This window comes from Cervus canadensis, chromosome 28 (assembly GCF_019320065.1).
Source record: "Cervus canadensis isolate Bull #8, Minnesota chromosome 28, ASM1932006v1, whole genome shotgun sequence".
Lineage (NCBI taxonomy): Eukaryota > Metazoa > Chordata > Mammalia > Artiodactyla > Cervidae > Cervus > Cervus canadensis.
The window spans coordinates 4,297,418-4,425,077 of record NC_057413.1 but is presented as its reverse complement, the minus strand read 5'-3'; the positions used below and the strand labels follow the sequence as shown (position 1 = coordinate 4,425,077).

The window sequence follows — 127,660 nt, the reverse complement described above, 5'->3', positions numbered from 1 at the left end:
CCTGCCTCCGGCGGGGCTGGGCCGGTCCGCAGCCTGCGAGCTCTTCTTGGGACTTTCTCCGTCCCTTTGTTCTGCGAACGGCCGGCAGTGTGTTCCGGCCGGTTAATTTTCTCTCTTTTGGTCTCCCACAGTTCAAGTTGGCACCTCACAGAAGCTCCCTCCGATTGTCCTCAGGGCACTCAGGCCTGGACCCTACCCCAAGCAATGCCGCCCAAGACTCCCTTCCCGGGACGAATCTCCGTCCTTAGCTCTTGACTGTCTTCACCCTTTATCTTTTTATATTTATGTCTACCTCCTTTCGCAAGACAATTGAGCTGCTTTTCTGGGCGCCTGATGACCTCAGCTAGCGATCCAAAGTTGTTTTGCGAAGTTTGCTCTGCGTTCAGTTATTCTTTTGATGAATTTGTAGGAGAGAAAGTGGTCTCCCCGTCCTACTCCTCCGCCATCTTGGCTCCTCCCCCAATACTTGTTTTCTTTATGACAGATAATGAGCGTGCAAAATTTTTTCTTCGTCTTTTGTAACTGATGTTATGACATGGGATTTTTCATTCTTACTGTGGCAATGTGGTGAAAGTGATTCTTTCTCCCCAAACATAAATGAGGACACTTGTGGCCCTTGCAGAAGAAGGCAGCCTTCTTGTAATCTTGACAGAAGTCAACCCAGAAAGGAAGCTGACACCCAGAAAGGGTTGAGTCAAAGAGATCACAGAGACGCTGGGTCAGCAGGCCGACCAGACCGCACCTGAAGCAAGCTGATCTTTCTGTGTTGTTGTTGTTGAGTCACTAAGTTGTGGCCTCTGGACTGTTCAATTATGCAAGTTGACAAATCCCTAATATTATTTAAAACTTTTTGAATTGATTCTTCTGTTACTTCAGTTTTACCCCCTGTGCCTCACTTTCCTCATATACAATATGGGTATAACTCACTGATCTGTGGGGAGCAAAGGCAATAATTTATGCAGTTTTTTGATCAGTGCCTGGCGCAAAGAAATGAGCTTAATAAAGTAATATGTATGTAAACACAAAGCTAGAACTGAAGTGATAGATATAGTTCCTATGCAACTATAAATTAAAAGCAAGCTCATAAATTAAATTTGAATCAAGCAGAGACACTGAAATTTTGTGGCAGTATTTAATTACAATGTGGTCATTCAGATGACCTGAAATATGCTAATATTGTCTTAAAATGTCATAGAAATTAAAACAGAAAAAGCAAAATCTTCATCAAGAACTCATGAGTCTCCTAGAACACACACATGACCCTAACAGAAACCAAAATGTCAATTCAATACACATCAAGGGCATTCCTACTGAATGAAAGAGCATAACAAATGTGATTTGAAATTGTTTCTAGGGAAATTAAACCAGCTAGATTTTTAAATTTCTATCCAGAAATTGCCCATATCAAAATTCAGTACAGAAAAAATCTCAAAAAAGTGAACTTCAAAAAACAATTGAGAGAATATTCAATTTCAGGGTACATCTCCTACCAACAGAAAAAGAGTTGTGAAAATCCTTAAATAGAATTCATTATACTAATCAATTTAATAGCCATTTTCCTTCATAAGATAGGAAATAATATTGGCATTTAGATTTTTTTTCACATAGTTTCATAATAAGCCATTACATTCAGAGGACTACCTGGCAACACAATTCAGCTAGAGGCAGCTTAAATTCAATGCTGGTTGAATTGAATTCAGTGATAGTCCATGGTTCTAGAGCCAGGAGTTACTCATGCTGAGTAAATAATGTTGTTTTATTTATTTTATTGCCTGTGTGTTATATATACTGAGGCTCCAGCAGCTGGTACATTTTGTAACTCAGGATATTTTTTATCCTTGTCTACAAAGTTGCATTCCACTGTGTTTTCTTTCCCCAGCTATAGTTGTACTTGTTATGAGAAGTCTCCTGGTGAAAACTCCCGGTTTAAAACAATTGTGATATAGATTAGGTTGACATTTGATGGGAGACCAACCTCACCCATCACTCATTTATCAACACTGTAATGGAGAAGGAGAGATGTGATCATTTAGGAGCACTGAAATGTGACCTGGGGTACAAGTAAGATGATGGTATACAGATGCCATTGTTGTTTAGTTGCTGAGTCATGTCTGACTCGTTTGTGACCCCATGGACTGTAGCCCACCAGGCTCTTCTGTCCATGGGATTTCCCAGGCAAGAACACGGGAGTGGGTTGCCATTTCCTTCTCCAGGGGATCTTCCCCACCTAGAGATCAAACTCATGGCTCCTGCATTGGCAAGCAGGTTCTTTACTGCTGAACCATCAGGAAACGCCGTATACAGGAGGCACAGTGGTCAAGAATTTGCTTGTCAATGCCAGAGATGCAAGAGACTTGGGTTCAGTCCCTGGGTCGAGAAGATCCCCTGGAGGTGGAAATGGCAACCCAAACCAATCCAGTATTCTTGCCTGGAAAATTCCATGGACAGAGAAGCCTGGTGGGCTAAGTCCATGGAGCTGCAGAGAGTCAGACGTGACTGAGAGACTGAGAAAGCGCGCAAAGTAAAAGGCGCTGCTCTGGCCGCAGGGCCTGCCTTGAGCCACGGCCGCACGACCAGGAAGATTCAAACCCCCGCCGGTGATGGCCTGGTAGAGCCTCCCCCTTGGAGATCTGTTTGCAGCGGGTGCTGAGACTTAGCAAAAAGCACTGACACTTAGGAAGAGAGGTAACCCCGCACTGGTCAAGTCTGGGCCTCTCGGGGTGTCTGTGACCCCCCTCCGGAGAAAGAAGAAATGTTTAGAGGATCCTTCTTCCTGGGTTTTTCTTCCAGTGCAACCCCCAGGAATGGATTCCATCAAGATGCAGCAGGACTGTGTCTGAATTCTCTGCCTGTTTCCTGCGGCTCAGGGAGTGAAGAATCCACCTGTGGTGCAGGAGACCCAGGTTCAGTCCCTGGGTCGGGAAGACCCCCTGGAGAAGGGCATGGCAACCCACCCCAGTGTTGTTGCCTGGAGAATCCCATGGACAGAGGAGCCTGGCGGGCTACGGTCCCTGGGGTTGCAAAGAGTTGAGCACAGCTGGGTGACTAACACACACAAACCTGCTGCCCCCAGTTATTTGTTGCCGTATCAATGAACTATCTAAAAGGTGGTGGCTTGAGTTAATGATTGAATTAATTAATTATTACTCACAATTTTGGGAGTTAGGAATGTGGGCAGGACTCAGCTGGGCAATTCTTTTACATTCTTGTGCTGTCTTGGGTGCCTTGGGTCCCTAGATGCTGTTCACCTGGGGGCTGGTCTGGGTCTGGAAGGCCTGAGAAGGCTTCACTCACATGCCTGGTATCTTGCTAGAGATATCTGAAAGCCTGGGCTCAGCCAGATCCCTCTCCCCTTCCAGGAGCCCCAGCGCCTTTCCTTGAGGTCCTTCCTGTAGAGCAGTGAGACTTCTCACCTGGCAGCTCTGCCCCCTTGGAGACCAGAGTGGACGCTGCCTCCACTCAAAGCCCAGACCCGGGGGCTGTCGTGGCGTCGCCCCTACCATCCTCAGCTGTGGGAGCAGCCACAGGCCAGCCCAGATTTGAGGGGGGGGGGGGGAAGTGGGTGCTGCCTCTCAGTAGAGGTCCCGAAGAAATGGCAGCTGTCACAACATGCTCCTGCTGCTTTAAAAAAAAAAAAAAAATTTATTTATTTATTTGACTGCAGGAGGTCTTAGTTACAGCACATGGGATCTTGTTCCCTGACCAGGGTTTGAACCTGGGCCCCCTGCATCCGAAGCACAGTCTTAGCCACTGAACCACCAGGGAAGTCTCTGCTCCCGCTGCTAAACAAGCAAATCCAAGCTCAAGGTTACCAGGGATGGGATGAAAATTGAACCAGATCTTTTCCCTGGGAAGCCAGGGTGGTTGACCTCAGCCAGATCTATGGCTCTCAGTTGGACACTCTGAATGATCAGGGCGACAGTGAGGCACCATCTCCCCCAGTCAGAATGGCCGTCATTTTAACAAGTCTGCAAAGAGCAAATGCTGAGCAGAGTGGGGGAAAAGGGAACCCTTCCGTACTATGGGTAGGAATGCAAACTGGTGCAGCCACTGCGGAGAACAGTATGGCCATCCCTTAGAAAAACTAAAACTAGAATTATCATATGACCCAGCAATCCTATTCCTGGGCATATATCAGGAGAAAACTCTTTGTTCAAAAAGTCACTTGCACCCTAGTGTTCACTGCAGCACGATTTACAAAGGCCAGGAGGTGGAAGCAACCTAACTCTCCATCAACAGAAGACTGGATAAAGGTGTGGTGTGCACGTGCACACAAGCACACATGTGTACAAAGGAGTGTTACTCGGTCTTTAAAAAGAATGAATATGTCTTTGCAGCAACAAGGATGACCTAGAGATGATCATTCAAAGTGAAGTGAGTCGGAAAGAGAAAGACAGATATCATATCATGTCCTTTATATGTGGAATTCAAAAAAGATACAAATAAACTTGTTTGCAAAACAGACATAGACTCACATAGAAAACAAACTTACGGCTACCAAAGAGGAGAGGTTGGGCAGGGGATAAATTAGGAATTTGGGACTAACAGATATACACTACTATATAAAACAGGTAAACAACAAAGACCTTCCCTGTGTAGCACAGGGAACTATGCTTAATATCTCATAATAACCTATAATGGAAAAGAGTCTGAAAAAGAATCTATTATCTATCTATCTCTGAATCACCTTGATGGACACATGAATCACTGTAACCCAAGTCCACATCAATTAAAAATTTAAAAGTAAATGATCAGGCAGATTCTTATCCTTCTGCTGCGTCTGTCTTTTCTCACTGCTCATTCAAATTTTCTCTGAGTTAAATCGTGACTCACTCCTGGAATCTTTCATCCCTTAGAGGCTTAACCAGTGGAGCAGGTCTCTAGAGTCTTCTAAAAATCTTGCCCAATATTCAAAAAAGAGTTTAATGAGGTCTCATCAGAAAGGCAGATTTTTCGACCACAAGAAAAAAAAAGTAGAAGGAACTTCATGTTTGACAAATATATAAATACTGGGTCAGCTTCTGCAGAGCACTTCAACGAAACATTGTCACGTCTAAATCACAGTCTGCACATGAAAGTTCAGAAGACAACATGATGGTGCTCACTTGGCAATCCCATCTTCCTGATGGAAACTCGGACAGGCAAAGCCAGAGTCTTTTTTTTCAAAATGGGTTGTAAGCAGCGGGCCCTACCGCCATGCTAATTTGAAGATTATTTTATTAGTGTGTACTTTTCTAAAAAGGCTAAATGGGAAACATCTGTCTTCCTGAGAATTAACTGGAAAACAGTTACCACTGAGGATGAGAAGGCAAAGTCCATTTGAACTGCCTCGTGCTGAAGCTGGGAGCATCTCCTGGATGCAGGAAGCACCTCCTTTCTTGCACCCCATCATTTCATAGACTGTAATTAAGAGCATATTGAGGGACTTCCATGGTGGTCCAGTGGCTAAGACGCCACGCTCCCAGTGCAGGGGGCCCAGGTTCAATCCCTGGTCAGGGAACTAAATCCCACACACTGCAACCAAGACCCAGCACAGCCAGAAATAAAACAAATATTTTCTAAAAAGAACATATTGAATACTACAAGTACATAATGCCCTCAGGATCCTATTTATGAAACATAAGCTAATTCATTAAGCTTTTTCCTTTGTTTAAATTGCCTGTGCTGGGTCTTTGTTGCCGCACGGGCTCTTCTCCAGTTATGGCGAGAGGGGGCTCCTCTCTAGGTGCTGTTCCCGAACTGCTCACTGTGGGGACTGCTCTTGTTGTGGAGAGCGGGCTCCAGGGCGCACAAGCTTCGCTGGCTGCAGCCCTGGGACTCGAGAGCACAGGCCCAATAGCTGTGGCAGCCGGGCTTACCTGCCCTGTGACATGAGGCATCTCCCCGGATCAGGAACGAACCCACGTCTCCTGCTCTAGCGGTGGATTCTTTACCACTGAGCCACCGGGGAAAGCCCTTGTGAAATTTTTTTTTTTAAATTTTCCCAAAAGCATCCGAAGCCAGATAACCTCAGACATTACTGAGTTGCCAGCTCAAGGTAATCATGTTCTAGTCTCTCCATCTCTAGACGCTCTGATTCCGATCTGCTTTCTCAGGGCCTGGCATCGCAGGAAGATGTCTTCCCCAAGAGGATCCCCTCCTCCAATAGCTGGTTGCCATGTGCAAGGCATTCCTGATTTATTTTGGTTTTTTGATGAAGTGTTTTAAGGTTAATTTTAGGGATGCCGGAAAAGAAGCCCATGGAAATGAAAGCTGCTTCTGCCTGTTGTCTTGGCAAACAAGACATAAAGATAAGAATCCGGGTGCTGGGAATGAGCATTTGGTATAACCCAGCCCTCCACGGTCTCATCCAGAATACACAGCTACACAAGGATGATGTGAAGGCAAGACCTACTGGAAACGTCCCTGAGTGTTAACATGGGCCACAGACGTTATGGAATAGGAGCGTTCATCTCTACTGACCTAAGACCCAAGAGTCTACCAGAGTGGGACCGAGCCGTACAAAAGGGCAATGTTTGCATCCTAAGCTCCTTTTTCCTCTGCTCTGCATTATACATATTGTCACATCAGTCAGGTAACTTAAAAAGTAGAAAACAGGACTTCCCTGCTGACACAGTGAATAAGAATCCGCCTGCCAATCCAGGGGACATGGGTTTCATCCCTGGTCCAGGAAGATCCCACTCGCCGAGGTACAGCTAAGCCCACGGACCATGACTACTAAGGCCACTCTCCAGAGCTCGCCAGCGGCAGCTACTAAAGCCCGTGTGCCTAGAGCCAGCGCTACACAACCAAGGCAACCACTGCAGTGAGAAGCCCGAGCACCGCAGAGAGAGAAAGCCCGCGCAAAGCAAAGAAGACTCAGTGCAGCCAAAGTCAAATAAACAAGTAAATTTAATTAAAAACACACACGAAAAGTTTTTATTTAATTAATTTATTTTAATTGGAGGCTAATTACTTTACAATATTGTAATGGGTTTTGCCATACATTGACATCAATCAGCCATGGGTGTACATGTGTCCCCCATCCTGAACCCCCCTCCCACCTCCCTCCCCATCCCATTCCTCAGGGTCATCCCAGTGCACCAGCCCTGAGCACCCTGTCTCATGGATCAAACCTGGACTGGCGATCTGTTTCACATATAATATACATGTTTCAACGCTACCCTCTCAAATCATCCCACCCTTGCCTTCTCCCCCAGAGTCCAAAAGTCTGTTCTTTACATCTGTGTCTCTTTTGCTCTCTCGCATATAAGGTCATTGTTACCATCTTTCTAAATTCCATATATATATGTTAATATATTGTATTGGTGTTTATCTTTCTGGCTTACTTCACTCTGTATAATAGGCTCCAGTTTCATCCACCTCATTAGAACTGATTCAAATGCATTCCTTTTAATGCTTGAGTAATATTCCATTGTGTATATGTACCACAGCTTTCTCATCCATTCGTCTGCCAATGGACATCTATGTTGCTTCCATGTCCTGGCTATTGTAAACAGTGCTGCAATAAACATTGGGGTGCACGTGTCTCTTTCAATTCTGGTCTCCTCGATGTGTATGCCCAGCAGTGGGATTGCTGGGTCGCATGGCAGTTCCATTTTCAGTTTTTTAAGGAATCTCCACACTGTTCTCCATAGTGGCTGTACTAGTTTGCATTCCCACCAACAGTGTAAGAGGGTTCCCTTTCCTCCACACCCTCTCCAGCATTTATTGTTTGTAGACTTTTGGATAGCAGCCATTCTGACCAGCGACCCACATGAAAATTAAAAGGCACCCCACTGACAGAACCTCTCCTCCCAAAATATGAAAGTAGGTAAGGTCACCTTCCACATTCACCATCTTAGTCAGGGGTCCCCAACCTCCGGGATCTAATGCCTGATGAGCTGAGGGGGAGCTGCTGTAACAATAACAATAGAAATAAAATGCACAATACATGTAACGCTCTTAAATCATCCCCAAACCACGCCCCTAACCCCAGTTCATGGAAAAATTGTCTTCCAAGAAACAGTCCCTGGTGCCAAAGACTGGAGACCACTGATCTTAGCAACACAGGTTCAAATCAGAAAGGGTGATCCCAAGTGTTCCGTCTCATGTCTGTAGCCTCATGTGCCCAGACTGCCCTTCACACACACACACACACACACACACACACACACACACACGAGTCTCTCCTCCCTCACTGCATCCCTCCGCTTTCACCACCACCCCACATGGGTCAGTCATGGTAAATTTGTTCTCACTTTCTCAAATGTATCACGCTCTCTTCAGCATCCGTACATCTTCCACCACCTTTGTCACCAGGAAACCTCCTTTATGTCCCACGTCAAGCCCCATCATTGAGTCTGCCTCTACACTGTCACTGACTAATTTTGTGTGTGTCCTCTTAACTCTGAGCTGCATGAAAGCAAGGAATCCATCTTCCAAGCATGCACCTAACAAATAACTTTCTCTGGGCCACACCCAGCTCTGAGTAAGACATCACCCAGCTCCCTGCCTGCAAAACTATAGGTACTTTCCAAAACTGGTTGACAAGATGGATGATGGATGGATGGATGATACACAAAGAAATAGATATGGTCATTAGGAATATATCAGTTAGGGATATTTCATTTGCAGCCAAAATAAATCCTAAATGGGGTCGGGGGAGGATGAATTGGGAGACTGGGGTTGACATATATACACTGCTATGTATAAAATGCTTCCCTGGGGGCTCAGACAGTAAAGAATCCGCCTGCAATGCAGGAGACCTGGGTTCGATCCCTGGGTCAGGAAGACCCCCTGGAGGAGGACATGGCAACCCACTCCAGTATTCTTGTCTGGAAAATCCCATGGAAGGGGAGCCTGGCGGGCTACAGTCCACGGGGTCACAAAAGAGCTGGAGATGACGGAGCATCTGGGCACACACACAACGTATAAAATAGATAACTAACGAGAACCTCCTGCGTAGCACAGGGAACGGTACTCAATGCCCTGTGGTGACCTCAATGGGAAGGAAATCCCGAAACGTGGGGATATAAGTATACATCCCACTCTGGTGTGCTTGCCTGGGACATCCCATGGACGGGGAAGCTGGCGGGCTACAGTCCACGGGGTCACAGAGAGTCGACGCGTGTACACGGTCAGCCGATTCACCTTGCTGTTCGGCCGAAACTAACATGACAGTGTAAAGCAGCTGTAGTCCAACGGACATTTCAAAAAATAAAAATAAACCAAAATAAATCCTCAACAGTTGCTTAAATACATAGGGAACTTACTTGATGCACATGACAACATTTCCATTATAATTTCAACTTCAGCTAATTCTCAAAACGAACAAGAAATCAGTGAAGAGCAAGCCCAGTGGCACTGTCGGCTGTGAGAATATCACGGGTAGGAACGGCCTCTGATGAGCAGTGGTGTGGACGTGACAAGCGAGAGATGCCGCTCTGCCCCTTCTCACCCCAGGCCCCGGGCTGGGGGCCCCCGGGGGGCAGACAGCCACCGGCCCACCGCCCCCCAGCCCTCCTCCCCAGCCTCAGACGTGTCCCTCCCTGCCCGCTGCCCCAGCCTGCGGGCGAGCTGGCCAACGGTCCCCATGTCTCAGCGACTAATGGGCCGGGTCAGACGTCCCTGCAGCCCCCCAGTGACTGCTTTCTACATCTCAAAGCTATCCGAGTCATAAATGTATTCTCCTACAAAGTCAACAACTCAAAGACCTGTGGAGTAGGAATGAAGAGCCTCCCGACACCAGCACCCCGCATCGCCGGCCCCCAGTCACGCGTCCCTTCACAGGTGCCACCTCTGAGACGGGGCTGGGGGCTCCTTCCAGCCTGTCCTCATCCATGCATTTACACACACACACCACACACACGCACACCACACATACACACACACTTCATACATACCACACATACTATACACAACACAACACACATGCTATGCACACCACACATACACCATGCACCCACAGTTTGTGTATTTCATAAATGGAGTACACGGCCGCCCATTTACTTCATCTTACAACATGTCTCCGTGCTCCTTGTCATGATGTCCTGTAACTTGGTTAATCAATCCTCCGTGGAGTGCAGGTTGAATAGCAAGTGACGGTGAGCCCAGACTCATGTCAGACCACCTGGAGTCACATCTCACCGCCATTCTGCATCCTGGTAGCTGCAGGGCTTCCTCACTGTGAGTGTCTCAGGTCCTTCATCCGTGTAATGGGGATAAGAAGAGCACTTAGGGGGCTGCCACGGAGGTTTACGTAAAGTGCTCAGAAAACCACCAGCCCACAGTGAGCCTTGTCTAAGTATTAGCCGTTATTCCCAGTAACTGCAATATTTCCAATTTTGCAATGATAATATTTTAGCAAATGACTTGTATTTTAATCAATGTATTTATTTATATTGTTAACTATGCTGTATGGCATGTGGGATCTCAGTTCCCTGACCAGGAATCAAACCCGTGCCCTCTGCAATGGAAGCACAGAGTCTTAACTGCCAGTTAAGTCCTGCAGACAACTTGTAGACCATTCTGTGTATTTCTAGGGGACAGATTTCTCTTCTAGAAAAGTAATTGCTATATTGAAAGGCAGACACACAATAATTTTGTTTGACTCTACTAAATTGTGTCTCCAAAAAGGAGAAAATATATGCAAGAGTGGGTATTTATTTGCACCTGCAAAGGGCTTCCCAGGCAGTGCTAGTGGTAAAGAACCTGCCTGCCAATGCAGGAGACGTAAGAGATTGGGGTTCAATCCCTGGGTTGGGAAGACCCCCTGGAGGAGGACATGGCAACCCACTCCAGTACTCTTGCCTGGAGAATCCCATGGACAGAGGAGCCTGGAGGGCTACAGTCCACGGGGTCACAAAGAGTCAGACATGACTGAAGCTACTTGGCACACACGTACCAATATTGCGTGTTATTTCTGAGACTTTGGCAACCCATGGGTTGAAGTGGAGTTTTGATGTTTCATTTGCATTTTGCTAGTTCCCATTAAAGGCAAGAATTCTTTCACAGATTTGTTCCACCCCAGCCCCTCTTTCTTCCATGAATCCACCAGCCATGGTTTTTGCCTATTTTGCCACTGAATTTTTTTTTTCTTCTTGAATTGTATTTGCTTTCTATTGGGTTGACCAAAAAGTTCATTCGAGTCTTTCCATACCATCTTATAAACCCCGAATGAGCTTTTTGTCCAACACAAAATATATCATGGCTATTAACCATCTGTAGATTACATATGCTACAAAGATTTTTCTATTTTTAGTTGGTTTATTCTTAGTCTGCCATGTAAACTATCGCATTTTTAGCAGTCAGTTCTGACAGTCTTTTTCTTCGGCATTTTGTGTCATGCTTAGAAAGGTTTTTCCCACCCCAGGGTCATGGAAAACAGTCCCTGTTGCCTGAGGATTGTCGGTACCAAGGAAACAATGGGGAAAAAAAGGTTTGGGTTGAAATTTTATCTGGAAAATGAAATTAAGTAAGTGTTTTTAATATTACACCTAGCAACATTTCCATTTTAATTTCAACTCCAGCTAATTTTCAAAATGAGCAAGAAATAAATCAAGTTTTTACAGAGGGGGATAATTTTCAGGTAAAAGTCTCTGATTGTGTAACATAGTCTCCATTTTTTTACAGCAAAGTCACTTTTATAAAAATATTTGCAGATGTCATCAATACTCCCAAAGGTTTATCTTAATCCTTTGTTATCTAAATCACTACGCTTTGGAGAATCGATCCTGATTTTCTTGTAAATTTTCTTGTCTTCCCTCCTAGCTGGTTCCATGCCCCCAGAGCCTCTTTTGCTGACAGATTTGCATGGCATCTGAGCAGTGCGGCCTCAGCATTTCCATCAGCTTCACAAAAAATTCTGTTTGGCCAGATTTGCATTGTCATTGTGTAGACTGTTTATTTTGGCATGAAAGCTTTGAATCCTGGGATAGGGTCTTTGCTAGTGGTCCAGTGGCTAAGGCTCCAAGCTTCCACTGCAGGAGGCATGGGTTCGATCCCTGGTTGGGGAACTAAGATTCTACATGCCATGCAGCGTGCCCACCCCCCAGAAAAAGGAGAGCCCTGGGGTTACAAGGACTTCTCAAGCCTGCCATCCCAGTTGATTTAATTCATCCAACAGTGAGGGTGTGTGCTGAGCACTATTTCTTTTTTAAAATATCTATTTATGTGGCTGTGCTGGGTCTCAGTTGCGGCATGCTAGCTCTTTAGTTGAGGCACGTGGTATCTAGTTCCCTGACCAGGGATTGAACCCGCACCCCCTGCAGTGGAAGTATGGAGTCTTAACCCCTGGACTGCCAGGGAAGTCCTTCTGAGGACCATTCTAGACACAGTGAATAAGGTACTGTGTTAGTCAGTTGCCCAAAGGAACAGAACCAATAAAATAAATATATATACAGAGATATTTACATATATACAGAGATATTTATATATATACAGAGATATTTATATATATATACAGATATATTTATATATATACAGAGATATTTATATATATAGATGTATATATAGATATATTTATATATCTATATAGAGATATGTTTATATGTATACAGATATATATACAGATATATTTATATATATGCAGATATATTTATATATATATACAGATATATTTTTATATACATATACAGATATATATATACACACAGGTATATTTATATATATACAGATATATATATACAGAGATATTTATATATATATACAGTATATATACAGATATATTTATATATATATACAGAGATATTTATATATATACAGATATATTTATATATATATACAGATATATTTATATATATATATACAGATACATTTATATATATACAGAGATATTTATATATATATACAGATATATATATATATATATATAAAATAGCTGTGTGTTGAAAAGTGAAAGTGTTAGGCGCTCAGTTGGACCCTGTGAGCCCATGAACCATAGCCTCTGTCCTTGGAATTGTCCAGACAAGGGTACTAGAGTGGGTAGACAGTAATTTAAGTGTGTTTATGATGAGCAGTCGGCTCTCGTGATCCTGGAAGCTGAGAAGCCTGCCGACCTGCTCTGTGCAGATGGGGGCCCAGGAGAGCCGGCGGCGGAGGCGCAGTCCAGGCCTGCAGGGTGAGGCCCCGTCAGGGACAGGAGAGCCATGTCCGCCCCGCGCTCGGGCGGAGAGTGAACGCTCCCTGCGTCCACCGCGTCCTCAGGCCTCCCAGGCCGGGTGCTGCCACCCTCACTGGGAGCCCCGTCTGCTAACTCAGCCCGCTGAGTCCAGCTCTACCCTTTCTGGAAACATCCTCAGAGGCACTGCAGACACGCCTGCTCACCAACTATCGGGGCGTCCCGTGGCCCAGTCACACTGACACATACAGTGACCCATCGCAGCGCCCTTGGCAGTTACTCCCCTTTCCAGTGAAGGACCAGCACACTGAGCAACTGCCCGCGCCGCCTCCTTCCTCCTCACACACACACACCGCCCTCCTTCTCCTGATCACTCCCGTGAGCGCACACACACACACACACCGCCCTCCTTCTCCTGATCACTCCCGTGAGCACACACACACACACACACCGCCCTCCTTCTCCTGATCACTCCCGTGAGCACACACACACACACACACCACCCACCTTCTGATCACTCCCGTGAGAACACACACACACCCCTTCTGATCACTCCCGTGAGAACACACACACACACACACACACACCGCCCACCCTCTCCTGATCACTCCCGTGAGCACACACCCCCCACCTTCTGATCACTCCCGTGAGAACACACACACACACACACACACACACACCGCCCACCCTCTCCTGATCACTCCCGTGAGTGCACACACCCCCCCACCTTCTGATCACTCCCGTGAGAACACACACACACACACCACCCACCCTCTCCTGATCACTCTCGTGAGCACACACACACACACACACACACACACCCCACCTTCTGATCACTCCCGTGAGAACACACACACACACACACACCACCCACCTTTTGATCACTCCTGAGAGAACACACACACACACCACCCACCACACCTTCTCCCGATCTTTCCCGTGAGAAGCCTGAAGGCTTCTTTCCGGAAGCATCAGGGGCAGACCGAGCTGACCACCTGTGAGAAGGGGAAACCGCGGCCTGGGCGAGAGGAGGGTGCGGACGTGGGTGACCTCAGACCCCGCGGGCCTCATCCTCAGCTGAGCGATGGCGGACAGCGTCGAACGGGGGAGAAGCCCAGCCTCGCTCTCTCCCGGCCCTAGACCCTCGCAGCTCAGCATCAGGCCGCCCTGAGCCAGGACCGACCGGTGTTAGACCATGCTCCTCGATGTGCTAAGTGAGGCAGCTGCGTCTGAGCCCGACACCACCAGACGCCACGCTGAGGGAGAGACTGCTGTCCACACTCTCAACCACATCCCAGTACAGTGACGGGGCAAGGGGCGACATTACAGCCAAGGCCTGAGGGTCGTCCCTGAGCGCGCGAGGGTGAGGCGCTGGGTTCACACGGGGCCCCAGGGGGCCCCAGAGGCTCCATGGAGGTCTCCCGGGGCCTCCACGAGAGGAGTCATGCTCTGGGCAGCCTCCCACCCACCCAGACTTTGACTGGAGCAACCACTTTGATCAGCTTGACGTTTGGGGTGTGGTCAAAGCTGTTGTTTAAAAAAAAAAAAAGATTTTGGTTTTAAAGCTTAAAAATCTGTGATCTAGAGCAAAGGGCAGCCTAGAGCCCAGATCTGGCCCATCTCCTATTTTCAGAAATAAAATTAAATTGGAACTCGGTCCTGCTGGTGCATCCGTCACCCACCAACGCCCTGTGGTCCAAGAGCTGCATGGACTTGCTGAGATAGGAACCGTATGACCCACAAAGCCTCAAGATTTACCCTCTGGCCTCTTACAGAAAAAGGTTGCCAACCCCTGGTTTAGAGGAAAGACGTCTGGAGTTGGACGAGCTCGGATACCTGTGCGTCCACGCGTTGAGTCACAATGCGGAGGAAGGACCAGCCCCCTTCACCACCCAGCGTCACCATCAAGGTTTCATTCCCTCAGCCACCAACTGCGGTGCAAACCCCTTTGCATGCTGGGGTTTACAGTGGGCAAGTGTGTCCCATGCCCTTCTCCCCACGCCCCCCTCCTCAAGGTGATTCACTGTGTGGAATGGATGCATAGCTTCACGGTTTCTTCTGCAGCCTGGTACCCGAGCTTGCATTTCTTATTAAAGAAGATTCCAAAAATGGGTGAGGCTACCCACTCCAGTATTCTTGGGCGTCCCTTGTGGCTCAGCTGGTAAAGAATCAGCCTACAATGCGGGAGACCTGGGTTCAATCCCTGGGTTGGGAAGATCCCCTGGAGAAGGGAATGGCTACCCACTCCAGTATTCTGGTCTGGAGAATTCCATGGACTGTGTAGTCTATGGGGTCGCAAAGAGTCAGACATGACTGAGCGACTTTCACACTCTCTTTTTCATTTTTCTTTCCAAAAACATGGGATCTGCCCTTGATTCTCTAACACGTTCCAGGTAGCACCTGTTCCGTCTGGCACCGCCTCTGCCTCACAGGGCTTTAGACCTGCTGAGTTCAAGGACAGTGAGCTCTCCACAGCCCTCCCCAAAGAGCAGCCCCTCCCTGCCAACCAGGCTCCTTACTGGGGAAGGGGGATTGTTTGCTCCCCTGCTGATGATGAGGCTAGGCTAGGTGGGCGTGATGGTTAATCTTATGCGTCAACATGGCTGAGCCCTCCCTGCCTGAGTGCTTGGTCGCTTCAGTCGTGTCCGACTCTCTGCGAGCCCCTGGACTGCAGCCCGCCAGGCTCCTCTGTCCATGGGATTCTCCAGGCAAGAATCCTGGAGTGGGTTGCCATGCCTTTCTCCAGGTTATCTTCCCGACCCAGGGACCAAACACATCTCCTTCATCTCCTGCATTGCAGGTGGATTCTTTACCACCGAGCCGGCAAGGAAGCCCCTGGCTGGGCTCTGGTACCCAGACAGTTGGTCAGACATTATTCTGGATGTTTCTGTGACGGTGCTCTGTGGGTCAGATTGACATTCGAATTTGCAGAGTTTTGCTGCTGTTGATTTTGCTGCGCTGAGTCTTTGTTGGAGTGTGTGGGCTTAGTTATCCCACAGCACACGTGGGACCTTAGTTCCCTGACCAGGGATCAAACCCATGTCCCCTGTGCTGGAGGGCAGACTCCCAAGCACTGGACCACCAGGGACATACCTGAAGTTTGTAGAGTATGAGGAAAGCAGATTTTCCTCCCAGGTAAGGACAGCCTTCATCCAGTCAAAGGCGCCCGTAGAGTAAAATCCTGACCTCCCTCTGCTGAGCAAGAAGGAATTCAGCCGATAGACGCCCTTGAACTTGGGCTGCAGCCTGGGCTCCTCCCTGGGGGTCCCGACCTGCCAGCCCGCCTTGCAGATTCTGAGCTTGCCAGAATCCATGGCAGTGTTAGCCAAGGCCTCAGAGTATATCCTTCTACACAGATATACACGCAGCCTGTTGCTTGGAGAGCTCTGACCGATACCATGGGTAAACCAAGTTGGGCCTTCCGGTCCATCCACAACAGGTTCAACGCGGGGCAGAAGGCGGGAGGTCCAGAACATTCTCTGATCTGGGATGTCAGGGGCAGGCACTTTCAGGGTCAGTGGGCAGTTGCACTGTTGCCATTAATAAGTCAGTACTTAGACCCCAACTGGGCCCCTGAAGTCTGCTTTCTGTCCAGTAGAAAGGAGGGCACCAGCAGTTGGCACCCTGAACCCAAACTGTTCATCACAGTCCATTTAAAAGGCACCTGAAACTCATTCAGAGGTGTACGTGGCCTTCTGGAAAAACAAGATCTTCTTTTCCAGAGATGTGTTGTTCAGTCACTCAGTCGTGTCCGACTCTTCGAGACCCCATGAACTGCAGCACGTCGGGCTCCCCACACTTCCAGAAATATGTGAATTTCCAAAAGAACAACTTTTACTGGTTTTCCTACTGGTATTCTCTTCTTCCTTATAGTAATACTTCTGTGAATTTTCCATATATTCTTCAATTAGTAAGTATCGTTTTTGTGCGCAAAAAAGAAATATAAATTAACTAGGTTTCACTGCTTCCTGCCCTCCAAATCGCTGTCATTTTCCCCTTTTGTTTGATACTGAGATGACCCAAGTTATAAACTCAAGCTGCTGATCTTGGGCATTCATTTGTTCACGTGCTGATTCACTGGACACATTTTCACCCTGCGCCTCTGTGCCTGGATGTCCAGGCACTATAACAGGTGCTGGGCCCTCTGGAGTCAGCTGGACTGAGTTCACATCCCAGGTCTGCTCCTAATTTGCTGTGTGACCTCAGTCAAGTTATTTCATCATAAAACAGGAGCAACACTGGATGAAACGGACCAGCAAGTGAAGGGTTTGGGCAATCTGAGTGGCTGTAAGCTCTCAGTACCGGTCAGTTGTCACCATTACAGATTCTGAAAAGGAAACATCTTTGGTGGCAGGAGTTTCTGTTTCTTTCTTGTTTTAAAAAATAATGTTTTTTTTTTTTTTTCTCCTGGCTGTGCTGGGTCTTCGTTGCTGTTTGTGGGCTTTCTCTAGTTGCGGAGAGCAGGGGCTACTCTCCAGTTGCGGTCACTGGGGAGCATGGGCTCTAGGCAGGCAAGCTCAGTAGGTGGGGCGCACGGGCTTAGTTGCCCGGAGGCATGTGGGATCTTCCTGGACCAGAGATCGAACCCGTGTGCCCCGCATTGCAAGGAGGGCCCTTAACCACTGGACCAGCAGGGAAGCCCTGTCGGCTGGTTTCTGTCTTCAGAGTGAAGGAGGAGATGATCAGACTGTCCTTTTGAGGGAAGCAAAGAAGATGTGGAGAAAGAGGGACATGAACGGGGTGGGGGCAAGACTGGACTCGGTGCACCCCTCGTGGCAGCGGGCTGGGGGTCTCGTGATGCTCTCCAGGGCAGGAGCAGAGGGAAGACGCGGATTAGTCTCGGCCGGGCCTCGCTTGGGTGTGATGCAAGGTCGTGGAAACCAGGGATGAGGGCAAGGGAGAGGACTGTGTAACGGCAGAAACACACAGGAGTGCAGTGACCCCCCAGTTTCTACTTGGCAGTCCGCAACCTTTTTTGCACCAGGGACCAGTTATGTGGAAGACAATTGCTCCACAGATGGAGGGCGGTGGGATAGTCTGGGGATGAATCAGGCACACTACAGGCATTGTGCACTTTATTTCTATTGTTACATCAGCTCCACCTCAGATTGTCAGCTTTAGATCGCAGAGGCTGGGGACCCGTGCAGCAGAGAGGACGCCAGACTGTTACATAACCAGAAGCAGCCTCCCCCTGGCTCAGGGCACAAGGAATGCAGCACCCGTGTGTTTTTCAAACGGAACCCAGCTCAGGCTGCAGCACTCCAGATTAGCAGGAAGTTCAACATCTCCGGCTTGCGGCTTCCCGCCAGCCTCCCAGCATTGTCCAAAACCCCACATGCTTATTAGCATCTCCAAGGCCAGTCCAGTCCAGTCACGAAAAGTGAAAGCAGACAAATGCCCTCGGGGCTGAAGGAAGCCCCCTGAACTCGGCCGCTCCGGAATGAGTTGCCCTGGCCAGGCCTCGGGCTTCACGAGAGCTACTAGCAGGTCTCGTGTTTCGATTCAGGGCAGTCACTGATGAACTGATGCTGCTGTGGGCTTCAATCACGCGTGCTAAGTCACCTCAGTCATGCCTGACTCTGTGCGACCCCACGGACTGTAGCCGCCAGGCTCCTCTGTCCACGGGATCCTCCAAGCAAGAATACTGGAGTGGGTTACCGTGCCCTCCTCCAGGGGATCTTCCTGATCGAACCCATGTCTCTTGCATCTCCTGCATTAGCAAGCAGTTCTTTACCACCAGCACCACCTGGGAAGCCCACTGTGGGCTTCACGATGGAGCAATTCTTCACACAGAATCCCACTTTCCAAGGGTCTCTACCCCAAACCAGCCCAGACTCCCCAACCATGTCCCACTGTAGACATGACCCAAATCCAGCAGAGAGGTGTCCCCACCCAACAGGACTTCAGACCATCTTCTCCCCCATGACACCCTGGATCATCCCATTGAGTCCGGTCCCTATCCCCTCATGACCAGTGGCCCCAGGAAGGCCTTGGAGGGATCTGTCTCTTGACGTGCCTCATCAGGGACCTTCCCAATCAGTAAAATCCAAGTAACATGCAACCTCAGAAGGGAAAAGCTGGGGGCTTCCCTGGTGGCTCATGGGTGAAGAATCCGCCTGCTAATGCAGGGGACACGACTTTGACCCCTGATTCTGAAGTTGATCCACATGCCTGGAGCTACTGAGCCTGGGCTCCAGAGCCTGGGAGCCGCAGTGAGAGAGACCACCGCAGTGAGAAGCCCCCAAGCCACGAGGAGAGCAGCCCCCTGCTCTCTGGAACTGGAGAAAATGCCCTCACGGCAGCAAAGACCCAGAACTGCCAAAAATAAAGTAACTCAAATTTTAAGAAAAGGGAAAGACTGGAGTTTCTCTTTCCTTCCTCATGGGACGTTCCTTATCTTCCTACAACTTGGAGACCAGAGGGATGGGTGACTTCAATCAAGTCACCACGAAGGCCTGCCCTACCCCATCCGCCCAGGGCAGAAAAATAATTGGCAATGGTGACTTCTCTCTGTGGGCAAAAATAAAACTAAAAATTGATTAAGACTCAGCAATAACAAGCAATGCCACTGAAGAATGGACCAGAGGCCTGAACAGACACCTCACCAAAGAAGGCATACGGATGGCAAGTAAGCACACAAAAAGATGCTCATTACGCCAGTGAAATGCAAGTTAAAACAGTAAGACACCACTGCATGCCTTTTAGAACAGCCAGAATCCAGAACACTGACAACACCAAATGCGGGAGGATATGGAGCAACAGGGACGCTGGTTTGCTGCTGGTGGAAATGCAAAACGGTACACACACTTTAGAAGGCAGTTTGCTTGTTTCTTACAAACTAAGCATAATCTTACTATACAATCCAGCAATCATGTTCCTCGGTGTTTACCTCAAGAAGTTGAAAACTGGTCCACACAAAAACCTGCTTGCAATGTTTATAGCAGTTTTATTCATAATTGCCAAAATCTGGAAGCCACCAAGATGTTCTTCCATAAGTGAACGGATTAAAAAAAAAAAACTGTAATACATCCAGATAATGGAATATCATTCAGCACTAAAAATAATTGAGCTGTCAAGCTTTGAAAGGATATGGAAGAACCCTAAATGCCTATTCCTAAGTGAAAGAAGACAATCTGAAATGGCCACGTTATATAATCCCAACTATACAACATATGGAAAAGGCAAAACCATGGAGACAGTAAAAGGCTCGGGAGTTGCTCAGGGATAGAGGGAAAGGAAATGGCAAGCCACTCCGGTATTCTTGCTTGGAAAGTCCCGTGGACAGAGGAGCCTGGCGGGCTGCAGTCCATGGGGTCTCAAAGAGCCGGACACGACTGAGGGACTAAACCACCACCGGAGGGGTGGGAGGACTAGGTAAGCACCGCCTTGGTCTTGGAACTTAGGCTTTACACTCGAAGCCTTTACACAGACGAAGTGTAACAGTTTAGTCACTCAGCAAAGCCAGGGACCCTTAGCTCCTCCTTCAGGCTGTTGATAACATTCTGAGCCAGATCCTGTGAGCTGTCTGCAGACACTGGAGCCCTCCCGGGGGAGGAAGATGACCGCATGATGACAAAGTGGAAGCCGTGACCTAAGCCGCGCCACGTCACACAGTTCCAAGAACTGGTCTCAAAGAGGTGGGAACAAACCCTGGAACTGAAGATTAACTGTCCTTCAAACCACCAAGATGACGCTGATCAGACCAGCGCATGGCTGATTCCAAGCTGACGGTGCTGGCCTGCTCCCTCCCACCGCCCGAACAACCCTGAGACTCTCCTTTGAAAGCTCCCATCCCCTGAGCAGCAAGTCCGAGTAGGTTCTGGGATAGGAGTCCACCTTCTCCCCGGGGGTTGCCAGCCTCGGAAATGAAGCAATCTTTCATTTCCTACTTGAGTACCGGCTGGAAAGCGGCGAGCAGCCAGACCTGGGTTTGGTAACAAGAGGAGTTTTAGGGATGTAAAAATACTCTATAGGATAATGATGGATACGTGTCATCATACAGATGGTCCCTGACTTATGATGGGTCAATACAGTTTTTCAAGTTTACAGTGACAGGAAAGCAATACACGTTCAGTAGAAACATGCTTCACATTTTGAGCTTTGGTCTTTTTCTGGGTTAGGGATACACAGTGTGATCCTTTCAGGATGCTCAGTTCAGTTCAGTCGCTCAGTCGTGTCCGACTCGTTGCGACCCCATGGATGCTGGGCAGAGGCAACTCCTCGTCAGCCATGTGATCACAAGGGTAAACAACCCAAATGATACACTTGGACCATTTCAAACCCGGACAAGCACTCTGTTCTTCACTTTCAGTACAGTACCCAGTACGTTACATGAGATACTTGATGCTTTATTAGAGAATAGGTTTTGCGGTAATTTTACCCAACTGTAGACGTTTGTGGTAAAGAATCTGACTGCCAGTGCAGGAGATGCAGGAGATGTGGGTTTCATCCCTGGGTCAGGAAGATCCCCTGGAGAAGGAAATGGCAACCTACTCCAGTATTGTTGCCTGGAGAATCCCAGGGACGGGGGAGCCTGGTGGGCTACAGCCCATTGGGTCGCAAAGAGTTAGACATGACTGAGCAACCAACACTTTCACTTGAGATCCCTATTCGATGTGTAGGGGTGATACCAAGTCGGGAATTCAGGGGCAAAGGCTGGAGTGGCCAACGTGTGAAGGGTACTGAATGTGGAGGGACTGATGAGATGGTCTGGGGAGTGGATGGAGACAGGAAGAGGTGGGGAGAGTGAGCCAGGGGCATCCCAGCGCTCAGAGCCAGAGATAAGGAAGGAACCATACTGCACGCCGGGAAGGGGTGGCCTGTGACCCAGGAGGGAGACGCAGGGGAGGGGGGGTCTGGGAAGTGTGGAACATGTTTCCAGAAGGGGCCCAGCAATGATGGCATCTCTACTTGGTCAATATGAGGACTGAGACTGGGCCACTGGATTGGGGAATCAAAGTCACCTGTGGCCCTGATCCACCAGTTTAGGAGAAGGGTTAGCAGCAAACGCCTGATCTCAAAGGGATCCAAGATAGGATAAGAGGAAGAAAAGAGGGCAGCAAGTATAGAAAACTCTTCTGGGGACTTCCCTGGTGGCTCAGACGGTAAAGCATCTGCCTACAATGCTGGAGACCCGGGTTTGATCCCTGGGTCGGGAAGATCCCCTGGAGAAGGAAATGGCAACCCACTCCAATACTCTTGCCTGGAGAATCTCATGGATGGAGGAGTCTGGTGGGCTACAGTCCATGAGGTTGCAAAGAGTTGGACATGACTGAGCGACTTCACTTTCACTTTCTGGAGTAGTTAAGACTCCCTCCTTTCTATGCAGGGGCTGTTGGTTTGACCAGGGGAACGAAGATTCCCATTTGCCATACGTGAGGTCAAAAAAGAGGAAAGAAAGAAAACTCTTTTGTAGAGGTTTGCACCAAGGAGAACAGAGAAACTGGTGGTACCTAGAGAGAAGTCTAGGATTAACGTAAGGAATCTGGGTTTTTTTCTTGGTTTGGTTTTGTTTGATTTTAAGATGATGATCAATCAGCAAATTTGGGTGCTGAAGAAAATGAGTCAATAAAGAACTGACAATACCACATAGAAGTAATATTTTTAGGTTGAGCACGAGAGAAACTCCTCCACTGCAACAGTAGAGATGATCAGGCTTTTAGAAGTTATTTTAACCCTGGGAGTTTCTTTACAACTTTTTGCCATAAGGTGGCAGTAGACGGCTTTGCATCAACCCAACAATCCTTAAAGAACACCTTGGAGAAAATGGCAAATTTGAAGTCGATTTCAATTTTTGTTGTTGTTTTAAAGACTCGCCAGGGGTTCTAAAGGACCACACTGGAACCTCCTCAGGCCTCCAGCCTCTTCTTGAATAACATCTTCTTGGTCAGTCTTTACCTTTCCAATTGCACCTTCCGTAGGTCCCAAGGCTCTCTAGAGAAGGTGATACTCACTCAGACTCAAAGGATGCTTGTTGCTATCCAGGGAAGAGCATGGGGGACGGTAACTGCCAGGTGATTGGTTACCCAGGCAACCACAGCTGGGATGGATTTCAGAAAGAGGCTGAGGGCAGAAAGCACTAGGAGGGGACGGTGGCAGCAGTCTAGCTAGAGATGCTTGCCCTGGGACTAGAGCAGGACACTCAATATGGAAAGGACAAGTTGTTGTTCAGTTGCTCAGTCTTGTCCAACTCTTTGCAATCCCATGGACTGCAGCATGCCAGGCTTCCCTGTCCTTCACCATCTCCTGGAGTTTGCCCAAGTTCATGTCCATCCAACCATCTCATTCTCTGTCATCCCCTGCCCTCAATTTATCCCAGCATCAGAGTCTTTTCCAATGAGTCGAGGCTCTTCACATCAGGTGGCCAAAGTATTGGAGCTTCTGCTTCAGCATCAGTCCCTTCAATGAATATTCAGTATTGACTCGTTTGACCTCCTTGCAGTCCAAGGAGAGGACAAGAGGGCTTAGCATATACTTAGTAGGTGACAGGTATCAGAAAAGGGAGACCTGGAGACTGGTTCTCAGGTTATCACAAGTGAACAAGAGGATGTTGGTGTGAACTGAAGGCAGAGGACCAGAACGTGAGAAGCACAGCCAATTTCAAGGGAAGGTGATGACAGGTTTGGACTGCGGGATCTGAAATACGTGGAAAGTATTAGGGGAGGTGTGCAGGTTTACACACAACCACGGTGCCTGCAAGAGGGCTAGGCGGAAGTCACCAGCTACTGTGAACACAGTCAAAGTACAAGCAAACTGGTTACGGTCAACATGGTTAGAACCTGAGAGTGGGTGACATCTGCTGGACAGAGACTATGGGATGAGAAAGAACATCCACACTGAGAATCATCAACATCTAAGGTGAGCAGAGGACAAAATTCTCTCCAGAGGAAAGATGTGCAGTTGGAATCCTGGCAGTCGTAAGTTTCAAAAAGGAGGCTGTATTAGTCTGCTCTATATGTTTGTCGTTCCGTCATGTTCGACTCTTTGCAACCCCACGGGCTCTAGCCCTCCAGGTTCCTCTGCCCATGGAATTCTTCAAGTAGCCATTCCCTTCTCCAGGGCATCTTCCTGACCCAGGGATCGAACCTGGGTCTCCCTCATCGCAAGCATATTCTTTATCATCTGAGCCACCGGGGAAGACCTGCTATGGGGCTGCAATAGTGAAGTACCTCATGCTGGGTGGCTAAAACATGAAAAACTGATTTTTCTCATGTTTCTGGAGGTTGGAAGTCCAAAAGCAAGGTGGATGGCAGAGATGGTTGCACCTGAGGCTCTCTCCTTGGCTTGTAGACAGCAACTTCTCTCTCTGTGTTTTCATGGTTGTCCCTCTGGGTGTGTCTGCGCCCTCTTCTCCTTTTCTCATAAAGACAGCAGTCATCTCAGGTTGGCTCACCCGCGTGACCTCATTTTAACTGTCTCTTGAAAGCTTTTGTCTCCAAGTAAATAACCATCACAATCTGAAGCACTAAGGGTTAGCACTTCAGCATATGAATTTGGGAGGACACGGTTCAGACCACTGCAGTGGGTTTCATAGAGTCAAACACAGAACAAACACCCAGTAATTCAAAGCTGTAAAGTGTCCTTCGGGGGTTTAGTTGTTAAGTCGTATCTGACTCTTCTGACCCCAAGGGCTGTAGCCCACCAGGCTCCTCTGTCCATGGGATTTGCCAGGCAAGAATACAGGAGTGGGTTGCCATTTCCTTCTCCAGGGGATCTTCCCAACTCAGGAATCGAACCAGGGTCTTCTGCATTGCAGGCAGATTATTTACCAATTGAGTTACCAAAGTGTCCTTTGGGTTTGGTGAAGCAGAGGTCATGGTTGACCTCAGTGCTGCTTGCTGAAGCCAGAGGACCGTGGGTTATGAAGGTCTGAAGCGGAAATAAATAGTTTTGGGGAAACGTGGATGAATGCATATCCTTAGAGAGTTTGGAAGAGGGGATACTTTTTTCTTTTCAGCCACACCACGAGTCATGTGGGATCTTAGTTCCTCAACCAAGGATTGAACCTGTGACCCTTGCAGTGGACATGGAGTCCTAACCACTGGACCACCAGGGAAGTCCCTGGAGGAGGAACTACTAATATCTCTGCCTGCTTTTCTCATTTGGAAAGCAAAGTATAAGGATTTGACACCAAATAAATGAAGTATTATGACTATTATGATCTCTAGAGTAGAATAATTTCATTTATTGAGCACTTTTTCTGTGCTAGAAAAATTCACTTTAATCCTTCCATTCAATCCTTCCTAAATCTCTAGAGATCATAATAGTCATAATACTTCATTTAATACTGCAAACTTTTGCTTTCCCTTCACCTTCCTTGATTCAAGTCATTCATTGGCCGTGATTAAGGAGTTTCTTAACCAATAAAGGTAATTTTAAGATGAATAGAAACTTTCCTGGAAAATTAGCTAGTATTTGTGAAATTTAGAATAATGCCAGGCATAATTAGGTTATATGTGCTGGGTACTCACCTAGGTTCTTTGAAGGTACTGTATTAACTCACTTAATCCTTATGTTAACAATCCTACTGCTGCTCCTGGCTTATATTGGGGGAAATAGAGGCCCAGAGAGACAAGAAACTTTCCCAAGGTAACACAGCTAGCAAACAGAGCTAGAGCCCAAACCCAGACTTTTAATGCCTTTAAGTGGCCGGAAAGAGGTTATTGAAGATGTGGGTACCCATTTGTGATGGTTAGTTTTATGTGTCAACTTGGCTGGGCTATGATATCCAATTGATTGGTCAGACATCAGTTGAGGTGTTGTGTAAAAAGGTTTTCTTTTAAAGATGTGATTTACATTTAAATCAGTAGATTTTGAATAAAGCAGGCAGCAGACAAATTCCGCCTGCGTTTCCAGCCTGAGGACTCAAGACTGCTGCATTGCCAGCCTGCCCCGCGATTTTCAGATCTGCCAGTTCCAAAACCCTGTGGGAGTCAACTCCTGAAAATAAGTGCCTTCCTCTCTCCTTCTGTGTCTTTCCTAGTGGTCTGTTTCTCTGTTCTCTAGCCTGAGCACCTTCACTCAAACACACGCGATAAATCTTGCCCAAGGTCTGCAATATGGCCCTGGGAGTGAAGGGCCACCAGCTCAAAGGAAGAGCTTGACAGGGGGAGTTAGGGAAGGACTCCGTGGGGAAGGGCTCCCCTTGGCTCCCTTGGACCCAGACAGCCTGGCTCCTGCCCAGCGGAAGAAAAGGTGCTGGGGAGGATGGGAGGGCAGCTCTGACCGGAGCACTGGTGGGTGGGGGGGGGGGAGGGGGGGGTGAGGGGAGGGAAATGTGTGCAGTTCAAGGGCAGTAAAGAAAACCTCCTTTCCAACCACGGCCCCGCAGGATGGCTCCCGCAAAGAAGGGCGGCAAGAAGAAGAAGGGCTGGTCCGCCATCAACGAGGTGGTGACAAGGGAATACACCATCAACATTCACAAGCGCTTCCATGGAGTGGGTTTCAAGAAGCGTGCCCCTAGGGCACTCAAAGAAATCTGGAAGTTTGCCATGAAGGAGATGGGAACTCCGGACGTGTGCATTGACACCAGGCTCAACAAGGCCGTCTGGGCCAAAGGAATCAGGAATGTCCCATACCGGATCCGTGTGCAGTTGTCCAGAAAATGTAATGAAGACGAAGACTCACCAAACAAGCAATACTCTTTGGTTACCTATGTGCCCGTCACCACCTTCAAAAATCTACAGACAGTCATTGTGGACCAGAACTAATTGCTGATGGTCCAATAAAGTTATTGAACTGCCAAAAAAAGAAAAAAAAGAAAACCTGACCTCAGCAACCTGGGAAGTCCTCCTGGGGCTTGGGAACCAGTCTTTCAATACGTTCATTACTTTCATCTTTCTTTCTTTCTCCCGCGTCATTTTTGTCAGCTTTTTTGAGACATACTCTCTAAACAATAAAATCCCCCAGTTTTACGTATAAAGTGTGATGAGCTGTGACACGTGGTTGCCATCGCCACAGCCACGACACTGAGCGTTTCCAGCTCTCCCCAAAGCTCCCTCGGGTCCCCTGGCTGTTGGTCCTGGCCTTCCCTGCCCCCTGGCTAGCACTCTGGTTTCTGCCACTGTGGTTTCACTTTGTAGAGAATTTCAAATACTGGAATCATCCATTGCAAACGTTCTCTTACATCGAAGCTGCTTTCACTTTGCATTATGCATTTGAGCTTCATCCACGTGGTGACTTGCATCAGTAATTCATTCAGCTTGCTGAATGAATATCCAGACGATGAATATCCATTACTGTACGGATGGACTGTGAGCCTTTGACCAGTGGCACATTTGAATTGTTTCCAGTTCTTGTCTATTATGAGTAAAGTTGCTGTGAGCCGTCAAGTACAGGCCTTTGTGTGGACATGTGTTTTCACTTCTTTGGGTAAATACCCTAGCAGTGGGATTGCTGGATCGTGTGGTAAGCATACACTTTACTTTGTAAAAAAAACAAAAAAAAAAAAACAAAAAAACTGCCAAACTGTGTTCCTAGAGTGGCTGTATATGATTTTAGCTTACAATAAGGGGAGAAAGGAGAAGAAATATACCTTGCTGTTTAGCCAAAAAAAAAAAAAACATCAACCCCTCAAAAAAAGGCTTACAAGGGGGAAAAGCAGTTTGGAATTAACAGTGGGTTGCATGTCTGCATGCTACTCCTTTCCAGGGACCACAAAATCATGAGCGGCCGGTATCCTGACTTCTGCACATTAACATAATATGAGATGGGCATGACTATTCTCAGACCTCAAAATCAAGCACACTAGTGTGTGTGCACTCAGTCGTGTCTGACTCTTTGCAACCCCATGGACTGTAGCCTTCCAGGCTCCTCTGTCCATGGAATTCTTCAGGCAAGAAGGCTGCAGTGGGCTGCCATTCCCTCCTCCAGGGGATCTTCCCAACCCAGGGCTCGAATCCACGTCTCTTGGGTCTCCTGGATTGGCAGGCAGATTCTTTACCACTGTGCCACCTGGGAAGCCATCAAGTACACTAGGTAAAATGGATTTAAAAAAAAATTTTAGATCAAATAAATTTCAACTTGGTGGCCACATTCCCTGGGTTGGAGGGGATCTCGACCTCTGTCCTTCAGAAGGTGCTCTTTTCATCTTCAGGGAAGTAAAAAGGTGGCAAAGTCTTCCCTGGACCAAGGCAAAGGGCTGGGTCACCAGCACCCCTGGGACAGCAAGTGACCAGTCCCCAGGTCACTTGCCTGCACTGGTGAGTCTTGAGGATATTTTTTGCCAGTCTTAGAGGATTGACGAGAGGAAGCCCTTGTTGGTCTGAGTAATTTCCAAGTGTCGAGTGCCTTGATACTCCTATGAAATTCTTGGGGCACAGGGATGTTTGACCAGGCCAGGGATCCTGTGCCCTGCTCTTCTGAGACGTCAACTCCCCCAAGGCAGGACATCCCAAAGAACAAGCCTTGGAGGTCACGTCTCCTTTCCACCCAAGTCCCTGGAGAAGGGCATGGCAACCCACTGTAGTATTCTTGCATGGGGAACCCCAAGGACAGAGGAGCCTGACGGGCTACAGTGCATGAGGTGGCAGAGAGTCAGACACGACTGAGTGACTAACAGTTTCACTTTCACTTTTCCACCCAAGTTACCTGTAGCTCCTTGAAGAAGAGAAAGAAAGTCACAAAGAAGGGGAAAAAATACTTTAAAACATCCTGCAAAGAGAGTCACGTTTGTTAATGTGGTGAGTAGTAACTCATGTTTTCAAAGATGACAAAATGAACACACGAAACTACTAGACATATTGATACCAAATGAAAAAGGATTAATGAACCTTTTTTCCACATTCTGCCTTTGAGATGAAGATATGTCCTAGGAGACCCCCCCCCCCAACCCCCTGGGAGACTTTGAGTTTGCTCCCCAGAATCAATTAGCTGCTTCCCTGGGGGAAGCTGAGGGGGAAGGTGAAGACGGGTACCCGCTCCTGGGAGTGGGTGGGGGGTCCTGTTCTCAGCTGAGCTGGACTACGGGGCTTCTCTCCCCAGGAGATGTATCCTTTTTCAAATTTTTCTTTTCTGATGCGGACCATTTTTATTGATTTTGTTACAGTATTGTTTCTATTTTATGCTTTGGGTTTTTGGCTTCCAGGCATGTGGAATCTTAGCTTCCCGACCAGAGATAAAACCTACACCGCCTGCCTTGGAAGGCGAAGTCTTAACCACTGGACCACCAGGGACGTCCCCTGGATGTGTCCTTTTAATCTCAGATGCTCAAGTTTTTTCTTGCCACAGAAAGGAAAAGCCAGACTCAGGTGGAGAGGGTGAGGAAACCACAGGCGCCCACATGGCGAGCCTGCACTGTGCGTCCCCGGAGGCTAACCCAAATCCAAGCTCTCGGCGACTGGGAGTCCCGCCAGTGAGGCTGTCTCCACAGACACGCACTAGGTGCTCTGCCAGCCACCGCGGATCGCTGGCAGTGGGACAGCCCCTGCCCACCCCCTGGTCAAGTGATTTTCAAGGGGGCCTGGGTGTCATTAGCTGGAGCATCTGACTCCACTCCAACTGCTGGTGTCAAGGGAACCATCACTTCCATTTTGCCAGATCTAATGACAGGGTCCAGGGCTCACCCCCAGAAGCCCCCCCACCCCATGATTCCCCAGCTCATCCTGTAGATGAGCCTTCCTCCTAGTGAAGGAGGAAGCAGACAGAACAGGCTCCCTCTTGAAAGCAGGACTCCGTCTTGGGCTGGACTGTGGACTCTGAGCTCTATGCCCAGTATCTATGGAAACAACACACCAACTGGAAAACCAGGTCCCCAGATGGAAGAGCCCCAGGGCTCGTACCTAGACTCTCCGTCACCTGAAAGATTACCCTAATTATCTGTGTAACGGAATAGAGTCATACATTCTATTATGCTTATTGGGGTATGACCACAGGCCTATTGATACGTGTCCACTGTTAACTACCTAGGCTTAAGGCATATGAATCACGGGTTAACTTTGATTGTATCTTTCTTTTCCTTTGTCCAGACTAGTTTCAGGGAATTTGGGGAGGTGGGTTTAGGTACATACACTTAGGGTATATAAGGTTTTCACATAAACTCATCGGGGTCCTTAGCTAAGAGGAGACTCTGCCTTGGGCCTGCGGCTATAATAAACTGCACTCCATCATCTGCATTGTCCTTCTGAGTGAGTTTGTTTCCCGGAATGCATGGCTACAACACTAGCTCACCCTCTTCTCCTGGCTTCCTGACAGCACCTGGTTTTTCTGCCTTTGCCTCTGGCCACTCTTTCTCCCTGCTGGCTGCTAGCCCCCACCAGACCTCTCAGGGGCGGCATCGGTCAGCTCAGCCCTCCCCCTCCGTGTCCTGCGGACCCGCCTTTAGGTCACCTGCTGGAGCTCCGGCTCCGCCCTGAGCACCCTCTCTTCCACCGCCCTCCAGTTTGGAGACCACTGCTCTCATCTGCGGAGATTTCACCAACTCATCCCTCCCAGACCCCGTTTCTGGAAGGGTGGAGTCAGGCGTTGCTGGGCAACAGGACGGAGTGGCTCAACTGTTTTTTGGCTACTCTTTCCTTACCTCTATTAACCATCAGCTCTTCCCTTTGTTGACTGTAGCTGGCAATTTTTGCTGACTCATTATCCGTTGTTTGGGTCACACAACTAGGTTTTGGAGGAAGGAGGGTTTTGAGGTTGAAATTGACAGAGGGAAGTTCAGAGGTCAGAAAGTCAATGAACTTTAATTTTTTACTTGAAAAGCTCATTACAGATAATGATACAACAGAATACAACAGAAACATAATTTCCCTATCTGTAATTTTCCTTCCCAGGCCGTACCACAGTTTATATTTATTGCATATATTTGGGAACTTGTGTTTTAATGTGTCCTCCATTAGAGACTCCATCAAGGACCTGTTGTATAGCACAGTGAACTGTACTGAGAACTTCGTAATAGCCTGTAAGGCAAACCAGTCCTGGCTCTGTGGCTCAGATGGTAGAGAGTCTGCCTGCAATACAAGAGACCCGGGTTTGATCCCTGGGTCAGGAAGATTCCCCTGGAGAAGGAAATGGCAACCCACTCCAGTATTCTTGCCTGGAAAATCCCATGGATAGAGGAGCCTGGCAGGCTACAGTCCATGGGGTCACAAAGAGCTGGACACGACTGAGCGACTTTTCCCTGAGTAAGGGAAAATAATCTGAATATACTTATGCATAAAGGAATCACTGCGTTGTGTACCTGAAATCAGCATATTGCAAATCAACTATATTTTAATTAAGGAAGAAAACTCCATGAGGGGCAAGTGCTGGATCTGCCCTGTGGCCTCAGTCATTACCAAACCGCCTGACATATGATAGGAGAACACAAAGCATGTTGGGTGAATGAATTATTTAATTAACACATCAGACAAGCAATCAGTGTATGACAGAACCAAATTATCCTCTTACTCACAGCAAGTCCGTCCTGCCCCGCTCCTCACCAGGACATGTACTTTGGGGGGTGTGTGTATATGAGCACTGACAGGCCTGTTAAAACAGCATGTACTTAACGATACACTGGATCCCCGGAGAAGATTTAAAATATGAATCCTTCGTGTCTTTTTATCCCCATGCAGCTTACAAGCTAAGCAGTAGCAGATCTCAAATGCCAGACAAAAAGTATCACCCAGAATGTGGTACATACATATGGGGTATGATCTGACCTCGGAAAGAAAAGATATTCCGACCCAGGCCACCACATAGATGCACCTGGAGGCCATTATGCTAAATGAGCTCCACCTAAGGGATAAACCCACCAGCTTCCCTCGCAGCTCAGTCGGTAAAGAGTCTGCCTGCAACGCAGGAGACCCAGGTTCGATTCCTGAGTTGCAAAGATCCCCTGGAGCAGGAAATGGCAACCCACTCCAATATCCTTGCCTGGAGAATCCCATGGACAGAGGAGCCTGGGAAGCTACAGTCTATGGGGTCGCAAGAGTCAGGCATGACTGAACAACGTACACACACACACACACACACACACACACCCAAGGGACAAGCACTGTTGATTCCACTTAAGTTAGGGATGCAGAGCAAATTCACAGGGACGGAGTATAATGGTGGTTGTCAGGGGCTGAGGGGAGGATGGAATGGAGAATTATTTTTAATAGATATAGAGTTTCAATCTTGCAAGATGAAAAAAGCTCTGGACATGGTTGATGGTGATGGTTGCCCAGAAATGTGACTACACTTCTGCCATTGCACTGTGCACTTCAAACTGGTTAAAACAGTAAATTTATATTTCACCACAATGTAAAAAAATCTTTTAGAAGGACAGCCCAAATGCTGTGGGAACTCTGTGCCTCCCAAGAAGGTTCTTTTTGTTTTTTGCTTTTTTTTTTTTTAAATGTTATTTGGCTGTGCAAGATCCTGGTTACGGCATGCAAACTCTTAGTTGCGGCATGTGGGATCCAGTTCCTGGACCAGGAAAGGAACCTAGGCCCTCTGCACTATGGAGCACGGAGTCTCAGCCACTGGATCACCAGGGAAGACCCCTCCCAGGAGGCTACTGATGCTGGTGCTAAAGCTAGTAGACAATTAAATGAGACCACAGGGGACAGGGGTATCCTGAGTTTAACAAAAGATGGTGTGAAATGAGAGAAGGAAGATGTGGATCTTCAAGTGTTTTTCGTGTGAAAGGTGTTTGGAATCTCTTCCTGAGCAGGCTGGGGGCATGGGGTCTGAACGGTATCTTAGATCTGCTTGTGTCTGGACCACCGCTCCCATTTCAGCATGGATCCCAGTTCAGTTCAGTCGCTCAGGCATGTCTGACTCTTTGTGACCCCATGGACTGCAGCACGCCAGGCCTCCCTGTCCATCACCTACTCCCGGAGTTTACTCAAACTCATGTCCATCAAGTCAGTGATGCCATCCAACCATCTCATCCTCTGTCATCCCCTTCTCCTCCTGCCCTCAATCTTTCCCAGCATCAGGGTCTTTTCAAATGAGTCAGTTCTTCACATCAGGTGGCCAAAGTATTGGAGTCTCAGCTTTAACATCAGTCCTTTCAATGAACACCCAGGACTGATTTCCTTTAGGATGGACTGGTTGGATCTCCTTGCAGTCAAGGGACTCTCAAGAGTCTTCTCCATCACCACAGTTCAAAAGCATCAATTCTTCAGCGCTCCCAGGACTCCTTATTTGTCACAAGACTCACCAGGCAGAACAAAGCTGCTCCATTACATTAGTGAAGTCATTTAGTCGTGTCTGACCCTTTGCGACCCCATAGACTGTAGCCTACCAGGCTTCTCCATCCATGGGATTTTCCAGGCAAGAGTACTGGAGTGGGTTGCTATTTCCCTCTCCATCAATTACATTAGCTGCTTCCAAATCATGTTTTTTTGTTTTGTTTTGTTTTTTTTTAAAGCAAACTGCATATCGCTTCCAACCCCAGTCAGCACTTAGCCACACAATGACCTCAGTATCCCCTGTTGCACGGGGACAGAACCATTCAGCCTGCAGGTTAGGACGCGGCTCTGAGGCAGATGGAAAACTCCAAGGGAGCGATGTTCACAGAGCGGGGTGGAGGCCTGCCGGTTCCTTCACGAGGGCCAGGCCATGGTGGGGAGCTTTTCAGAGACTAATAAATGCTGTTCTTACCTGTCATCTCCTTTCAGCCTCCTCTTTCTCTTCCACCCGGCAGAGGTGTTGGATGGCCCTGAGTTTCCGTAGTCACAGGAGTCGGCGTGGCCTCGATAGAGGGGCTGCCCCGCCCGTGTGGACCGCCAGCACAGCAGGCCATGCGGAGAGGGTCTCACAGCAAGAGAGCAGAAAGCCGCTGGCGCTGACGCTTCCATCTGATTCTGTAGCACTCCAGCGATGGGGTTCCACTTTAGCTCCTTTTAGCATTCAACGCCCAAAAACTACAATAGAAATTTCCTTCTAAGGCACTCAGTCCTTTTGGGAGGCACTAGAGAAACCACAGATTTACAATCTGATCATTCCGTTTCTTTACACGTACAATCAAAGTTATCATCTTTACTGAACTGGAACTCTCCTTTTTCTTGGGTTTTAAGACATCTAGGATAAAACCTGAGCACTTACCACTTTTTGGAATGGATGAAGCAAAGGCTCGTTGCCCAACTTGCATAAAAGCCAACTCTATGGCACCAACTTGGAGAAAAGAGCCTTTTCATAAGCTTGACCCACAAGACTCTCAAATCTGTCTCCGAGATCCAGGATCCAGGGCTCCTGGATCCAGTGGTGAAATCTAAGGAGACAGTGGAATTTCAAACTTGGACGCTGACTGGTCAGGTTTCCCATAAGAGGTACTCCTGCTGTTGGAAGCCAGATTTTCCTTGTTGAGAGAACTCTCGCTTTGCAAATGGCCCCAGTGGCAGCGTTTCTTTCCTTCCAGTTCCACGGACTGAAGCTTCCTGGTTTCTGAGTTCTCGCCTTGCAGGGCTGTCTCCGTACAATAACTCAAGGTTTGATTAATAGACCTACTGAGGGAGGCAAAGCCAGTTTAAGCTGGTCTCGTGTCTTACGTGATGCTTCACTTTTACATGGGAAAAGCTTTTCTTAAAAGAATTTATTTTACCAGACTTCCCTAGTGGTCTAGTAGTTAAGAATCCGCCTGCCAATGCAGGGGACAAGGGTTCAATCCCTGCTCCGGGAAGATATCCCATAGGCCTTGGAGCAACCAAGCCCTCCCTCCCATGCACCACAACTTCTGGGCCCTTGAGATCTAGAGCACATGCTCTGCAACAAGAGGAGCTACCGCAAGAGAAGCCCCCATTCTCTGCAACCAGAGAAAGCCTGTGTGGAGCAGCGAAGACCCAGAGCAGCCAAAAATAAATAATAATTTTAAAATTATTTTAAAGATGTATTTTATTGATCTATAGCAGATTCACAACGTTGTGTTGATTTCCACTCTATAGCACAGTGACTCAGTTACACATCTTTTATCAGATGGAAAAAGCTGGAAGGTGTGGCCCCCTGCAGGTAGACGCAGCTGCCTTCCCTTTGCCGTTTGCCTCCTAAGACTCTGCTGGTGATTTGCCTGCTTTCAAACACTTAGGAGCGTGATGACTCTTCCCACAAATTAATCTCCATATTGCCCCAAATAGCCAACCATCACTTCCCTTGGTTAATGACTATGTCCTTGGCCAAATATGGTACAAAGCTCTAAGTGGGAGAGCAGCCCACCATGGTTGATTGAAAATGCTTTTAAAACGGGTGATCCCTGCTTCGTGTGATGCTGGGTCAGTGGAGGAGGAATAGAAGTACCACAGCCATTGGGTACCCCGGAAGTTCCCACACCCTGAGCTCCCCAAGACTGTGGTCTTCGCCTGGGAGGATGTCTGTGGATTGGAAGAAATGAGTGTACATCAATTTGTCCAAAGCCCTTTTTTTTTTTTTTTAAACAAATGCTTTTATCTGTGCATGTGGGAATTCTGCTGTTCCAATAACCCAGATGCTTCTGAATGGGTCAGGTGACGGAGAAAGTACACCTGCTCCTTGGAGATCTGTTCTTCAGGTACAAGGGCCTCCATCACCGGCCCCTGCTGCCCTGGTCTAGACCAGCAAGATCCTTGCTTATTCTTAGCAAGGCTGAGACAAGCAGGTAAGACGTTTTCAAAAGATGTGTCAACTACAGCCTGGCACTTGCCATCTACCTCGACAAGGCTTCAATCATGTGCTGCCACAGCTGCTGACCTGCACCACCCCCCGGAGTAAGCTCGGGGTGGAGATCAGAAATGAGACACTCTGCTGGGGTGGCGGGAGCCGCGGGGGGACTGGCAGGACAGGTCTTCAGATAGGTATTTTCAGCAGCTGCTTTTATGAGCCCAGTTCTTGTATCTCCTCATATCTAGAAAAGCACTAAAATCCTTCATCATGACGACTGTTCCTCGTGACTAGCAAAGTTTCAGAGACCGGCAGAAACCTTCTGGACAAATACGTGCTTAATTGCATGGATTCCCCTTCACCAAAATCACACATATACACTGACCTTCCCCACTGCCTCTCCAGAGCCATCTGAGGTGCTGTCTCCCGGGCTGCAGTCCTCATTTTGCCCCAAATGCAACTTAGCTTATAACTCTCACATTGTGCATTTTTTAAAGTCAACAAATAGTAATAGAAAATAGGGTCAAACAAACGGGAACATATAATTAACAGAAAAATAGTTAAGCTTTAGGAAGAGAAACAGAGTGTACAGTGATAGTTGCCAAGGGCTGGGAACTGGGGGAAGTGGTGAGATTTTATGGGTCAAAGGGTACACGTTTCTAGTTAAGATTACCTTCTGTCCCTCTTCTGAGCAGCATGGATGATTACAGCTAACAATACTGAAATTCACTTGAAAGCTGCTGAGAGAAGAGTTTTTATACTTTTTGGCTTGCTGTATCTTCCTTGCGGTGGATGGGTCTTAAAAGCTCTCATCACAGAAACGCAGTGGTAACTACATAAGGGGATACAGATGTCAGCTAACACCCCTGGCGGTAATCATCTTGCAATATATAAATGTATCAAATCAACACATTGTAGACCTTAAACTTACAAAGTTCCAACACTAACTGTGTGGGCTTTCTGGTGACCAGTCCCGCTATGGAAGATTTCTGGGGGCCCACCCAGAGCCGCTTCATTAGCATAACAAAACACTCTTGTCTCAGGAAATTCCAAGGGTTTTTGAAGTCCTGCCAGAGACTGAGGATAAAAACCAGGTATAGTCTTTATCACACCACACAAGCAGACACACAAAACTGTATTTTCAATTTTTCTCTTCATGCTCTGTTAGTTCTATAGTATCTCTAATGGCGATGACAATGACTTTTTTCCTAATAGAACCAGTGACATAAGATTTATATTATTGGGAAGAAGCTTAGAGAACCCCTTTTTAACAGATAAGGAAACTAAGACTCAGAGAAGTTACATTACTTGTCTAAAGTCCTAGCTGGTTGGTGAAAGAACAGCGATTACATCCCAAAACTTCTTTGTGAAATGTGTACTTTACAGTAAACCATAATTTCTTTTTCTTTGGCCGAGACTCGCAGCTTGTGGGATCTTAGTTTCCTGACCCAGGATTGAAGCTGGGCCCATGGCAGTGAAAGCACTGATCCTAACGACGGGACCCCCAGGGAATTCCCAACCGTAATATCTCTGAATGCCGCTTAGCGATTTTGGAAAGGACTCAGCTCCTCCAATACAAAGTTCTCCACACACCTGCCTCCAGAACCCAAAGCCAAGCTTCTCTTGGTCACACGTGGCACCAGCCCCCCACCCTCCAGTCCTAATGAAGGAGGAAGCAGACGGAACAGGCTCCCTCTTGAAAGCAGGACTCCATCCTGGGCCAGACTGTGGACTCGGAGCTCTATGCCCAGTATTTATGGAAAGAACACACAGACTGGAAAACCAGGTCCGCCGGATGGAAGAACCCCAGGGCTCATACCTAGACTCTCCATAGCCTAAAAGAATACCCTAATTGTCTGTGTAACCAGATAGAATCATAAATTCTATTATGCTCATTGGGGTATGACCACAGGCCTATTGATGACTGTTCACTGTCAACTACCTAGGCTTAAGGCATACGAATCATGGGTTTAAGGCATACAAATCATGGGTTAACTTTGTATCTTTCTTTTCCTTTGTTTAGACTAGTTTCAGGGAATTTGGGGAGGTGGGTTTGAGCAGGTACACTTAGGGTATGTAAGCTTTTCACAAAAGCTGGTTGGGGTCCTTGGCTAAGAGGAGACTCTGTCTTGGGCCCGCCGCTGTAACAAACTGCACTCCACCATCTACACTGTCCTTCTGAGTGAGTTTGTTTCCCGGAACGCGTGGCTACAACACTAACTGGCCTGCAAGCCCAGTAAGGGACTGTTGCCACCCTCAGGCACAGGGTGGGAACAAGATCTAGGCTCAGTCTCAGGGATGACAGAAGGCTGGACTCACAGTACTTCCCTAAAGCTGGAGAACCCTCCCTGCTGGCTCAGAGGGTAAAGAATCTGCCTGCCAAGCAGGAGACCCAGGTTCGACCCCTGGATAGGATGATCCCCTGGAGAAGGGAATGGCCACCCACTCCAGTATTCTTGCCTGGGAGATCCCATGGACAGAGGAGCCTGGGAGATCCCATGGACAGAGGAGCCTGGGGGGCTACAGTCTGTGGGGTCGCAAAGAGTCGGACACGACTGAGCGACTGAGTACATGAAGCTGAAGCATCGTGAGGGAGGGAGGGGACCTCGTGCTCAGCAGGGCAACTGCCAGGTCCCAGCTCCCTATTTCCTGAGGCCCCCGCCCTCAGCTTCCACCCTGGTCTCTTCATGGAGGCAGAGAGACGATGGAGGAGAGAAACCTCAGACCCTCCTCCAACCCCAGAATGACAACCACAGGCTCAGAGCCAGCCTAAACAAGGCTAGTGTGATTACTGTGATATCAGATAAAAAGCCCTCAAAAAACAAAATCCCTCCCCATCATCTGAGACTTTCAGTTCCTCTAAGGTAAACAAACCCTTTCCTTTTATCAGAGATAACGTTTCAGATTTTCAAAGTCCAGCAGAGGGAATCTATTTGTGCAAAGGCTCATTAGCGTGCGTGACGGCTCTCTGCTCGTGGGTCTTGCTTGCATGCCACCGTGAAGTCACAGCTCTAATAGCCACGGGGGCACTGAGTGCCCTCAGAGCTCCCCCAGATCCCACAGCGAGGGGCTCCCAGCGCCCCTGCATGGGCTCGCGTTTCATTTCCAGTCTCCTGCCCCTGCTGATGAAGGAGATGTTTAGGAGAGTGAAACAGGCTCTGGGAGGAGAGGCAGGCGGTGTATATCAACTGCAAGTTCACTCATAAGGTTTTGAATTACCTAACCATCAAGAATTATTGCCCAGCTGCCTAAGAAGCAAGAATAACCAAGAATCCTCATATGTCATTGCCTTCTTCCCTGAAGACCAATGAATAAAGAAAGATATGAACTTCTAATATAAATCTCAATATCAAAATAATTCAAAAATGAACCCATCTAAACATGTTTTTATTAAAAAAAAAAAACACATGTTTTTTAAAAGCACAAATATACCATTTCCTTCATGTAGGTCTTTCGTCAAGAGAAATCTCTACTCATTATATCCCCTTCCCCTCTAAGGAATAAATGAAATAAAATTTCTTCTAGACAATTCCATCCTCATCTTCCCAAAACAACTGCCTCAAATACCAGAATTTTAAGACCCTTGAAAGAGGATGAAATATAGTAAAAACCTGGTTGCCTTAAGCCAATGGATTGGACAGGAGTTTGTCAAAGCTGGTCTGTGAGCTAGGACCACTTTGGCTTCAGTCACCTGGTGGGGGCTCCATGACCACGAGCCTGGGGGACTTATTTATCTACATGTGTCAATGTGCTGTGGCCTATTTGGGGCACTCCATTTGATCTGTGATATATCAAATTAGTATTAAAAAACAATCACCCTTCAAAGTGTGCATAATTTATTTCAGCAAAAGTGACCTTTTAATTTAAAAATTTTTTTTCTATTTTATTTAATTTTTTAACTTTTTGGCCATGCCAAGAGACATACGTGATCTTACTTCCCCCACCAGGGACTGACCCTTCACCCTCTGTGCTTCAAGTGCAGAGTCTTAACCCCTGGACCATCAGGGAAGTCCCAAGAATTTTTTAAACCTCTATGCATTTTTTCCCTCAAAATAGTACATTCGTCCAACCCTTGGGCATCCTTAAATGGAAAGATCATAAAAAGAAACACTAAGAATCTGTACTATGGCTAAACTCTGCACCAAAAGGAAAATTCATAACTTTTAACCACGTTAACCTTTAATTCCAGGATGAATGCCTTGTTTCTTTGCCAAATAGATATTAAAGAATGTTGGTACATCAAGAGAGTGATGATCTTAGAATGCTAATACTGGGAGTGAAAATAAAAGAGCAAAGACGAGTGCCATTATCTCCTCTTTTATGTGCTAACAGCACTCTGTAATGCGGACAAATAAGTCTGTGCATTTATTCAATAAAAGCACCAGGCTATGAGTCAAAGGGCAGAGCGGCTGCACAATTCCCTGGGCCCCACACCAAATAAAAATGCAGGGCCCCTTGTTCAAGAAGCGGGAAAACAAAAAGACCTTTCATTTCTTCCGTGATCTCTCCTGACCTGTCCTGGTGTTTGGTTTTCAATGTCATGTTCGCATGGGCACGGTCACAGGTGGAGTGTCAGACACCCACAGGACACCCTCTCCTCCAGGGTGAGCGTGCCCTAGCTCCCCGCCTCCCCCCCCGCCCCCCGCCCTGGGAGAAGGAGAGAGGAGGGACCACTTAGAGAGCCAGGAGCGAAGCCCTATTACGGGTGCTGTTATCCCATCCAACTGCATCACAAGACGCAAACTCAAAGATAAAGTCACTAAGGATTTCAAGATGGGGGACTTCCCAGGTGGCCCTGTGGCTTAGAATCCACCTTGCAATGCAGGGGACTCAGGTTCCATCTCTGGTCAGGGAACTAAGATCCCACATACTCCGAAGCAACTCAGCCCCCACATGTGACAACATGCCAAAACTAGAGAGTCCATGGGCCGCAAGGAAAGATCTCACACGCCACAGTGAGGATCCTGGGTGCTGCTCCTGAGCCCCAACACAGCCGAATAAACATGCAAACATTTCTAAAAAGGAAGAAGAAGAATTTCAGGAACACAAAAGCAGAGCCCTGGATCCCAAGCACACAGGATGAGCAAAAATCCAGGGTACCGTGTAACCCACGCCAGGTTTCTGGAATGGGGGCAGGGTCATGAGGGAACGTGCCCAGTTTTGCGACCTGCATCCTGGCTGATAGGCTAGTGACACTGGGCAAGTCATTTGAGTCCCCCAAGTCCCATTTCTTCAGTTGTGAACTGGAACTGGCGATGACTGCTTCCTAGGTGGTGAGGTGGTCAAACGTACCAGGGCATCCACTACGGTGAGAAACCAGCCACCCTTCTCAGTGGTCTGTGTCCCAGGAAACCTGAGACATCCACGGAACGTACTTAGTAAAGAGATGCCCTTGTGTTTCTGAGAGGCACCAATCCTACGATGCGGGCTCTAGACTGAATGTTTGTGTCCCCCCGAAAACTCATAGGTTGAGACCCAATTCCCGGGGAGATGGTATTTGGAGGTGGGGACTTTGGAAGCTGACTAGGTCACAAGGATGGGGGCCCCATGACCGGAATTATAGACGGAGACCTCAGAGATCTCCGGCAACCCTCCCACCATGGAGGGCACATGAGGAGAAAGCGATCTGCTGTGAACCAGGAAGCCCTCACCAGACCCTGAGCCTGCGCGGGCCTTCATCCTGGACTTCCCTCGGGCCAGCCAAGAGAAATAAACGTTTGCTGTCTAAGCCACCCACTCTGTGGTAGTCTAGCAGCCTGAACGGGCTAAGACAATGCGCGTGATGAGATGAGGGGTTGGGCGCTTACGAAATCACTGAGTGGGCTGCAGGAGTGGGCGCTAAGCGGGGCCTTCAGAAATAACTCCCAGAACCAGTGCCCAGAACCGGCCGGCCCAGAGCACCGCCGCCTCTGCCACACCAGGAATGGGGAAATTAAGACCAGCTGACGCGGATCCGGGCTCACACAGCTTCGCAGAGGTAACGGCACTAAAAGAATAAGGAAGCCACTGCTGCTGTGGCTCCAGGAGGCCCGGGAAACCTCCCCGAAAAGCACACCCGCAGAGGACCTGCCCCACCTCCTGCGGGGTCTCGGGCTCCCGCTCCTGCCGCAGAAACGACTCCTGCACCTGCTCGCAGCTGCGCCAGCACACGCCCGCCGGGTCACGGCCGGCTCATCCTCTGTGTCATCAGCAACCCTTGCTGCGACAGAGCTGAAATGTGGCTTTGAGCCCGCAACCTCCCCGGTTCGGGAGCGCACACGAGGAGGAGGGTGGGACGAGTGCCAATCCACCTCGAGCCCCTGAGGCGCTTCTCTGAGACCAGCGCCACGCCTGTGACGCGCCTGGTGCACTTCCAGCTAAAGCAAACAGCATGAAAGATGGTTCACTTTCTCCTGCTCAGCTTAGGGGAAAAAAACCAAAGGGGAATGCTAGCCTGTTTCTTTTCTCCTGCCTGACTTTGGTCCCCAGACAGAAACACCTCCCATTCTTATCTACCCAGCAGTAATACGTGTTTTTTTTTTTTTTTTTAAGTAGTTGGTTTGCAGAGTAGCTGAGAAAGTGAAATTCCTCCATAAAGCAATAAAAGAATGTTCTCTCCACCTAAGACAGCTGCCTCTCCCCGCTCCCCAGTTTCACTGCAAAACTGTTTTGTCCTACAAATACATTGCTCCTTCCTAATGATTAAACAGGTAAAGCCCTAGATGTTTCAGAAACATTCTGAAATGTTTTACTTCTGGATGGCATGATACATTCGACAAGTCATGAAATTTGTTTCTTCAAAAGAGTGTTCTCACGCGAACACTTGTGTAAGGACTGTGTAACCAAGATCTCCGTGTTACAAGGGGTGCTGGCCTGTCTTTCTGCCACGTGTCGTTTGGGGCAAGATGGCAGGTGACGGGGTGCCCGGCTGAGAAGGGCAAGGTGAGTGCCCCCACCCAAAGCAATGCTTCCCTTCAGCAGAGAATCCAGCTCGCCAACTGCTCCCAATTCTGAAGGCCTGAGGCTCAGAGATTTACACTTGCTTCTCCATTTTGACTTTTAACGTGACTTCATCAAAAGAAGCCAGAAAAATATGACAAATTGTTTCATTTCTGTTTACGTATTACCCTGAAACCTCTGACCTCCTAGAATTTTTTGAAAATTTCAAGTCTTAATTCTTCTGCTGGCAAACAAAGGCACTTTCGTTAATACTTTTAAAAGACTTTATTTGGGGCGGGGTGGGGGACTTTTTAGATTCCCAGCCAAACTGAGAGGAAGGTACAGAAAGTTCCCAGACAGCCCTCTCCCCTTTCACGCGGCCTCTCTGTCCAGGGCCTGCTTAGTGACCTTTTTTAAATGACCACCCCTAAAAAATTGAAGTGTCCAAAGAGGCAGAATCTTTTTTCACAAACCCCATAGGATCATTGCCTCCAGTTAACAGTCCGATTCTAACCTGGCAACAAAGTTACAGGAAATGTATCTATTCTTGATTAAAAAAAAAAAAAAACCCTTTTCTCAACAAAGCTGTAATTTTGCCTTCTTGGCTCCAGATTTTTTTCTCCAAAGAATCAAATAAACTCTATCCCGACAATAATTATTTTTTGGGGGGAGGGGGTCATGGTGGTGGTTGTTTCTTCTTCAAACAGGACCCCCACCACCACCCCCCGACATCTCCTTCCCTTCCACCTCCCAGGACTCTGCCTCCATCTCCAGTGCGTCTTGTTCCTGCTGCCCTCAGGCTTGCTCTCTTTTTGCCTCTTTGGGATTAGAATCAGAACTCCTAGGTTGGGTGCTGCACCTCCAGTGGACTCAAAACCCGTGACCTGCAGGAAGATTCCCACAAACTCTTTAGGTGGTATACCCCACAGCAAGATCAAAGCAATCCCAAAGGAAATCAACCCTGAACATGTATTGGAAGGACTGAAGCTGAAGCTCCAATATTTTGGCCGCCTGACATGAAGAACCAACTCATTCCAAAAGACCCTGATGCTGGGAAAGACCGAGGGCAGAAGGAAGAAAGGAACAACAGAGGACGAGATGGTTTGAGGGCATCACCGACTCAATGGACATGAGTTTGAGCAAACTCTGGGCGCTGCTGAAGGGCAGGGAAGCCTGGTGTGCTGCAGTCCATGGGGTCGCAGAGTCGGAAGCAACTTAGTGACTGAACAAGTTCCTCAACAAGCTTTTAAAAAGCAAAAGCCTCTGGAAATGCGTTGAAATTGCATTGAAACTGTTGTTCAATCTAGAGAGAACTGGTAACTTAAAACAGTCTGTGAGTACGATGCTGTTACTAAAGCAGATTTGTTTGTCTGACACGCAACCAGCCAGACGCTGAGGTGTGCAGCGGAGAAGGGGGTTGTTTATTCAAGAGGAGCCAGAACAATTCAAATCCGCCTCCCTGAAGGCCAGGGGCTTGGGATACTTACGGGATAAAGCTGAGGCATGGGGAGCGTGGAATAGCTGATGGAGAGAAGGAAACGGCGAGGTAACAGTGGTTTAGTGCAGGTACCAATAGGCTACAGGCTCCTCCATCGGACTTAAACGCTCAGAAAACTAGTGTCTGCAAGCTCTGAAGGCAGGGTTTCCAGCTTCCCAGCATTAAAAGGGCACTCAACTCCAGCTGGAGGGTCTTGAGGGTTCCAACCAGTCCTAACCAGCTGGAACTGGATAGAGCTGATGCCACGTATCTGAAAGGCCAGTGCTGAGGCCTGGAGGACAGGCTGAGTTTTGTAAAAAAAAAAAAAAAAACCAACTAAAGCCAGCCTGATTGGTGAGGCAGTTTATTACTAAGCAAGCTGAGCTTCCCAGGCGGTTCAGGGGTAAAGAATCCCCCAGTCAATACAGATTTGGGTTCAACCCCTGGGTCAGGAAGATCCTTTCAAGTAGGAAATGGCAACCCACTCCAGTATTCTTGCCTGGAAAATTTCATAGACAGAAGGGCCTGGCAGGCTTATAGACCACAGGGTTGCAGAGTCAGACACGACTGAGCCCATGGCACCATTAAGCTAGCTAGTTTAATGGATCTGACGATGACCCTTGGCTTCAGTATCTCTTGAGTCTTAAATTTCACTCAGCAAGGTATGTAGTTTCCAGCATGCAGGTCTTACACGTTTTATTAAATTTCTTCATAATCTCCCTGGCTGTCCAGGGGTTAAGGCACTATGCTTTCAACTGCAGGCAGTGTGCATTTCAAAGAATTTACCCATTTAAGTTGTTGAATTTACTGGCATATTGTTCATAATATTCCCTTTTCACCATTTTAAAAGTCTGTAGAATCTATAGCAACATCTCCACTTCATTCTTGGTATTAGCCACTTGTCGTCCCCCTCCCGCCTCCCCCCCAGATCCTTCAGCCTGGAGGCTTATCAAGTTTATTCATCTTTCTGAAAAACCAGCTTTCCGTTTCTCTTTCTGTATTGCTTTTCTGTTTTCTATTTCACTAATTTATGCTCTTGTTATCTTCCTCCTGCTTAATTTGGCCTTAATGCAATTTTTTTTCTATTTAAGTTTATTCAAGAAGAAACAGATACTTGAAATAGATTCATTTTGTTAAATTCATAGATAAAACTTTGCCACAAAGAAAACTCTAGTTCCAAATGGCTTCACTTATAAATTCTACCGAACACCTAAGAAGGAATAATACAGATTTTTCACAATCCCAGATGAGAGAAAGCAAACGTTCCCAGCCATCATTATCTTGACACTAAAACCAAAAACAAGGAGACTACAGAACTGATACACCTCATGAGCAGTCACCTGAACAAAAACCTGGCCATTTCTTGCACACAAGTGCTTCGGGCAAGCCATTAACACACACACACTCTATTTCTCCCCAGTCCCACCTCCCCCGCTCCCTCCCCATCTCTCTCACACTAAAAGCCCAAGTACATCTTTCAGTTTTACTCTTCAGTAAACTGTCTTCCAGTTAGTAAAGTCACTGAAATCATAACAAAAAACAATATTATAAACTGTTATATTATGTGAAACTAGATCATTCAAATGGATCTGACCTACAAAAGTAGAAATTTCACATAGCTCAAAATTATGCCAACTCCAAAGTCTTTAAGACTTTTAAACATGAATTTTACACACTTAGAAATTACATACAATGGCACCAACAGGGCTTCATACTGGTAGGGTGATTCCCACCTTATAAATCAGAGCGCTTCTTCCACACCCGGAGCCCAGCAGCCAATCAGATTTAAATACAGTTGACCTTCCTGACGTTGTCAGTTACAGACTCAAATGATCAAGGTTTAATTTCTATCTGGAACTCACTGGGGAATCTTTAACCTGGGTTCCCTGGATTCAAGACACTGCTCTTCACGCACGAGAGGTTTAACATTTCAGGCCAAACTTTCCCCTGAATGATCCAGCATACAGCACAACATGAGTAGGATAGGCTACTGACATAATTCAGACCAACCTGTGGAGAGGCAGGGAGAAGGGTGCAGGAGCATTCCACTTCTATGAATCCCGGAAAAGATGCTTCTAATCAACAGTAACAAAAACCAGGGCCGTGTTTGTCCAGGGCTGCTGGTGGAGAAACTGACTGGGAAAGGGGTCTAAGGGAAACTGAGGCAGACAGAAACATTCTCTATTTTGATTGAGATGAAGGTTACATGGAAGGGGGTATAAGTCTATCAAAACTTAAAGAAACTTAAAATGAATGGATTTCATTTTATGTAAGCAGTTCCTCAACAAAGCTGATTTACAAAAAAAAAAAAAAAAAGGACAGTGTATTTTTAATTAACAAGTGAAACACAAATACATTATTAAAAAATTAACATGGATAATAATCAAAATTAATTATGGATAAAGCTAAACTTCCCTCTGCACCTTCCAATCCTGGTTCCCATCCTTTCTCCCATCTATACCTCCTCCCCCAAGTAACCACTGTTGAGTTGGGAAGTTCTTCTGAACCTTTAAAAATATATTTACATACATATATGGCGGCCAGATGGTAAAAATATCTGCCCACCAATGCAGGAGATTCAGGTTCAATCCCTGGGTCGAGAAGTTCCCCGGGAGAAGGGAACGGCAACCCACTCCAGTATTCTTGCCTGGAGAATCCCCATGGACAGAGGGGCCTGGCGGGCTTCAAACCATAGGGTCACAAGAGTCAGACATAACTGAGTGACTAACATACACATAAGAAGTCACAGAGAATGTGCACTGCTGTTCTGTACACAGAACTTAGATGTGTTTCTGAAACTTGCTTTTCTTCTTTTAGCATCATGTCTCTTAGATCTAGTCATGATGATCCAGTTGATTTCCTCAAGTCTGATACACTGCTCTCTCACATGAGTATGCCCTTCCTCTCCTGATGAATATTTGGGTTGTTTTCTCTGTTACAGTTCACCAGTGCTTACCCTTTGGGTGGCTACAGGTGATGCCAGCACAGATGGTGCTCCAAGGGTTGTTTAGCCTTATCTGCAAGCTTTAATTTATCTGTAAGCTTAATTACAATAAGAATGCATTTATCTATTAGTTACATAGCCTAAATATTCACTTTAAAGAATTTTTTGATACATAAATTATATTTTTAAAAAAGACAATGAAACACAATCAGCAACAGAAGGCAATCAGGTAGGAAAACAAAGCTCTAGAGCATCATCATGTACTCATGGTTTGAGAGGTATTTATTGAAAAATAATGCTGTGAGCACTGAACAGCCGACGTAAGCACATGCTCCCACTGCAAGCAACGACGACAGACACCAGCATACTGGTTACCGGGGCACAGGCCCGATTAACATGTGCATAGACACTGCGCTTTACATTTTTTGCTTTCTTCTTTTATGACTGTGATGTCTTTCCCCATCCCTGAAACCAAAGGGGTGAAAAAAAAGGACCAAAACTTTAAAATAGTAATTCACAGCAATGCACTTATATCAGATATAAACCAGAACAAGTTAAAATATGCATTTAAAATGGAACAGTTCTTTTAGTTTTTTTTAAAAAGTAAAGAAAAAAAAGCGTCACTAAAAATACAGGACAAAACTGAGATGAGGATACAGGTAAACGGATTTTTTTTTTTTTTAAGCTCTGCTTTGGAGTTACGCTCTGAATGTCTGTACAAGGTGGATGACCTGAGAGTTCAGGTCAGACAGGACTCTGGAGTCACAGGAGGAACTCAGAGCTCTGAGCTCCACATCGCGGCCCCCAGCTCAGCTCCCTGCAGGGCATCCCACCTCAGGGGGTCTCAAGGAGGAGCACTTCCTGCTGACGCTCAACTTATCCTCACTGAAGGAAAATCACCCATGTTTAGGTTCTGAGGCTATTTAACATACATCAATCAATAGGGACTGATTGGACATGTCAAAAATTACTTAAAGAGGAGGAAAAACTAACCAACCAGGGAAAGTGAGAGAGCACAGTTTCCGACGGCCAATCAAGAGTTAATGTGCACGTAATGACCAGAGGTTATCCTTCAGTAAATGGATCAATAGGGATGACTAAGAGACTACTTCATAATTTGAACTGAGAGCTAGCTTTAAACCTACGAACTGAACGATATCAAGGTGAGCAGAATTAGTAAACCAGTAAGCCTGACTCCTGGTCACCACTGATCCTGGAGAGACACCATCTAAGAGCTCACTTTTAGACAAACACCGTGCAAACGAGACTAAGCCTGCCTGCAGCGAGCTCAGTCTAGGACAGAGAGAAGTAAGGTAAACGGATCGCAGGTGCTGGGCAGAGTGGCAACAAATGGGGAAAAAGGCTTCGCGGAAATGGCTAAGCTGCATCTTAAAGGCTGAGGAGGAGTTTATAAAAAACAGTCAGCAGAACAGGAGGTGCGAAGGCATGGATGAGGCACAGCAGGGACGAGGAACAGTGAGGAACTTGGGCTGGCTAGGGCAGACATTATGAAATCACAGGGCAGGCGCAAAACGCAAGGTAGAGAGCCAAGTGCCCTGCTCCCGGGGGTCTCGAGAGCTGTTCTAAATCATGAGACTTCGGCCACTGAAGGGTTTTAAGAGGTGAAAGCTCACTCCAGCAGCTGGGTAGGGATCCCAGGTCCATACGGGACCAGCTTAGAGACAGAACCGCCAGGAAAACTACCAGAGGACAGCGTCCAGGGCAGGGGGCGGGGAGCATGAGGGGGACCGTCTGCACACAGGACTGACGGCAACCAGGACCCTTTGGGAAGGAGCAAGAGACGGCATTGAGCAGGGCCTCGCGTTCCGGCTCAGGAGGACAGACGCCGGTCACCGTGAACCAGGACAGGCGTGCGGGGGCAGACAAGTCTGGGGGCAGGCCTGGTGAAGTTAAGGTCCAGGCAGAGGTCCACTGAGCGGCTGGGATACACGAACAGACCTGTGTCAACCTGGATTATTTCAGTATTACTTTATATCTCCCCAGTGATCAAACGTCTATCAGGAATCCCAACAAGGGCAGAGCTGACTGCCGTAAAGCCTGGGCCTTAGTAAAGCCCTTTATCTGAGGGATTCGTGAGAGAGAGAAAGAATGACAGCAGGAAAACAGCGGGGGCGGGGACAGATACTGAAGGACGGGAGAGAGACCCAGGCAAACAGCTCTGTGACGCAGCGGGCTTTCTGCCCAGACGTTACTTTCCTGTGTCTCGGAGAGAAAAGTTAATAAAAAAGGAAGCCAGGTGCGAGCAGGCAGCCAGCCACGCCAGCAGAGCTGTGGCTATCCGCCCTGAGACAGGACGCATGCGAAGGGCCTTCACACAGTGTATCCCCCTGCCTCGCGTTGCTTACACTCCATTTTCTCAGCATGGCCTGTGATAGACGGACTGTCCCCATGTCAGAAGTAAACAACTCAGCAATGAACGATACATGCCACCGGGCTTACCTCTCCTTCCTTCTCCTGGAGTCCCAGCTTCTATCCTTGTCCTTATTTCTTTTCCGTTTGTGTGGGCTCCGACTTCGGTCCCGTCTACGCCATGAACACTCACCGTCCAGATGGCTCCCCCCAGACTGCCTTGAGTCCACTGAAGCCGACCGTCTTTCTTCGCTCCTGAGGCAGAAAGAAAGGTCATCAGCTAGTTTCAACCACTGGTCTCCATGACAGACCAGCCTCGAGCCCAGCATTCTATAGCAGAGACCAAATAAACATGCATCATCTTGCACTCCAGTAAGGGGGCAGGCAAAGAAACACAGCTCTGCAGAGTATGTTTTACAACTGTGGTGACAGGAAGAGGAGGAGCCTCCGGGTAAATCAGTGTGCTGTCAGTGGTCTGAGGAGCGCCAAAACCCAGCTGGACAGTGCCCGGCACCAGGCTCAGCGGAGGACCTCTCCCACGACGACACGAGGACACACCTGTCCGCCCCGTCCGCGTCCTTCTCCTGCTCCTCCTGCCAGTGGCCGCTCAGCTCCTCCATGTGCACGCTGATGACATCCCGGATCACCTGCGGGCGGGGAGGAACCAACTGCCAGGTGAGAAAGCTGCTCGAGAAACGCGCAAACATCACCGCTCGTGATCAGACATTTCCCGAGAGCTACGACGCGGTGGACGGTGGGACGTGTGCGGTTTAGGAAACACAGACGGGCGACAGACACACCAAGGACTCAGGGGCACACGATCATGACACGTGTTAACTCAGCCCTGAGAGTTTAGAAACCACGTGCAGAGAGACAGCAGACGCAGGAAAGGGGCACGTGGCCAGCCCTGGGTGATCTGGAGCACACACACGAGCGAGTTCTCTGTCCTGTCTGCAGTAGTGCTGGAGATCACCGAGACACAAGAAATCACTAAAAGGGCGGGGAGCACGGACGTGTTTACAGACGGAAGACGTCGGGGATCTGCTCCCAAACCACCAACTGTCGGGGCAGGATGAGAGGGAATGAGTGGGGGTAAAATAAACAGAGACCATATGCAGATGATGGTTTTCCTGGTGGCTCAGTGATAAAGAACCCGCCTGCCAGTGCAGGAGACAGGTTCACTCCTTGGGTTGGGAAGATGCCCTGGAGGAGGAAACAGCAATCCAGTATCCTCGTCTGAGAAATCCCATGGACAGAGGAGCCTGGCGGGCCATAGGTCATGGGATCGAAGAGTCAGGGACACAACTTAGCAATTAAATCAGGGATTAATGCACTTAACGGAGAAGGCACTGGCACCCCACTCCAGTACTCTTGCCTGGAAAATCCCATGGATGGAGGAGCCTGGTGGGCTGCAGTCCATGGGGTCGCAAAGAGTCAGACACGACTGAGCGACTTCACTTTCACTTTTCACTTTCATGCATTGGAGAAGGAAATGGCAACCCACTCCAGTGTTCTTGCCTGGAGAAGCCCAGGGACAGGGGAGCCTGGTGGGCTGCCGTTTACAGGGTTGCACAGAGTCGGACACGACTGAAGCAACTTAGCAGCAGCAGCAGCAATGCACTTAAATTGTATTATATACATAATACTGTAAGTTACACATAATTTATACCAAAACACTGCTTAAGCCCAAATGTTTAGTAGAGTACATAAAAGGACACTTAAGTTTCTGTCAAAAAAAGCTATTTATTGAAAATTCCTTTGTCCATAAGCATTATTTCAATTACCTCTCACAATAACCCTGCAAAGTCTGTACTAGTATAAAATGAAAAAAATCTGAATCTTAAAAAGCTCTTATCATTTGCCCAGGTCAAACAGACAGTGATAAACTACAGGATCAAAACTCAAGCCTGGGACTGTCTAAAGTCAAAATCTACGTCCTCAGCATGATGCAGTATCACTTTCTCAAAAGCAGTACTTTTGTAAGACTGCACAACCTCTTTACGTTAAGATCTTGGTACTCTGAAGAGCCTTTGTCTGGTGAAGGCTGGGTCTGAACGTGATGGACAAATACAAATCAGATGTGGCCACCAGAGCCACGTCCTCTCAGAAAACCTCTAGGCAACTGTGGAAGCCACGGGACAGGCGACGACTGTGTAAGGGAAACCTCTGTGTTCAACAAGGCTCTACACAAATCATCTATGACTTACCTCAGTGTATGACTTCTTGGTTATGTGAACATTCTTAGCTCTATAGGACTGGCGTCTTCTTTTGTAATCTCTCACTTCTGCCAGGATTTCAAGGTAAGATTTTGGACTTTTTCGACTATTATCTAATAAAAGAACAAAATAGAATTATTACATCACCAGAAACTGTAAATTCTTATGAATCAGAGGGAAGGAACACCATAATCATCTGATATTTTACCACATTTTAATGTAGCGCTCTAAAAATTCTATGTTGTATAAATGGACTGTTTTATATCATTCCTTTTCTCGTGCTCGCTTCGGCAACACATATACTATATCGTTCCTTTTCTCTGGCCAATAGCTGAATGTAAAGAGTGTTTTAAGTACAGAGATTAAAGTAACAGCCCAGTCCTATGTAACATTCTTATGGAACGAAGGTATGCTTAATGTAACAACCAGTGAACAAAATTTCAAGTACTACGTAAACACCTTAACATATATGTTAATATCAGATGATACAAAACCATCCTTTTCCAACACAAAATGGCCTGACAGATCATCTTATTAACACTTAAAGGATGAAACGACAATTAAGAAATAGAAAACTAAGATATTCATCTCAAACCTTGATTGACTTTGGCAGCCAAGTCTACAAAGAGATCACTGTCGTTTTCGATAATTTGAGAATCTGAGCGTTTTTTCTTTGTTTCCTCGACTACAAAATCATAGAGGGCAAGACGATCGGCTTGAGTCAGATCACAAACAAACCGTTTGTGATTCAGGGGAACTTCAACAGGCAATGAAGAATACACCCCTAGAGTAAAAATAAGATCACAAGGATAAATAATACATGAAGCTCTGTGGATTTACAATCTATGGTACTTATCTTTAAACATGCATGGTAATAATGTGATGCTTAATTAACACAAGCCATTTGTTTTCATAGCAATCCCTAAATATACAGAACAGCCACCTGTGTGATAATGGTCAACACTGACTCTATCCTGAATGCTGCATCCACAGGAAGGACGGACGTGGATGTTGGCTATTATCCCCAACAGTGCTGAGATAGATCCCATGAAGGCAGGTAGTAATAACCATGAGACAATTTGCCCATTAAAAAAAAAAAATTTTTTTAAAGGCTCCCCATACTGTAAAAGTAGATATTAATTTTCTCTCTATACGCTTTTCCCCATAAAACGTAAAGGAAAATGTTTTTAATAGGCAACACACATTACAGCCCCCTTGAAAATAAATTATAGAAATACGAAAAATGTGTTAAAAACATAATGTTTATGAGACACCAAGCGAGATGTTTCACAGTCAAAATACATCCCATTTGGGCAATGACTTAGAGCTATGGACCAAGGGGCAGAAATCCCAAACTTTCTCTTTCTCAGATCAGAGACAGACAGACTGAGACTAAAACTTCTCTTAATTTTCAGAAGCCGCGCATGTTGGCTTTACCAAACTAACTGAGAAAAGTTATCAACAGCAAGCCCCCCCCTCCAAAGTCACAGAACTTTCTATCATCTGCTCATTAATGAAAAAAAGTAAATACAATACCTTGATATGATGTATTAAACATTGAAGAAAATTTTTGAGATTCAAATTTTCTCAAAGAAATAAAAAATTACTGTAACTGTAAATAAAGCAATTTAAAAAGATTCTTTCTAGACTTCATCATTCATGAATGCAAACAAAGAACACCAGCTACTAAAGGAATCCTTTTAATGTTTGCTAGGTTACCCTGAAGTAATCACTCAGGTTCACAGGACAATATAAAATCAGTAGCTCTTCTCAGATACTTATAAAAGTGGCAAAACAAAAATTCAAATGAGAGCATACCATGAACTAAGGATAACAACACAAGAAAAGAGATGACTTTTACAGGTCTATAAATTACAAGGAGAGCTACACTGAATCCGAGTCTTGAAGTAACAGTGATGGATAACAATCTGTACTAGTAAAAGGTTCGGAATTGGTGGGCAGGAGGGGCTGCCCACTGTCAATCCCTCTCACTGTAATTCTGGCAAACACTAGGAAAAGCCCCTTTATGCAGCCAGATTTTGAACCCTTCAGTTTATGATATAAAAGTGAGTTAGCTTTGATAAACCTATTTATCTGATTATAGGCTACATATTTTGGAAGAAAAATACAAAGATGAAAAGAACACTGATGTAGTTTAAAACATGTTCCACACAAACCTTTGCCTGTTCTTTGTAAACAAAGAAGTGTAACTTCCTCCTTAAAATATTTTGGAGTTTTCTTTATTCATCTTAAATTTCTGTATGGTCAAGCCTGACACTTAAATTCTTTGAAATTCAACTAAAATTCCAAGTCAAGACTATAATGTTGTGACAGTGATTAAGATAAAGTTTAGAAATTTGAATGATACTTTTAAAAGGATATCATTTGCAAAAAGGATACTGCATATCTTTAAATAAGGAGTACATTCAGGTTCCTAATTCCTCTTTATACTCACCCCAATTACTGAAAAAGAAAAAGTACAGGAAAAGTTAAACAACAAATGGCATTCAAATCATTCAGAACACAGATATTTCTGACAAAAGAAAAAAAATGGATAAACACACTTAAAGAAGCTTACATTTCCACAAAACGTAAAAATTCAAATGCAAGTTTCTATATGATTTGGAGATCTATCTGAATGAACTGTCATCATACTAACTGTGACCCTCTATGTACTTTTTTTAATAATAGCTTTAAAAAACTGTCGTAAAATAGACACGACACAGAATCTGCCATTTGACCCATTTTCGGGTGGATAGCTCAGCGGCAGCGCACGACTGTGCTCCCTGCAGCTCTGCCCAGCTCCAGAGCTCTGCCGTCACCCAAACTGGAACGCCAAGCTACTTTCTCAGGAACCGGAACTCTCATTCTTCTCTGTTAGTCCTTTTGGCCATCACAGGGCATCTCAAACGTGTTAGATACAACAGTAAATATTAATAATATTAACATTAACTAATATATTTAACAACATTAAATGTTAACTTGTGTCAAAGATACGAATTCAGAATTTTGTGAAGAACTCATACCAAGTCAATTTCCTAACACGAGATGCAGAAATGAGGCCCTTACAGATAAAATGATTCACTGAAGTCTCACGAGTGGGAGGAAAAGATCAGGGTTAGAACCGTCATCTCCCATCTTTTAGGATGCTTTAGCCCAGTACACTCATGTTCAAATCACGGCCACCAGCCACACAGGTGCCATGAAATTCAAGTACGGCGACTTGAATTTTTAATATTGAAGGGAAAAGATCATGAAATATAAAATGATTGTTTATTCCAACATAACTACATCTGAAAGTAAATAAGTAGATCTAATGGCTGTTCAAGCTTTGACAAAGATTAACAGGCTGAGAATTCTATACTTTGAGTTTGGGTCTGATATGACCAATGAAATGAAAATACAAGAAACTTAAAATTTAGTACGTAACCAACAAAATATTAATTATATGGAAAATGTAAAGCTGTTCGTGTTAGTCATTCCTTCAAAGTAAACATCATAAGAAGATATTAAAGAGACTTTTGTCCTGGGGTAAAAAGTTTTAAATGTGTTAAGACCTAAGTGGGCCACAAAAAATCATCTCTATTGAGAAATTGCAGAGCTGTACATAAGATGAAAAAAAGTTTTAAAAAGAGGATTATAGATGATGTAACAAGTTGTCCTTAGCAATTAAATATTAAGACAGTACAAAAATCCAAAATCAAAGTTCCTTTTACCTACTGAAAGAACTATTCATTTAAAGTAATTGTTTGCTTTTGTAAAGAACCAAATTCAATGTTCAAATCCACAAAATTCAGAGCTAGGTTTTCAATCCAGCTTATATTAAAGCACTAAAGTGTTAGCTCACTTCTGTGTTCCTCTGTTTCTTCACCTAATATGGAAGAGAAAATACTTGTCTAACTTATCACAACTGTGATGTCAAAGAGAAATGAAATACACAAGAGAGTTTTGGAAAAAAACAAAAAGAATCTCTTCTAAAATAGAAAAGTATGGAGGAACTTTAGAACAAGCACCCCAGAATTTCATCACCTCTGCTGGACAGGGTTTATTTCCTTATCTGAAAAAAACAGATGCTGGAGTAGATAAAATAAATTCAGTAAATCTCACTAGCTAAGGTCAAATAAAGTTAAAACTAGTAACTTCTCCCAAAACACAAAAACAAAATCCTCTACTTTTTAACTGTGTCTTAACTGAAGAGGGGCCAAAGAAAGCTTGACTGACCACAGCTCAGTATCTCTTTGAGTAAGATGAGAGTCAAACATCCCTGTCAAAGAGTAACACCTGGATCCTTCAAAACAGCAAACACAAGAAACATGCTTCTGGCTGCTACAATATAATGCAGACTGAGACCAACAGACTTCCTCCTTCCAAAGTCACAACACGATCGAGGGAGAACAGCCCAGACACTGGCTCACAACAACAGGGTCATGACCCTAAACATCAGTGAGGGAGAAGAAGGTTAGGTGCTCAGAGAAACGTGCCTTCAGAAAGCTCAAAGACAACTGAGAACCTTTATCAGAGGAGCCAGTCGGGGTTTGGCTGGATGTCCTACCTAGAGTCAGAAATCTATTAATTCCATTTACCCACTTACTTCTATGATTTTGAAGGATGAAGTTTTCTTCCAATTTCCTAAAAGCTCAAACCTAAAATTCTAAGCTTGTCTCTGCTAAAGTGAAGTCCCAGGTAGCATCTCTTACCCCAGCTTCCAAAGCTGGGCACCAGGTTCCCACCACCCTCTGAAATGGTATGTAACACTGTCCTTGCTTCACTACAAGGAGCAGGGACGGTGCTGGGTCTTCTTCAGCCCGAGCCTCTCCTCTCACATTGCACCTCAACATGCTTACATGTAACATCGGGCTGATTCTCCAGAGGGGCTTCCCAGGTGGCTTGGTGGAAAAGAACCTGCCTGCAACGCAGGAAATGGGGGTTTGAGGCCTGGGTCGGGAAGATCCCCTGGAGAAGGAAATGGCAACCCACTCCAGTATTCTTGCCTGGGAAATCTCACGGACAGAGGAGCCTGGTGGGCCAGAATCCGTGCAGTCTCAAAGAGTCAGACACAACTGAGTGACTAAACAGCTAACAACAATAACAATGCTCACAAGGAAGGAAATCTCAGAGTGAGACAGTCTACTCAGGGGGATTTATTTGACACCAAGTACTTAGTCTAATGTCAGATGGAAAGCTTAACCTATTTCATATAACTGTGTTCACAAGATTTCTCTTGAAAATTAGTGATATGCGCTATGGAGGAAAGACAGTCTAACTAATTAGCTCAAACTATGATGCCACTTACTTTGATTATAATAATCACCATCATTTCCAACTGCAGCTCTAGCTTGTTTAATTATCTGGAATTGTGAGTCCTTATCTGTCAAAAAAAAATCCATAAACACAATATGAATCAGTGTCCACAATGGAATTATTAACTAGGTTCCAATAATCCAAGCTTTCTGGGCACTCTGAGAAACCTTCCAGAACCTTAACAACCCACCTTGCTGCTGAGGTAACCTGAATGCAGAATTCTTTCCAATCCACCAGAATCCAATAAGTAACCAGACTTCGAGCAGTTCAGAAAACACTATTAATATAATCAAGCATGCAGCAATTGCTGCTGCAAACGTTAGCAACCAATATCTAACATTTAGTGAATCCCAGCTAAGTGTCAGGCAGTATTCTAACCATATAACGTATGTGATATTTAATCCTCCTTACAGGTGTTATGAGCGTCATTCCTATTTTACAAAGAAATTTAGGCAAAAAAAATCGGTTAATTACCTTATTGAAAGCCACACACTATTAGTGACAAAATTAGTTAAATGAGGCATTCTGATTCCAGAGCCCAAGATTTTAACCTCTATGTAATCTGTGAACACGCAGAACACATTTCCACACTCAGCTCTATCTTCAGCTTATGTGTGTGGCCAGGTTTTTGTTATAACCAAGAAGCAAGGTATGTGCCCTATTGTAGGACGCTCTAGAGGATTTCTGGTGTGCATTATAAACCTGGTCTCTAAATTTCAAATTGAGTAAACTAGTGTCACTATAAGCAATACCCTTCTTAATCAATCATAAGGAACTTACAAAACCCATTCTTCTGATAATTCAAAAATGAAATATCAGTACCTATATACATACAGCTTCACTAAGATATTTAAAAATTATATTTCATACTTACTCAAAGTAATTGAAGGTATGTTCGCATTCTCATAGAAAAAGTCAGAATTATACATTTTATCCTAAACAGTAAAAAAAATAAATAAATAAATCTTAATGTCCTCCAGTATCAGATGACTATTTTAATATTTGACATAAACCAACAATAGGTTTAGTATCATCTAAGCATTTCTTGCAATCATTTGCAAAACGAGGCAAATACCACTGCACCTCACAAATGACTATTATTTTCCCAGAAAACCTCACACTACGCCTTCCAAATACTGTGAGGATTTATTAACGCATGAATCACACGACATATACACAATAAATATATGGTACCTCCTCCTCTTTGGTGTAGCCCAGTTTCCTCAATCTACAAGACACCATGTGCTTTGCTAAAGACGACTTAGGCATGTGGTGATTGGAATCGTACGGGCAAATCGCAACTTCATCCTATAAAGATCAAACAGAAGCAAAGGAAAGGGTACATCATTTTTCAAGAAATAACTATACCATTAAATGTTTTTATATCCTCTTCTGTAAGCCCTTCCACCCCACTTCCCGTGTGAGTGTACGTACACGTTAAAAAATAACCTCCCTGGTTCTCTTTACCCCTTATAGCCTATGTCCCCCTCCAACCCTTCAAAGCCCACCTCCTCAAAGATGTATGTATGCTCACTGCCTGGACCACCTCACCGACCATCTCCCTCTGAGGAACTCGGAGGTCCTTACACATAACCCCTGCGCCCTCTCCCAGCCCCCGCAGGACACCGTCTTCGTCTGAGGTAACACCAGCCCCTCCCAACCGCTCCCCCGCCTCCGTTCTCCACCCCGAGCGAGTGTGCATCCGAGGCCTGCCACTTAATGACTGTACCAACTCAGTCACGGTCAGGAGCCTTCCTTTCTCTCAGTTTCTTCACCTGTAAAATGGGTCTAATGGCAGGACCACTCACACAGAGCTACTGTAAAGATTAAATAAACTATACCTGAATTCATACACATAAAGCAATTCAGACAGGGCCTGGTAAACGGCACACAGTCAATAAACATAAGCAACTATAACTTAATTAAATTAAAATTTAGTTGCCTGAGCAACTAACACTTTGGCTTCAAGTATTTTCATGTCTCCCCCTACTGTTCTCATTAAGAGAAAAAATATATATATATAAATATATATATATACACACATTCTTTAACACAGTTGGTCCAAGGACCTTTAAGCTCTGGCCCCTACTGACCACCATCCCTCTCTCCCCCCCCCATCCCAAGCTCTTACCTAAGCTTAACTTTCAGAGGTTCCCTGATCTGTGCACAGCCTTATCTCTGGATTTCTACCCATGCTGTTGATGCTTTCTCTGTGCTGCACCTAGTTAATTTAGCTCCTTTCATTGGTCAGTTTAGAATTCACTTTACAAAGGAAGTCTTGGCCACCCACCCCCACAGCCGCACGCACTACAGCAATTCGGACTCACCCTTCACAGACTTTTTCACGTTGTAACACAACGTGGCTACTCTGTATTCCCCCTCACCACCACCAGTCATTGGAGGGCAGAAACTGACTGCGGTTCACTCAATTACAGGATGAAAGCATTCCAGCAGAGAAGTGAACCTTCACTGCCTTTCTGTACTGCACGTGGTCTAGGAATTATCAATGCCACCTTCCAGGATGTTTATGCCGGTCACTCTCCTGAATATCAATCAGGTGTTGGTTTTGCAAACATGTGATGCATACCCACAACTGATTATCAGAATTTCAGAATTTTATTTTTAACTTCTGGCCACACTCCACAGCATGTGAAACCTTAGTTCCTCACCCAGAGATTGAACTCATGTTCCCTGCACTGGAAGGCAGCCTTAGCCACTGAACCACTAGAGAACTCCCAAGAATTCTGCACTTTTAGAGCGGAGTTTTAGAGAGGCACTCTCAGGGGCAGAATGCCCGGGTTCACAGCCTGACTACCACTCAACAGCAATGAGTCCTGGGATGAATGCTCACCTCTCTCGGTTCGTTTTCTCATCTGTAAAAGGTGGCTGAGGGTACCTACCTCAAAAGGTCATTATGAGTATTAAAGAAGATAATATATAGTAAGTGGCATAAACAAAGAGCTACTTAACTGTTAATAAAAGAAATCTAAATTTACTACATTGCTGGGTGCACAGTGTCGTGGAAAGGCCTGGGAGGCTCTGCTCAATGGAATTCACAGCTTCAACTATACCTCCGAACAATGAAAGGGTTTTTTAAAAAAATTATAAACCCGTAAAGCATAGTAGGTCTCATAAAGTATGATGCCACCTGAGCACTTCCTTTCACCTCATTAAAAAAAAAAAATCTGGGGACTTGCCTGGTCATCCCCATGGCTAAGACTCTGTGCTCCCAATTCAGGCGGCCTGGGTTCGATCCCTGGCTTGGGAACTAGATCCCACATGCTGCAACTAAGAGCTTGCGTGCCGCCCACTAGGACCCGCTGCAGCCAAATGAGTATATAATTTAAAAAACAAAAAAAAAGATCAGATTGCTGACCCTAACACACTTGCCTACATCTCTTCCCAAAGCAATCCTAACATCCAGGAGAGCTGCAGGTACCGACTCCTTTAACAGTCCTGGAATGCTGCCAGTGCCGTCAGAAATGCACTATCTTGTGGCAGAGGAAGGCGACCTGCAACTCCCCAGTTCTCCCAACATGGAACCTGCTTGAGTTCAGTTCAGTCCCTCAGTTGTGTCCAACTCTTTGCCACCCCATGGACTGCAGCACACCAGGCCTTCCTGTCCATCACCGACTCCCAGAGTTGACGCAAAGTCATGTCCACCGACTCAGTAATGCCATCCAACCATCTCATCCTCTGTTTTCCGTCCCCTTCTCCTCCCGCCTTCAATCTTTCCCAGCATCAGGGTCTTTTCCAATGAGTCAGTTCTTCGCATCAGGTGGCCAAAGTATTGGAGCTTCAGCTTCAACATCAGTCCTTCCAATGAATATTCAGGACTGATTTCCTTTAGGATGGACTGACTGGATCTCCCTGCAGTCCAAGGAACTCTCAAGAGTCTTCAACACCACAGTTCAAAAGCATCAATTCTTCAGCACTCAGCTTTCTTTATGGTTCAACTCTCACATTCATACATGACTACTGAAAAAACCATAGCTTTGACTAGACGGACCTTTGTTGGCAAAGTCTTTGCTTTTTAACATGCTGTCTAGGCTGGCCATAGCTTTTCTTCCAAGGAGCAAGCGTCTTTTAATTTCATGGCAGCAGTCACCGTCTGCAGTGATTTTGGAGCACCCCAAAATAAAGTCTGTCACTGTTTCCACTGTTTCCCATCAACTCCCCAGTTCTCCCGACCCCGAACCTGGTGCCAAAGCGGTATCCACGCGCAGAGGACACGGCAAGACGCCAAGCAGCACCCCAGGCCCGCCCGTTTATCTCACTGTAGCCCCGCCGCGATTCCTCTGCTTCCCCGGGAGCGGTGCGAGCTCCCGGGAGGCTGCAGTCCCCGAGTCCCGCGCGCCCCCCTCGGCCCTGCAGACGCCGCGCCCTGCCCGCCGCCCATGGCCCCGTGGGCCTCTCACCTCAGCTGCCGCCGCCTCCTCCCCCGGCTCCAGACGGTCAAGGCTCCAGCCCAGCGACGCCGTCATCTCCTCCAGCGTCCGGCGGCAGCTCTCCACGAACTCGCTCAGCTCCTCCCGCAGCCGCCTGCGCTCCTCCATCGGGGGAGGATCGGCCTCCATGGCCTCAGCCGCCAGTGCGCGATCCCGGAAGAAGCTGCTGGACTGCGGGCGGCGCGCGCGCGGGCTTCTGGGGCGGGGGCAGGGCCACGCCGCCACGTGACTGGAACCGCCAATAGGGAAGCGGCCCGGGAAGGGTGGGTGCGTTTGAGAGGTCTCTTCCGGCTTTTTCCTGAAGTGGCTGTTTTTGCCGGGTTTCTGGATGCGTTGGGCTTCCTTGAGGGCTCAGACGGTAAAGAATCCGCCTGCAGTGCGGGAGACCCGGGTTCGACCCTGTCAGGAAGATCCCCTGGAGGAGGGCATGGCTGCCCACTCCATATTCTTACCTGGAGAATTCCATGGACAGAGGAGCCTGGCAGGCTCTACAGTCCTTGGGGTCCCAAAGAGTCTGACAGGACTGAGTGACTTTCACTCACTGTGTATGCATTTGCCCTTGGCCTTCCCCGAACGGTGTTATCCAATCAACAACCCCCCTCCCCATTAAAAAAAAAAAAAAGGCTTATATCAACAGGTAAGTTTTAAAGAATTGTACAATGAACATTCCCGTAGCCGTCCTCCACTTATTAATTGCTAATATTTGGCCTTTCTCCCACTCTCTCCGTACACACGGCCCCGCACACTGATTTTTGCTGCCCTATGCATCTCCTAAGAACAACTGAGGGAACTTTCCTGGCGGTTCAGTGATTAATAAGACTCTGGTGCTTCCACTGCAGGGGGCCGGGGTTCCGTCTTTGGTCGGGGAATTAAGACACCCTGTGTGCCAGGAGGTATGGCCAAAATTTTTTTAAAATTTAGAAAAAAAAAAAGTAAGGACATTCTCCTACATAAGCACAATATATGATCAAACCCAAGAGAATTAATAATATATAATAATATTCATATCTATCTATCCAGTTGTCCCCCAAATTCCTTTTATAACCATTTCATCATTTTTTTCAAACCATGAGCTATTCCAGAAAAGCCTCCCTCACTTTCCTTTTTAATTTTTATTTTTTAAGCTGCACTACAGTGGTTCAGACAGGAAAGAATCTGTTTGATCCCTGGGTGGGGGAGATCCGTGGAAGAAGGAAATGGCAACCCATTCCAGTATTCTTGCCCAGAAGATTCCATGGACAGAGGAGCCTGGTGGGCTAAAGTCCATGGAGTCGCAGAGTCGAACGCAGCTGAGTGACTAACACACACACACAATGGCCAGTAGGGATCTCATTTCCCCAACCAGGATGTCCAAATTAAGTCATTGAATTTTGTCAGGACTCAGTCATCTTGTAGAACATTCCTCTTTCTGGATTTTTCAGATTTTTTTCCTTTATGATTAGATTCAGTTTAAGCATTTTTTGTTAGATGTGTGTACCTCTTTATTACACTTTATAAAGGACACATAGATTTCCCTGCTGTTAGTAAAGCTAAATTTGATCACTTGGTAGGGGTGGGGCATCACTCCATTTCTACATTTTAGAAATGTAACTGTACATTTTCCTTTTGGTATTTGGTAAGTAACCTGAAGGATGATACTCTGAAGCCATGTGAACTTCCTATTCCCAACACTCACACAATCCTTCCCTGAATCTGATTACATCAGCAGTTATAACCGATGATTCTCTATCTTGGCTCCTACATTTATTAGCTGCCATTCTTACCACACCTTCATTTTTCTCTGTTGTTTCACTATGAAATCCAGGTTTTTAAAATTATTAAGGATTTTAAAATTATTACAAACTCCATTACCATAATTCTAGTTTTTAAGCAGAAATGTATTTGCGGAAATTATAACCAATACAAAATATTGATATTTTTGAGAAAACTAAGTTGGGTAAATCAATAATTAAAAATTCTCCCATGGTTCCATGGACTTCTTTTGAATAAGTAAATCATTGATAATTGACAGTCATAATGATGCTGTCAACATAAGTGAGCAATGCAGGAGGCATTTACTAAAGGATAAGGAGAACTTGTCATATTGATTCAGGCCATTAATAATCAATGTCCATTTATATCCTGTGAATAATCTGGCTTTTTTTTTTTTAACCATCATAATTTTTATTGAGGCTCAAATGGTCCCAAGTTTGGCCAGTGGAAACCACTATAACCACCTGTCTGACACATCCTGTTAGCCCTCAAGTACTCTCCTCTTTTGATTAACCCACGTTCACTTTATCAGCCCTTTTGGTTTCCCCAGATAGTTTTAATAACTCCTACAATCTAATCCTTCTTTATTTTTTTCTTTTCCCCAAGCCTGATGCCAAATCTTTGCTTTCCTTTGCACTTGTTTCCATGAGGCAAAGAAACAGTGGAGGATACTTTTGTGAACAACTATTTTCAAAGGTAAATAGCAGAGTTCTCTCTCTCTTGCACACACACACACACACAAATAAAGTTAATAATATGGAAATAGTCCGGTAGCTGCAAGTGGCTGTGCTGTAAGAAGCACTCTGTTCACACTCGGCCCACAGCATCCTTTTCATTTGCATTTACATAGTTTGCCAAGTCTCCTGGAAAATGGAGGCTATTTTTGGATGTGAAGTGATGACGGTCATTGAAAATTTCCCTTTCCTGTGGATGTACAGCGTATGTGAACCAGATCAAACCTCAGCCCAGGTCAAGTATGTCCACTCTCCAGGACCCGACCCTCTCAGCTCAGAACTTAATGCAGCTCTGGCAGCAGCTTGGAGCGGATGTGACATTTCAACCCAAAGAACTCCTTTACACTGCTTCTGGATGCTCTGTTCATTACCATTTCCTAAAGAGGTCTCCGGACCCCTGTTCTAGGTTAGGCCTTCAGGATGGACTCAACTGTGTCCCCTCCAAAATTCATAGGTTGAAGCCGAAACCTCCAACGTGACTGTATTTGGAGACAAGGTGTTTACAGAGTAAATTAAGTTTAAATGCGGTCATAACCGTAGGGCCCCTAATGTGATAGAACTAGTTTTCTTTGATCTGAAGAATAGGCTTCAACAGAGAACCAAGAACTCTTCTGGAATCCGTTTCACAGATTCAAAATCAATTCTTTCCTCTTAGGGGACAAAAATGCAACCATGTAGTTTAAGGCTACCCAAAATGGAATCTTAGCCACTTCATGTTTTTAAAGGGTATAACCATGAATTAGCCTATGTTATTCACTGCCCAGAATAAACCAGAAGTATGTGCAGACCTCTGACCTGGTCTCTTTACACAGGCTTCTTTCCAAGACACCACCTAGTACAGAAATGTTGAAAAAACTACCTTCAGAAGACCAACTTCTAACAAGAATTCAGAACTAAAGCAGCTTTTTAATGGTCTTTCATATTGAATCTGGGTCTCCTGCACTGCGGGCAGATTCTTTACCACTGAGCCACTGGGGGAGCCTAATAGGTACTTGGTAAACAATTTTAGACGTATTTTACAATAAACAGAAAGCTTCTGCTAAGTGCTCTTGTGTGTATGAACATATTATGAAATCAAAACGCAAAAATTTCAAACATTTAAAACTTTATTGCTGGAATAGCAAACTTCATAAAGACACCTTTTAAAAGTACATAGACAATGACAAGCAAAATAAACAGGAAACTTTGATAGAAGAAAAGCAAAGATTGTTACTATCATGCACATACAGTCAAACTAATACCAAACCAAACAGGAACATTGAAGAGTATATGGGATCATGGGTCATGCAATCCAAGGAGACTTATTCCTATCGTTTCGGTTTCAGAGGGGTTCTTTTTTTGGGGTGGGGTGGGGGTGGGGGGGGTAGAGTAATTTCTTCCTAATACATAAAATAGATATATTTAGATGAGAAGCAGACTGATGACTGTAAGATCAATTTTATTTTCATCTCCAAGCATAGAAATCTGGATTATTGGCCAAAAGATGTTCGAGAAGCAGTGATCAAAAATCTAAACACAGAAGAGAGGAAAGAAACTCTAGATTCAATCTGTGCTATCCTTATAACCAACTACTACTTCATAGATACTACATCCAGTGTATTACATTAGTTCAGACGAGCTAAGAAGATAAAAAGCCAGAACAGCCTCTACTACGTATTTCCGCCCCCCCTCCCCTTGGCTATGTTTCCTTAAGCCTAGAAAGTTCTATCACTATCCCGCAAGCACGAGTTTGCTTTTTCTATGATTGAATACAGTGAAAATTCATATAAATGAGCGCCAAGGTCTAGCCACCTTTCCCACTGATCATTAGTGCCCGATCGAGCTGCTGCTAAAGGAGTAGGAGTAAGAGTAGGAGGAGTTCCCTGTGGCATCGAAGCTTCCTCTCCGGGACCCCGAGCGGGAGCCGGAGCGGGACCCAGAGCGGGACCCGGAGCGGGACCCGGAGCGGGAGCCCGGGGCAGAGGACATGTTGTAGGGGCTAGGCAAGCCCTTGGAGGACACAGAGGCGGCCTCCAGCAGGCGCAGGCCGGTGACGTCTTCCACCATGGAGCGGTTGATGGCATCCTTGTAGGATATTTTCAGCTTGGTTTTGGGGCAGGTCAGGATCTTGCCGTAGGTGCTGGTGTCCTGCAGCCTCTGAGCTGCCCGGCCGTCGATGTACCCCTTTCTGATGGCCTCCTCCGTGCTTATCCTCCCTTGTACTTCGGGGTCCACCAGGCCCCCCGTGAGGTACTGGAACTCCAGGAAGCGCTGGCCAGCCTCGTAGGGAAGCCACTTTTCCTTCACGGCCTCTGCCGCCGACATCTTCTTCTTGCCCTTCACTCCTTCAAAGCCAATGAAGGCTTTCTGAGCGGGCTTCAGCCTGGTGGCCATATCCTGGTCAATCAGGCCCTGGGAGACCGCATCCTGGAGAGATAGCTTCTGGCCCGTGGTCGGGTGGATGATGCCGCCCGTGCAGGCCTGAGCCTCCAAGAGCCGCTGCCCACTGATGCTGTCAACGATGCCCCGCTCTATCCCTTCCGAAATGGAGATCTTTTCCAGGTTTTCCGTGTCGAAGATGGCTGCGATGGGGCTGGACTCTTCCAGGGGCTCGGACAGGGAGCTGCTCCTGATGGTTAAATTCCTGACGCTGGAGATGGTGGAGATCTTACTGACGGTCTCGTGTCGGGAGCCGCCAAAGACATCATCGCTGAGGCCGCCCCCGGTGCCGCTGCTACTGCCCACGCCGTTCTTCAAGGAGATCATATCGGCGAACTGAGTGAGGCTGAGGCTGCCGGACCGGTACTGGTCGAAGAACTTCCTGTCAATGAGGCCCTTGTCGATCGTGTCTTGGATGTCGTACTGACTGCCTGTCTTCCTGTCCACCAGGACCACCCGAGTGGAGCCGTCAGAGCCGGTGATGGTTATTTCCTCCCACTCGCACTCCTGCTCACACAGTTCTTTGAAGGTGTCATAATCTATGAGGCCCTTCTTGTAGGCCTCCTGCACAGACATCTCCTTGTTGGTTTCCGGGTCCACGATGACCACTCTGCGCTTCCTGAGGGTGTTCTTCTGGGAGGTCTGCACCTGTTTCTTCTTCTCTTTCAGGGGCAGGAGACAGAGGCCAGTTTCTTCGTCTTTGATGCATCTTTCTTTCAGCTGCAGATACGTAAGGTTTTCTTCAGTGTTCGGGTCAAAGAAGCCTTTGGTATCGTCACTTGGATCCGAGAGAATCTCGCTGAGCTCCTCATTGAAGTAGCCCCTCTTGTAGGCGATGTCGACGGGCAGACGATGACTCTCCTTCGGGTCGATGATCCCGCCGGTTGCAATCTGCGCTTCCAGCAGGCGGATGCCATGGCCCTTTTCGATGAGCTCCTTGTTCATGGCTTGGAACAAGGAGATGATGTTTCCTGTTTCAGGGTCATTGTACCCGGTGACAGCTCGTTCCGCAGACAGGAGCTTCTCCTTGAACTCGATGCCAACCAGGCCCCGTTTGTAGGCTTCCTCCACCGGTAACCTCAAGTTGCTCACGGGATCCACGATGAAGCCAGTCGCTGCCTGTGCTTCCAGCAGCTCCAGGGCGGTGCCGGGGCGGACCAAGCCAATTTTCATGGCCTCGTAGATGCCAAGCTTCTGTTTCGTGGTCTCATTGTAGATGCCCGCAATGCAGCTTGAACCCTGGAGGAAGTCCTTAATTCTCTCACCAACCTCGTCGTAAGAAATCTGACCCGACTCCAGTTCATTGACAGTGGACGGTCTCAATATGCCAGAGTCGACCAGCTCGGAGACGGTCACGGGCTGTCTGATTCCTTGGAAGGACATGCTTCTTTTCTGTACCGACAGCAGGAGCAGTCCCGTGTGTGGTTCGATTCTGCACCGCTCCCTCAGCTGCATGTAACTGACCTTCTTTTTGGTGATTGGATCCACGAAGTTCTTCTGACTATCCCGGGGGTCGTTCAGGGAACGATACAGATCTCTGTCAATCAGCCCGCGGGCCAAGGCCACATCTTTCGGCAAAAAGACGCTGTTCACGGGGTCCACCACACCCCCTGAAGCGATCTGGGCTTCCAGCAGACGCATTCCGGTCTCTCGATCAATCAGATTTTTCTTGATGGCCTCTGACACAGACACGGTCTTGCCTGAAAACGGGTCATCGAAGCCAGTGATGGCCTTCTCCGCTGTGTATATCTGCTGCCGGTCATCGAAGTCGATGAGGTCCCGTGCTATGGCGTTGTCCACTGTCAGCTTCTCGTTCCTGTGGGGATCGATTATGCCGCCCGTGGCTGCCTGGGCTTCCAGGAGCATGACTGTGGATTCCGGGGTGATCAACTTCTTTCTCTTGGCCTCCACCAAGGAGTACTTCTCCTTCGGGGAAGCGGACGCCCCAGCGATGGCTCCCGCTCCCCGGAGGAAAGGCTGGATCTCAGAAGCGACTTCCTCCACGGACTTCTTCCCCTTCAGCAGCTTGTCCAGGGTCGCCTTGTCGATCAGCTGGCACTCATACAATTGCATGGCCGTCACCTTCTTCCTCAGGCCGTCGAACACCAGCTTGGAGGAGTCCACGGACCACTCGTACTCGGTCTGGGTCTCTCGGTGGGACCCGTAGGGGCGCTGCTTGAGCCTGTCGATCTCCCTCTGCAGCCGGCAGCGCTCCGTCTCCAGCTGGGACTGCGTCTCCCGGCTGGAGTCCTCCAGCTTCCGCCGGCACCGCTCCTCGATCCGCTTGATCTCCGCCTGCAGCCTTTCGATCTCGCTCCGGAGGCTGTTCTTCTCTCTCTCGCTCTTCTCTCGCTCCGACTCGATCTTCCTGATGGCCTCCTCCTTGCGGGAGTACTGCGTCTTCCACTGGTTCAGGTCATTCTGGATCTGCTGTTTCTCACACTCCAGGCGTTGCTTCACCCTGCTTTCCGCCTCCAGGGTCGTTTTGGCGCGACTCAGCTCCTCCTCCAGCCTCTGCAGCCTGGCCTTGTCTTGTTCCAGGACTTTGATTTTCACCAGCAGGCTCTCCCTCTCCTGCACCACCTGAGTGCATTGATTCTTGGACTCCTGAATCCTATTAGATGCCTAGAATGCAAAAAGAAAGAAATGGAAAAAAAAAAAAAAAGATTTCATCATATCATAGGACTATCACCATTTCACCTCTTTTCCTGTATTTTTACAACATATAGTTACTTATTTGCCCTTTCCCTCTTTCCTTAGTTGTACTGTTATTTTATCTTACAAGTTCATGGAAAAAAAAAATCTGTACATATACGTTGCCACTTTGATAAATGGCTTCTATACTTACTATACTTTTCCACAGGAGATACGAGCAGTTGTAGACCTGGTTTACTCTTAATAGTAATTATGGTTTGAACAAATATGGCGAATTTTGTTCCAGGTTATCACACCTGCTGTACCTACATGCCACCTGTCACAGCTATAATGATGTGTTTAATAAAGCTACACATATCTATGGACATATCCACCCCCCACCCCCAGCCCCACACAAATATTGTTTACAGAAGTCAAACGTGTTAGAGGTTAAAGAAGTGTTAAAATTAGGGGTTAAAAGAGAAGCCAAACAAAAAGAAACATATTAGGGCCAGGATGAAAAGAGCACAGAATAATGCATGCAGAAAAATCATGAGAAGCAAGCAAGAAAAAGCGATTTAAAAATTGTGCAGAAAGCGTGTAATTTAACATGGCTCAAAAAGCCCCTTTAACGTGGCTTTTATTTAGGAAGATTTTAACTACAAACGTAGGTCACAGCTCACAAAGTAAGAGCTGTCTTCTCGAAAACAGAGTGGCACATTGAGAGGGAGTGATGTCAGGTCTTACACCCGGCGGAGGTTCTAAAGGCGGAGCCAGCGTGGGTTACACAGAGAAAACCGGTGAGAGAAGAGACGGGCCAACCGCACCGCAATCACTCCACCGCAGGTCTGATGAGGACAGACAGCGGCAAAGAGAAAACGTGAGAGGGCTGCAAGCCTCCAGCCCGGAGGAGAGGACCGCGGCGGGGATTAGTGGAGCGGCAACAAGCAGCGATCAAATATTTGTGAATACCTCTAAGGCCTGCTTTTGGAATCTCTCAATTTCCTGTCTCAAGTTTTCCCTCTCTCTCTGTAAATCGTTAATCAGGCCCTGCAGCTCCAGCGTGCGGTTGTTGCTGATCTGCAGCTGGCTCCGGAGCTCCGCGATGGTGGCGTTCTTGTCGAGGTCGGCCTCGCTGCGGCCCCGCCGGAGGTCGTCGTACTCCAGCCGCAGCTGGCGGAGCTCCTCCTCCAGCATCAGGTGCTCCTTGGTGAGGCTCTCGGTCAGCGACTGCAGCCGCTCGATCTCGATCTTGCTCTCGTTCAGGCTGCGGCTCTTGTCCTCGATGGCCTTCTGGAAGTGCTCGTTGCGCACCTGCGCCTGCCTGACGCTCTCCTGCTCCTGTAGCAGCTGCCGCCGCAGGGCCTCAACCTCGGAGGCCAGCCTCCGCAGCTCGTCCTGGGTCCTCTGTTTCTCCCGCAGGTGGCCGTCCAGCGTGTCCCGCTGCTGCCGCAACTCATCCTCGCTCCGCTTCTTCACGATGGACGCCTGCTCCAGCTGCTGGGTCAGGCTGGTGACCTTGATCGCCTGCTCTTTCAGGGTCCTCCGCAGGCCCTCCAGCTCCTCCTCCAGCTTCTTCCTCTTGGAGGAGTCCTCGGAGGCCGCCCTCTTCAGCCTGGCCAGCTCCTCCTCCGCCTTCTGCTTCTGCAGCTGCAGCTCCTTCAGGGAGGTCTGGAAGCGAGCGATGTCCTGGTCCCGGACGGTCCTCTCCTGGGACACCCGCTCATAGTCCAGCCTCAGGCGCAGCAGCTCCTGTTCTTGCACCTTCAGCTTGCTGATGGTCTCCGTGGCGCTGCTGTGAGCTTTCTGCAGCTCGCCCTGGGCCCTCTGCAGCCTGGCGTTTTCATCCTCCAGGCACTTCCTCTGGCTGGTTTCCGTCTCGATCAGCTGCTTCAACCTGTCAATCTCCTTGTTTTTGTCCTGGATTGTCTTGGCAGCGTCGTCCAGAGACTGCTTGTAACGGGCACTCTCTTCCGTCCGCATCTGCGTCACCTGCCTCAGCTCAATCTCCAGCTGCTGTTTCCGCTGCGACATCTCCGAGCCAGTGGCCTTCTGCTGTTGGACGTTCTCTTCGACCCTCCTGAGGGTCTCCGTGGTCTGGGCCAGAGTGTTCTTCAGCCTCTTGACCTCTTCCGAGAGGCTGCGGTTTTCCCTGGTGAGGGTGTCTATCTGGGCCCGGTAGCCGCCGGTGTCCTCTTCCTTCTGCAGGGTGAGCTGGTGGATGGTCGTCTTGGTGATGTTGATCTCCGTCTCGAACTGGTTCTTTAAGCTGATGATTTCCTCGTCGTAATTGGCCCTTACCTTAGCCAGTTCACTCTCATATTCCCAGCGGCGCTTGGCCTCCTCCTGGAACTCAGCTTTGAGTCTTTCGATCTCCTTGTTTTTGTCCTGGATGGTCTTGGCCGCCTCCTCCAGGGACTGCTTGTGCCTGGCGTTGTCCTCGGAGCGCTGCTGGATGACCTGCTTCAGCTCTATCTCCAGGTGCTGCTTCTTCTGCAGCACCTCCGAGCCGCAGGCCTTCTGCTGCAGGGCGTCCTCCTCGGCCCGCCTCCGCTGCTCCGTGGTCTGCAGGATGCTGTCGTTGAGGCGGACGATCTCCTCCTTCAGGTCTCGGTTCTCCCTCGAGAGTCTATCGAGCTGGTTGCGGAGGTTTTTGGAATCATCCTCTTTCTGCATGGATATCTCTTTGATGGTAGTCTTGGTGATGTTAATCTCTGTTTCATACTTGTTCCTTAAATTACTCATCTCCTCATTATAGTGGTTTCTTACCTTTGCCAGCTCATTTTCATATTCTCTCTTCCGGGCACCCTCCTCTTGCAGCAGCACTCTCAACCTCTCTATCTCGAACTCCTTCTCCTTGATGGCCTTCTCAGACTCCATTTTCTGCCAGCCGAGGCTCTCCTTCTCGTTCTGCCGCGCTTTCTGCAGCTGGTCGTAGTCACTCTTCTGCTGGTCAAACCTGTCCTCCACGGCCTTTCTCCTGCGCTTCTCATCCTCGATCTCGTACGTCAGCCGGGTGATCTTCTCGTTGAGTTCCTTGATCTGCCCATAGCACTTGTCTAGGTTTTGTTTGGCCGACTTGCCGTCCAGCTCAGCCTGTCTCTTCAGCTCCTCCAGGCTCACGAGCTTAGCTTTGAACTGGGAGCACTCGGCCTGGTATTTCTGCAGGTTCTGATCCAGGAATTTGTTCTTATTGCAGTTCTCAGAGTTGGCGTCTCGGGCCAGCCTGAGCTCCTCTTCCAGAACCTCGATCTTGGTATTTTTCAGCTGTGGAAGGGAAATCAGAGAGGGTGTTGAAAGAAACATACCTCGACATCATAAGAAAGAAGTGGTACTTCCTCCCCGCAGACCCATGTGCCTTCTTCACTTCTTGTTGCACAACTGCACACGCACACACAGACAAGCACGTAAAGAGTGATATAAGGCAAAAGCTACCAGGCAAAAAAATTCAAGAAATCTGTATTCTTGTTATTCTTCCATCGGGTGCTTGCATGATCTTAGTAAGGGACCTATCTTCTTTGAATTTCAGCTTCCTTCATATCTATAAACGAAGGAATTTCTTTCAAGACCAAAAGCTTATGATTTCCTAAATTATGCGTCCTTAATTTCCAGGCATAAAGTAAGTTTCCACATAAACTCAGAGCATGAGCATTAGAAGTGAGATTTAAATTCAACAATCACCTGACGTGAAAAATTCAAATCCAGCGAGTGCTGGGTGTTCTTCTTAATTTAACACAAAGAAATAAAGCTAATTCCTTGACCAAATATTAAATTGAAATTCCTGGGGGTTTTGACAAAGTAAAATAGCTATACTTTTGAAAACATGACCTCAGTCCATTCCGAGCAGTGAACTGGAGAATAGGACTGACACCTGATTTATGAAGGAACTGCATTATACTAACTATTTAGAGGAGATACAGTTTTACCAAGGAGTATCCGTGTTAAAATGAGGCAGTGGGGGAAAAAAAAAATTGGGCCTGTATACAGTGCTATATTTAAAATGGATAACCAACAGGGACCTACTGTAGAGCACATGGAACTCTGCTCCATGTTATGTGGCAGGATGGGAGGAGGCCTTGGGGGGAAAAAGGTACCTGTGTGTGTATGGCTGAGTCCCTTCACTGTTCATGTGAAACTATCACAACACTGTGTGCGAATCGGCTGTACCCCAGTGCAAAAGAAAAAGTAAAAACACCCAACGAGGCTGTAATAATTTAAGTTCCATTCTATTTTCTTTTCAATCGTCCATGGAAATAAAGTGAGTAGGTTACCTTCAGATCTTCCAAACTCTTCAGCATCTCACTTAAGAATCTGTAATAGTCTCCGGACCTTGTAAGAAGCTCTATGTACCGAGCATGCATATCTGCAGCCTTGGAGGAAAGATACACAAGGACTAGTCAATGACATTGCATTCAAAAGAAGTCCTATACAAGCTGACCAGTTCTGTTTCTAAAACAAACCAGTAGTGAAATTATAACTTAAAGAGTGAATTCCCTTTTTTTCATCTGTGCTAATTCCAAAATCCAATAAAACAATAAAGTGCAATAAAATGAAGGGCCTAAAACCGTGCATTTTAGCCTCATCCCTCTAGGGTATGCCCCCTAAACCATCTGATATGGGTGATGCTCTCTGGAATCTTTGAGAAGTTGTCTTTAGAAACTGACTAGATATTTTCCACTTTTTAAATGTCTCCCTCAATAAACCCAGCATTTAAGCCCGGTTTCTGCAGAGAGCCTAATGTATAAATAGACGCAGACTTCTCACGGATCATTTCCTAAAACGCACCTTATGCTGATGATTTACACTAGAGAGGATAACCTACTAAACCTTTTTGAACGGATACCCTCCCTATAGCAAGAAATGAATTTGGGGAGGGTGGGGAAGACAGGAAGGGGCCAGGGAAGAAAGAAGATGCAGACAGAGGGGTGGGCTCTCAGAGAGAGGTAATGACTTATCTACCTCTTGCAGAATCACCCCAGAAGGTGACTGGATCACGGTTCTCTTGATAGGGATACTCAGAAGAGTTTCCAGGCCTGAGGTGTATGATGCCAGCTGCAGTTCATAATCCTGCAGGATAACGACGTTTCAGAAAAACATACCTAAGTGACTTAAAAGGAGTCACTGGCAGCTACAATTCCAGTTTTAAATCACCACGCTGTACTTCTGATGTCCAATCCCAAAGGCTATAATGTGCTGCTAGCGTCCAAGCGTCATACAATAGTATTAAACCAAATGGCACATCTTTATAAGCTAAACAGAGATTTCTGCACACACCACCAGTCTTAAGATGAAGACCAGCCCACTGCCATAGATACTGCCAGTGTATAATGAATTCAAGCTAATGGATCAAAAGCGTTTATGGTTTGCTCAGAAGAGAATACACAAGAGCCATAATCGCTGTCCTCAAGAAGTTTATCATCTTTAAAGTGAATCAGAAAATAATGTAGTCAATAACGTTCTTTTTTAATAAAAAAACACAGAACACTTCATGAATTTGCATGTCATCCTTGAAGAAGGGCTGGGCTGATCTTCTTTGTGTGGTTCCCATTTTAATATACATGCCGCCACAGCAAACACCATTCATAATATTCTTGATGGAACACCAACATGCTTTCTGAAACCAACATACCTTAATTGAATTTGCACAAAGTTCAGCAATTTTTTGTACTTCTTCTGATTTGTCTCGTTTGCCACTTATCTCACTGTGCAAGTTCTATACAGAAAAGAAAATATTTACAAATGTTAAAGTGTACACATATTTTTAAATAAATGTTTTTTCATTCTTTAACCACTGTTATTTGTTTTTTTCCCCTCCTCAGCTTAAGACCTGTTCTGACCCCATAGTCTCACAATTAAACCTCAGGAGATGAGTATGTTTTCTATTCAGAAAATAGAAGGAAGATCTTCAACTTCTTATGACCTAAGAGGTTACTATCTGGTCAGCACTCTTTTCTGGTCCTGGTAACGCAATTTGTAAAGATACTTTACTACAACATAACATTATTTCTATGTTCATAATTGCATTTCTTTGTAAACATCTCAAGTGCTTTTCCTCTGGGCATTATTTAAGCATTCCCAAAATGAACTAGTAATATTCAAGATTTATCATTTCATGAAAAAATATACACACCCCTATGTTCACAGCAGCATTATTTATTTCCAAGCATTATTCCAGCATTATTTCCAAGAAATGGAAACAATCTAATGTCCATCAACAGATGAAGGGATAAGGAAGATATGGTATATATACACAATGGAATATTGTTCAGCCATAAAAAAACAAATGAAATAATGCCATTTGCAGCAACATGGATGGACCAAGAGATTGTTATACTAAGTGAAGTCAGAAAGAGAAAGACAAATACCATATAATATCACTTATATGTGCAATCTCAAATATGACACAGATGAATTTATCTATGAAATAAAATAGATTCACAGACATAGAGAACAGACTTGCGGTTGCTGAGTGTGTGTGTTGGTGGGGAGACATAGACTGGGAATTTGGGATTAGCAGATGCAAACTTTTACATATAGAATGGAAAAACAACATGTCCTACTGTATAGCATAGGACACTATATTCAATATCCTGTAATAAACCATAATGGAAAAGAATATGAAAAAGAATGTATATTTATGTATAACTGAATCACTTTGCTGTACATCTGAAACTAACACAACAGTGTAAATCAACTATATGCCAATAAAATGCATTTTTAAAAAAACTTATCACTTTAAACCTCGCTACTGCTATGAAAGCCAGAGGAAAATACAGCTTATACCCAGTGAAATTCATATAATGACAAATCTGCTTATACCTTCTGCTCATTCAAAAATCTCATGACCGTGTTGGAATCTCCAAACTTCATGGATTCTAAGCTATCCTGGCGGCGTTTGGCATCGTAGAGCCATTTGCAGAAAGTCTGATAGTTATCACGGTAATTCCTCAGTTGCTTGATTTGTTTCTCCAGGTCCCATAATCTGGTGAAAATAAGAGATAATAAAATTATTAAAGCATCACTATTGCTCTGTGATAGTATTTAACACAGAGTTACCAGATGACCCAGCAATGCCACCGGGCACACACTCAAGAGAACTGAAAACATACATCCACACAAAAGTTGACACGTGAATGTTCGCAGCAGCACGTCACGAGAGCCAGAAACTGGGAGCAACCCAAATACACATCCACTGATGGAAGAATAAACAGAATGTGGTAGAGCCATACAATGGAATATTATACAGTCAGAAAAAAGAAGTGAAGTACTGACATGAGCTACACCATGGGTGAACCTGGAAAACGATATGCTAAATGAAAAAATAGAACAGTCACATAAGGACCACATATTATATCTTTCCATTTACATGAAATATCTAGAATAGGCAAATCTATAGACAGCAAATACAACGGTGGTTGTTTGGGGCTGGAGGGCTGGGAAGGAATGGGGCAAACTGCCAGTGGGTCCAAGGTGTTTTGTTTTTGGCCATGCCACGCAGATGTGGGATCTTAGTTCCTTGTGAGTGTGAGTGAAGAGTGAGTGAAAGTTGCTCAGTCGTGTCCAACTCTGAGACCCCATGGACTACAGAATCCATGGAATTCTCCAGGCCATAATACTGGAGTGGGTAGCCTTTTCCTTTTCCAGGGGATCTTCCCAACCCAGGGGCTGAACCCAGGTCTCCCACATTGCAGGCAGATTCTTTAACAACTGAGCCACGGGGAAGCCCTTAGTTCCCTGACCAGGGATCAAACCTGTGCCCCCTGCAGTGGAAGTGCAGCGTCTTAACCACTGGACAACCAGGGAAGTCGACAAGGTTTCTTTTTTAGAGTGATGAGAATGTTCTAAACTCAGAATGTGGTGATGGTTACACATTCTGAACTTACTAGAAACAACTGAATTGTATACTTTCAATTGTGAATTGAAAGTGAATTGTACGGCATGTGAATTATACATCAATAGAGATGTTTTTAGGAGGTGTTTTCAGGAGATGTTTTCAAATCCTCATTTGCAGTAAGGCATTTCTTTTGTACTAAATATAAGATTTAATTTTCACAAAATTTTGGAGAATGCTCCCTCAGAGTCACTACTCCTTCCAACAAACGGTCATAACAGGAGTTTAGAGGGCACAGAAGAGCTTGATCAATGGCTTCCCTTATTTCCCTATGAACCTGGAGGGCATCCGACATAAGTGAGTTCAAGCCTAGCTACTGGGATGAAACCCTCTTCCCACTCCCCACAAAGCTGCCAGGGTGTAAAGAGAGCGCCCAGGGTGCTGAACTGATATACAGAACAAGACCACTGGTCTCTTGTTTTAGATTTTGGCCAGGCCACAAGGCGTATAGGATTTCCGTTCCCCAACCAGGGATCGAACCTACATCCCCTGCACTGGAAGCACAGAGTCTTAAACACTGGATCACCAGGGAAGTCTCCAGAACCACTGTTCTCTTTAGTGATGATGACTTCAAGTGACATTGTATCGGGAACCACCAAACGGGCAGAGAGGGTGGGAGGAGGCTGGCACACCTGTAGTCTATCTGTTTATCGATTCTTTGCCAGCGATCTGTCAGCTGGGTGACCTTTTCGCTGAACTTGCCCAGGTCCAGGTCATACAATGGATACTGCTGTGAAGTCTGGGAGTGGATCTGCTGGGCTTTCTGCAGTTCTGTCTTCATGGTGGCCAGCAAGGACTTCTTCAAGTTCAAGTCATTTTTAATTTTCTGTCACAGGAAAAAAAAAAAAGAGTACAAATTAACCTCATTCCCACTCGATGCTACACTGCAAGGAAAATATCTTTACAGACTGTATTTCCTAACATTTGTGCTAATGACCTAGTCCTTTGTGCTAATCCAAGAAAAAAAAAATTTTTTGAAAAAAAAAATTGATGTGTAAATCAGTTTAAGGAGTGCTACATATCACACTCCATTCCATTCCTGGAAAATTATAAAATCTATTAATATTAATGTATTTGGGCTTCCCAAGTGGCACAGCATTAAAGAATTCTCCAGCCAATGCAGGAGATGCAAGAGATGCACGTTCAATCCTGGGTTGGGAAGATCCCCTGGAGAAGGAAATGGCAGCCCACTCCAGTATCCTTGCCTGGGAAACCCCATGGACAGAGGGGCCTGGCAGGCTACAGTCCATGGGGGTCACAGGGTCAGACACGACTGAGCACACACGCACATTAATGTATTTAATATGGTATCTCAGGCTCTGAGAAGTGCTACAGTACTAGGCTCAGTTGCTAAGTCATGTCCACTCTCTATGACCCCAGGGACTGTAGCTCGCCAGGCTCCTTTGTCCTTGAAATTTCCCAGCAAGAATACTGGAGTGGGTCGCCATTTCCTTCTCCAGGGGATCTTCTCGACCCAGGGACCAAACCTGAGTCTCCTGCGGCTCTTGCACTGAGGGCAGATTCCTTACCGCCGAGGCACTGGGGAAGCCCACCCCAGTACCATAGTACCAGCTTAACTAGGCTGAACTCACAGCCCCCAGGCTAATCTCACTATAAACGACCTTCTCAGGTTAAGTCCTGCCTGTGTGCTCTGGACAACAGCGTTCTGGTCCTGACAACAGCTGATGTCAACCACGTGTGGCCAACAAAATCCAGCAATCCTGGAAAGTCATGAAGACGTAGTGAAGCTTTATCACTGGGGACTGAGTATTCCGGTGTTTTTTTCAAAATAAAGCGGGCCACTGTTAAATCTCCTCTCATCACCTTGAGTCCACAGCGGTAAGCCTCCACTTTGTCCAGATCCAGGCACACGGTCTCCTCTTCCGTAAGTCTGGCCTCGTAAACCTTCAGCATGTCTTCTGTCTGCAGAATGGCCTGCAGGAGGGCTCTCACGGTGCACAAGCTGTCAGGAGCCAAAGAGGCAGGTAAAATTGCCAATGGCACAGTTAGACTTTGGCTCTTGCCACGCTTCATAAAAGAGAACAATATTAAAGCAGAGAAACACTGATTTTGCTTATTTTAGAAGCAGTGCAGCAATGCATTTTCCCCCCCACTTTCATGACTCAGAACACCACTTCGCATTAATGGAAGAATTCTAAGCTCTGGCCTGAAGGGGCTGCGTTGGTTAGAAGAGACACTGGAGTTCCGAACAGTGGGACTAGCACCCTAGGCTGGAGGAGCCTCTCCCGGAAGCACAGAAAATGAGAGTGAGTTCCCCACGAAAAGACAAACCACAGGCAACGGCTCCAGCAACCAGCACATAAAACAAATGAAGTCTCACAAAATGAAGCTTGAGAAAAGCCGAATATCTGAGGTCAGTGTCAGTCGCGTTTACCTATTTAAGTAGCCGTCCGTCACGCCGTTGATATTTTCCAGTTTCTGAAACAATCCAAATACCTCATTCTGCAAATAGCAATATTTTTCCGAACCTCTGAAGTTGGCTAGCATGTCCTTCAGCTGGTTGAGAACTTGAGCAATGGCTTGAGAATCATTCTGTACGCTCTGTCCAGAAAGAAAGAAAGCACCTTTGATCTAGCTGTATGCCTCTCACCGTCATTTGTGCCCACAAAAAGCCCCCAAAATGTGAATGATTCAAGACAGAGTTGACCCTTCCTGTCCTTCATCAGGGAGGCCTTACCAGCACTGGGTTGATCAACTCTCTTCCTTAGAAAGTACACCTCGGACATTCTTATGCCATGCCCAGGCCTGGCTGGGCAGAAGGAGCCTGATAACGGAGCACCTAGCCTGCAGTCCCAGCTCCGCGGCTCTGACACCCCCTCCCCAACCAAGTCTCTCCATGTCCATTCCCTGTTTGCAAAGAACATCATTCTACCTGTCTAACCCACATCATACACTGTTTCAGGCAGAAGCCAAATTCATGTTTGTGAAAACTTAGGAAATCTACAAAGTGCTACGTTGCAGAAAAGGAAGAACACGGTAGCCTGATTCAGCAACCCATCATCTAACAGCAAAGACGGTTTAATCCCCAGCCTGGAATTGTTCAACAAATTTGGAAGCATGGGAAAGGAAAAAGGAAGTTGGGCCAGAAGCCTTTTATTGAAAACAAAGGTTTCAATAGGTTTAAACCTAAAAATGTTTAAACCAGGAGGGGTTTTTTATTAGTTCTCAGTTAAATATAAATATACCTGGGATCAAGCAAAATAATAGCGAGCACCTACCTTGAGCTCATTTATTTTCACTGTGATGTGGTGGGAAGACCCCTGATCTGCCAGAAGGATGTTCTTAAGGGCCATCCTGCTCTCACAGAGCTCCATCTGCCGGCGTATCTTCTGGAGCTCTATCAACATCCATGTTTCTTGTTTGTCATTTTCTCTATTGGTTTCAATTACTTTATTATGGTTGACGTCTTGGCAGGTACCAAGATGAGTGATTTCAGTCGTGGTTACTGTAAAAATATTAGGACCACAAAAATCAGAGAATTGCCAGCTAGAAGGGGGCGAGGCCTCAAGAAAACAGCCAGGCTGCATGAGAGTGTCGCTACTTCCTTTGATTGGGTTCTGAAAACTTAAGTGTCTTTTTCTTTCTTTTTGAACTTTTTATTGTGTATTGGGGTATAGTCGATTAACAATGTCGTGATACTAATAGCTTCAGGTGAATAGCAAAGGGACTTTGCCATACATATACCTGTATCCATTCTATTCCAACCTAAATGACTTTTGAAGCGTGATCTTTCAAAGAAGCGATTCCAAAACAAGATCTGGGCCAACTGCGTCCTTTCTTTTGCAAACTGCATGTATGGTGGCTGCAGAGAGAGAGGGGCTCTGAACCAACCTGTCTGGTGCTGGGGGTGGCCGGGCAGCTGGATGACCAGGGTCTGGTAGTGCTTCTGGGCGTCTGTGAACTGGGTCTGCATCTTCCGCTTGTCGTCATCTCCGAACATCTCCGAGCCTTGGCTGTTTCTGATAAACTCTTGGTAATGTAACTCGAGGTCAGATATGGTCTTCATGTAATCTTCCTGCCGCATCGTTTTCAGCTGGAAATAAACCCAGTGGAGGTGTTTCTGACGGCCCCACAGAGTGGCCAAGGGGAGTTTGCTGGGAAACGCACCATGCTGGGGGCGGTGGGAGGGAAGGTGGGTGGGGGGGCGGAGGGTAGTGGCCTGAGGCATCGCCCCTCAAAGACCCATTAAGACAGAAAAGGTCTTTGAGGATTTAGACCTTGCTCCTAAGAACCACAGTAGTGGGTTGTCAATTTTTTTTCTTCCTATGAAATGTTCTTCTTCAAAGGAAACAGGACTCAGAAACCCCAAGAGTCAAGCGGATCACAGCAAAGCTGCTCTGACTAAGAAGAGTGAAGGGAAGCCCCCAGACTTACCGTTCCATGCCCCTGTCCTCCCAGAGGACCTCTCCCCCTGAGGTTCTTGGACCACAATCTGAAAATTACTGGTTTAGGGTAGCTAATGCTTTGGATTCCAAGAATCCTACCCCACCTTTTACTTCTGTGCTATCCAGTCAATAATTATGACCTCATTTTCCATTATGTCTTCTAAGAAGGGGACCCAGAGGATCACAGGACCACATGCCTTTGCCACGGGGACTTCTGGCTTGTTGGGTAACTTTAATTAGTCCTCTGTCTCATAAGCAGCCCGGTGCAATTCCTCCCGTCTGTGTTGGATGAACTAGAACGTCTAAGGAAGGCTCAGCTGACTCTCTTGCTGACCCACGAAGGCATTAGCCGCACAGCGAGGTTTGCCTGGCAGAAATCGCAGTGCGGGCAGTGGCTGGGCAGCCCCTCTGGGCAGCGAGTGGGTCCTGAGGACGTACCTTGGCGATGGTCATGGCCTTGATCTTCTCGATATCGATCATGCAGTAGTGCCAGGACACCAGGCTCTTCATGTTGATGTAGAGTTGGTTCCACAGGGCCAGGATGGCTTCGTAGTACTGTTCGATCCTAGGAGGCACAAGGGGAAATACGTGGGTCTGGCTCTCCAAGTTCATCCCGAAGGGGAAACCTGGCCCGATGGCACAGAAAGTTCAAAGGAGAACTAACAGAGCAACGGGCAAAGGGAACATCTACAAAACATCCAGCATTTCTGTAAGGACGTCCCTGGCGGCTCAGCAGTAAAGGATCCGCCTGCAATGCAGCAGACTCGGGTTGGATCCCTGGGTCGGGAAGATCCCCTGGAGAAGGAAATGGCAACCCACTCCAGTATTCTTGCCTGGGAAATCCCGTGGACAGAGAAGCCTGGTGGGCTACAGTCCATGGGGTTGCAAAGAGTCAGACATGACTTAGCAACTAAACAACAACATTTCGATAGATTTGAACTGATACCCAAAAGAAAGCTCTCAGTGACACAACATGGGTTTAGATACACTGGAATCATTTTCGTTGAAACACACAGTACAGTTTGGGGTGGTTGGCTTATTTCTCAGCAACTTTTTAATTGATGGAGGTCTGACTCCATGCACGCTGGCAGGGAGAAATGAGTCTCAGGTCACAGAACTCTGATGGCTTCCGGGGTTTGGAAATATTCTTTGGGCTAAGCTCACCGCACCTTAAATGGGCTGAAGATTTCCTTTATAAAACATTTGGAAGAATCTGCCCTGGACAACCTGTCAAGCGAATGTTCCAGCTACTTCCTGATGGGCCAAATGTTCATGTGGAATGTGTAGCCACATATTCTATTTGTGGCTACAAGTCAGACTGTGTGTGTGCACGCTCAGTTGCTCAGCCGTGTTCAACTCTTTGGGACGCCATGGACTGTCCATGGGATTCTCCAGGCAAGAATACTGGTGGGATGCCATTCCCTTCTGCAATATGTCAGACTATCGATGGCCTAAAAGGAGGAAGAATTTTGAAACCACGCCTTTCAAGTGCACGGTCAAGATGAGTTCCTCTACTGTCAAATATTCTTTTTCATCCTCCAATGATAAGTACAGTATCTGCCACATAAAACTGCAAGGCAAGGCAAAGGGACCTTCACCGGATCCCACTTTGGGGGAGGAGACAGCAGTGTGGAGCGGTGTGTCTGAGTGTTTGTACCGGGGTCGGCCGCACTTTTCCCCACCCGTGTGCACACCCCGGCCAGCAGGAACTTGAACTACGTACTTGCTCGAGAGGTCCACGGCCAGAGGGTTGGGCGGGGGGATGATGAGGCCCACGGAGGGCACGAGCATGTCCACGCCGCCCGGGCCGGTCACGTACCACTTGCTCCGCTCATTGTTGTCCTTCAGGATACATTCGTCCCCTTTGTGGACAATTTTCTGCAAGGCAAGCAGCACCATGTTTTGGCTTGATCCACAGGCCCACATTTTTATCTTTTTGCTCAAAAAACAGAAGCAGCCACAAGGACCACATGCAAAGTGTTTCAGCTTTGAAACACTTAATTTCTCCTCCATTCAAGCTGACCTTGACACAACCCAACAGGACTGATGCTTTAAATACAACAAGTGAGTCTACAAGGTATGTCTGAAGGGAATTAGGAGGAGTGACTTTCCAAGAGACAGCCAGGGGAGTCCTCCGGTGAAGTGATAAATCCTTTTATAAAGCAAAAACTCACCCCCTGACTTTTCCACACTTGTGAGTTTTTGTTTCATATAGTAGATTTCAGTGTGTGGGCATCACATATCATTCATTTGTTAAAATTTTTAAACAAAAACAAAAAATTTCTGGTATCAGGTCCCCAGAAAAACAACTTTCTAAATTAAGTCCAGCATCTAAATTGCTTCTTTTCTAAATTAACTAGATAGCTTCTTAAAATGGGTACTTAAATTATGACATCTATAATTATTAACGTAACAAGTTTGACAAGTAGGTATTTTGACCTCCATTTTGATTTCTTTCTTCTCTCCAGCCAAGTTCTAAAACCATTTCTGCATGGTAGAATAAACTCCATTGTTTTATAACATTCATCTCACCAGCTAGTCACATTTTTATTTGTTAAGTCCTCCATAATTTTTATAAGAAAATAGAGGTATGGGAATTTCATGAAAACTTGCTAAAATGGAGTCATCTTTCCATATAAATGTTTGTATTGACAGTAGAACCTGCAGAACTGATGTGTCCATTTAATACATAAAACCCGCAACGATGTTCCCTTTATATGCAGCATAATGGCCATGTATCTTGTTTGCTTTTAACCTCAGAAGTCTTAAGCCTTAAAACAGAATTAGAATAGTTTTAAAATTCCTACTGTCCTACTTATTGATAATTATCACATGACTCAGAACAAAATCACTCCATTCTTTCAACAGCTTCCCCTCTGTATATAAAAGAAAGACATTTACTAGGGTGTTCCCCAAAGCCTGAATTCAGTTCTGCTCTCCTGATGGACAGACATCCACCCATGGAGAAGGGGAAAACTTCCGCAGCACACACCTGGTCCTGTTTGTAATCACAGAGAGCCCTGAGAATGATGGGTTTGTTGCTTCTGTAGTCCGGGTTACGCGGTTTCAGCTGCACAATCTTCTTGGACTTGTTTACCAAGTTCTGCACCTGGCGCTTGTATTCAAGGATTTTCTCCCGTTCTTTCTGCAATTGCAAATAAAATCATCCTTGAACGTAGATACTCTCTGAAAACTAGGTGAGATCTTGAAAGGGCATTCCTATAGGTATCATGACAATACAAATTAGACCCCACTGCAGTTGCATTAGCTGTAAAAAGCCACCCATTCCTTCGTGTGCAGGGACCATGGGTATCTTTCATAAGAAGCCACTACAGAGGCAACACAGCCATGAATCAGGGGAGCGGGAAAGCATATCACTGTGTGAGAGGACTCTGCTGCTAAGATGTGACATATGCTTTTCCAAAGGGATCTTCATGTTAAGTCATCCGTGCTCTCTCCAGTTTTGTTTAGAGCAATGGTAACTACTGAAGCAGAAGTAATCTGCAACAGTAGCTAAGCATTCAGAGAAATGGATTTGAGAAAAGCCACGGTGAAGACAAGGTTTGCTTGAGCTTGGAGCACTCACTGCTCTGCAGAACAACACAAATCCAAACAGCAGTCTGAATTGCATTGGTGCGTGCATTTATTTTATTCCCAGGAAAGGGCCTGCATCTGAGACGCTACCTCCAGCTCCTTGATCTGCTCCAGCAGGCGCTGCAGGGGCGTGCTCTTGTCACAAGGGTACTTCTTCCTGATGGAGTCTTGCAGACCCTTCAAGTAGGCTTCCGTCGACTGAGCCTCTTCAAAAAACTGTGAAGGACGGGGGTGACTCCATGTCAGTGAAAAGCAACTGAACAGGCAGCATCACCTAGTACTTCACCTTGCAGGAGCATCTTCCCTACGAGTCTATCTGACAGGTGGTTAAAGGAAAAGATGAGAGCAGAAACTTACAGGAGAGCACGAGACTATCTGAAAAACTGTGACCCGTCTGCGCTCCTCTAAGCTAAACCCCAACGAATAGTATCTATGCAATATTGTAAACACTGTTTTCAGGGTTTTTTCAAACACATTCAAAAGAGAAGGCATTAAGACCCAAAAGACAGTTAAATGGTTACTAAGGATAAAAACCTGAAAGTAGGCAGCATTTTCTTTGAGATGAACATCAATGCATTTGGTGATCTGAAGGATCCAGCTCCACTGGGTCTGCAGGGTGTCCATGTAGGCCTGAAACAAGAGAATAGCAACCGTCTCTCCACCACTCAGCCGTATAGAGGCATCCGTCAATCCACAGATGGGTGAGCCTCAAGGAAAAGTATGAAGCAGTTTTTAAAACCTAATTCCAAATCAAGTAGAGTTTTTTTCTAAAAACTGAAACTAGCATCTCCCAACAGGAACCTTTTGGTATGGTAGAAATTAAATTTTAAGGCCAATTTTGGAAATTCCCTGGTGGTCCAATGGTTAGGACTTGGCACTTTCACTGCTGTGGCCCCAGGTTCAATCCCTGGTCAGGGAGCTAAGATCCTGTAAGCTGTGCAGTCAAAAAAAAAGACCTAGTGTTAACAAGTGGGTATCCTTACAAGTATTAGTTAAAATATTCATCCCAATGACATAACTCCTGACCAATCAAAACAGACCAGTCAGAACAAGGATAAAGCAGGGGCATCGAGTCCTATTCCGGAGAAGGCAATGGCAACCCACTCTGGTACTCTTGCCTGGAAAATCCCATGGACAGAGGAGCCTGGTGGGCTGCAGTCCATGGGGTCGAGAAGAGTCAGACATGACTGAGGGACTTCACTTTCACTTTTCACTTTCATGCACTGGAGAAGGAAATGGCAACCCACTCCAGTGTTCTTGCCTGGAGAATCCCAGGGATGGTGGAGCCTGGTAGGCTGCTGTTTATGGGGTCAGACACGACTGAAGCGACTTAGCAGCAGCAGCAGCAAGTCCTATTCCTATTCAGCTGTTAGATCATGGGGAGGTCCAAGGAGAAGGAGCAGGACCCTATCTGTGGTCCATGCCCCCCCACCCATGTCCTCAACCTGCCTTTTGTCTGTGGAAAAACTTTAGCCAAAGAATGAGCTTAATCAGAGAAATGAGAAAATGCAGAAACAAAGGAGTACAGTCCAACATGACTAAACGTTAATAGTTTAGTCATTAAGCAAAGTCAAGGATCTTTAGTTCCTCCTCAAGGGCTATATCCTGTGAGTTGTCCTGTCCATACTGAAACTTCAACCAGGTGGAAGAAGTTATCTACATGATGACTAGACTGTAGCCATGACATAAGCTACCGCAATTTGAGAACTGGCCTCAAATAAGTGTGAACAAACCGATCCTGAAACTAGAGACTAACTACTTAAAAGCATCAAGATGACACCAATCATCACTGCATGACTAATTTTGAGATGACTATCAGAGCTGACTCTGCTATTTCTGCACATAGCCCTTCCCACCGTCCATAAAAGCTCTTGCCCACTGATTGTCAGTAGAGGGAGTCAGCCTTTGGACAAGGAGTCTGCCTTGAGCACATCCCACAGATCACAGTCTAGGACAGAAGTCAGCAAACTACAGCTCAAGGGCCATATCCGGCCCACTACTTGCATTTATAAATAAAGTTTTATTGGCAAACAGCCACATTCGTTCAGTTACATGTTGCTACAGTTGCTTTCACACTACAATGGCAGAGTTAATTTCAACAAAGACTAAATGGCCTGTCAGTCTAAAATATCGTTTGATTCTTTCCAGAAAAAGTTTGCCAATCCCTGGTCTAGGGTGTTGATAAATAAACTTGTCATGGCTTTGCAATGGGCAAAAACTGCTTATTTGTACAGTCTTTTGTTTTTTGGATAGTCTTATTTTTTGAAGTGTCCCGTCTCTTCCCCTGATAAAAATATAAATCTCATGAAACCCACCTCAATTTTATCTGAAGCTGGATGTTGATTGAGGACAAGTTGGTCACTTTCTTGTTTAAGCTTATTGAGCTCTTTCTCCTTAACTTCCAGCTGACTCATGCGTATCTGTGAGTGAAAGAAAAGCAAATCCTTTAGAGCAAGTCACCGGCAGCTTCCCACCCCTCCCACCGTCCTCAGAGGAATCAAATACAAAACTGCATCTTGGAAATGAACAATGCCAGAGAACTGCGTGATGTGTTCCTCAAGAATCGTAGCATTGTTAAGACCAGAAAGGATGCTGAGATCCAGTATGTGTCTGAGGCCAGACCGGTGACACATCTCTGAATTCACATAGGTGATGTGATAGAGTCACAACACATACTTGTGGTTCAGTCCCTAGGTTGTGTCCAAGTCTTTGTGACCCCACGGACTGTAGCCCGCCAGGCTCCTCTGTCTATGGGTTTCTCCAGGCAAGGGTACTGGAGTGGGTTGCCATTTCCTTCTCCAGGGGAGCTTCCCGACCCAGGGATCGAACCCAGGTCTCCTGCTTTGCAGGCAGATTCTTTGCCACTGAGTCACCTGGGAAGCCCACAACACATACTGAGACTGTCTACTTCTCAGGTCTAAGCCACCACGTTCTTCGGGGCACACTTGGGGATACCGGACTGAACTACCTCACTCCTCTGTCCACTGTCTTCTGAGATGCTAAGCACCGTACTGCCCGCCTTAAGTCACTGGAAAGCCTTCAGAAAAAATGGTTTTTCATGGTCTCTCCACCGAGGCTGAACCACAGGTGGCCGATTAAATGACGACAAACGCGCCCATCGCCACCCCGCGACTCCCGGGGGCTCCCGGGGGCTTACCGAGAAGGCCTCCTGCTTCTGAGCGATGTTGGTGTTCCTGTCGCTCCAGTCATAGAGCAGCTCCTCCTCCTCGCAGTCGTTGATCCACATGATCTCGCGGGACGTGGCCTGGATGATGTTCTGCAGCTGCCGCAGGTGGTCCATCCTCTCGAAGGATGCTTTCTGCACAGGACGGTCAGAGCAGCGTTAGGACAACAAGATGCAGATGAATGGAGCTCCCTGCAGGTTTCACAGATAAACCCTGGCTGGTTCCTTTTACAACAAAAATCCCAAGAATCAGTCAAATGTTAATCTGTTGTATTCAGTGATCAGCCGCGAGGTGGAAAGGACCCACCCAAACTTAGGAACAAGGGGACAATTTTAGATTCAATGAACTAGCTTCATCCAGATGCGTCTCGATTCATACACTGATGTTTGGCTTCACTAATTAGTTTTGGACTATAAAGAGAAAACAGATTCTTAAAAAGATAAATCAAGCTCTTTCTGCCCTCTCCAATGTCCCTGAAATTCAAGGTGTCATCACGTTGGAAAATAGCTGTGTCGCCACTAGCCATGTTATTTAAATAGTATCATTGCCAACAGGGAAACACTGGAAAAGTGAAGACAGGATGATACAAATAGGCAGAAGAACAGAAATATCTCTTTTTACGAGTCAAGGAATTGATTCAGCTTGTCATAAAATAGTAATGATGGTCTGGTAAACCTCTCTCTAAAGAAAACAAGTCTTATTTTTGCTTACATTTTATAAAAAGGCTGCAGTTCACAAGTGGAAAAGCTTCATGGCTTTAACTGGAAGTATTTAACAAGGGCTATTGACGGGACCCTTCAACTTGCAAATAGAACAGCCTTAAGAACTGTCTTCAGAAAAAAATATTTTAAAACTCCCTTGTAAAGAAAACACAGCAGCAGAAATGAAATTGGCATCTGCAAGTCCCTCATATACTTCCAGGTACTTTCAGAGTCCTTAGGGATAGCGCCAAGGAGGTGCTTTAATCCCCAGGTCCACATTTACAAAACCGAACTGCACTGGACACAGAGCTTTCAGAAATAAGTCGTCTTACCAGTAGGTTTTCATACTCCTCCTCCAACTGGTAGATTGCAGATTTCTCCCGCTAGAAGAAGACAAACAGCGAGTTAATTATTTAATTCCCCCTGAGAGTTTACATAGAAAGAACAGCCCTTCTAAACCTCCTTCTGTCAAACACATACTAACTTCCGATCCCCCAGTAGCAAGAAGTAGCTGCTCTATAGAAACTTTTACCCACAGGGACCTTTCCCAGTCGGTCTGGAGGCAAAGTCCACTGGCCTGGCGGTGGCACCTCTACAAAGTTAAGGGCTCATCACTGTCACTTACAGACTCACTGTTACACAAACTTTTAAAAGTTTGAAAATATCATTTAGGACTCCTCAGAACTTAGAGAAAAGAGGGAGAGACCTGATCAGATACTCAGGTAGACGGAAGTAGGTTAAAACAAACAAAGAAAAGAGTGGAAGAAGTAAGAATGAGCATCTCGGGCTAAGAACAAAAGTCAGTGATGTAAATGGTACAAATGAACTCATCAATGAAGTAGAAACAGACTCTATATAGACAACAGACTGTTGCTGCCAGTGGGGAGTGGGGTCGGGGGGTGGATTGGGGGTTTCGATCAGCAGACGTAAACTAGTATATACAGGATGGATAGACAACAAGTTCCTAGTGTATAGCACAGGGAACTGTGTTCAGTATCCTGTGATAAATAATCGTGGAAAAGAATGTGAAAAATAATGTATACATGTGTAACTGAATCCCTTTGCTGCACAGCAGACATTAACCACAACATCGTAAATCAACTATACTTCAATATTCAAAAAAATGCCCAACGGCCAAGATAAAAAAAAATTCCCAATCTATTGGGGAAGAAATCACAGACTCATGTTTGAGCCCAAACTGCCTGGGATGGTGTAACTACAGCACCCTCAGCACACCGTTGGAAGCAGCTACAAGGCAGAGTTCCGAAGTACCAGGTCGGCTTTGATCTTGTCCAGCTGCCAGCGGTAGTCCCCGATGGCGTTGTGGATGCTCCTGTGGCTGCCGATGTGCTGCTCCACCGAGGCCAGGTCCACGCCCCAGGTCATCATGTCCATCTCCGCCTGCCACGGGAGACACAGGGGGCCCTTCATTTCCGATTCCCTCATCTACAGCACCCCCAGCGGCCAGGTGGCCGCGGGGCTTGTGAAGCTTGCACTCAGATACAAATGAAGCTGTAAATAATCAATATTTTTGAAACCAAAAAAAAAAGTTTGTAAAGGCTTGGGAATCCCAAACAGCTCATGGGGATTGCCCAATACAGTAAAAGTTGGGGGTTCCCTCAACTTATCTGCCCCCATCTCAAGATGGGCTGAGCAGAGACAATTCTGTAATGAGATCCTTGAAACCTAGACCATATGCTCTGAAGGGAAAAAAAAAATCTACCTGTGCACGTCCAAGTGACCTGTGTATATATACCCCTGTGAGTGCAGATCTATGTATGACACAATGTCATAAGATACTGACAGAGGTTTCTATATTCAGTCGTTTTTAAATGTGCATCAAAAATATTTCATTAAGCTCAATCAAGTACTACTTCCCAAGATCAACAGTTGACCTAAGACAATTTTTCATTGTTTATTTCTTTAACTTGTTTTGAGTAATGCAGTTGTTGACTCTTTAAATCCAGAATTTAGCACTGCCTTTTGGGTTGCCCATTTCAAACCCATTTCAAAGAGAAGTGACAATATATATCCAACACCTTCAGTTCAATGAATATTGGCGATATTAAGATTATGGATTTATGTTAGCTTTCTAAAAATTAAACCTAACTTTCTAATTTGCATCTCCATTACTTCAATTTAAGAGTGCCAAATAATAAGAATCAAACATATTATTTCACAAGCTGCATACTGGGGCGAGTCTATCATCTCATCTTTCTTTGGCATGAGCTCACGTAAATTGCCAAATCTCTCGGACATGGGGAGGGCAAACATTCCAGAACGGTACTGCAGCAGAACAACACACACTGTTCTGAGCCACATCCATGTTCTCATGAACTTGACGAGCCTTCAGAAAAGGCAGCCCACCAGACAACTGTAAGTCACCCAGGATTCTGACCTTTCCCTCCCGTGGCTCCCTTCAACTTTAAAGCAAAAACAAGTGAGTGTACCAGGAAGTTAATGAAATGACCAACCCCGCCTTCATTACCAGCCAGGTGTGCGATATCTGCCCTGTTCATCAGCAGAAACACAAATCAGGGAAGCAAGACCGTGGCCCGGGAGTTGTGTGACTGTGTGCCGATTATGCTGCTGGAGACACCTCTCACTTATCAGCTGGCCCTGCGGCTCAGTCCCCCGGGAGTCACAGGAAGAATGCAGCCGTGGAGGAAGCGGGGACAAGAGGAACGGGCCGGAGAACCTCAGAGCAAACCGGCAGTGAGGGATAAAACAGCTCGCAGTTCCTTTGAAACCCTCATCAATTGCATCTATTAGAAGACGCCCCCTCTCTCACCACGATGGAAAATTGAGTCCTTGTGCTAATGCTATTTTCCAAAATTTGAAAATGTTGAGCCTTGGGGCTACCCTGGTGGTTCAGTGGTAAAGAATCTGCCAGCCCCTGGGTTGGGAATATTCCCCAGAGAAGGAAATGGCAACCTACTCCAGTATTCTTGCCTGGGAAATCCCATGGATGGAGGAGTCTGTGGGATTACAGTCCATGGGGTCACAAAGAGTCGGACACCAGTTATCGACTAAACAAAAACGTTGAGCCTTGGCATACTTTTAAACTATTGTTTTAGCTTGAATATTCTATACTAAACTTTTCTACAGGATACCATGCTAAGTCACTAAAAAATTTATTGTACTGTAGGGAGAGTGTAAACATTTTGTTAATAAAATGCTATGTTTACAGATTAAAAAAAAAAAAAAGTTGAGCCTTTGCTACAAAAGATTCTCACAAAGCTACACCCAACATGAATTCAGAAAGTGACGAAGTATGAGCTGTCATTTTATAGAACTGTCATAGTGACTAAGAAGAAATGAGAGGATCTGCCATTTTAGAGGTCATCTGGTTCAAAGGTTGTTTCACCTAATGTCACTGATCCTCCCGACATAGTCCAGGCTCCAGGAGCTCTGCCCAGCCTTCTCTGCTGGCTCCATCCCGCAGGGACAGGCGTGCCCACCCCCCTCCCCAGTCCTATCTGAGCACGGTTTTATTACAGCTCAAACCCAGCTATCAACCCCACACTGCTCTGCATAGAAATTTGGCACTTGGGTGTATATATACATATATCTTTTTTTTCTTCAATAATCTCCCCTTTCAGGGCTATGGGACACAACTTTGGAACCCTCATTTTCTGGAATGGAGTCAACACATACAACAACACGCGTCAGAAATGTGTGTTCAAAGATTTAAAAGGAGTTGGGAAACCTGCAGATAGGTTTGTATTTACGTTTCTGGAATTACAACTTTGCTCTTCTATAAGCCCCACCTTCTTGTAAGAGTGTTACAAAGTCTTTGGTAAGACATGGGAGAAAAGGTTAACTGAATGAATGAATGACTGTTTAGTCCCATAAGCCCTCACACTTGCGAAAGAACACCCACAAAAAAAGATTGAGAAACGTCAGAACCACTGTCGGACTGGTCCAAGAACAAGTCATAAAACCACTCTTTCTGACAACCGCGATCACCCCTCTGCACGACTGATCGTTCTAACACGCCCACCTTCTCAAGAGAAGGACGGTTCGTCAGGGTCGGTTCTCACTATAAAATTCCCATCTACATGATGATGGCACATTCCTCCTGCCACCTGTTCATTACAGCCCCTAATTACTACATAAAACAACAAAACAATCATTAGTGGTGAAAAATCCTTTGTAGACACTCCAGTTCTTGGGGCTCAGCACGTCAGGTGCCAGGATCTCACTTCGCTCCCACATCAGTGATATCACGCTTGCCCAAGACGCCTGACACTTCAAAAATACAAGGCGAAACAACCCATGAGCCCAAACCGGAAGACCCAGTTTCCCTGCCTGGGCAGCTCCTCCAATTGCTTGCCATTTTATTTATTTTTTGCTTGCCATTTTAAATGAACCTCCACAACATTCTCCTTCTTTCTCTTACGGACCTCTCGGTAACACCTGATGAGCTCAGGGAATGAAGTGTTTTTAGCCCATAAACTCTCATAACAGAGGTTCCGGTAAGAGCTAGATTTTCACAATCTACCAATTCAATCATACCTGTTAAATATTACTCGAGTGATAAAGTACGACTGTAAAGACATGAGGCTGGTTCCCTAAGCCACATGAGGAAGGAAAAAACAAATCCCTGGAGTTTCATTTCTTTCTAAATAAAAGCCTTCATTCCAAAATAAAAGCCGATGAGGAAAGGGGCCGGGAACTCTGAGCAGCGACCCCCGCCCGCCCGCCGGAAGCCGCTTACCCTCTGCTGCCTCATCCACCCCAGACACTCGCTGGTGAGGCGCTTGGTGAACTCGTCCCAGCCGGAGCCGCTCTGGCAGGTGTACCCTCCGCCGCCCTTGGAGCTGGCCCTGCGGACGCGGGGGGCGCTGATGGCTTTGTAGAGGGCTCGCATCTGCTCCTGCAGCTGCAGCAGCCTGAAAGGAGAGGGGCCGTCACAGCGCGGCAGGGAGACAGCCCCGAAGACCCGTCCCGGGCAACCTCCCCCTCTGGGTCAGTTCAGGGACCACACATGCTCTTTTTTCCTATGACTTCCTTTTTCTTTTATGATTTTATTTATTTTGTCTGCGCTGGGTCTTCATTGCTGCAGGGGCTTTTCTCTCGTTGCAGAGAGTGAGGGCTACTCTTCGTGGCAACGCGGGGGCTTCTCACAGGCTCTAGGGCACCCGGGCAGGCTTCACTAGCTGCAGCTCCCAGGCTCCTGGGCACAGGCTCAGTAGAATCGGCAGGGACTTAGCTGCTCTGAGACATGTGGGATCTTCCCGCATCAAACCCTCACCTCCTGCACTGGCAGGTGGATTCTCTGAGCCACCAAGGAAGCCCACAAATATCTTATTTATAGGCTTTTTTTTAAAAAATATATACCTTAGTCACAGACAAAACCTTAAGTATTCCGCTGCTCCAAGCCTGAAGCATCACAGCAAGGGTAACTGCCTTTGCCCAACCTGGTAGCATCTTGTACTTTCTCACGAGTTCCAGCCCGGGGATCTCCTAGGACCCCACGCACTGAATACCATGATCACAAAAAATCAGACTACACACCTCTGCATTCAACGGCATCTTCAACTCTATGAGTCTCATTGCTGTATGCAATAAACTTAGCTGGACTCTATTTTATTCATTCTTTTAAAAACATTTATTCACTTGGCTGCAGCAGGTCTCAGCTGCAGCACGCAGGATCTTCAATCTTCACTGCGGGGTAAACTCTTACTTGGGGCATGTGGGCCCTAGTTCCCTGACCAGGGATGCCACCCAGGCCTCCGGCAGTGGGAGCGCCCAATCTTAGCCGCTGGGACACCAGGGAAGTCCTCAACTTAATCTCAGACTCAAAAGTCAGCAACCGCACCCAAGGCTTTTGCTGCCCACTAAGTGGAAGCACAGTGAACATCTCACAGCAAACTCGACTCTTCAAAAGGAGCACACCCTCCTGGGCAGGTCTGTTTAACTCACTGCTCGGCCGCTTCGTGATTCCACAAAAGATGAAGGTAGTGGGTTTAGGTGATTTGTATTAGAGACCCAAAAAAGGGGTGAAATTATCAAGCAAGGGAGCCTTTCCCGGAGAACGTCTGTGCTTCCCTCAAGGGAAGACCTGGGTCAGGGGACTGAGCGTAACTCCTGCACGTCTGCAGGCCTGTCTGCACCATGCTCACTCTTCGGACAATACCTTTCCTTTCTCTCTTTTTAAAAAATGCCTATTTGGCTTTGCTGTGTCTTAGCTGGCACTCGGTATCTTTGTTGTGGCATTCAGGATGTTTTAGTCACCACGTGTGGGATCTTTAGTTGCGGCATGTGTGATATAGTTCCCTGACCAGGGATCGAACCTGGGCCCCCTGCGTTGGCAGCAGGGGAGGCTTAGCCACTGGGCCACCAGGGAAGTCCCCGCAGTACCTTTTCTGATAAGCATCACAGGGCTGGCCCATCTGCCGCATCTCTCTGATCAAGCTGTCGGTGATTTCCATCTGATCGTTGGCCTGGGCGAAACACTCGTCCAGCTCCCTGCTCCGGGCCAGCTGAATTCCATCTCCATACTTCAGTTCCTGCAAGAAAGAAGTCATATGAAGGGAGCACACGATACTGGAAAGAAAAGCTTCATGTGTGCAAACTGGAAGTAAAAGTTTCTGCTATAAACTTAAATAAGTACCCCCCCCATTCTATGTAACTGCAAAAAAAATCTTTAACTGAAAATTATCTTATTAATTTGAAGAAACTGTCTGCAATGCAGGAGACCTGGGATCAATCCCTGGGTCGGGAAGATCCTCCAGAGAAGGGAATGGCTACCCCCTCTTCTTGCCTGGGGAATTCCATGGAGAGAGGAGCCTGGCAGGCTACAGTCCACGCGGTCAAAAACAGTTAGACACAACTAAGGGACTTTCATTGTCACAAACCAGAATTGTAGACTGCATTTTAAAGTCTGAGAGGCCTTTAAAAGCACATCCAAGGATTGCTGATCTCGCCCTGCTTCAGTGTTAAATGCCTACCTTTCTTATTTACACAAGACATTCACCTAACTGGAATTCTGTTGTGCTAAGAATCCTGTACCATTATGCCAGATAAGATCTTTTTTTTTAACACAAACTGAGTTTTTCCTGCATCTTGTGGGAAGTAACTTTTCAGTTCTTAGAAAGCTGTCTGGTTGGTGGTATTGAACTAGTAACTTTTCTGGTTTTGATGATGAGTGGTACTTAGTGAAATGCCACTTTTGGAGGGAGCTGAGTGACGGGTACTCAGATAAAATCACGGATCTCTTGACTGCCACGCCTGATTCAGTGAGATCCGACGCTATCTCAAGGAGCATGAGGCCTTCACCAATGTTACCATCGCCCCTCAATTTTTAATAGCTCATTTTCCCATACTGTGTAATGTTTCTCCTGTAGAACTGTTCTCACAAGATGGTAAACTTTCCTGAAAAAATGACATTAAATTGATGGTGTACATCACAATCCATGACAACCCAGTGACATAAACACGTCAGAGTGCATCTCTAGGAAGAGAAAGTGTTACCAAATCACACAAACGACCACAGGTGATCGCAATCCCAAAAGGATGGCAATCCACAGACTACGCATTTGTTGGGAAAACAGTGTGAAAACTAGCTCCCATGGTTAAATCAACACTGCAGGTAGCCGGGGAAGTCTGTTCTGAGACAAAGCATCGCTACATGCTAAGGATGTGAAGGAGGTGAGGGATGAGATGGCAGAGGTCCACGAGTCTATGTCAGCACGAGCAAGCCCAGGAACAGAAGCAGCTGCGGACGGCTCTGAGCGGGGAAACCGAGCTTACGGGCTGCACGATGAGCTCCGCCCTCATCAGGCAGTCGGAGCAGTTCTGCAGGAGCTCCTGGATGGTGTTCTGGTTCTGGTGCCTGGACATTGTTCCCGTTTGACTGCAGAGAAATCACAGAGAAGGCAGATGGTAAATTTTTTTTCTTTTCCATTTTGAAAGACTGTAAACTTTCAGAAAAGATGCAAAAACGCTTCACCCAGGTCTCTCAGTTGTTCACAGTGGCTGGGTCTCTGGGTCCCCCTCCCGCTTTTGTATGCTGTTCCAGGAGATGCAGATGTGATCCCTGGGTCAGGAAGATCCCCTGGCAACCCACTTCAGTATTCTTGCCTGGGGAATTCCACGGACAGAGGAACCTGGTGGGCTGTAGTCTGTGGGGTTGCAAAGGAGCTGGACACAACTGAATGACTAAACAACAAACGATACATCTTTCTGACCATTTGAGAACCATCTCGCTCTTTTATCCCAAAAGGTTTCAGCACGTTTTTCCTAAGAATAAAGGCATTCAAATATATAACCACAGCAGAATCATCAAAATCAGGACATTTAAAACTGACGGGACACCATTTTCTAATCTACAGAACATTTTCAAATTGTACTAATTAGCCCAGTAATGTTCTTCACACCACTTTTTTTTCCCCACCCAGGTCTAAGATCTAATTGGGCTTCCCTGGTGGCTCAGAACGTAAAGAATCAGCCTGCAATGCAGCAGACCTGGGTTCGATCCCTGGGTCAGGAAGATCCCCTGGAGGAGGGCATGGCAACCCACTCCAGGATTCTTGCCTGGAGAAACTCCACGGACAGAGGAGCCTGCTGGGCTACAGTCCATAGGGTGGCAAAGAGCTGGACATGACTGAGTGACTAAGCACAGCACAAGATCTAATCTGGAAATAGTCTTTTGAGTCCTGGAAATGCATTTCTAGCAACTTCTCTGTCACTCATCCCACGTCAGTGCCACCAAAAGTCCCTCTGGAAAAGGGGGCTTCAGCCCAGAGTTGCAGGGCTTCCCTGACCAGTCTGTGAGGGCACTTGTAGGAGACGAAAGAAAAGCTTATTCTGCAAAAATATTTTCGGCAATCATAGACAATAATGGTAAAAAAAGAAAAAATGGGGTGAAGAAAGTGATGGCAAGTTTAAGTATCTTTAATGCAAAAACAAGGCACTTTTACTTTCAAGATGACGGTGGAGTATTACCCTGTACGATGCTCAGCCACAAGCGTATGGCAAACGCAGCACTTTACTGGAAGACGAGTGGCAGAAACCTTAAAACAAGGGTGGTGTTTAAGGAGAATGCTGTAGATACCCTACACTTTAAAAAAATATTTTATTTGTTATTCATTTGTTTGGCTGTGTAAGGTCTTAATTGCACAAGTGAATTCCTAGTTGCGGCATTCCCAGACAGGCATTGAACCTCCACCCCCTGCATTGGGAGCCCAGTCTTAGCCACTGGACCACAAAGGAAGTCCTAGATATTCTACATTTTAAAGAAAGAAATTAAAGAAATTCAGTCTGTTCCAGATATACATTAAAAGAGTCATCTATAATAAAACAAGTCTTATTTTTTTTAATTTGCCCAGATACCTTATGCCACAGCACAGCCCACCACGGCTTAGCTTAAGAGAGATTTAAAGCTCGCTAAAGTATTACTGTTCAGGAAAGACTTTACGAGTGTCCGTCCTACAAGAAACCTGAGCTTCTCCCAGCGTTCAAAGCCATGTCAGGCCAGCCCAAGCTTTCAGATAAAACTGACGCCGGCTCAATATACTGGACTTTCTTTTATGTGTGTCTGTGTCGGGAAGGGTGTCTGTGCACTTTAAAGGAAGAATTTCACCTTTAAAAAAAAAAAGAAACAACTTTGAAAAGCACAGGCTGTACCAGGCAGAGATGGGGTAAGGTCACAAGAATGTGGGACGCTCCCCCTCCGCTCCTGATTCTGCCTCATCTCACATCCGAGAGGCACTTTCTCCTGCTGCCACCCGTTGGCAGCCTGTCCCGGCCAGCCGGGCTCCCGACATGCCAGCACCCGCTGAGAGCGTGTGGGTGAGAAACCAGCTCCCCTGGGAACCGGTGCCAGGTGGGGCCAGGGCTGCTCCAGGCAGGCCGGGCACCGCCCACCCAACAAAACCAGGGCGCCCCACCCTCCCCGCATGAATGCCGCCCTTCTCCGCCTCCCACTCAGAATCAGGCAGGGGACCTGGCACACCTCCGGGAGTGCTGAGATATAAACAGGACTCCAGCCCTTGTCAAAACCTGTGCAAAATTCCAATTGACTTAGAACACTTTCCAAAAGGCACCTATTGTAATAGGGAGGAAAGACCTTCAGGAGACAAAGAGAGACATTAAGAAGCACAGAAACGTCATTGAGAGACCGAGGATGGGCAGGCAATTAGGGAGGTCCTGTGAATTTGTTTTCCTAGCTGAAGAGGCATGAGAGGACCTTTCTTCTGAAACATTGGGTCATTCTGATCTACCAGTGGGTTCAGAGGGTGATTCCCACAAAGAATGCCAGTCCCTCCCACATAGACAGGGCGCTCTCAGCGCAGCGCAAAGTCAGAGTTTCTTCAATGACTTAATAATGTGTGCGACTATAAAAACTGCTTAGCACAGTGAGCTCCTAGGCAGGTGCCGATGGGGACGCTGGGTGAGGGAAGCGCTTGGCCAAAATGTTCGCTTGGGTTTTTCCGTATCGTAAAAAAATTAAGATATTAAACATTAAAAAAATTTAAAAAAAGCAGAGAGGCCAAACTTGTGAATGAAGGTCTCTTAAGTGTATATGCAAATTTTTTTGGCCTTGCCTCGGGGCATGTGGGATCTTAGTTCTCGGACACAGGATTGAAACCATGCCCCTTGCAGCGTAGGCAGAGTCCTAACCACTGGGCCGCCAGGCAAGTCCCTATAAGGTCTTTTTAAAGTGACTTTATGCCACTAGATTCCTTTGACAACAAAATAAACTCATCAGCTCTCTTTATCCAACTACTAGAGTAGTTAGTTACATGACACTTAGAGGAAAAGCAATTAAATGTTGGTTTAAAATATTGTGAATTTGCACTTTAAAAAAAAAGTAACTCCATAGTATTAATAATACTAAAAAGAATTATTCATGTTTTACTAAAGGACATGCTTATGTTCACTATACACACCCTTGACAGCCGCTAAATCCCTCTGTGTTTGCCTTGGCAGGTCAGGAAACAGATTAACAGCTGTCATGCACCAAAATCTAACCTCTTTAAAAGTATAAAAAAGAAAAATGAAAAGCTAAACTGTAAGCACAGTGTAATGAAGAGCCTTTGGTACTGGGACTGGTCTATAGGAAAGTATGATCTGATGAAGCAAATCTTCTCTTAGACACAACCTTTCAAGACTGGTCCTTAAAGCAAGACCTACAGATCCCGTCTGTCGTCTGTAAAATTTCACTTCAGTCGGAACATCCTTGGGAAACACCATCAAAATGAGACGGGAGGAAGGGAGACCCAGGCCCCCTGAGGTTTACTGGAGGAAAGAGAATCCACCTTCACATTTCAGCGGTCCTGTTTCCGCCCAGTGACGGATCCACACAGAGCTGGCTGTACTTAAATCTAGGAGGCTGTGTCTGCTCAGAGGATTCTGACTCACCAGACACCCAGATGCTTCGCAAGGCTGGACCCTACAGCAGAGGAGCCAGGAGAGCTTGCTTCAGGGAACACCAGTGGTTTTTTGTCATTCAAAATTTTTTAAGTCAAAAGCATATTTTTTCACATAATTTTAGATTTTTTAGTTAATATCTGAAATTTTTTAGATCTCAGTTAATTCATCTGTTAGGCTAGATTCTGTCTAAAATTTCCTTAGCTCATTTGTTCTGTAACTTTATTTTATGAAGCCAACAAATGCACTACTCCTATTGAAAATAATTCAGAAGTCTATGTTCTGTTTAAAGATAATAAAGTTTCCTCTTCATATAGTGCATTTGGGGAAAATGTGAAATTCCATCAGACAGGAAGAAATCACCTTTAAGTAAATACGTATCTAACAAGCACATAAGGACTTTACAAATCCTTAGCCTCAAAGAAATTTTCAGAACCAGTACGAACTGGTGTTAGGGGTGCAGAGATTTTAAACCATATTAGAAATTGAACTAAAGACGTCAAAGTTCAATTTTTAAGTTTTATTTCAGTGACATGGAGGATGAAGGATGTCATGCAAAAAAAAAAAAAGAAAAAAAAAAAAACTCATTTGGGTCAAACCAATAAAAAAATAATTTTGACCAAAATTAATAGCTTGCCTTGAAAACATAACATGTGTCCTTAAAAGTTTTTAACATCTCTGAAATCCTTATTATCTTCAAACTCACAAAGACAAATGATTCATACAACAAAGGGCCTGCCTACACTTTTTTGGAAAATCCTTCCTAAAACTTGTTTAAACAAGTAAGGGTTGCAGCAGGTTTACATAAAGCTCCCTTCATCAGAGGCTAAATGGAAAACATGGTCAGGATTTTCATCTAAGTGGGCCACATGAAAGCATAACCAGTATTATAGAGCTTTCTGTTTTATTTTACTACCTACAAATAACAGTCATTTCTTTAAAAAAAAAAAATTCCAAAATTAACTGTGAAGTCATTAGTTTAGCACTTTTCCCAAGATTATAGGAAAAAAAAACAAGAAAAATATTTTGAAAAGGGGAGTGCAACATTACAAGATTAAGACCTTTTTTTGATACTTTGTTTTATGAAAGTCTTTTACAGTCTTTCATGCTGTTCATTAGACACTTGACCAGAGCCCCCGGCTCTGTATGTCTTCTTGTGTATATATTTTCTCTCCCACTCGGTTCCTTCTTTCGTTTCTTCCTCCTTTGCTCGGTCTCTTCTCTGTCTCTCTCTCCTTTTTATTCATTCCACCAACACAGGACCCCAGACATGTGCCAGAAATGATGTCTTATGTGTATTTAGATTCACAGAATAGTGACCTTGGAAAAACTCAATAAATATTTGATGGAAATTATGATGATTACATAACGCTCTTGAAACTTAACTTTCACTAACATGGACTTAAAGTCTATTTGCTTAGCTCCTTACAAGGTTCAAAGCTCGTTCCATACATTACCTTGTTTGAGTTTCTTTAAAAGAGCTTAACTAAAAAGAAAAACATCCATGGAGTTTGTTTTTTTAAAAATTGTTTACTGCATCTAAGGAAAATACCCTACCTTTAAGACTCACTAAACACATGTCAGTGGAAATATCACGTATCATTAGTTACCCTCCCAGGGCTGCGGCCTGCATGCACAGAGCTTCCTGGCACACCTCTGCCCCCATTCTGCACGAGTTATTTACACACCTGTCTGGCCTGCTCCTGGAGAGCAAAGTCCCACATCTCAGCCACTTTCAACTCCTACACGCACCTGACAACAAAGGGCTGTGCACACAGAAGATCTCTAATGCATGTTTGTTTGGTTCAGGAAAGGGGAAGAAAAACAAAGGCGAATCAAAGGCTGGTATTTCCAAAGATCCATCAGGTAGCGCATTTACCTCACCCGAATAGTGGGCAAAAAATGCTTTTCTTTTTTCCTATCAATTTTAGAAAGAAGGCTTCCTCTGAGCCTTCCTTTTGTCCTCCCCCAGAATCTTCGGAATCAGGGCTCTAATCAAGGCCCACTTCCTCCCCATGCTTACTATTTTCACAGTTTGTTGGTGAAAGGTGGGGGCGGGGCGGGGAGGGCAACCCGATCACAGATCATTAACTTCAGAAAAGAGTTTGGGGGCCACCCCTGCTCAGCCGCTTCCGGCAGGACAGCCTGTGACTTGGAGCAAGTTAGTTAGACTGGAAGATCACAGCCACCTCCCGGGGCTGGCCTGATGCTTAGAGGAGCCTCCGAGGCTGCAAGCCCCGCGGAGACGAAATCCTCCTGCTGGGTCGCTCTTACATGGGAGCAGCGACTGCTGTCGTGAAATGATTCTCAGATTTCCCTTTGATTTTTCACTTTGTGGTTTTTGCCCCAATTTATAATCTTGAACTTTGCCCAGTTCCTAATTTTAAGGATATCTTGCAGCAAATTGAGGGTAGAGTGAGAAGCAAAAAAAAAAAAGAAATGATGACTGAGTATTAAGTGTGAGGCATTTCAGACTTTTTCAAGTAATTTTTAATTCCTAAAATTATCTATAAGATCTAAAATAAAATTTGAGACACTTCAAAGAGAGTGATATGTTTTAACTGCATGAAAGACATTTTTTGAAAGGATCAGAAAAATATGCTTCCTTTTCCTGTATTAAGAAGGGATGAGTATTTGACCCTTAAAAATTCAAAGCCAAAATAGGGATTTGTATTTTGAATTCTGTCCCTATATGAAAACTTACATTCCTTCTGATGTCTGTAAAAAATTTTTTTAAAAAGTCATGTAGAAGTTATCTAGTTATCCACCAAGAAGTGAAAAAACTGAAGTTGTTAGTCTCTCAGCTATGTCTGACTCTTTACCACCCCATGTCAAGACTCTGAATTCCAAGCAAAAGCTTAGGCCTATGGGCTACAGCCTCCCACTCCCGGGTCATCATCTCCACGAAATCCAGATTTCGCATTCCTGGGGTCTCTGAAGGTCCTGGATCCTCCCCAGCCCAGGGTGTTGGTGATAAGGTGCCCGTGACGATGGGGCATGCTGGCATTTTACGAGATGCTGTCTCTCGGAATCCCGGGGTCTGTAGGGCAGTGGTTTCCACATCAGAACCACACCTGCCCATTTTCCCAGGATTGCAAGAGGGAGACAGAGAAAAGCAGAGGGCGGGGAGCAGGGCCCCGGGCACCAAGGCCTCAGGACTCTGCCACTCCTTCCAGAACCTCTGAGAAGTCCGGAAAGACTGGTTGGCTGAGAGTTAGACTCCCCAAGACACACCCAAGCCCTCCTGGGATCCACCCCAAGAAGTCGGCGTGGAGGCATCAGCAGTTTTTGCCTTTCCCAGGACATTTCAGCCACCTGAACAAGAATGAAATGATGCCCATATTTAGAGGAAAAATTAACTACTTGTTGGAAGCTGTTCTGTAGATCTGCCCAGCAATTAGTGGGCTTAACTGCATTCCTCCGCAGATGGAAACTCTACAGGAGTGTGAAGGGAAGAACACAGTGGTTACCAAATACATCCCAGGAATGCAGCAATTTAAAAAGAAGTGAAAACTCATTGGATAAAAGCGTTTACAAGGAGAAGAGATGTGCAAAGTTTGATCTTTTCTTGAGCCATGGTGGTATACTGGACTCAAAGGCAGCTTAACTACTAACTCGCTGTGTGACCCAGGCCAAGTCGTCTAACTACGTTATCCTCAGTTTTCCATCTGTGAAATGGGAAGTTTGTCGTGAGGCTTGAGATAACAATATCGTGGGTGTTTGTCCTGTGATGATGTAACTATTATTAACCACGGGTGTGATATTTGTATCAAATATATTACTTAAACTTAGTCACTATGTAAGTGGTATCATCTGCCTTATATTAAGCGACACTGAATCTCACTTTGCCATCGTTTCCCAGAAAAACATTTGGAAAGATCATTCTATGGGTCACCCACCCCTGAGCCTGTTTCCTCAGATTCTCCCCTGCCTCTCCGATCCAACTCTGAGCTGAAGCTGCCACTCCATCATATCCACCTCCTGTCCCACTGCCACCAAACTGGACCAGACTTTCATCACTGCCCCCCTTCGCTGGTACAACTGCTTCCTTAAGGCACCCCCCCCCCCCAAACAGTGCTGCCGTGAAAATAGTCCTAGAGCGCTCTGGGACAGTCTCATCTCTCTGCTCCTTCAACGGAGATCTTGACTGGCTTGGATGAAACCTGAAGTGGGTCTCCTGTGCCTACCCAAACCTCTCCACCACGGAGTCAAGCTCTCCCAGGCTCTGTCCCAGCAGAGCCTCCTCCTTACCTCTTTACTATTTCCCCACTTCAGCAAATGCTCCATCAGGAGACCACCACTCTCTAGCCCTTGAACTTGCTCCCGGTTTTCCACCTCTCACATTTTTCTCCTGTTCTTCCCTCCCGCTGGAGCACTCTCTGCCCACCTGTCTTTACCAGCTGAAATTCCCCAAAGTCCAATTCAACCACTGCCTTTATAATGAAGTCTTCCAAGTGCCGCCAATATAGATGTTATCGTGTCCCTTGTGAAGCCTGAGTCACCGGCGCCCCTCCGGTGTAACAGAGTACTTATGTCCTTATCTTCCCTTAAGGAGCATCTGCTCCCTTCCAGAAGCCCTTGTATCTCCACCTTTGAATCTGCCGGACACCTAACACACAGCAGATGCCCAGGAAGCACTGGCTGAGGGGACACACACATGCCCTTGAGCTTTCATCCTGGAAGGACAGGGCTGTCCAGTCTCCTAGACTTCAGCTCCCGGCCTGAAGGTACAAGAGGGCAGAGGGCAGGCGGACGAGCCCTGAGTGGACTCTGGGATTCGGGGCAAGTCTTAATCTCTTTATCTCTCAAGTGGGAAAGTGAGGTTTATGTCCTCCCCAGCATCCCCTTCCCACTCTAAAATTAAATGTAAATATGCCTGTTTCATCTCATGCTAAGAAACAGGCTTCTTTTAAAAGGTAGTTTAAAATAGGTATCAAAGAGGGAGGCTTCCCTTCCCTCAGACAGTAAAGAATCCGCCTGCAATGCCTGGAGAACCCCATGGACAGAGGAGCCCGGCAGACTCCAGTCCATGGGGTCGCAAAGAGTCAGTCAGAACAGAGCGTCTGAGCACAGCAGAGCAGTGACCACACACGTTCTGGTTTGGAATTCGCTGAGTTCTGGAGAAAAGCATTACCATTTTATGCACATATTTCTGTGGCTTAGTGAGTGTGAAGTGAAAATCGCTCAGACGTGTCCGACTCTTTGCAACGCCATGGACTATACAGTCCATGGAATTCCCCAGGCCAGATGGAGTGGGTAGCCGTTCCCTTCTCCAGGGGATCTTCCCAACCCAGGGATTGAACCCAGGTCTCCCGCATTGCAGGCGGATTCTTTACCAGTTGAGACACAAGGGAAACCCTTAGTGACTGTATTTGGCTGGTAATCCTCCTACAAATTCCATACTTTCATCAGCAGAAGATCTAACTGGAGGACTTGGTTACTTGGCCACCAAATTTCACTACAGATTTGTGATTTCTACAGGAAAACGACTAGAGTAATTCTGCCTTCATTGAAAATAGTAACGTCCTACACAGGAAAAATCCAAAGTTTAAATTTTCAAAAATAAACCTCTTTAATTATTAAGCATGTGATATGCACTAAACTTGAAAATATTAAGTTAGAGCAGCAGAAGTAAATAAAGTCGTTACAGATTCCATGCAGCCTAAAACAAAGATGAAAAAGACAACGAGGGAAGGAGGGATTGTCAGAGTGAGCACCATCAGGTCCTAAACAGTGACAAGTGTTACTAAGAAAAGGACCGACAAAGGCAAGAGACTGTAAAGCCACTGTCAAAGGAAAAATAAGATTTGGGCTCTGTTCACACTCAAATCAATGTATTTAGGAAAGGGCTACATGCAAACATTGATCATGCAAAAAAAAAAAAATCACCAATCCAATTCAGTCAATAAAGTGGGAGCTTCAGAAACAAAGGAGTTTAGATTCAACCAGTCGCTCTCATGCTGGTTTTTAGGGGGGGCTTCTTGTTTTCCTCTTGTTTTTTTACTTTAAAAACAAAGCACCTCAATTTAGAAAAACATCCGGTCAGAAAAGTGCTTTTTAAATCCTTCCTCAACATTCATCTGGCGGAGGGCAGGTGGGTGAGAGATTGCATCTTGCTTCTGCAAAGTCCCTGCCAGGGACTAATAAACTCCCTCAACACAAGACTGCAAAAAAAAAAAAAATCCCTGGAAAACAGGTGCGGTGTGTGCAGGGACTGGCTGCAGTCAGTCGAGGTTTTAGTAAAATGCAGACCTTGGCTTCTGTGGGCTTTTGTGTGTGGCTAATAATGCTTGGCCTCTAAGGGCAACAGCACCCGCCAGGCAGCGGCAGGCCAGGGGAAACTCCAGTCCCTGGATCCACGTAGACCCCCGGTCACATGCCGACTGAGGCCCCCCACTCACCCCTCACCCCCCTGCTGCCCCTCCGCGGGCAGCTCCACAGCAAAGAGCAGAAAAACCACCTCCCTCCAAGTTAGGTCATTTTTCACTTGAGTCAGTTTTCCCTTCCCGCAGAGATGTAAAACTTGAGATTTACAAACAGCCTTCGAGTTGGAAAAACCAAACACACAAAAATGATGCTCTACTATGCGAAAACGCTGAACCTCGCCGAAATTTAAGGTTTCAGTGAAGAATTCTTAAAAACCAGGTGTCTTTTTATGCAGTTCATTAACCAAGATATTAATTACAAATTTACTTCTACAAGAAGCCAAGGGAGTGAAATAGTCCATTAACAAAAACGCGTGTTGTCAATTTAAAACATAGAATAACAGGAGCATTAAAAAAAGAAGAAAAACAACTTGGTTCATAAAATGCAAGAAAGAAGTGGCCTTGCTAATTCTGACTTGGGTTTAAATGGCTTTAAAAGCATGGAGGGATTTAAAAGCATGTGCTTCCCAAATACTGGACGACTTGGAGGGAGAAGTAAAGTTTCGGATTTAATGGCTGGACAAGTTTTCAAACTAACTTAAAAACCTAAGTGAAAATGAGCAAAAGTTTCTTCCCAGCCTCCCGAGTGGCTTGGCACATTCTTCCTGGAAACCCCCAGGCGCATTTTGCTCATTAAAGAAAGAGCTGCATCCAATCTTTTAAAAGAAAATTAGTAAGAAAAGAAAGAGCGCCAAGATTGAGACGGTTCTTTGGTCACTCAAAAAGGGCAAATAAAATTTCAAGATGCTCCGGGAAGATAAAGAAATGAATAAATCGAAGCCGAAAGCACGTTGCAACTGGAGTCCGTCCCGCCTCCAAAACTGCTGGCAAAACAAAACCCCCGGGAGTGGTTTCAATTTGCTCCTCCCCAGCCTAAGGCCACAGCGCAAGGTCGGCAAAGTCCTGGAATCCAGGCCTCTTTCCCCCAAAGCCCTACAAGGCAAGGACCTGAAGGGGGCGGAAAGGCGAGTGAGGGCCGAGAAATTCTCACGATTCACGTGGGCGACCCCGGCTCCAGGAACCGGGTAAATGTAGGTTTGTTATCTTTCTCCGCCCCCACCCGAGTGACCCCCTAGCTGATTTCCCCGCTGACTCGGAGGCAGACCTGGCCCTCTTCCCACGGCCCTCCCCGGGGCACCCGGACCAGAGCACCCCCGGCGTGGGGGGTCGGCGGGGGTGGGACGCGGCGCCCCGGCTCCGAGCGCAGGAGTCTGCGCCCGCCCCCCGCCACCGAAGTTGTTTCTCCGGTGCATTTTAAAAACCAGGAAACAAAGGGCGCAGGCGCGGAGCCACAGGTGTGCTCCCCAGCCGGGGCTGCGGCGCGGCCGATTCGGGCTGGGGGGCCGAGAGGCGCGGAAACAGGTCGCCGCCCCCGCCAGGAAACTCGGTCTAGGTAGCAGGAGAGGCCGATGAGGCGGAGCTTTCTCGACCCGGGACCCCGAGCGACCGGGACGCGCAGCTCTACACAAAAGCTCCCCGGGTGGCCGAGCTGCCCAGGCGCCGCTCCGGACGGTGTCTCGGGGTGACCACGAGTTGGCGATGAGCAGTAGCGCCCGCCGAGTCCACCACCCCGGCCAGCCCGTAGGCCGGAGCCCCCGCTTCTATACTGATTTACTTTTGGTTACAGTTAGAGAAGTTGGCTTTGGGGGTCGCAGCCCCGTCCTCCTGACCACCCATCTGCGGCCCTAGACTAAGGCGACGCCGCGCTAGGGATAGTCCCGGGGGGCAGCCGGGACACCGGCGCCCCGCCGGCACCCTCGCCGGCCGGCCGCGGGAGCGTAGGAGCGGCTCCCTTCCCCGGGCGCACGCGCCCACCCCCGTCGGCGCTGCGCGCGCTGGACAGCCGATCCGGCCCCAGCGCGACCGAGAAATGTGCACAGGACCTCGGACTGACCGACCGTCCCATTTCGGGACCTGAGTTTCCCGGTCGGTCACGGGTCCCTCCCGGTCCCAGGGTACGAGAGGAGGGTGGCGGCCCCGGCCCGCGCACCCGCGCGCCCTGGGCCGGCCGAGTACCCACCCGTAGCCGTCCGAGTTCTGGTCGGTGACGGTGCAGCGCCGCGAGTAGTACATCCTGCTGGTGCCCCCGCCGCCGCCGCCGCCGCCGCCGACCCCGCCGCAGGTCATCTCGTAGCGCAGGTCTGGGCCGGACTCGGCGCGGGTCATGCGGCCCAGCGTGTTGATGCGCGGGTGCGAGCCTCCGTTGCAGCTCATGTCGGCGGGTACTCGGAGTGCCGCTCAGCGCCGGGGCGGACGCGAGGGCCGGCCGGCTCGGAGAGGGCGAGGGGCTCCCGGGAGACGCCCCACGCCGGGGCTGAACCGGGGACGCAGAAGGATCGCGAGGACGCGCCTCTCCACTGGGGCCGGCCCGGCCGCTGCGAGCGCGGCAGACGGGCGGGGGTCGGGCGCCGGGGACGGGCCGGGAGCGGGAGCTGCGGCTCGCAGCGCGGCGCGGGCGCAGAGGAGCCGGGTCGCGGGCGGGTGGTGGTGTTGGTCGGCGGGGGCGCGAGTCTCCTCCCCGCTGGCGCCGGGCGCCGAAGCCACACCTGGCCGGTTTCTTCCCAGGGCGGGGTGCGGCCGCCGCGCCTCCCCGCCCCCCCGCGGGTGTCACCGACGCGCCCCGGCCGCCCCTCCCCACCTGCGCCGCCAGCCCGCGGCTCCGCCCTGCGCGCGGGGCCTGAGTAACTCGACAGGGCGGGGGCCCGGGACCCGAGCGCCCGGGGCGCGCGGCGGGCCGAGGGCAGGGCGTGCGCGCCGCCCCGAGCTGGAGTGGCGGGGAGGGAGACGCCCCCCCCCCCTTTTTTTGAGGATTTTACGGCCCCCGGGGCGGAAATAAGCTGAAAAATAAGTCATTCTATTGCACAGTTACTTATTAAACATTCACTTTTGATTATCCCTGGAAACGGTGCGGGCTAGGAACTATTGAGGAGAGAACGCTTAGATGATGAGGTTATGTTTGGAGGCTTTTTAAAAATTTTCTTTTAGTCTGGTAATTCAAAATATTGAAGAAGTCCGTTTTCCGACGCGTGAAACAAGTCCTTAGCCAGAATCACTGCTTTCCGGGGAAGTGTTCACCGTAAATAACTAATTTCTTTGGTATGATGATAAAAAGGAAAACACTACGGTTTCCATAGGGCACCATGAAACTATAAACTGCAGTTTCTTTCATTCTGCCTGATGATGATCAGTCATCTTAAACGAGAAATTGCAAAGATTGCCACCCTGAGACCGTTTCCAAATTTTATAAAAGAACTCGGGGACCACTCCTGTCTTGCGCGCCCCTGGGCAGCAGCTCCCTGGACCCATCCTTTTAGAAACAGCTTTTCCCACAAGCCAGGGAGCTTCAGCCTCCCTGACAGCAGCAGAGAATCCTGGGCAGAGATTGTCCACTGGCTACAGATGAGTCAGGCGGAACATTCCAGCGACTTGATCTAGGGCCCCGCCCAGTTAGTGCCTGAGTGTGACCCACACCGCGGTCTCTGTCACACCGTCCATAAAAAGCTGCTTTTATACTTCGGAAACAGTGTTCAGTTACTCTGCAATAAACACCATTTAAAGATCTTTATAATAAATACCTGTCGTCTCTCTAAACAATGACAGTTAACTCATCTTCTTATACAATATATTTCTGCAGTGTTTATCAACTGAAAAGAACAAAAATCAAAGTGTATTTGTATGTATATGTATAAACTGAAACTATATTTGTATGTGTATGTATTAACTTAAAAGAATCAAAAATCAAGCTATCTTTGTGTGTATATTTGCATGTTGTAAAGAGAATGGAAGTTCTCTAAAGATTCCATTTTATAGCACTCTCAATTTCCCCTCAATTTTTAGGCACAAATCTCAGACAGCATATCCTTCTTCTCCACCATGAACTGCAGAGTTCACCAGCCCAAGTCCAAGCAGTTAAAGATATCATGAGATAAAAGTTTACCAGTTAGCACACTCAGTAATTCCCAACATTTTCTCAATTTCCTCTTCTAATAAAGGCAAATGTGATAAGTGTTCAAAAGATTTCACAAACACAGATATATAGACAACAACGTTCCCCTGGAGAAGGAAATTGCAACCTGCTCCAGTATTCTTGCCTGGAAAAGTCCATGGACAGTGAAGCCTGGCAGACTACAGTCCACGGGGTCGCAAAAGAGTCAGACACAACTGAGTGAGCACACACACACAGTGACAAGAACAGTGTTTCTTCTGAAACTGAATCAGTGGCTGGAAGTCAGCATCAGTACAAGTGGCTGATATCCATGGGTGGGAGGGGAGAAACCTTTCCAGGGTATCAGTCCATAATGTGTAGTAAGAAGGTCACAGTAGAAGTCTCCTTAACCACAACACTCATCTGTGAACCAGCTCCCAGTGTGGTGAAAGCTCTGCTCAACTGGGGGAGGGAGGCAGGGTAGTGGAGGGGGGTCCCTCTCAGAATTCACACTGGGTAGTCCATGGCACCGTGGTGAAGAACCCACCTGCCAAAGCAGGAGACACAAGAGATGTGGGTTCAATCCCTGGATGGGCAAGGTCGCCTGGAGGAGGCCATGGCAACCCACTCCAGTGTTCGTGCCTGGAGAATCCCATGGACAGAGGAGCCTGGGGGGCTACAGTCCATGGGGTAACAGTCAGACCCAACTGAGCGTGTACACACACACAGAGTCTGGACCCAGTGTCACCCAGACTCGCAGAGCAGCCCAGCAGTTACACAGGGCTGGCTGCCCGTTGTGTCCTGGCTCACCTGACTGCCTCCTGCGTTCCTTCTGATGTTCCCAAGAATGCCACTGACAGCCAGGTGGCCAAACATGCCGGGCCTGGGAAGACAATGATGTTCATTTACCTTTCTCTAAGGAAGACAGGAGGAGGAAATAAAAGATGGACATGACCAGTGGAGCCAGACATGCACACATTTGTTGTCTAAATGGGCTGTCTCACCGGAGGCTCACGGTGAAGGCTGGGGGTCAGAAGACCGCCCTCCTGATCTGAGGGCTCCAATTTACTTGGTAACAACTCTGTCTCCTCAGGTGCCAGGGGGAATTAACACCTGCCCTCCAACTTTCCAGACCTACGTATGTGGGTGTTCAGTCGCTCAGTTGTGTCCGAATCTTTGCAACCCTGTGGACTGTAGCCCACCAGGCTCCTCTGTCCATGGGATTCTCCAGGCAAGAATACTGGAGTGGGTTGCCATTTCCTTCTCCAGGGGATCTTCCGAACCCAGGGATGGAACCCACGTCTCCTGCATCTCCTGCATTGGCAGCGCAGAATCTTAACCACTGAGCCACCTGGGAAGCCCTTCCAGACCTACAGTGAGGATCAAAGGAAAGATTAAAATATGTGAACATTCTTGAAAAACACAGAAAGCAAAGGTAACACTCATTAAACCAAAAGCTCTTCACTGGGTATGAAATTTTACTGTGTGAAACTTTAGTCCTTCTCTCTTTACCCCACATGTGACTCAGTAAAACTCCCTCTTGGAGACATTTAGCATTCATTTAAAAAACCAGGGCTTCCCTGGTGGTTCAGATGTAAAGAATCCACCTGCAATGCAGGAGTCACGAGAGATGCGGGTTCGATCCAGGGAAGATCCCCTGGAGAAGGGAATGGCAACCCACTGCAGTATTCTTGCCTGGAGAATCCCATGGACAGCGGAGCCTGAGGGGTTACAGTCTATGGGGTGGCAAAGAGTCGGACACGACTGAGAGACTGACATGAACACACACACACACACACACACACACACACATTTAGAAAGCAGTTATGAAGCATCTACTGTAGGCTCACTGCTGGTCACTCACGGTAGGATTTCATCTGCAGCAGGAAAACAAATAATTGCAATACAATATTAGGTCTGCTGTTACATGGTATGTCTTCAGAATTTCTGGGGCACAGGAAAGGGGTTAAAAAGTAGCTTTTTTTCTTACAACTAGGTTGCTGAAGTTTAGAATCCAATGTCTGGCACAGTCCTCACTAGCTGACCTGAGTAAGGTCAGCTATTTTTTCCCTTCCACTTGTAGATAGGTCCCCTTGTACTGTTAGAGACACATCACTGACAAGTCACTTTCTCTCTAGCCGACCTTAAAAATGACCTTGCGGTTAGGAAAGAGGCATCAGTCGTATCCTGAACATATTTTTCAAATGAAACAGAGCCCCTTGATTTCAATGAGATTAAGCGGAACCATTTACTTGCTCAAAATCCATGGGACCTATCTCCTATCTCTTTGGGGATAAATGATAATCCTTTACCACAGAAAAGATTTACAACTTGTGAGTTAAAATAGCTGTTCTTCCTGCCTGCCACAGAAGTAGTATCCTTTTCTTCTTTTTTGGCCTCACCATGAGGCTTGAGAGATCTTAGTTCCCTGAGCAGGGATCAAACCCAGATACCAGCGGTGAAAGCGCCAAGTCCTAACTGGACCCCTGGGGAATTCCCAGGGAAGGAGGATTGTTTAACAAATTAGAACTACAGAAACTAGGATTGGAATTGTGTGTGTGTGTATATATATATATATATATATATAGCTATCTTATTTTTCCATTTTTATGAATAAGTTAGACTCCTCCAGAAATCATAAATCTGTGTTCTCAGTATTATAAAAAATAAGACCAATCTCTCCTAAAGTTGTTGAAGCTATTCAAAGCTTTAAATGAAGAAAGCAGTCTCATAAACCCACAGAAATTCCATTTCAGAAATGGGAAAATGTTTGTGAAATATATAAATTAGCCCAGAACTCTATTTTCCTTGGTTCAAGGGTCCGGGAACAGAAGAATTTTTCTGTTTGTAGTGGTTTTTCGTTTTTGCCAGAGGAGGGGGATTAACTTTTCAGAAATTGCAGAGCTGAAAGAAACATCTCAAATACACTTTCTGTTTCTGTACCGAGGACTTGCCCCTTGGTTTGGGGACAGATGATATCTGATAAATTGCGTGTTTTGAGCATGTTTTTTTGACTCCCTTTAGCTGGATAGCACAGATACTGGAGATTCATCTGCCCTTTCCTGCCTAATCTTCTTTCATTAAGAGCCCAAGGTTGCAAGATCAGGAGGCTGGAAGTTAGAGGCATGGCTGACGACATGCACAGGTATGGCTCCATAGAAGACACCTACACCCTTGGCCAAGTGACTTCTAACCACCAAGCTAAACAATAACTCACATTGATTTTCTTGGGGAAGCATACAGTCACTGAATAGGACACAGGAGCCAAATAAGCTAGTCTTCAAAATACGCTCTCAAAGGAGTTTTCTAAGCTCACCCTTGTGAGGGACTACCGTTCTACCATACTGGGGCTGGAGCGCTTCCTCAAAGGTCTGCAGAGTCAAGATACAGATACTAAGCCCTGTTGTCAGCCATTAGCACCACACGGATATATAATGTGCTAACAGGTCCATGAAGAAAATTATGAAAAGCTGCTCAATATCACCAGTTCAGTGGATGTGAATCTGAGCAAACTCCAGGAGACAGTGGAGGACAGAGGAGCCTGGCCTGCTGCAGTCCCTGGGGTCGCAAAGAGTTGGCCATGACTCAGCCACTAAACAACAGCAACACTCAGCCTTTACTGAAAGAATTCAAAATGTATATTCCACAGAGGATTTCAGAAATGAAATCTGCTTTGAAGAACGTTTATCCCAGGTGCTTTCAAAACTTTGAGAGCCTCAGAGCTCTCTCTGTCAAAGAAACCCTGTGAGGAGAGCCAGCAGCTGGCTGGGTCGTGGTGGGGCCAGGCTGGCCGTAGCCTGCTGGGATCACAGTCCTACCCACTGCGTTCCCTCAACACGAGAGCTTATAAACCAAAAACCGCAAGTTAGTGACAGGGAAGAGTGAGTCCCAGAGGGGTTGAGAAGTCTCCTTGAGTTACTTAATACGTAAAACGTCAGCATTCTGTTTCCAGTCTCTGCACTTTCCACAAGGTCAAAATTCAGGCATGAAAGAATATCTTTCTGAGCAATGATTGGTGTTACTTTGAAACCAAAAACCATCAACTGTTATTTTCCTACACTAGACATAGGATGTTTGGTAGGACAGTGACAATAAAGTAATCAGCATGCTTTGCAGAAGCTACATCAAAAAGACTACTCATCATTTTTAACCATATTCCTATAGGTGAGCTGGTTGTCTTTCCTGACATCCTCAAGTCACAGGGCATATTTTCGTTTTGGTTTGGTTGTACTGTTGTTGGTTTTTAATATAGCCTCCATCTTTTAGGAAAAGTGAAACTAGAGATTCATACACTAACAACGTTAAGTCAGAATGGAAATGAAGCCATAAATGACCTGACACCTAACTTTGGGTAGAGTCTAGGGCAAACCAAATGTCACCTACTGTCTGAAGTGATCATCTTTCCAAACTGTAGACATTCACAGGCAAGCCAACCATTATCACTTTATCATCATGAAGAATTTATTGCCTACACCTTGTTTCTCTGCTGCAGAGAGAAGTGTCCACATAAGGAAGTTTAAAGAATAAGTTCCTTAAAATAATAATAGGAAAACACACAGGGAGCTACATTCAATGTCCTGTGACTAACTATACTAGAAAAGAATATGAAAAAGAATACATATGTATAGCTGAGTCATTTGGCTGTATAGAAGAAATTAACATAACATTATAAAGCAGCATTCAATAAAATTTTATTTTTTCAAATAAAAATTTCAATAAAATTTTAAAACTAAAAAATTAATATTACAAAATAAATTTTTAAAAATTCCTGTCTTCAGTTATGTTGACAACTAAAGCAGCTAAAGCAGGAGACAGAATATGAAACAGAAATCAACTGGTAGTATTACAAAATCACAGAAAGTGGGAATCTAAATAGAGCAGGAGCTAGGGGAGGGAAATAAAAAAACATCTTAGGCTTTGACTGACTCTCCTAACATCTAAGTTTATGATAGTTTAATTTTGTCACAGACTTGGAAAGATTACAGACCATCAGGAAGAAACACTCCGAACTCCTGGTTGTACACAGTGGAAAGAGGCCGTGAGAATTTACACTTCTTGCCCAGCTCTCAGCCTGTGAGGGCAGACCTCAATGTGAGCGGAAAGTTTGCTAGCAGATCAAGCAAGAGGCTTGCTTAGAAGGATGAGGCTAAAGTTCGGATTCCCCCACCCTTTGATTGTAACAGTGTGTATGTTTGCTGTAGGATACTCAGAAACAGTAGAAGGGAACATAGAACAGGCAAGAAAATTTCACCTAAAATATACAATCCAGACCAAAGCAATCAAGCTAAACAATTTTTGTAGATGTCCTTCTAGTTTTTTTTTCCAATAATTTTTTTTAACCAAACTGATGTCAGATTCCCTATACAGATTCATTTCCAATTTCTTAATTTAGCATTATGTCATGAGCATTTTCCAAACTCATTTAAAATGTCTTGTTAGTATCGTTTTTTTTTTTTTTAAGGGTATTATTTTGTTGTTGTTTTAAAAAGGCTTCTTAAAAGTGGTAAGGGGCAATTGCTCGAGCTTTCTATACAACACACCTCTGTTCTAGAACTTTCACATTAATGGCAAACAGCATTCCCTGTGGATGAGAAACAGAGAGGGTGAGGCAGGGCTGGAGCAAGGAGCAATCCAAGGGAGGTGGTTATGACCATCCCCAAAGGCGTGTTAGGGAAACAGTCCTGCCCGAGGGACGCAGGGAAGTGCTTGGAGGGTCTTCCCAGCGATCCTTCCTTAGCCCGGCTTCCCTTTAACAAGAGCTGGGCTCAACAAAAAGTCATCCAAAATCGAGAGAAGACTATGGAGGAGTGTTTCTACTGCCATAAATCAATGCCCTTGACATCCAGTCTAACTTAATTTGTGCTTTTCTTTTTACTGATTTGCAGAATTTAACCTGAAACATTTAAACCTTGCTGACATCAGCCAGAAACGTTTCACATTCAGGAAAAAGTTATAGCACAGTTCTGAGGCAGTTTCAGCAACCCCTGAAGCTGTTCTGTCTTGCAGAGGTGGGTGTGGAGAGCTACGCGTCATTCCCGTGAAACCTGTCTGACGGCCCCTGGGAGTTGTAACCACTTAGCAATTTGGCTCCCGGTGGAATCAAGCAAAGCATCTGGAGTCCTTTCCCACCCTGGCCCTCAGAAGAGATGTCATCTGTCATCTCTGAACAAGCTTTTGTTATTCTTTACTGAATAAGGCAAAAAATAATCTCTCAATTTAAAATCCGAATTACTGTATTCCTAAAACAAAAGTCAGTATTCCAATTTAATGTATTCCTGAGAAAATATGTAATACACAAAAGGAGGGTTTTAAAACCTCCTTTTTAACTACAGAGGGACTTGACTTGTAAGAGGCACTTATATTAATATTAAATACACTTTGATCTCAGAGTTATCATTAAAAATAAATGTTAAGAAAATGGTTGTGTAAATCTAAAATTTTTTAAAAGTTTGAAGAAAATGAGAGTACTTGCATAGACTGGAGGGAAAATGTAAAGTAAAAAAGGCAATTTTTAAGTCATATGGTCAGATTTTTAAATTAAAATGATAATTTTTTACATTAAAAATATGATTACAAGACATATAAACTTAAAACATAGATGTTATCACTGAAAGATCTATTTGTTAGAATATACATTTCTAGTCATAGATCTTTTAAATAAACGTGCAATTTTAAAAGAAAAGCGTAGCCTTTGTACCTGGTTTTGAAAATAAAATAAAAGTGAGGTCCTTTAATACTTGAGTCTTAAAAGTCTGATATTTATCAGTATGCGAAAAATAATTATAACTCAATTCATTTGTGCAGCACTTATAGTTTTTATTTTAAAAAATCGTTTAAAAATACAGTAACATAAAATTCACCCTTTAAACCGTTTTTAAGTGTATAGTTCAGTGGCATTTAGTACATTCACAAAGGTGTTCAACTATCACCAGCATCCATCTCCAGGATTCTCCCATCTTCTCACACAGAGACGGTCCTCATACACGGAAAACAAACTTACGGCTACCAAAGGGGAAGGAGGGGGAATAAATTAGGAGTGTAAAGCGGGTGACAGAGGATGAGGCGGTTGGATGGCATCACCGGCTCAATGGACCTGGGTGAATGACAGGGAAGCCTGGTGGACTGGGGTCGCAAACAGTCGGACACTTAGCAACTGAACAACAATAACAGTGGGATTAACAGATAACACACTGCTATACATAAAACAGATAAGCAACAGGATCTACGGCACAGAAAACTACATTCATTATCTTATACGAACCTATAATGAAAAAGAATCCGAGAAACACACATATATATATAACTGAATCACAGCGTTGCTATATACCTGGAACTAATACTATAAATCCAACTATACTGCAATTTAAAAAGTTGATAAAAAAGTAAAAGTCCTCATCACAGGAAAAAAAATTGTTTTTGTAGCTATGTACGGTGACAGATGTTAACTAGACCTACTATGTGCAGTGATCATTTCAGAGTATATACAAATATTGAATCATTATGTTACATGCCTGAAACTAATATAATGTTCTGTGTCAATTACACCTCAATAAAAGTATTACAATTTTTTTTTCCAAAAAGATATTGCAGCCTCAAAATATATTTTTTAAAAAGGAGATAACAAGAGAAAGAAAGGGAGAAATCCTTCCTGGAATTTTCTGACTTGCTCTAATTTGGGTCCACTGCTCTCCAGACCTGCTCCTCCACTGTTGAGGGGAAGTTCCATCCTCCCCCTAAGGGTCCTCGTTGCCTGTTGAGTGTTGGCAGGCAGGACCCTGTGTTCTGGATTCCCGTGTCTTTCCCTCTCTTAGTTCACTCCCTCATTTTGATTGCACACATCTTCCACCTACTTTACTTAGAAGTGCCTGGGAGACAAATTTTTTGAGAATTTGTGTGTCCCAAAGCATTCTTTTTCCCACTGCTGCACATACCTAGCAGATAATTTGGTTGGGTATATGGAAATCTAGAACAGAAATAATTTCCCCTCTGATTGTTGGAAGTCTTGCTCCACCATCTGCTGTTCGTGGAACTGTGGTCAAGAGGTCCAAAGCCACTTGGGTTCTTTGTACATTTTATGAAACCTTCAGTTATCAGGATGTTCTATCATTTTTCAAACACAAAACTGGAAGGAATGCTTCTGGTTGGCTGTGTGGTAAAGAATCCATCTGACACAGGTTTGACCCGGGAAGACCCCACATGCCTCGAGCAAACAAGCCTATGGGGCACAACTCCCTAGCCTATGCTCTAGAGCTTGGGAGCCACAACTTCTGAGGCCCACACACCCTGGAGCCGGTGCTCCTCGACAAGAGAGTAGGCCCTGCTCGCTGCAACTAGAGAGAAGCCTGCGCGGCAACAAGGGCCCAGCACAGCCAAAAATCAGTTCAGTTCAGTCACTCAGTCGTGTCCGACTCTTTGCGACCCCATGAACCGCAGCATGCCAGGCCTCTCTGTCCATCACCAACTCCCAGGGCTTGCTCCAACTGACGTCCATTGAGTCGGTGATGCCATCCAACCATCTCATCCTCTGTCGTCCCCTTCTCCTCCTGCCTTCGATCCTTCCCAGCATCAGGGTCTTTTCTAATGAGCCAAAAGTAAAAATAAATAAATAAATAAAATTATTTTTTTTAAAAAAACTTGCAGGGGAGGCGGGTTCCACCTAAACATCCTTCTTGCATTCCCCCAATGCCGGAGAAAACAAGTATATTGTGGCTGGCAGAGAGTTTTGTGGCAATAAAAATCAGCAGTCAGTAAACATGGCAGTTATAGGAAGAAAATGAAAGTGAGGCTTTTTCAATTTAATAAATATGGTCCATGAATGAATGGACTCCCCTTAAGAATAGGGGAAAGGAAGGCCCTTTTCTTTCTTTCTTTTCTCTCCTTTCTTCTTTCTTTCTCTCTTTCACCTGTATCCCTTTCCAGAAATGGTTCCTTCATCGGGAAGAGTAACTTCCTCCACAGACACACAGACCTCCTTCCTGAAAACGAAACACAGGCAGGGAGCCCGCTCCAGCGCCACCTCCAGGCTCCACCTGCTTCCTCCTCCTCAGGGGATGTGAGTGAGGAGGGGCGGGCCCAGGCCAGCCCAGGTGACGGCAGAAGGAGGCGGGGCCGCAGCTGGCTCCTCCCACCCGCCTCCCGGCTCGTGTCCACCCCTCTGTCCGTCAACCCTGTGTCCCCACCCCAGCCGGCTCCCCCTGCTCGGCAACCAGTTCACCTTCCTCCTTGCAGCTGAGCCTCTCTTGGCCATTTACCTGCTCGGTTCAGTTTTTCCTCTCTAGGAGTAACCCATTTCCACTACCCACCCTAATCGAAGTACTGTTTTATCTTCCCAAGTCTCCAAGATGGAAAAGCCCCGCCTGGACCTCAGATCACCTCTCTTCCTTGACTCTGTTGATGCCACGTTTTCCATGTTCCTCGGGAATCCGACCCTCCAATTTCAATGTCACCTCTGTAGCTAAACATTCACCTGCCATGGTTTTTAAAATGTCATCTCGTACATCTCAGAATCATCAGTATGCATGTTGGCAAATGGTTTAAATGACCACATGAAGAATTCATAGAGACTAGGTAAGACACAGAGACAGCTAGGCTCTCCCTAATCTCTGCTTTATTCTTTCCTTTGTTGTTTATTGCTACGTCATGTCTGACTCTTGCATTATCATGGACCATAGCCCACCAGGCTCCTCTGTCCATGGGATTTCCCAGGCAAGAATACTGGAGGGGGTTGCCATTTCCTTCTCCAGGGGATCTTCCAGACCCAGGGATCAAACCTGTGTTTCCTGCATTGGCAAGCAGGTTCCTTAACACTGAGCCACCAAGGAAGCCCCATTATCTCTTTTATTATGTTATTAAACTGTCTCTCCCTATTTCCATAGTTGTACTAAGATCATGGCACGTGGTCCAATCACTTCATGGCAGATAGAGGGGGAAACAATGGAAACAGTGAGTGACTTTATTTTGAGGGGCTCCAAAATCACTGCAGATGGTAACTGCAGCCATGAAATTAAAAGACGCTTCCTCCTTGGAAGAAAAGCTATGACCAACCTGGACAGCATATTAAAAATCAGAGACATTATTTTGCCAACAAATGTCCATCTAGTCAAAGCTATTGTTTTTCCAGTAGTCATGGATGGATGTGAGAGTTGGACTATAAAGAAAGCTGAGTGCTGAAGAATTGATATTTTTGAACTGTGGTGTTGGAGAAGACTCTTGAGAGTCCCTCGGGTCACAAGGAGATCCAACAAGTCCATCCTAAAGGAAATCAGTCCTGAATATTCATTGGAGGGTCTGTTGCCAAAGCTGAAACTCCAATACTTTGGCCACCTGATGTGAAGAACTGACTCATTGGAAAAGACCCTGATGCTGGGAAAGATTGAAGGCAGGAGGAGAAGGGGACGACAGAGGATGAGATGGTTGGATGACATCACTGACTCAATGGACAAGAGTTTGAATAAGCTCCGGGAGTTGGTGATGGACAGGGAGGCCCGGCGTGCTGCAGTCCATGGGGTCGCAAAGAGTCGGACATGACTGAACGACTAAACTGACTGACTATACTGGTCAGGGACTCCGTCTGCTCGGAATGGACACGTGGTGTGGATATCAGTTTCCTGCTCCAGACTAACCTTCTGAAAGTTTCCCTCCTCACCTTATTCACCATCTCGAGATCACACTGACTCCCTGCTGGCAGCAGACAAAACGCACACCCCCAGCCTCAGCACCCAGAGCCCTGCACAACCTGCAGACCCTCTACCCACGCTGCACTTCTCTGCTTCTGTGCCTCGGTTCCTGCCCACCCCCCAGGGCAACACTCACCCACCTTCTCTCTGCATTCTGCTCGAGTCACCTTAAGTCTCGCTTCTCCATGAGACCCTCCCAGCTCATATGGCTCATTAATAAAATTCATCCTACAATCTTTCCATCCTTTCATTCAGCAAACATTTTCTTTTAGTACCTATTATGAGTCAGGCCTTGTGCCGGGTTCTGGGGAAGCATAAATAAATGTCATCCTTTCAATGCTGATGGGATTGACAATCCAATAAAACAAATAATAGCCACCGTTTAGCTTGCACATACCAGGTCCCAGGTGGAGTACAAAGCATTTAGAACACATTGTCATAAGCCATCTTCACAATAACACTGTGAGGGAGGTATTATAATCCTGATTTTATTGACGGTAGAACAGAGGCTCACTGGGGTCAGGCAATCTGATCATGGTCACTCCAACGGTAATCAGCAGAGTCTATAAAAACCTGCCCTAATGTCTGAACTCCTGGGTGACATTGTGTCTCAGCTCTTTCTGTCTCCTTCCCCTCTTCCCACTCTTTTCTCTGAGCTCAAAGCTTTTGATAATTGATCAAATACCACATGTTTTCTCTCTGCATTTTCAGAACTTTTAATCTCTCATGTGCTTAAATTGTATTTCCCCAGCTAGACAGAAGGAGTCAGGAAAGGATGCAGTCAAGAATAATGCAATGGGGATTTCCCCCACGGTCCAGTGGTTAAGAATCACCCTTGTGACACAGAGGATATGGGTTCAATCCCTGGTCGGGGAACTAAGAGCCTACATGCTGTGGAGCAACTAAGCCCACATGCTTCAACTACTGAGCTAGAGTGCCACAAAAAAAGAATATTTTGAGTTTTACAGAAAAGGACTCAAAGATCCCAGTGACAGCAGCTTTGCAATGACGACACCTCAACGTTTTATGCAGCTTGGAGGAAGTCGTCCGTGAGTTAAACATAGACTGCTAACACTCTCAAACAGTGACCCCCAAACTCTTAAATTATGAGGACTACTTTATTATTAAAAATTGCAAATCTGCACATAAGCAAAATCATGCTTCTTTTAGCAACCGACGGAGGAAGTACATAATGAGAAACACTGCCATGCATATAATGAGGTTTTGAAACAAATTTATGTTTTATGAATCACAATCACATCTTCCTACTTTTGAAAAATAGTACAGATAGATGTGGGCTTCCCTAGGGCTCAGCGGTAAAGAATCCGTCTGCCAATGTAGGAGACGCAGAAGACCCAGGTTCGACCCCTGGGTTGGGAAGATCCCCTGGAGAAGGAAATGGCAACCCACTCCAGTATTCTTGCCAGGAAATCCCATGGACTGCAGAATCTGGTGGGCTACAGTCCCTGGGGTTGCAAGGAGTCGGACATGACTGAGCAATTAAACAGCAATGCATAGGTGTAAAGCGCGATTCACGCAGCTACAGACAACATTGGAAAACCCGTGACAGAAGCCCTCTCCTTCTCGGGCGTCCCGTCCCAGAGGCTAGAAAGCATTGATCTGTGAGTCTGCTGACCCTGAGCGGAGAGTGGGCAGGGTGAAGGCACCTTGGAAAGGGGCATGCGTCGCTTCTGGGTCTAGAATTCTCTATGGGGAGGAATGTTAATTTGGGGCTGAGCTCCGATACTGATGTCTCTTCCGTATTCAACAAGGATACAAAATGGGGCCTTGCGGGATTGGGCGTGGTATCTCAGCCCACAGAGGACACAGCATAATTACTGCAGGTGTTAAAGGGATTTCCAGCAGTGAGTTCCGTCAGATAAACTTAAATCCCATTGAGCGAGTTCATTTGGCCTGCCTCTTTCCTCGCTGCATTCCAGGCCTCAGAGGAAGCCGAGCTGACAGGTATGAGTTCTGTCAGCTGGAAATGATCCAATGGTCAGCTGCTGACAAGATGTGTGCCTCTGGAAGAAGAGAATCACCCTCCACCCCGCGCCCTTGGGCAACCTCTTATTGTCACTCTTCTTTGTGGCCACGGACCTGCAGGAAATCATTTGACACACACAACTGACAACTTATTGCACAACTCGAAAAGACTATTCAACATGTTTTTCATACACTTACTGAGTACTTCCTTGAAGAGGTCTAGGTATTCTTCTGACATGAGACCTTTTTTTTTTTTTTAAACCAGAAACTTGTCTTTGTTTTGGCGGAGCCATAAGCATATGGAATCTTAGCACCCTACCCGGGGATTGAACCCACGACCTCTGCATTGGAAGTACAGAGTCTTAACCACTGGACCACCTACATGAGACTTCAAATCTCACAGCAACACGGAGATGTCCATGGGTGATTCTCACTCTTGCTGTAGAGCTAAAAGGACAGAGGTCGGCTAAGTGTGAGCCAGCCGTTACCTCCAGGGAGGCAAGCCCTGGAGGACTATAACGCATTGTTGTTAATTAACCAGCAAAGAGATTGGGTTTAATTTATAAAGTAATAATCAACTGGATTTATGACAATCTAACCAATCCAGAATTTGTCCTGATTTATTATAGAGAAACATGCACAATACTCTTATCTTTATCCGAAAATGCATTTAGAGTGCTGTAATATACAGGGCATCATTAAAAGCACCAATATTCTATTTTAGGAAATCAAGAGTTTCTTGTACACCAAATTTCCTGACACAGATCACACGTCAGTCTGTGCACACGTGCGTGCTGTGTCTTGTCCGACTCTGGGCAACCCCGTGGAGTGTAACCCACCAGGCTCCTCTGTCCCTGGGATTACCCAGGCAAGAACGCTGGAGTGGGTCGCTGTGCCCTCCTCCAGGGGATCTTCCCAACTCAGAGATCGAATCCATATTTCCTGCCTCTCCTTGCATTGCAGGCAGATGCTTTACCGCTGAGCTACCAGGAAAGAGCAAAGGGTTTTGAGCCAGCCAGAAGCTGAACCTAGAATCTTCTGATCCATGGTCAGATGCATTATCTATGGCGAGGTCTCCCTGAGTGTAAAGCACAGAGCTCCTCCTTGGAAAATCCAGCCTCTAACACAAAGCCTGGCACATAAAAGGGCTCAGGAAATGAATAAATGAGTTAATAAACATGGCGCCTGTGCCTTCAACAAACAAATGCATAACCACAGATCCCCTCATTCATGGAAAACTCAGGCCTGACCCTCAGGCTGGTCATCAAAAAGTCACACATGCTGATGGTTGGTTTTGCTATCTGTTTTTCCCCTCCCGGGTCTGGATTTCCTGGTGTTTATATCAAAAGCACAAGTGAAAAAGGTATCCTCTGAAGTTATGTGTGATAACTTATGTGTGATAAAAGTTATGCCTTTTGGTGATAAACGGTAAAACCAGTTCAAGGCAGTGTGTGCCGTGGTGATGAATACTGGAGAGTAGGATTTGTTGAGGAGTGTCTGTGTGCTAGGAGAGCATGGAGTGGAGAAGGTGGTCTTCTGAGGACAGAAAAAGGAAAACAAGAGATCAAAACAGAAAAAGGAAAACAAGAGATCAAAACAGAAAAAGGGTATTTGTGCACCCTCAATGCCAGTGCATTTGTGTGCACACTCGCATGCATAGTCTACAAGCGCACAAAATTTGCAAACATATTTGGCTTGAAGTTGACCCACAAATAATCCATGAAAGGCACCAGCTGCCTGGAGATGTTCACAGCACATCTTGCTTCCTCCGTGACAAAAGGATTAAACAAAAAGACTGACTTCACCTATGGGAAAGATGCTTCATCCTGTGAGCTCCATGGCTTTGCATCAGGCCGGTGGGACACGCTGAAGCAAAATAGCATCTTTAGAATTATGATGGCTGACATTAAAAAAAAAGGCGGGGGGGCTTCCCTGGTGGCACAGATGATAAAGAATCTGCCTATAATGTGGGAGACCTGGGTTCTATTCCTGGATTGGGAAGATCCCCTGGAGGAGGGCATGGCAACCCTCTCCAGTATTCTTGCCTGGAGAATCCCACGGACAGAGGAGCCTGGCAGGCTACAGTCCATGGAGTCAGAAGAGTCAGACACAACTGAGCGACTAAGAACAGCAGACATAAAAATATTACCAAGGAAGCTCTATCCACTGGACCAGTTTAAACTGGTTAACTGTGAAAATGGGAAAGTTCAAAACTAGACCATACTAGTGGTTTGGTGGGCTTCCCTGGTAGCTCAGCTGGTAAAAAAAAATCCTTCTGTAGTGCAGGAGACCCTGGTTCAACCCCTGGGTTGGGAAGATCCCCTGGAGGCGGGCATGGCAACCCACTGCAGTATTCTTGCCTGGAGACTCCCCATGGACAGAGGAGCCTGGCGGGCTGCAGTCCACGGGGTCGCAGAGAGTCGGACACGCCTGAGCGCAGCACGGTGGTTTGGTGTTAGAGTGGTGGTGCTTACCTTGGGTGGGAAGTAACCAGCGGCTTTCTGGGGTGAAGGTGAGGTTCCATGTCTCAGCCTGGAGACACAGTGTGTACCTGGGTATAAAAATTCATACACCTGTATACTCATGATTTGCATGTATTGATGTTTATATGGGGACTTCCCAGGTGGCGCTAGTGGTAAGGAACCTGCTTGCAAATGCAAGAGACGTAAGAAATGCAGGTTTGATCCCTGGGTTGGGAAGATTCCCTGGAGAAGGGCTTGGCAACCCACTCCAGTATTCTTGCCTGGAGAATCCCTTGGGCCGAGGAGCCTGGTGGGCTACGGTCCATGGGGTCACAAAGAGTCAGACACGACTGAGTGACTTAGCGTGCACGCACAATGTATGTATATTATACTCGAAAATTTACTGAAAATGCCTACAGAGAAATGTCAAGGCTATTTCATTGGCAATTGAATCTGAATAAAAGAAGAAGCAATTTCAAAACTATATACATTTTCTCTAAAGAAGGTGACTGGTGGTTAGAAACCAACAGTCAAGAGTAGAGTGAGTCTTCATGAGGCAAGTGTTCGGCGCGTCCCCAGGAGAGGAGGGAACACGGCCTGCCTTATTAAAGTGGAGCTACACTTTCTGTGGAGCCCAAACCGATCGGCCAGATAAACGTCTAGGCTCTGCAGGTCTCACAGTCATCTAGCCAGTACTTTGCTAATTGGTTTCTTCTCTGGTGTGATTAAAGGCCTTATTCACCTGCTGGTAAACAGTGAATACAGAATAGTGGCCATTAATCAAGGTCATGGGTCACCTAAGAGGGTGGCTCAGTGGGTGTGTCTATGGGGCTGAGCGCCTGGTGGTTCGGCGGGGTGACCTGGCGGAACACAGCTGCCTCCCCACCACGTTCTCGCTCAGAAGGAAACGCCCCTCTCCTTCCCCACCGGCACTCCTGGAGGAAGACGGCAGACCACGTTTGAACACGGGCCGGGGGGCGGGGGGCGCTCAGGTCCCTGCTACTGGGGCTGCCACCCCTCTCCTAATCCCCACCACCCCCCAGCGGCAGGGGCAGGACCGTAAGAACCAGTAGCTCCCAAAGCCTTCTCTTCCAGCATCCGCCCTCAACCTTGTTTTCTCCAATTCCAAGAATTGGCAGAAGGGACAAGTCATTCCCATTTAGGAAAAAAAAAAAAAACTCTTAAAGGCTTTTTGTCATTTTTTCATACTCCGCACTAAAAGTCTTTGCATCACTGCATGAAAAAGCAGTGAGGTTTTCAAGTTAAATGTACCTGAATTCCACAACAGGACACCCCACTGCCTGCCCAGAGACAATCCCATCTCTGTCGCTAATAGACCTATAATACAGGACTGGTACCTGTCGTCACCAAGCTGTATGTTAGATGCCCAGAATTTATTCATCTTGTACCTGGGGTTTGTACCCTCAGAGTAAAAGCTCCCCATTTCCCCCACTCCTCAGTCCCGGGAACCACCACGCTACTCTGCTTCTCTGAGTTTGTTTTTTAAGATCCCACAGATAAGCCAGATGATACAATATTGTCTGACTTATTGCACTTAGCAGAACGCCCTCAAGGTCCTTTGAGAGCCTCCTTTTTGTTTTGTGTGTATGTGTGTCTGTTTTGATTGCGCTGGGTCTCAGGTTTGGCAGGCAGGATCTTCCTTGCATCACGCGGGTCTTTCCTTGGGGCCCACAGACTCTCTACTTGTGGCGTGCTCGGGTTAAGTTGCTCTGTGACATATGGGATCTTAGTTCCCGACCAGGGACTGAACCCAAGTCGCCTGCCCTTCAGAGAGGATTCTTAACCACTGGACCATCAGGGAAGTCCCAAGAGCCTCTTTTAAAGAACAATTTATTGCTGAACTTTAAGCTGGAAAGTCAATAGAAAAACTGGAAGAATTATACTTACATCACCTTATAATGTATCAATACTTATATTAAGAACCATATAGAAATTGATCATCATGCTATATGCTGCTCCCAAATGAAAACCAATAGGACATCAATTAAAAAAAAAAAGAAAGTCTGAAAACACAAGGCGTGGGAGAAATCACAGGAAGGCAGATCTGGGCTCCTGACCAGAGAGGTTCTGGAACTTATCCGACATCACACAGCAAGACGTGAGTCATGGTCTTCAGGGTCCTTCCCACCCAGCCCAGGGCTGTGTCCGCTCCCCCATGTGGC

At 46.4% G+C, this 127,660-nt stretch overlaps 3 protein-coding genes, 1 long non-coding RNA gene and 3 other non-coding genes across 8 annotated transcripts; 3 read left to right on the top strand and 4 right to left on the bottom strand.

Annotated features, from left to right (window-relative positions):
• The first annotated feature begins 21,402 nt into the window (after positions 1-21,402).
• On the top strand, positions 21,403-26,839 carry LOC122429560 (60S ribosomal protein L31-like). The gene is made up of 2 exons (XM_043449984.1): positions 21,403-21,414; positions 26,395-26,839. Exon 2 carries the CDS (start codon positions 26,431-26,433, stop codon positions 26,806-26,808), a length of 378 nt encoding a protein of 125 aa, XP_043305919.1. The 5' UTR covers positions 21,403-21,414; positions 26,395-26,430; the 3' UTR covers positions 26,809-26,839.
• A 20,399-nt stretch (positions 26,840-47,238) lies between these two features.
• On the bottom strand, positions 47,239-61,485 carry SNRNP48 (small nuclear ribonucleoprotein U11/U12 subunit 48). Its single transcript, XM_043449983.1, has 9 exons — positions 61,280-61,485; positions 58,056-58,169; positions 57,736-57,796; positions 56,854-56,928; positions 52,156-52,344; positions 51,552-51,673; positions 49,903-49,991; positions 49,435-49,599; positions 47,239-47,439 (listed from the first exon to the last, which is right to left on the bottom strand). The coding sequence occupies exons 1-9, from the start codon at positions 61,436-61,438 to the stop codon at positions 47,391-47,393; spliced, it is 1,023 nt and encodes a 340-aa protein (XP_043305918.1). The 5' UTR covers positions 61,439-61,485; the 3' UTR covers positions 47,239-47,390.
• Positions 61,486-64,883: 3,398 nt separating this feature from the next.
• LOC122429711 (desmoplakin) lies at positions 64,884-109,027 on the bottom strand. Of its 2 annotated transcripts, none has more exons than XM_043450290.1 (24): positions 108,449-109,027; positions 96,383-96,485; positions 94,991-95,139; positions 93,345-93,519; positions 89,897-90,025; positions 88,957-89,007; positions 87,896-88,057; positions 87,054-87,158; positions 85,273-85,368; positions 84,829-84,954; positions 84,137-84,289; positions 82,868-83,022; positions 81,583-81,709; positions 80,591-80,792; positions 79,978-80,204; positions 79,134-79,300; positions 78,563-78,701; positions 77,371-77,564; positions 75,667-75,829; positions 74,477-74,560; positions 73,807-73,914; positions 73,119-73,217; positions 69,820-72,114; positions 64,884-68,838 (listed from the first exon to the last, which is right to left on the bottom strand). In XM_043450290.1, exons 1-24 carry the CDS (start codon positions 108,640-108,642, stop codon positions 65,602-65,604), a joined length of 8,640 nt encoding a protein of 2,879 aa, XP_043306225.1. In that variant the 5' UTR covers positions 108,643-109,027; the 3' UTR covers positions 64,884-65,601. The 2 variants fall into 2 exon arrangements, with proteins under 2 accessions (XP_043306225.1, XP_043306226.1); XM_043450291.1 differs by having other exon boundaries at positions 71,617-72,114; positions 108,449-109,022.
• Positions 74,318-74,420, bottom strand: LOC122430198. The gene has a single exon (XR_006266278.1). It is a non-coding gene; the product is annotated as a U6 spliceosomal RNA (small nuclear RNA).
• On the bottom strand, positions 76,578-76,650 carry TRNAG-UCC. Its single transcript has one exon. It is a non-coding gene; the product is annotated as a tRNA-Gly (tRNA).
• Positions 85,585-85,657, top strand: TRNAE-UUC. Its single transcript has one exon. It is a non-coding gene; the product is annotated as a tRNA-Glu (tRNA).
• On the top strand, positions 107,155-116,765 carry LOC122429712. Its single transcript, XR_006266113.1, has 3 exons — positions 107,155-107,459; positions 113,378-113,498; positions 116,360-116,765. It is a non-coding gene; the product is annotated as an uncharacterized LOC122429712 (long non-coding RNA).
• The last annotated feature ends 10,895 nt before the right edge of the window (positions 116,766-127,660 follow it).

Coding starts and splice junctions, on each gene's coding strand:
- SNRNP48 (XM_043449983.1), bottom strand. CDS start 61,438: ATGGAGGCCGATCCTCCCCCGATGGAGGAGCGCAGGCGGCTGCGGGAG. Junction 58,170..61,279: donor AGGAGGCGGCGGCAGCTGAG/GTGAGAGGCCCA, acceptor TGATCTTTATAG/GATGAAGTTGCGATTTGCCC. Junction 49,992..51,551: donor CCAAGAAGTCATACACTGAG/GTAAGTCATAGA, acceptor CCCCGCCCGCAG/GTGATCCGGGATGTCATCAG.
- LOC122429711 (XM_043450290.1), bottom strand. CDS start 108,642: ATGAGCTGCAACGGAGGCTCGCACCCGCGCATCAACACGCTGGGCCGC. Junction 90,026..93,344: donor GGTGGATGAGGCAGCAGAGG/GTAAGCGGCTTC, acceptor CTCCCGTGGCAG/GCGGAGATGGACATGATGAC. Junction 83,023..84,136: donor GTGATTACAAACAGGACCAG/GTGTGTGCTGCG, acceptor CTTGCCTTGCAG/AAAATTGTCCACAAAGGGGA.
- LOC122429560 (XM_043449984.1), top strand. CDS start 26,431: ATGGCTCCCGCAAAGAAGGGCGGCAAGAAGAAGAAGGGCTGGTCCGCC.